This window comes from Rana temporaria, chromosome 3, assembly GCF_905171775.1.
Source record: "Rana temporaria chromosome 3, aRanTem1.1, whole genome shotgun sequence".
Classification (NCBI taxonomy): domain Eukaryota; kingdom Metazoa; phylum Chordata; class Amphibia; order Anura; family Ranidae; genus Rana; species Rana temporaria.
Genome location: NC_053491.1, coordinates 91,095,910 through 91,240,088, shown reverse-complemented (window position 1 = coordinate 91,240,088; position 144,179 = coordinate 91,095,910). Strand labels below are relative to the sequence as shown.

The following is a 144,179-nucleotide window of genomic DNA, read 5'->3' as shown; positions in this document are numbered from 1 at the left end:
ATTAATAGAAAGTTATGTGGAAGAAAAAGGTGCACAAGCAGCAGGGATGACGACGGCCGGAGAGGATTGTCAGGGAAAAGGCCATTCAGAAGTGTTGGGGACTTTCACAAGGAGTGGACTGAGGCTGGAGTCAGTGCATCAAGAGTCACCACACATATGGATCCTGGATATGGGCTTCAAATGTTGTAATCCCCTTGTCAAGTCACTCCTGAACAACAATGTCAGTGTCTTACCTGGGCTTAAGAAAAACAGACCTGGTACTTTATTTACTGTAGCACCTTTTCATATATATTAAACACTCCCATCAGTCCCTGCCCTCAAGGAGCTTACAATTGAAGGTCCCTAACTTGCATTCATACACATACTAGCCAATTTACCTACCAGCATGTCTTTGGCGTGCAGGAGGAAATGATACCCAGAGGAAACCCATGCAGGCACAGGGCAAACATGCAAACTCCAGGTATGTAGTTCCATGGTTGGTATTCAAATGGACGATTCTAGTGATTGGGTTTAGATCTACGGTAAGCACAAGCTTGCAATCAAGCTGCGGCATCACGTGCGTGTCTTTCTGTTCCTGAGGAGTGAAACACGGACGGTTTCTAGCTTCTGGTGACATCATATCCAGCCCGTGGAGCGCATGCCTCTGCGGTGCTTCCAGGTCTGTACAGTATGCCTGCATACATCTATGTATTGAGTGCAATGTTGTGTATATGTGTGCAAGATGATGCAATCTCCCTTTTCTTGTCTACATATGTGCTGAGTTTGGAGTCTCATATGAATGACAGGGTTTAAAGAAGTAAGGGATGCTAACCAAGAACCTGAGAGACAAAACATTTTTGGTAAACTCTCCCCCATTTATGGCATGTGTCTTTTTGTTTTTTTTCTGTTTCAAGTGCTTTTTATTGATCGTTTAAAAAAAAAATTAACATTTTAGAGTGCTTTCACATTAAAAGCGCCCGAGCGTCGGGAGTAAAACACCGCTATTTTTAGCGGTGCTTTACTGTAGTTTTTGCGGTGCTTTTCGGCCGCTAGCAGGGTGTTTAACCCCTGCTAGTGGCCAAAAAGGGGGAAAAAAAGCACCTCTGCAGCGGTGGTTCGGCAACGCTGCCCATTGATTTCAGTGGGAAGGTGTGCGTTAGGAGCAGTGTATACACCGATCCTAAAGCGCTGCAAAGAAGCTGCTTGTAGGACTTTTTTTTTTGACGCCCTGCCAGTGCAGCGCACCAGTGTGAAAGCACTCGGGCTTTCACACAGGGATTGCAGCTGAGGCTTTTTTCAGGTGTTTTACGGGCGCTATATTTAGTGCTAAAGTGCCTGAAAAACTTCTCCTTCTCTTGTGTTTCTTAAATTTTTCCTGCTTTTTTTAAAACTGTTGCTTCCCGGTATAAGCCGGCGCCATTTTAAGTATGTTTTCCGAGACTGTGTGGCAGTTTACTTCCGCCCAGTACTTAATCTCGCGCATGCACATTGGTTCCTTAGCCAAGCTTTGTTCTAGTACCAGACTCGCTATGACAACCGTGTCCCACTTATATGATGGGGCTCATCTCTGCTGCAGTGTGCTGTAGCAGAAATGATAGTCTCAAGTCACATGGCAAGTCGCACCTTATTGTCCGCAATGGAAGCAGTCAAATGCTGTCTAAGTTCAGGTGCGACTTGCAGAGACATTGGTGCATGAAGTCGCACAGATCTTTTTAAGTCGCACTTGAAGTCACCCTGACATGCAGCTTTGAAAAACATGCAATTTTTAAGTAAAGTATCACCATTTCAAAGCCGATTTCGGTATGACCAAACTGTTATGGTCACATGCGGTGTAACAGGAAATTCTCAATAAGACTGTAATATTGTGGGATCTCGGCAGTGCCGCAGAAAGCGTATACGACTTTCACGGCATACATCTTGATGTACTTGCCTGCACACAGCGTGCCCTGAATCGGGTTAAAGATGTATATGCGCAGACTATGGGGGTTATTTATGAAAGGCAAATCCACTTTGCACTACAAGTGCATTTGGAAGTGCAGTCACTGTAGATCTGAGGAGGACATACAAGGAAAATAAAAAACAACATTTTAGCTTGCACATGATTGGACGACTAAATCAGCAGAGCTTCCCCTCATTTCAGATCTTCCCCTCAGATCTAAAGCGACTGCACTTCCAAGTGCACTTGTAGTGCAAAGTGGTATTTCCTTTCGTAAATAACCCCCTATGTCAGTAAAGACTGTTTTGAATTAAATAAGTCCAATTTTTATTTATTTTTTATATTGTGAAAGATAATGTTATGCCGAGTAAATTGATACCCAACATGTCACGCTTCAAAATTGCACCCGCTCGTGGAATGGCATCAAATTTTTACCCTTAAAAAAATCTCAGAATATTTAAAAAAATTCTACAGGTTTTGAGTTAGAGGAGGTCTAGGGCTAGAATTATTGCTCTCACTCTAACAGTCGCAGCGATACCTCACATGTGTGTTTTGAACACCGTTTTCATATGTGGGCGTTACTTTCGTATGCTTCTGAGCGCGTCTACATGGGGTGCTTTAAAAAAAAATATTTTTATTTTACTTTATTTTATTTTTACACGGTTTTAAAAAAATAAATAAAAAATGGGTCGCTTTTATTCCTAATGCAAGGAATGTAAACATCCCTTGTAATATAAAAAAACATGACAGGTCCTCTTAAATATGAGATCTGGGGTCACAAAGACCTCAGATCTCATATTTAGACTAAAATGCAATCAATGACGTTCTGATAACGCTTCCGCCCTGCTATGGTATGGAGATTGGTGGGGGCCATCTTGCCCATACCCAGCCACGGATAGGACCTGATCACCTCCACCTCTACCGACGGCTCCAGAGAGGGCCCCCTCTGCCGATAAATGTGATCTCGCAGCAAATCCACCACAGAGACCACCATTATTTGCAGGAACGCCGCCTGAAGAGATGAATACCTTGGTTGTGGCAGCTGCTGCTATTACCGAGATATCCCTCTTCAAAGTAAGGACGTATATAGTCGCGTGGCGGTCCTTAAGTGGTTAATGTATAAACTGAAGATTGACGTCAGTAGAAGGCTGCCTATGGTCTCTGTTTCAATCTTCCCCAATGTGCGTGGGAACTGTGGTGGGGGACGCAGATGTAAGGAGAGCCTTGATGGTGACCCTGGTTCCTTTGATTAAGGAGAACTGTTTTGGGGATGCTAATGTGGATTTTTTTTTTTGCCCATAAATATACAATGTGCCCTCTTACTGTAAAGTTTGTAGCCCTGTGAACTACAGTTTCGAGAAGGTGGTGGTGAATTCATTAGAGTGAAAGATGACGTAAAACCTAAAATAGAAAAAGGAGTCTCTGGGAGGAATAAATATTGCATTTCTATTTTCAGCAGACAAGGTAAATGAACTCCATACATCTCATATTCTTTCTAGAAGCCGCATTTGCCATTCTGAATAAGGAACAAAAAAGTGAGATTATCTGTGGAAGAGGAAATGCGAGTCGAGGAGAAACCCAGGAAAGAACATTTTTTTTTGGTTGGTACTGAACTTGTTAGATACAATAGTGTGTGCAGACTTAATGCTGCTGAAGTTCAGACACAAAGTACTCTGACAATCCATAAATTAATTCCTGTTTCCAGGGCAGCCTAGCATTTTAGCACCATCCCACTATTTAAAAAGATCCATTCAAGATTACAGCGTCGCTGACATTGCTGATGTGTTTTTGAAGGTTGGGGGTCACAGCAGTGGCGTAGCGTGGGGGGGGGCGGGGGGTGCCGTGGCCCTGGGCGCGACATTTAGGGGGGCGCAAAATTTAGTGACAGTAGTCTCATTTTCGTTTCCGTGTCCCCCGATCTCCATCCGCCATGTTTACTGTCGGGCACCCTGTGATTGGGCATATGGGGGTCATGTGCGGCGTGGGGCTGGCCTATCACGGTTGCTCTTGAAGTCCCACCTCCACACATGACCCCTATACACCCAATCACAGTGCACCAGGAAACGCTGAACATGGCGGCGGGACTCGGGAGACTCAGACAAGCACTGGAAACTGTGAGCCGCCGGGGCTTTTCCTCTGCCTGTCCCTCTGGTGCAGCGCTGTGTGTACAGCGGGCGGAGGGGCGGGGCTCAGTGGAGATGGGAGCATGGAGGTGTACGGTCTGATAGCTGACCTCCGGCTCCCGCCCCGGCAGGGACATCATGGAGCGGGTGTATGGTGCTGGCCCCCAGGGAGGACCCCATGGAGCGGGTGGGTGGCGCTGGCGGGGAAGCAACGAAGAGCAGAGGTAAGGAGGATGGACCTGCACCAAGCTTTGGGGAGGGGGGTGTGTGAGTAGTGCAGGAAGTAGGAGTCAGGTGGGTCTGTGTATGTGTCAGTCCGTGTAATAGTCAGCGTAGGTGTCAATTAGGCCAGTCAGTGTAGGTGTCAGTCAGTGGGATAGTCAATGTAGGTGTCAGTTAGGTCAGTGTAGGTGTCAGTCATTGTGATAGTCAGCGTAGGTGTCAGGTCAGTCAGTGTACTGTAGGTGTTGGTTAGATCAGCGTAGATGTCAGTTAGGTCAGCATAGGTGTCATTCAGTGGAATAGTCAATGTAGGTGTCAGTGTAGGTGTCAGTCATTGTGATAGTCAGCGTAGGTGTCAGTCAGTGGGATAGTCAATGTAGGTGTCAGTTAGGTCAGTGTAGGTCATTGTGATAGTCATCGTAGGTGTCAGGTCACCGTAGGTGTCAGTGGAATAGTCAATGTAGGTGTCAGGTCAATGGAATAGTCAATGTAGGTGTCAGTTAGGTCAGTCAGTGTAGGTGGCAGTTAGGTCAGTGTAATAGTCAATGTAGGTATCAGGTCAGTGTAGGTGTCAGTCATTGTAAAAGTAAATGTAGGTGTCAGGTCAGCGTAGGTGTCAGTTAGGTCAGTGTAGGTGTCGGTCATTGTAAGGGCCCTTTCACACTGGGGCATTTTTCAAGCGCTTTAGCGTTAAAAAAAGCGCCTGTAAAACGCCTGAAAGAAGCTGCATCTGCAATCCCAATGTGAAAGCTCGAGTGCTTTCACACTAAAGCGCCTGAAAAACACCCCAGTGTGAAAATGGTCTTAGCGTTAAAAAAAAGCGCCTGAAAGAAGCTGCATCTGCAATCCCAATGTGAAAGCCTGAGTGCTTTCACACTGAGGCGCTGAGCTGGCAGGGCGTCAAAAAAAGTCCTGCATGCAGCTTCTTTGCAGCGCTTTAGGATCGGTTAATACACCGCTCCTAAAGCCCCCTTCCCATTGAGGAAGCTTTTTTTAACGCCAAAGCGCCTGAAAAGCGCCTCAGTGTGAAAGGGGTCTTAGCAGCGCTTTACCAGCGTTTTTCGGGCGCTGGCAGTGTGAAAGGCCTCTGAAAGCACTTGGGCTTTCACATTGGGATTGCAGATGAGGCTTCTTTCAGGCGCTTTACAGGCTTTTTTTAAACGCCAAAGCGCCTAAAAAACGCCCGAAAAACGCCCCAGTGTGAAAGGGGCCTAATGGTCAAGGTATGTGTCAGGTCAGCATAGGTCAGTCAGTGGAATAGTCAATGTAGGTGTCAGTTAGGTCAGTGAGTGTAGGTGTCAGGTCAGTGTAAGTGTGAGTCCGTGTAATAGTCAGTGTAGGTGTCAGTTAGGTCAATGTAGGTGTGATTCATTGTAATAGTCAATGTAGGTGTCAGGTCAGTCACTGTAGGTGTCAGTAAGGTCAGTCATTGTAATAGTCAATGTAGGTGTCAGTTAGGTCAGCGTATGTGTCAGTCAGTGGAATAGTCAGTGTAGGTGACAGGTCAGTCAGTGTAATAGTGAATTCAGGTGTCAGTTAGGTCAGTGTAGGTATCAGTCAGTGTAGGTGTCAGGTCAGTCAGTTAGGTCAGTGTAGGTGTCACTCAGTGTAGGGTTCAGGCGGGTCAGTGTAATGTGAGTAGTGCAGGAAGTAGGATTCAGGTGGATCAGTGCATGTGTCAGGGGGTCAGATAGGTCACATGTGTTGCAGGGTAAAGTGGAGTTGGGTCGCAGCAAAATTAGATATTGCCTAGGGTGTCAATCCATGCACCAGCCCTGGTGGACATTGTGGTGTGTAGTGTGATGTAGGAATCGGGTAGGTCAGTGCAGTGGACAGGTAGGTAAGTGTAATGGTCAGTCTAGGAATCATGTAAGTCTGTGTAGAGGTTAGTGTAGTGGTCAGTATAGGAATCAGGCTGGTCAGTACTATTGTGGGAAGGGAAGGGACTTGGAGAGTCCCAGGCAGTGGCGGCTGGTGCTCAAAATTTTTGGGGGGGCGCAAACCAAAAAAAAAAAAAGCCTCACTGTGCCCATCACATACAGCCACTGTGCCATCAAACGCAGCCACTGTGCCATGCCACCAAATGCAGCCACTGTGCCATCAATTGTCACCACTGTGCCATGCCATCAAATGCAGTCACTGTGCCATCAATTGTCACCACTGTGCCATGCAACACAGCAACTGTGCCATCAATTGTCACCACTGTGCCATGCCATCAAATGCAGTCACTGTGCCATCAATTGTCACCACTGTGCCATGCCATCAAACGCAGCCACTGTGCCATGCCACCAAATGCAGCCACTGTGCCATCAATTGTCACCACTGTGCCATGCCATCAAACACAGCAACTGTGCCATCAATTGTCACCACTGTGCCATGCAACACAGCAACTGTGCCATCAATTGTCACCACTGTGCCATGCAACACAGCAACTGTGCCATCAATTGTCACCACTGTGCCATGCCATCAAATGCAGTCACTGTGCCATCAATTGTCACCACTGTGCCATGCCATCAAACGCAGCCACTGTGCCATGCCACCAAACGCAGCCACTGTGCCATCAATTGTCACCACTGTGCCATGCCATCAAACACAGCAACTGTGCCATCAATTGTCACCACTGTGCCATGCAACACAGCAACTGTGCCATCAATTGTCACCACTGTGCCATGCCATCAAATGCAGTCACTGTGCCATCAATTGTCACCACTGTGCCATGCCATCAAATGCAGTCACTGTGCCATCAATTGTCACCACTGTGCCATGCCATCAAACGCAGCCACTGTGCCATCAATTGTCACCACTGTGCCATGCAACACAGCAACTGTGCCATCAATTGTCACCACTGTGCCATGCCATCAATTGTCACCACTGTGCCATGCAACACAGCAACTTTGCCATCAATTGTCACCACTGTGCCATGCCACCAAATGCAGCCACTGTGCCATCAATTGTCACCACTGTGCCATGCCATCAAACACAGCAACTGTGCCATCAATTGTCACCACTGTGTCATGCCATCAAATGCAGTCACTGTGCCATCAATTGTCACCACTGTGCCATGCAACACAGCAACTGTGCCATCAATTGTCACCACTGTGCCATGCCATCAAATGCAGTCACTGTGCCATCAATTGTCACCACTGTCCCATGCCATCAAACAGCAACTGTGCCATCAATTGTCACCACTGTGCCATGCAACACAGCAACTGTGCCATCAATTGTCACCACTGTGCCATGCCACCAAATGCAGCCACTGTGCCATCAATTGTCACCACTGTGCCATGCAACACAGCAACTGTGCCATCAATTGTCACCACTGTGCCATGCCACCAAATGCAGCAACTGTGCCATCAATTGTCACCACTGTGCCATGCCATCAAACACAGCAACTGTGCCATCAATTGTCACCACTGTGCCATGCCATCAAACGCAGCCACTGTGCCATCAATTGTCACCACTGTGCCATACCATCAAACGCAGTCACTGTGCCATGCCATCAAATGTAGCCACTGTTCCATCAATTGTCACCACTGTGCCATGCCATCAAACGCAGCCACTGTGCCCCTCAATTGTTGCCACTGTGCCAATTGTCACCACTGTGCCCCATGATGCCACTGTGCCCATTGTCACCACTGTGCCCCATGATGCCACTGTGCCCATTGTCAACACTGTGCCCCATGATGCCACTGTGCCCATTGTCACTCACCACTGTGCCCCATGATACCACTGTGCCAATTGTCACCTTTTGTCGCCACTGTGCCCCATGATGTCACTGTGCCCCTTTCCCTGTAAAAAGCACTTACCTGAGGATTCCATGTCCTCCCTCGATGTCTTCTGCGGTTGTGGTGAAGCTTCAGCCAATCAGGTTCCTGATAACCAGAATCCGGGAACCTGATTGGCTGAAACGGCCGTATGTCTTATGCAAGGAGCGCAGATTGCCTGCGCTCCGAGTATAGACATCTGAGAGCCGGAGAAAAGCCTATCAGAGCCGCTGGCTTTGATAGGCAGTTCCCCTCAGCCAACCAGCTGCCGCTATTCGGGTAACCGGCATCCCGCGTCCGGTTATATGAATAGACCAGGCAGCTGGCAACCAGCAATAACATACATTCGTGCATTTATGCACGAATGTGTGTTATTTGCGAGAGGGGGTGGCGCTGCAGCGCCCTCTATAGACGGCCGCCAGAACTGCGGCTAAAATGTCAAAATGACATTTTAGCCTAATAAAAGTTCTTAAAGGGCCCGTTTTTTTTTGTGACTGTGGGAGGGGGGGCGGCGCCCGTGCGTCCCGATGGACGGGCCGCCACTGGTCCCAGGCTAGGGGGCGCAAATTTCTTGCCTTGCCCCGGGCGCTGACAACCCACGCTACGCCACTGGATCACAGGTTTCTCATCCCTATCCTTCTGGCACTGATCTGTGACATGAACAATCCTGGTTGTCATAGTTGCATAGTAGGTAAGGCTGAAAAAAAAAAAGACAATAGTCCATCCAGTTCAACCTGTGTAGGTGTGCGTATGTCAATGTCTATAATTTCCCATATCCCTTTATGTTGTGGGAGAGTTCCATATCCTTATTGCCCAGACAATGAAGAACCCCTGTGCCATCTAAGGTTAAACCGCTTCTCCTCCAGTCTCAACGTGTGGCCCTGTGTCCTCATACACTCTCTGGGACTGAATAGGTTTTTCCTATGCTGGAATCCACGTTGAGGTATTGGTAGATTGCTATCATGTCCCCCTTAAGCGTCGCTTCTCCAGCAAGAATACATTTAGTGTTTACAGCCGATCCTTGTAATTGAGGTCCTCTTATTAATTTCATTGCCCTTTGAACTCTCTCCAGCACATCCCTTCAGAGGATCGGTGACCAGAACTGGACAGAATATTTGAATTGTGCCTATTAAAATGGAAATATATGCAAACAGTGGATTGCTGTTACCAGTAACGGGGTATCAGGTGATTGCTATGATTGGCCATAGCAAACACATGATAACAATGTAAACGACCTGTCAGCGATTACATGGTACCTGGTTTACCTGTACCATGTGATTAGCTTAGGCAATAACAGATCGTAACCATAAGCAAGCTGTTCATGAATGGTTAACCCAGTGTGTCCGCTGCAATGTTGCAGTACAGCTAAAAAATCAATGATCGCCGCCATTACTAGTAAAAAATATTTAAATATAAATGCCATAAATCTATCCCATAGTTTGTAGACGATTGTCAGGGACTGCAGACATGATACAGGAGATGGTCAGAGACTGCAGACATGGTACAAGAGATGGTCAGAGACTGCAGACATGGTACAAGAGATGGTCAGAGACTGCAGACATGGTACAAGAGATGGTCAGAGACTGCAGACATGGTACAAGAGATGGTTAGAGACTGCAGACATGGTACAAGAGATGGTCAGAGACTGCAGACATGGTACAAGAGATGGTCAGAGACTGCAGACATGGTACAAGAGATGGTCAGAGACTGCAGACATGGTACAAGGGATGGTCAGAGACTGCAGAAATGGTACAAGAGATGGTCAGAGACTGCAGACATGGTACAAGAGATGGTTAGAGACTGCAGACATGGTACAAGAGATGGTAAGAGACTGCAGAAATGGTACAAGAGATGGTCAGAGACTGCAGACATGGTACAAGGGATGGTCAGAGACTGCAGACGTGGTACAAGAGATGGTCAGAGACTGTAGACATGGTACAAGGGATGGTCAGAGACTGCAGACGTGTTACAAGGGATGGTCAGAGACTGGAGACATGGTACAAGAGATGGTCAGAGACTGAAGACATGGTACAAGAGATCAAAGCAGCCTCATCAGTGCCCATCATTGCAGCCTCACTGTACATATGAATGCAGCCCCACTGTATATATGAACGCAGTCCCACTTTTGTATATAAATGCAGTCCCACTTTTGTATATAAATGCAGTCCCACTTTTGTATATAAATGCAGCCCCACTTTTGTATATAAATGCAGTCCCACTTTTGTATATAAATTCAGTCCCACTTTTGTATATAAATTCAGTCCCACTTTTGTATATGAATGCAGTCCCACTTTGTATATAAATTCAGTCCCACTTTTGTATATAAATTCAGTCCCACTTTTGTATATAAATGCAGTCCCACTTTTGTATATAAATGCAGTCCCACTTTTGTATATAAATTCAGTCCCACTTTTGTATATAAATTCAGTCCCACTTTTGTATATGAATGCAGCCCCACTTTTGTATATAAATGCAGTCCCACTTTGTATATAAATTCAGTCCCACTTTTGTATATAAATTCAGTCCCACTTTTGTATATTAATGCAGTCCCACTTTTGCATATAAATTCAGTCCCACTTTTGCATATAAATTCAGTCCCACTTTTGTATATAAATTCAGTCCCACTTTTGTATATAAATGCAGTCCCACTTTTGTATATAAATGCAGTCCCACTTGTGTATATAAATGCAGCCCCACTGTATATATAAATACAGCCCCACTTTTGTATATGAATGCAGTCCCACTTTTGTATATAAATTCAGCCCCACTTTTGTATTTAAATTCAGTCCCACTTTTGTATATGAATGCATTACCACTTATGTATATGAAGTGGTACCCCCGCTGTATATATAAATGCAGCCCCACTTTTGTATATTAATGCAGCTCCACTTTTGTATATTAATGCAGCCCCACTTTGTATATGAATGCAGCCCCACTTGTATATTAATGCAGCCCCACTTTGTATATTAATGCAGCCCCACTTTTGTATATTAATGCAGCCCCACTTTTGTATATTAATGCAGCCCCACTTTGTATATTAATGCAGTCCCACTTTTGTCTATGAATGCAGTCCCACTTTTGTATATGAATGCAGTCCCACTTGTGTCTATGAATGCAGTCCCACTTTTGTATATTAATGCAGCCCCACTTTGTATATTAATGCAGCCCCACTTTGTATATATATGCAGCCCGACTTTGTATATGAATGCAGCCCCACTTTGTATATGAATGCAGCTTCACTTTTGTATATGAATGAAGCCCCACTGTGCATGGCACTCACCATGGCATTGCCTCGATCACACACAGCAGGTATCTCCTCTCCCGATGTGTGTCATGGAACAAACAGGAGCTGTAGGTCTGTGTTTAGCAGGGCAGTGTGCTCTAGCAAGGTCCACCCCTAGACGGGCTTGTGTGATAGACAAAACACTAATTCAATCAGTGTTCCATCTCCATCTACTATCACATGAGCAGGTCTAGCACAGGCAGCACAGCCGAACACAGACCCAGCTCTCACACACAGCGAGAGATGCCCAGTGTCATACACGCAGGAGAGAGGGGGAGCGCTGCAGTCAGCTACAGCTCAAAGCAGCTTCAGGACAGGCAGCCTACCGGGCTGGGCCAGTCCGGCCCTGGTGATGAGAGAGAGTGAGAGACTCGGCAGCGGCAGCCAATATGACATGATTGTCTCGGGGGGGGGGGGGGGGAATTGCACTGTTGCCCCCCCCCCTGGATCCGCCGGTGGTGTCACTATGGTGATACTGAGCTATTTTGATGACAGGGTGTAAACAGAAAATATGGAAAATAAAAGTTTAACCTGTTGCTGATTGTCCGGGTCTGGGGCACGCAAATGCAATGCCAGCGACCTGCCTATCATTCGAGGCACAGGGAGATTGACGTTCTGTGACCATGGAAGGCAATGATCTTGTGTTTCTGCTAAAAACAATGAAAATCTTTACTTCTTAGGTTTTTATTGCTATCTGTGCTCTTATTAAGGAGATTCACCCCTCTATTCATCCTGTTTATCCTTATCACCGACAGTAGAAGTAAAAAAAAAAAAAATCCCACATTTTGGGCTGTCACCAGAAAACAGGAATATATGAAATGCAAACACTAGTTTTGGTGACTCTGTTGACAACCAGGGATTTCCACTGACTTCCTATTTTGACTATGTGATAGGAAGTTAAAGGAAATCTCTCCACTGGAATGAGATCAAAAACTGACAGCCTAAAACCCTCCATTATTGTATCCAAAATGGAAAAAAAAGTTTTGCCTTTTAATTTCACTTTAAGTATGGAACCAGCAGAGGCCAAAATAAGTAAAAGATATCCTTTTGATGCGGATACTGTATTCTGAGACTATCCCATCCAGATCTGTCAGCATGTAAAGAGCAGGTGATTTTCTTTGAGCTGGCTCTTGTACAATCTCGCCAGCAGAGGTCCCCACTGGACAAAAGGAAACTGCTGTTTTAAAAGAAAACTAGCGTTCACTCATCAATTGTATTTAATACAATTATTTTATATATATATATATATATATATATATATATATATATATATATATATATTATTTTTTTAAATTAACATTTAAGACATGGTTCTTTTTGTGCTATAGTGTTTGCAGAGCATACTGGTATTTCAAATAAGAAAGGTTAGCTATTCCCAGACTGCAGGTGCAGAGGTCAAATCCATAAGGGCTGGTTCACACTGGTCCGACTTGTGCCCAAGTCGGCCCTGCACTACTTTGGTCCGACTTGGGCACGATATCAGCCCACTGATTTGAATGGAAGTCGGAATCATCATCTTAACTCATCCAACTTGTGGCATATGACTTGTGCTCTGAGGATCTTGAGGGGGAACCTCACTCCAAGATTTTAAAAAAACACTGCCCAGGGTTGTCGGGAAGAGGCCCTTGTTCCCATCAACATAGGGACAAGGTGCTTTGGGGTGGGGGGCGCAAAGCACTAAGGCTGGGTTCACACTATACTACACAACAGTAGTACGACTTTCATCCTACTTTGCTCTTGCTCTGGTCCTACATCGGTCCTAAATTGGTCCTAAATCGGTCCTACGTTGATCCTACATCCATCCGACTTTCATGAACAGGATACTACTTTGATCCGACTTTGTGATAATCTGACTTGTTCTTTGACCAATCAAAACAATCCCAGAGTGAGATAAATTCCTTTTACTGCTGCTGTAATCACAATGTCGGATGCCACAAGTCGGATGGTAAGGACAAGAGTCCTACTTTGATCCGACTTCAATTATATTCAATGGGCTTAAGAAGGATCAAAGTCGTACTAAAGTAGTACAGCATTTGCAAAGTCGGACCGACTTGTGTCTGACCAGTTAAGACGGCTCTCATAGAGAAATATTGATTTTCACGCGTCATGCGACATGCATGAGCTCCCAATGTCGGAGCGTTTGTCGGACCAGTGTGAACCCAGCCTAAATTGTGTTGTGTTTATTTGGCGGGTCAGTCCTCAGAATAGGCTTCCTGAGGCATTAATAAAACGTTCATGCACCATTTTTAGTAACCCAGCCCACCACAATGCATGGTAGTCTGTACAGTCTATTGTGATGTTCTGTAATGCAGGTGTATTAGGGTATAATTCAGAATGAATGGTGCCGAGTACCAACATGCAAAACCTGCATTGGCGCAAGTTGTGGCAGTAGCGTCTCCAGCTTTCATATTTAGGGGGGGGCACATGGGGGGACAGGGACAAAGGTAGGGGGGCCAACTATAAAATGCAATTTTATATATATATATATATATATATATATATATCTCCTGGGGCCCTTTACTACAATCCCACAACGGGCCCTTTCACATGTTCTGCAGTGAGCTCCCTTCCTACTATACTGGGGCCCCCCAGGGTGGCAGAAAACAAGAGATATTTGTCACCAGCACACCAAGAAAATATAAAGGGCCAAAGTAGTGGGAGAACTATCAGGGTAGCAAAGGTTGTCTTGCCACCGGGCCCTGGTGTTCTACCACTGTGGGGTTCCCCAGCTGTCCTGTCCCTGCTATTGACAGCGCTGGTCTGGCGTCTGTCTCATTGACAGCGCGGCAGTCTATTAGGACCTAGTGCTGGTGACATTATGGGTGCATGTAGGGGAAGGCTGGCACTATTGGTTTTTAGAGACCCGGGCCCCCAGCTGGTCACCTAGCAGCAGTAATGCTGTATAACCTTCTCTGTTGACATGCTGATCGGGATATGATCCAGGTGATGCTCCCAGTCAGATCTAATAAACACAGTATTTATTAGCATTAAGAGTACAACCACATATATATAATCAGCCATATGTTCAGCAGCCATGTGGGCTCTATGTCTGTAAAGTGTGGGCTTTGATCAATAAAATCACTGATATTTAACACTAGGATTTTATTAGGAGCATCACCTGGATTACATGCCGATCAGCATGTCAGAGAAGGCTCTACTGCTGCTAAGCAACCTGCAGGGAGCTCAACTGTCTACAACCAATAGAGATGGGCTCGGGTGTGTTTGAAATCCCACATGCCCGATCCCGCCAGGAAGCCGACACTCCACAGTGCCAATCACAGCCACTGAGACAGTCCTGATCCTGTCACCCACTCATCGAGTACACAGGTGAGTCGTGGAAGCACCGAAGGGCGGTGGGAGGGGGGGGGGGAGACTTCCCCTCTCGCTGCCCGTAAGAACGATCAAGCGGCGGAACAGCTGCTATGATCATTCTTATGGTGTAGGGTGCAGGCATCATTCAGATATATAACCACAAAGCCGAGGAAGTCATACAACGGCCAGCGGTTAAATATGTTGTCTTAAAGAGGTTGTAAACCCATGAAAAAAAACAACCCTGCAAGACAAAGGCATGATGAGCTAGTATGCGGCGATTGTCATATAGTTAAGCCAGACATAGATGATTTGAACCATGTGGGCAGGCTGAACGTACCCAAGTTGATCTATCAGCTTGGTTACAACCAGCCTGTCAGATTTTACATGCGATTAATGCAAGCGACTGTTGCATCCCTAGCAATAATCACTGTGTTTTCCTGGTGAGGACCGCTTCGGCACTCAGGGCTCCTGCAAACAGTATTCTGTGTTTCCTTTACCTTGGTGCTTACTCAGTGGTGAAAAAATATATTCTTCAGACTGGTTTCTAGTCTAAGTGGCTTGCCTGATTTATTGCACAATAACTTTTTCAGTGTTGTCCAGTCCATCCCTTTTCTCCTTGTGTGTGTGTTTTTTTGTTCTCTCTGATCTCATATAATGGATCTTACTAAGAGAAATATCAAACATGACACACATAATTTTATTGGGGCTGTAGGGAGCACAAATGTCAAGGCATTGATTTGTAAATGGGCAGTAATAGCAATGATCTATAGCCGCATCATGTAACGTTTTCTTCGATCTATGACTGTCTTCTGACACGTGCCGCCGGTCTATAAATGTCTTCTAAAGTATGTCCCCAGCCTCCAACAACTCCTATAGCACGATGACCATCTATTGTTGCCATAGGTGTGCGCAGCGTATTGCATTAGGGTGTGCACCCCAAAGCTCAAGCACACAACTACTGAACACTCACAATGTTTATTTAGAAAGGGAAGGGGACAGTGAATTACATATTTACAGACTCCTTCCTTCACTCATCCTAAAACATCCTTGCAGCAACAGCTGGCAGGAGAGGAGGGAAGCTGGTAGCACTGCAGGGGGAAGGGAGGAGCCACGGCAGTAGGGGGAATCTATGCTGTAAAGAGAGATTAGGGTGTGCCTGGGCACACCTGGCACACCCTGTGCACACGCCTATGATTGTTGCATGTCTGTAGTCTGACAGCCTTCTGTAGCATATCACTGACTATTATGTGTGGCGCTTTTGATGGCACTTGAGGCCCCTAAAGCAGGACAGTTGACCAACATTGCTCCAAAATGTTGAAACCAAACACCCAGGCAACTAGCATTTTCAAAGGGAGGTTAGCAGTGGTAAACCTCATATTACTGTCAGGTGCACCATTTGTTATGCACTCTGATACACTTCTAGATGAATTTGAATGTACTCAATACTCATTCACATGAGGAGGGTGGGATCTGGGGTCCCCTTGTTACCCGCTTGCGACCAGCTGCTGTCATACTGCGGCAGGTCGGCTCGTTCCCATGGACCATCGTCGCTGTATGTCGGTCCCTTTAAGCGGGATATCGGGCGCACAGCGGGGGGTGCTGATGCTTATGACCGGTGTTAGCGATCACCCCCGGCCACGAGCTATCGCAGTGTGCGTGTGTGTGAACACACATCCCTGTTCTGAGAGGAGAGGAGATGCAGATCGTGAGTTCCTACAAGCTGGGAACCACGATCTGTCATCTCCTATAGTGAGGCCCCGCCCCCTACAGTTAGAACACACATTAGGTAACACAGTTAACCCCTTGATTGCCCCCTAGTGGTAACCCCTTCCCTGCCAGTGACATTTCCACAGTAATCGGTGCATTTTTATAGCACTAATCGCTGTATAAATGCCAATGGTCCCAAAATGTGTCAAAAGTGTCCGATATGTCCGCCATAATGTCGCAGTCCCGATAAAGATCGCAGATCGCCGCCATTACTAGTAAAAGAAAAAATAATAAAAAAAATGCCATTAATCTATTCCCTATTTTGTAGACGCTATAACTTTTGTGCAAACCGATCAATATACGCTTTTTGCAATTTTTTTTACCAAAAATATGTAGAAGAATACGTATCGCCCTAAACTAAGGGAAAAATTTGCTTTTTTTTTTTTTTAAATGGGGCTATTTATTACAGCAAAAAGTACAAAATATTGTGTTTTTTCCCCAAATTGACGCTCTTTTTTTGTTTATAGCGCAAAAAATAAAACCCGTAGAGATGATCAAATACCACCAAAAGAAAGCTCTATTTGTGGGAAAAAAAGGACGTCAAGTTTGTTTGGATACACCGTTGCACGACTGCGCAATTGTCAGTTAAAGCGACGTAGTGCTGAAACGCAAAAAATGCTCTGATCATTGAGCAGCCAATTCTTCCGAGGCTGAAGTGGTTAAAGGGGGCTTCCAGATTCCAATAAGCCCCCTGCCCGCAGACCCCCCACAAGCATCGGCCACAGTTGTGGGGATGAGGGTCCTTTCTCACACATCTTGGGATGAAGTCGTAATGACGAAATTACGGCAACCAGGAGTGACGCAATACATAGTACCAGAAGTGAGGTTGCGGGCGGTTTTAACCCATTTTAGGCCGCTACCGGGGGTTCAAAGTGCCCCACTAGTGGCCGAAAAATGCTGCAAAGCGGTTCTAAAAATAGTGCCGTTTTTACCGCCGACGCTTGGGGCAGCTCTTAGTCAGAAAATTAAGTCCTGCTTGATCACCTCTGAGACGCGCTGCACGTTGTGAATGGCCAAAAGATTGCAGGGGGAGGTAAACTTCCTTCTGGCACTGTGGAGCTGGACGCCTGTCAAAACTGAGTACCTGCCCCCCCCCCCAAAAAAAAGACATGCCAAATGTGCCATGCCAGGGGGTCACCTGCACTCAAAGCCGATGTTCCATTTTAAGGTGGAGCTCCGCTTTAGCTTTACTCAGTCAGACTCAATGCAGAGTGAATAAAATGTTTCTGAAACAAACTTAAACTCAGCCAATCAGCTTTTACAATTTCATTTTCTAAGCAGTGTGGAAAAGATGGTAGAAGCTGATTGGCTGCCATGGGATGAGCTAGAACTTGTTGCAGACATTCTGTATTAATTCCCTCAATGTAGTCCCATAAGAAATACGATCATTATTCACTATAAGGCCGCCCAGCTCCTCTAAGTAGTACGCCTCCTCTAGTACTACACTCCTCCCTCCATTGCCACACACAATATGGCTGCTCTAACCGTCCAAATAAGGGGCTTACAGGTCACATGAGCAGACTGGCCTTTCTGATTCGATATCCGAAAGGACGGGGGCGGGGTTATCTCCCGGCCTGATAAAGGCAGATGGAGCCTGGGAATCGGAGTGACAGCGAACACCGTACCTTCCCAGCGGAGAACGGACAGGTAATGGGGAGCTCAGCGGTTTCCGGTCTGATGATCGGTGTGTGGGGCACGGAGCGGAGGGTGCGTTCTGCCCTCTGATTGGTGATTGCTGACAGCTTCAGAGTTCTTCTAAGAGGAGAGTGTGTCCGGTGATCAGTGTTCTGTATGGGCGATCCATAACATTCTATACCCCATCAGAGGATCCCCAATACCAACCCTCCTATACCCCATCAGAGGATCCCCCATACCAACCCTCCTACACCCCATCAGAGGATCCCCAATACCAACCCTCCTATACCCCATCAGAGGATCCCCCATACCAACCCTCCTACACCCCATCAGAGGATCCCCCATGCCAACCCTCCTACACCCCATCAGAGGATCCCCCATGCCAACCCTCCTACACCCCATCAGAGGATCCCCCATGCCAACCCTCCTACACCCCATCAGAGGATCCCCCATACCAACCCTCCTACACCCCATCAGAGGATCCCCCATGCCAACCCTCCTACACCCCATCAGAGGATCCCCCATGCCAACCCTCCTACACCCCATCAGAGGATCCCCCATGCCAACCCTCCTACACCCCATCAGAGGATCCCCCATGCCAACCCTCCTACACCCCATCAGAGGATCCCCCATGCCAACCCTCCTACACCCCATCAGAGGATCCCCCATGCCAACCCTCCTACACCCCATCAGAGGATCCCCCATGCCAACCCTCCTACACCCCATCAGAGGATCCCCCATGCCAACCCTCCTACACCCCATCAGAGGATCCCCCATACCAACCCTCCTACACCCCATCAGAGGATCCCCCATGCCAACCCTCCTACACCCCATCAGAGGATCCCCCATGCCAACCCTCCTACACCCCATCAGAGGATCCCCCATGCCAACCCTCCTACACCCCATCAGAGGATCCCCCATGCCAACCCTCCTACACCCCATCAGAGGATCCCCCATGCCAACCCTCCTACACCCCATCAGAGGATCCCCCATGCCAACCCTCCTACACCCCATCAGAGGATCCCCCATGCCAACCCTCCTACACCCCATCAGAGGATCCCCCATGCCAACCCTCCTACACCCCATCAGAGGATCCCCCATGCCAACCCTCCTACACCCCATCAGAGGATCCCCCATGCCAACCCTCCTACACCCCATCAGAGGATCCCCCATGCCAACCCTCCTACACCCCATCAGAGGATCCCCCATGCCAACCCTCCTACACCCCATCAGAGGATCCCCCATGCCAACCCTCCTACACCCCATCAGAGGATCCCCCATGCCAACCCTCCTACACCCCATCAGAGGATCCCCCATGCCAACCCTCCTACACCCCATCAGAGGATCCCCCATGCCAACCCTCCTACACCCCATCAGAGGATCCCCCATGCCAACCCTCCTACACCCCATCAGAGGATCCCCCATGCCAACCCTCCTACACCCCATCAGAGGATCCCCCATACCAACCCTCCTACACCCCATCAGAGGATCCCCCATACCAACCCTCCTACACCCCATCAGAGGATCCCCCATACCAACCCTCCTACACCCCATCAGAGGATCCCCCATACCAACCCTCCTACACCCCATCAGAGGATCCCCCATACCAACATTCTACACCCCATCAGAGGATCCCCAATACCAACCCTCCTACACCCCATCAGAGGATCCCCCATACCAACATTCTACACCCCATCAGAGGATCCCCCATACCGAGCCTCTTACACCCCACAGTTCCCCATCAGAGGACCCCCGTACCAACGCTCCTACACCCCACACTTCTCCATCAGAGTACCTCCCGTACCAACCCTTCTACACCCCCCAGTTCCCCATCAGAGTACCAACCCTTTTGCACCCCACAGTTCCCCATCAGAGGATCCCCCGTACCAAGCCTCCTACACCCCACACTTCCCCCATCAGAGGACCCCCCCCATACCAACATTCTACACCCCACACTTTTACTTTTTACCATTATCACCAAGAGTGAAAGTAAAAGAAGATCCCAAATTTTGTGTTATCAGCAGAACAGTAGAGTTTGCTCTGTGAAGACCTTGTGTATACCTATAAGTGCATACAACTCTTTATTATTTAAAATTTACACGCATGTACTGGTGTATACCACATTAATTACTGTGTGCAAAGGTGAAACGTTCTATTTTTATTTTGTATATAATATTATAATTTGTATTTATTTATTTTTTACAGCTCTAAACCTATTGCATTGTTGATTTGTATGCACCTGTGTGTATTGTCCCAAAAACAACAATGCACCTGTGTTCACTTCTGTTTAAAAAAAACAAAAAAAAAACACTGCCACCATTTCGGCGTGCCTTGTATTTTTTTTTGTAATAATTATAAGGCATTCTCTGATTGGATGAGGTGGAGATTGACGTTACTGCCCCTTCCCTACACCTCATTCAATTTATTTTATTGAAAAAAATCCAGGGTGTTCTGTGAATGACGGCAGTGCCAAACAAGGGATCCCGTGTCCTTCTTACAGGACCTGGAAGATTGCAGTGATCTCTGTCGTAGTGCCGACTTGTACAGTGATTGTCCTCTTCCCCAGGTGTGAGATATATATGCCTATATTGTGCCAAGCTGAGCCAATGTGACTATACACCAGGACCATAGCTTATTTCTAATGCAATCGGTCAAAACCCAAGACTGTGTATGGCCAACTTTATACAATTTTACATCTGATGCTAATCTACCTTCCTATTGGTGGACGTTGCTGCATCCTACGGTCATACAATAACCCCATTTGTCACCACTGAGTTGCCATCATACAATGTCCATTGTTTCCTGTACAGACTGTCTTCCGTTAAGTTTGCTTTGGCTCAGTTTGCATATCACTAGTTGTGTAAAGACACAGCATGAAGAGTTTATCTGATAACCGGGGACATCTTTTATCTTTGAGCTAGACAAGATTACATATGGCTTGAGGACTCCCTTGTGACTCTCTTATTGATATGTGAATCTTTGTAAAACAATGGCAGAACACGAAGCACACCCTTCAATTGATCTCAGTCAAGTTAGATTCATTTGAGTAATTACTAATCTAAACATTTATCTTATTTTATTTTACTTGTTCAATAGGGATGGACAATGGAGTCCAAGGGGCCCACTTTAGAGAAGAAAGGACCGTATCTGATGGGCAAAGCTCCAACCCTCCAGGCTAAGCTGCGTAAGTAATGCGGTTCCCACAAAGAATACTCAGTGGGTTACATGTGTTGCTCTTATTATAGATTTGTAGGCTATAGTAATAAATTCCCGGTGACGTGGGAAACTGGTCGGTGAACTAAAAAAAGCCCTTCTCAACTTTCCAGATAATTACTACCTCTACAGCTCCTAGATGGGGGGGCTTATTAGTGTCAGGGGTTGCTTATTGGTGAGGCAGACATTTCTCCTTGCTCAAGGTACCCCTAACAACCTTTGGAGGAGCCTGTACCAATAGTGTATCTGACCTAGTGTCGGTACTCGTGCACTGACCTAGTGTCGGTACTCGTGCACTGACCTAGTGTCGGTACTCGTGCACTGACCTAGTGTCGGTACTCGTGCACTGACCTAGTGTCGGTACTCGTGCACTGACCTAGTGTCGGTACTCGTGCACTGACCTAGTGTCGGTACTCGTGCACTGACCTAGTGTCGGTACTCGTGCACTGACCTAGTGTCGGTACTCGTGCACTGACCTAGTGTCGGTACTCGTGCACTGACCTAGTGTCAGTACTCCGATGCTTGATCCGATACCTGTTGTATCAGACCAAGCATCCTCAGTGTAGTGGGGGGGGGGGGGTTGTTCAGCCTGACAGGTCGGTGCAGTTGCAGGGGCCGTTACAAGCTCTGATCTCCCCACCACTGCACCGATTAACCCGCCTGTCCTCAATTCAGGTTCCCCTCTGTGCTTTGTGGGACCTCCTCCCAGATCTATCAGAATGGAGAGCAGAGGAAGGAGCCGGTATATGTAATTTTTACAGACTCCTTCCCTTTCCATAACTGAGCATCGTAAACTATGTTTAGGATGCTTCAGTTTATGAATGGAGAGGAGCCTCTGTCTCCGGTCCATTCATCTTCCGTGCAGCTGAGGCCCTTTCCCTGTCTCAAAGGGGAGATGTCATCAGTGCTGCATATTGGTGCCACGGTCGCATGGAAAAAAAAGTATCGGTAATCGGTGAGTACTGGGAAAAAAACAATCGGTACTCTGTCTTAAAGTAGTATCGGTGCAACCCTAATCTGAACTCAAGAACAATTTTTTTTAATGTTGCATTATTCTAGTCATTAGATGCGGTGGTTGCATTCGTTTTTTTTTTTTGGCTTATTTATTTTCTCCTGGTGATCCTGCTAGTAATCCTTCTAGGGTTGCATCGCTCAGTCACTGTCCCAGGGCTGTAGACTTTTTTTTTTTTTTTTTGTTTTTTTTTTTTTTGTATTTTTTTTTTGTTTTTTTTATCTCTTGGCACTGGTGGAGGTATAGAATGCAGGTCGGTTGGGGTGGAGTTTATAATCATGTGACCATAGCGGTCATGTGATCAAAGCAGTCACATGATCTGAAAGCTCCCGATTGCAGCTTTCCGTTGACTACCAGCAACTGTTTTGGGTGCGCACTCTCAGCACAGCTGTATTTACGCAAATTCACTAGAGGTGAGCATCTTTACTGGTCTTGCGATTCTATTGCGATTTTCCGGGTTAATGATTTGATTCTGCAATGCATGACAATTACTGACAAGCTATCACTTCCGCTTGGGTCGCCTAGGTGGCCCTTCGTCCTTGCAATCTTCTGGGACACATTACAGGTCCCAGAAGATTGGCCAGCTATGCAGGACAGCGCAGTCATGCACACCTGGCTGTGAAGCTGCAACCTGTTACAGCCGGATGCCCACAGTAGTATTGCCAGCGCTGTGGACAGGCGGGGGAGAGAATGGAGGGTTTGGGTAGCCACGTCGCTGGATTGTGGGACAGGCGAGTGTCTTTTTGCGCACACTTGTGGAATGGCGACAAACTACGTTACCTAAAAATCTTCATAGGCGACGCTTTTAAAAAAAAAAAAATGACGGTTACTAGGTAGTTACAGAGGAGGTCTAGTGCTAGAATTATTTCTCTCACTTTGACAATCGCGGTGATACCTCACATGTGTGATTTGAACACCATTTACATATGCGGGCACGACTTGCGTATGCTTTCTTTTTGCTGTGCAAGCTCACGGGGATGGGGGGCGCTTTATTTTATTAATTTGTGTGGGGTTTTTTTTTGATCACTTTTATTGCTGTCACAAAGAATGTAAACATCCCTTGTGACAGTAGTAGGTGGTGACAGGTACTCTTTATGGAGGGCTTGGGGATCTAAAAGACACCAAACCCCTTCTTTGCACTTCAAAGTATTCATATAGCCAAAAACAGCGATTCTGAATAGTGTATTTTTTATTTTATTTTTTAAACTGGCGCCATTGGCAGCCGAGTAAACTGGAAGTGATGTCGCTTCCGTGTTTACATACAGACTGGAACAAAGCCATCTCTGGCTTAATGCCAGTCTGTCTCTAGCCGCCGTAAGTGACGGATCGGGTCTCCTGGTGGGACGGGAGGCCTGGTAAGAGCGGCGATGCAGTGATTAATTTCAGCACCCCTAAAATTCACGCAAAAATGTGTCTGCTCGTTTCCAAGGCCCACCTGCCGGGAGTCCGCATGTTTACCAATGGACTAAATTGGGGTGCCAACCTTCTAAAAAACAATTTTAAATGAGGTGAATGGTTGATGTTTTTTATTAGTTAGAGGTCCTCTTAGGAATGTCTGGAGCTTTTTAAAAAAAAAAAGGGGCTTTTAATGTTTTTTAACATTGTGCTGTTTATCTCCTACTCTCCTCCCTGACTGTCTCCAGCTGGGATTGGCAGGGAGGGGAGGGACCTTGCAGTGTGATGAGAACTGATTGGGTGCTCATCAGGAAAGGGGAGTGTCGGGTTCTCCACACTCCTCAGAAGTGCATTTGCTGAGTGTGTAAAGAAGGTGTCTGCCCCAATGAGAGAAAAAAATAAAACGTTATTCCTTCAGGTTACCCTCTCACACAAAGCACTTGGGTGCCCAGTACAAGAGCAAACTCTTGTGTTCGTTCCATTAGGGGCAAAAAAAAGTAAACCCTGCTGGTTGTCCACAGAAGGGCTAAATGTTGAAAAAAAAAATTGCTGCCCGACATCTGGTAGTGCATGTCTTTGGCGCCAGGCGATATGATTTTGCGCATCCCTGTGTCTTTATCTATATCTGTGTCACCATACAACAGGGACCGGCCGAGATTCAATCCAAGTACAGATAGGCTGATTGTACCCAATTGACTTGGGTACAGGCAGGCTGTCTAATTTTTTTTTTAAAAAAGGAATAAAACAGTGTGTTCAGGAGAGGGGCTTTTGGACAGAAAGAATGCTTGATGCGTCTAAATGTGCCTAAACCTATATACGTTCAGCACTTGCACGTTCTTTCATTCCAATAGACAGAAAAAAAATTCTGCCCAATGGAATCCATTAACGCGTGTGCAAAATAGGCGAGTGTTATATAATAAAAATTTCCAGTATAGCTCATCACTGGTAGATGCTATAACTTTCATCAATCAATATATTTTTATTGGAATCCTTTTTTGGTTTAAAAAAAAAATACATCTTATTTTACCAGAGTACATTTTGGCCTAAAAGAAATAAAAAAAAAAAAATGTTGAGTTTTTTTTTGTTTTTTTTTTTTTAAAGCGGGAACAATTTTTTTTTATTATAATAAAATACCCTGTGGTAATCATATGCCACGAAAAAAAAGTTCCGTGTGGGGAAGAACAATTACCGTTTATACGCCGACCCGACTATAAGCCGAGGCACCTAATTTTGCCACAAAAAACTGGGGAAACGTATTGACTCGAGTATAAGTCTAGGCTGTCCATCTGCATGCCTCACTGTGCCCATGCCTAGACTGATGTTTAACATGGGAGTCTATGGAAGGGATGCCCGGTTTTGAAAAATCGGTGCTCCCCAGCCGTAGGTCCTCCAGACAACAAACTTTGCACACTTGAAGAGGAAGAGTGGGGCTTTGGAGTTTGGGGTCCAGGTGACCTATGGCTGGCCGGTACCGGGTCCCCAAATCTGGGAGATCAGGCGCAAAAAGGTGACTCGCGTATAAGCCGAGGAAGGGCATTTTCAGCACAAAAAAATTTGCTGAAAATCTCGGCTTATACTCGAGTATATACGGTATATAAATTTTATTTGGGCACAGTGATGCATGCTAGTTAAAGTAGCGCAGTGCCAAGTAGTAAAAAAACAGCCTGGTCATGTAGGGGGTAAAATCTTCTGGCGCTCAAATGGTTATTTAGCTTTTCTCTTGCCAGGGGAAGAGACATTCAGGGTTGCTGGGAAAATGCTCAGTGTTTGAGACCTAAATGGCACCACAACACCCCAACGTAACTGTCACGGTACTCCCAAAACTTTTCCTTTTTTTTTTTTTTTTTTTTTTTTTTCCCTTTTTCACCTTTTCTTACTTGGCCACCATGCTTCAGATTGCACAACAAATCCCCATAGATGAAATTGATTCTTTAATGGTACGTTCATGCAAGGCTTCCATTAGCAATCCCTTATTAAGCATTTCTGCTGGTACAATTCATTGTGTATTGTAGTCTCTGAAGGCATTAAAACAAGTTCTACAGGTAAAACATCTGCTGAAGTTTTGTACAGAGAAATTTGGGATTGTGTAGTGTGCATAGTAGTCCCCCCCCCCCCGGCCCCCCCCCATCCTCCTGTACGTCCCCCCCCCCCCCCCATCCTCCTGTAAGTTCTTCTCCCCCCCCCCCCATCCTCCTGTACGTTCTCCTCTTGGCTGTTACAAAGCCCACCGTCCGCTCTAAAGAACCGTACCGGGGTGATGCATGCAGCTGCAGGCATTGCACCGGTTCAACCACTTGAAGCAATATTGGTAAGTTTGTGACTAATACCGATGCTTCAAAAAATAAATTGGTTGACTAGATAGATATTATAATATAGTGTGGCAGAACGTTGCCCTGCCAGGGTCTAGACCAGTGATGGCGAACCTTGGCACCCCAGATGTTTTGGAACTACATTTTCCATGATGCTCAGCTACACTGCAGTGGGAAATGTAGTTCCAAAACATCTGGGGTACCAAGGTTCACCATCGCTAGTCTAGAAGGAGGTTGTGACCCAGAATTCTCAACCGGACAGGTTGAGGGGCTCCAGGAAGCTTGTAAAATGAAGAGGAACCTGTCTTTTCAGTTACCTCCTTTCTTAAAAACGTCCGCTTTGGGACCTGGAGCCTGGGGTTTTCAGAGAGCCGGGTGGGATGAAATCCGGGTCCTGATTTTGAAAACAGCCAGCATACTCATTGGTCAGGTGTGTGCTGGAGTTCCGTCAGATATGGCGACCCGTCAGAATTGGTAACGGAAGTGACGTTCCTTCGCCACCATCTTGCTACACCCTGCACTTCTCCACAGTTAGTATACAGTGAGAAGGGGCCAAGTGGACATCTTGTTGCACCTCCCAGAGTTTTGTATTTTACACTTATATTTAACAGCAAACTGAGCTTATAAGGGGAAATACATTATTTAGGAATATGACGGACTGTTTCGATGTTTTATTTTAACAGCAAACCTGCTGATCTCACAGGTTTGCTAATCTGACGGAACACCTCTGCTTTTATAATTAAACATGTAAACAGTCCGATGGATTTCCAAATAGTGTATTTCACCATATAAGCTCTGTTTCCTGTTAAAAATAACTGAAATTTAAAACTCTAGCGGGTGTAACAAGATGTCCGCTTGCCCCCTTCTTGATGTATCCTTGCTGTGGAGTATTGCAGGGTGTAGAATGATAGCGGCAATGGAACGTCCCTTCCATTACCAGTTCTGACACGTTACCTAATCTGATGGAACTTTTAGTAGTAACCTGACCATAGTTCTTGGCTCCACCCCAGCAGACACGAACTCTGAATACCAGGAGTCAGGAGGGCTCCACGGGGGACCCAGTGCAGCAAGAGGCTGCTAGCTACAGTACAGACCAAAAGTTTGGACACACCTTCTCATTCAAAGAGTTTTCTTTATTTTCATGACTATGAAAATTGTAGATTCACACTGAAGGCATCAAAACTATGAATTAACACGTGGAATTATACATAACAAAAAAGTGTGAAACAACTGAAAATATATTTCATATTCTAGGTTCTTCAAAGTAGCCACCTTTTGCAGCAGACACATCTCTAGAACTGATAAGAGGAGACTGTGTGAATCAGGCCTTCATGGTAGAATATCTGCTAGGAAACCACTGCTAAAGAAAGGCAACAAGCAGAAGAGACTTGTTTGGGCTAAAGAACACAAGGAATGGACATTAGACCAGTGGAAATCTGTGCTTTGGTCTGATGAGTCCAAACTTGAGATCTTTGGTTCCGACCCCTGTGTCTTTGTGCGACGCAGAAAAGGTGAACGGATGGACTCCACATGCCTGGTTCCCACCGTGAAGCATGGAGGAGGAGGTGTGATGGTGTGGGGGTGCTTTGCTGGTGACACTGTTGGGGATTTATTCAAAATTGAAGGCATACTGAACCAGCATGGCTACCACAGCATCTTGCAGCGGCATGCTATTCCATCCGGTTTGCGTTTAGTTGGACCATCATTTATTTTTCAACAGGACAATGACCCCAAACACACCTCCAGGCTGTGTAAGGGCTATTTGACCAAGGAGAGTGATGGGGTGCTGCGCCAGGTGACTATCTCTTGAAGCTCATCAAGAGAATGCCAAGAGTGTGCCAAGCAGTAATCAAAGCAAAAGGTGGCTACTTTGAAGAACCTAGAATATGAAATATATTTTCAGTTGTTTCACACTTTTTTGTTATGTATAATTCCACATGTGTTACTTCATAGTTTTGATGCCTTCAGTGTGAATCTACAATTTTCATAGTCATGAAAATAAAGAAAACTCTTTGAATGAGAAGGTGTGTCCAAACTTTTGGTCTGTACGAGACAGACAAGGGCCTGGAGTGTAAGGCCAGAGCAGCAGTGCTGCAAATGTCATTTTGTTGATGGACAAAGGAATGCTGAAAACGAGGGAAACCTATGTTTGCTGAAATTGCTTTTAATAAAAAATGGACAAAGAACCAGCGAGTGGCGGTGTCCTAAAGCCCTACATTTGATGCTAGTTCTTTACTTATAATTTACAATTACACACATACTCCAGTTATATGCTGGAACTGCCATTTATGGGCCCAGCCCTTCCACTCAGACTGGTTACTGAACTGGATTTTCTGGCACTGCATTCTTCAACCTTTGACAGTGCTGCTTGTTTGTAGATGAACGGGGAGGGGTGCTTTAGTGGCCAATCCTTACAATAAAATAAATATTGCAGTCTATTGCATGTTCCTGCAGGAAGGAAGTAAAGGAATTCTCTTTTTTTAAATCTGTAGAAAGGCAACGAGACCTGGCACGAGCAGCGCTTAAGAAAAAAGGCATGCTGGGAGGAGCCGGAAAAGTCAAGGCTACATCTAAAAGGTAGGGACTCGGTGAGCAACAAGGCATAAATAAAATGCACCATTTATCTAAAATGACATATTTTATTTCTCTTCTTAGCAGGTCGGTAAAGTTTAACAAGGGATATGCATCCCTGAGCCAAGCCTCTGATGAAACGTTGGTATCTCTGGATTCAGACAGGTTTGCTTTTTTTTTTTTTCTGTTTCCTTTATTTACAAAGCCGTGACAAATTATGCAGCTATCTACAAAGCACACAGAACCCTTTGCACCAGTCCCTGTTTCACAATCTAATGTCTCTACCACACTGGGGGCAACTCGGTCAGATACCTTTTACCTGGGAGTTATCCTAGCCTGGAGGAGAGGGGCACAAGGATGATCACACCAATGTACTGCTTGCTGTTCCTTCATTCTTAACCACTTAAGCCCCGGACCAATATGCAGCTAAATGCCCAGAGGTGTTTTTACAATTTGGCACTGCGCTGCTTTAACTGGCAATTGCGCGGTCATGCAATGTTGTACCGAAACAAAATTTGCGTCCTTTTCTTCCCACAAATAGAGCTTTATTTTGGTGGTATTTGATCACCTCTGCGGTTTTTATTTTTTGTGCTATAAACAAAAATAGAGTGACAATTTTGAAAAAAAATGCAATATTTTTTACTATAATAAATATCCCCCAAAAATATATATAAAAAAAAAAAAAAATTCCTCAGTTTAGGCCGATACGTATTCTTCTACATATTTTTGGTAAATAAAATCGCAATAAGCATTTATCGGTTGGTTTGCGCAAAATTTATAGCGTTTACAAAATAGGGGATAGTTTTATTAATTTTTTTTTTTTTACTACTAATGGCGGCGATCAGCGATTATTTTTATTTTCGTGACTGCGACATTATGGCGGACACTTCGCACAATTTTGACACATTTTTGGGACCATTGTCATTTTCACAGCAAAAAATGCATTCTTTATTGTGGAAATGACATTTGCAGTTTGGGAGTTAACCACAGGGGGCGCTGAAGGGGTTATTTCACCTAGTGTGTTTACAACTGTAGGGGGGTGTGGCTGTAGGAGTGACGTCATCGATTGTGTCTCCCTATAAAGGGGGGTGACACGATCGATGCAGCCGCCACAGTGAAGCACGGGGGAAGCTGTGTTTACACACAGCTCTCCCCGTTCTTCAGTTCCGGGGACCGATGGCGGGACCCCAGCGGCAATCCAGTAAGCGGGTCTCGCGCCCGCTACCCACGGCTGGGTAGATGTAAAGGACGTATTGGTATGTCGATCTGCCCAGCCGTGCCATTCTGCCGACGTATATCGTCGTGCGGCGGTCGTTAAGTGGTTAAAGTGCAGAAAGAGGGAGGAAAGGCAACCAAGGAAGCAGAATTCAGACACTTTTCTGTTCTTTTAGTCACCTAATGAGATATCAAATAGGGGAAAGTCCTTGTGATGTTGGTGGGATCCCATTGTTTCCTTGTACAGAAGCAAATGGAGGTTATTTATCATTTAGACCCCTTTCACACTGGAGTAATTTTTCAGGCGCTTTGGCGCTAAAAATGGCGCCCGAAAAAAGCCTCATCTGCAATCCCAGTGTGAAAGCCTGAGTGCTTTCACACTGGGGCTCTGCGCTGACAGGGCGTCAAAAGTCCTGTAAGCGGCTTCTTTGCATCGCTTTAAGAGCGGTGAATACACTGCTCCTAAAGCGCCCTTGCCCATCAAAATCCATGAGCAGCGCCGCCAGAGCGCCTCGGCAGTGCCGCTTTGTGGGTGCTTTTAACCCTTTATTCAGCCGCTAGCGGGGGTTAAAAGTGCCCCGCTAGCACCTGAAAAGCACCACAAAAATGACGGTAAAGCGCCGCCCAGGTGCTATCAGTATGAAAGGGCTCTGTGCTGAGGTTTAAACCTTGGCTTTGATGTGTCTCGTTTTTCCAGTTCTCAAATTTTCCTGTTCTCTCCCCTTTTTCTCTGTAGTGATGCTGAATTGGAGTCTAGATGTTCCTCTGGCTATTCCTCAGCAGAGGTTAGAATTGCTTTCCATTTTCTTTGTAAACCATATACTGTGTAATAATCTGTTCTCATTTTTGAACCGTGTTTTTGATTATTCTTCAGCAGGTCTCACAAGATCTTAACAGACAGCTTCTCCAGGATGGCTATCATTTGGATGAAATTCCAGATGATGAGGATCTGGATTTAATACCTCCAAAGCCTGATCGCTCATTGTCTTGCCCATGTTGCTTCGGGGAGTCTTGGTCCTGCTCCATTCAGTGAACTGGCATGGCTAGGGGGGGGGTGCACTAAACCTGATGACAACCTCTAGCCGCGTCTTCCACATGATCAGAGGCCAGACAAAGCTGGGCTTGGAGATGATGTATGTGGGATGTTTGCTGCGCCCCTCAACAATTCTAGAAGCTTTTCCAAAGAGGATAAAAGTGTTCCATGCACTCAAGAACACGGATTGTGATCTATGAAATGATCTTGCCTACAGACCTTAAACTATTAACATTCTTTTTCGACAATCTTGGCTTTGTTACTTCCTACAGAAGCACTTGGTCCACGTGGCAAAAGCTGTTTTTTCTTCAACTTGTATGGAAACTGTTTTCAAATGTTACAAGGAGGATGTCTTCACACACCTACATTTCCTGGAAGAGGCTTGGGGAATGGACATTGGTTGCCTATGGGTCATGTGCCTTTATCATTTAGTGTGTGTGTGTTTTTTTTTTTTTGTCTAACTGGCTGTTTTGGTTACCATATTGTTACATAGGGTGCATGGCTCTGACCTCAAGTCTTTTTTGTTACCTTGCTAATCCGGTTTCGGATGAGTGACATTTACTGGCCATAGTCTATGTAGAAATACTGACAGAAGTAGCAAAACTGTTTTGTCTGTAAACACCTTCCTTTTTTTTTTTTTTTTTTTTCCCCTCTTTTACTTCTTTTATTTGTTAGAAGTTAAGGAAATGTCAAAATACACTAAATGGAAGCTCTGAAAAGGGCTTAAAATTGCATTTTGTGAATGTTGGACGACTTAAGTTTGGTGAACAATGGTATTCAGTATTAATGTAGCCAATTGAGTATACCAAGAATAAGCTGAACTAGTCACTGACAAATGAATTTGTAATAAGACAAGCAGATGTACTTAGTGTATTGCATAACAAAATATACTATACACCATGGGAGCCAAGATGGGAAAGCAACCTTCCCCTGAGTAGCCTATACTGCTAAAGCCCCGTACACATACGGTCGGACCTTTTGTCTGACCAAAATCACATCGGAGTAAAAGAGAACATGTTACCTAGGAAAAAAAGAAAGGGTTGGGACTTTAAATGAGATGCCTGTTGATGCAAACAATATGTATAAATAAAGTTGTATAACGTAATAACCAGGCTCGAACTTACCAACCAAACTGCAGGCCGAATTCAACTGTCTAACTTTGTATGTTAAAAGCAGAGGATTGGTTGCACACATTTGCAAATATATGGATAAGCTACAGGCCGCGACAAGGCATACAAAGTTAGACAGTTGAATTTCGGCCTGCAGTTTGGTTGGTAAGTTCGAGCCTGGTTATTACGTTATACAACTTTATTTATTTATACATATTGTTTGCATCAACACGCATCTCATTTAAAGTCCCAACCCTTTCTTTTTTCCTATTATCAGGGATGGAGGCATCTGTCTTTCACATGCCTCATTTAAAGCGGAGGTTCACCCTCAGAGAGGACATTTTCCCCTTAGATTCCTGCTCGTTTTGTCTAGGGGAATCGGCTAATTGTTTTAAAATATGATCCGTACTTACCGTTTACGAGATGCATCTTCTTCTGTCGCTTCCGGGTATGGGTCTTCGGGAGCGGGCGTTCCTTCTTGATTGACAGTCTTCCGAGAGGCTTCCGACGGTCGCATCCATCGCGTCACGATTTTCCGAAAGAAGCCGAACGTCGGTGCGCAGGCACAGTATAGAGCCGCACCGACGTTCGGCTTCTTTCGGCTACGAGTGACGCGATGGATGCGACCGTCGGAAGCCTCTCGGAAGACTGTCAATCAAGAAGGAACGCCCGCTCCCGAAGACCCATACCCGGAAGCGACAGAAGAAGATGCATCTCGAAAACGGGTAAGTACGGATGATATTTTAATACAAATAGCCGATTCCCCTAGACCGAACGAGCAGGAATCTAAGGGGCCAAGGGCAAAAATTCAATAAATGGGTGAACTCCCGCTTTAAAGTCCCAAACCCAGTTCCATTTATATGAGAACATTTTCCTTATCTAAACTCCGACGAAATTTCCGATGGAAATAATCCATCGGAAATTCCGATCGTGTTTACGGGGCATAAGTGTTGGCAGACTAACTCCAGGTCAATAAAATACAGTTCACTTCAGTTATGTGCTCATTCAGAAAATACTTTAAATCAGAGTTTCACCCAAAAGTGGAACTTCTGCTTTAAGGACTTCTCACCCCCTTACATGTCAATTTTTTATTTTGCATGGGGTAGAATGGGTACCTAGTTTTTGACAGGTACCCAGCTCCCACTTATGCTCGCGCCATCTCCTCCTCCCTGCAATCTTCTGGGACACGCCACAGGTCCCAGAAGATCGTGCAGCCATTCAGGACGTGCAGTGCGCACCTGGCTGTGAAGGTGCAAGCTGTCACAGCTGGGTGCCCACACTTGCAATGCCGGCGCCACGGATAGGAGAGAAGCGAGGCTTCAGGCGGTCACATCGCTGGACTGTGGGACAGGTGAGTGTCTGTTTATTAAAAGTCAGCAGCTACACTTTTTGTAGCTGCTGACTTTAAATAAACGCTTTTAAATGTAATACTATGATGATCTTAAATCTTTTATAAACATACCATATTTGTCTGCGCACAAACATTCAGGTTGGAACTAGAATTGCTAATGCTGTTAGCCAATTACAGTTTAAAGACTATGCAGTCCATCTAACATATTTCAGGTATTGGGAGGTAGGCAAGTTCCAAGCAGAGGGAGACCCTCACCAGTGTGGTGCTAGTTATAGTCTAGTAGGCATAGTGGAGGCGACATGGGTAGCTGTAATACGGAATAGTGGTGTGGCCCTCGGACTATAGAATGGCAGCAATAATTGTAGAAGCGGAGACCACTACAGCAATTTTCCACTTCCACAGTGATCCCACAGGTTATGGTGTATGCATACTTCCCAAAATAAAATCATATATGGAATTCAAGATTAACATTTACTCTTCAGGAGGCTTTTAGAAGCCCATTTTTATTTCAAAGTAATAAAGTCTCGTTTGTTATTTTTAAGGAAAACAAAAAACATGTTCTACTTACCTGCTCTGCTCAGTGGTTTTGCACAAAGTAGCCCTGAACTTCCTCTTCCCAGGTCCCCCGATGGTGCTCCTGGCCCCTCCCTGCTGTTGAGTGCCCCCACAGCAAGCCTAAGCTTGCTGTGGGGGCACCCGAGCCGCAGTTACCTGTGTCCATTCTGACATGGAGCTGTGGACTGGCCCCACCCCCTTTCTCTCCTCATTGGCTCACTGACTTTGACAACAGCAGGAGCCAATGGTGCCACGCTGTTGTCTCAGCCAATGAGGAGGGGAGTCCTGGACAGCCGAGTCTCTCGTGCAACATCCTGGATCTAAATGGAGCTCAGGTAAGTATTAGGGGGGCTGCTGCACACAGAGGTTTTTTTTTTTTTATCTACAGTCCTGGCAGATCCATAGTGTGTCCCCTATGGGGAATTGCACAGCTGCTGCTGCTGGAAACTCTCCTGCCTGGTCCTAAGACTTCTGTGCGTACTTAAAGTGGAAGTCCACTAAAATCTACAGGCATCCACGCTCTAACACTAACCTATTTAGCCCTGTAAAGATGAAATTGCTATACATACGTTTTCTAAAGCTGATCCGGTCTCCAGAGGCGAAAGCTTTACAGAGGAGATGGCCGACAATGAATGGGGAGTGACATCACCTATAGACTTACTATGGGGCTTCCATCGTTGGATAACAGGGGCCTAACAACTGGGAGCTTTTTTGACTTGGAGGGGGTTGTTCGTTTAAAGGATAGTTTTTATTAGTTCTCCTTTATAGCAGGGGTCTCCAAACTATGGCCCTCCAGTTATTCAGGAACTACAATTCTCATCATGCCCAGTCATGTCAGTTTTTACCATGCCTCATAGGATGTATAGTTCCGCCATAGTTTGGAGATTCCTGCTTTAAAGCATAAGCTAATCCTAGATTTGTCTGCCTAAGTAAAAATATACCATGCCACCTTTAGTTACACTGGCCCAGCTTGGACCAATGTAACCATGTATGTACCTTGCCTAGCTGATGCACCTGGAGGTTGGAAGTTGACATCACTACTACAGTGATCCCCACTTGTTTCAGGGTCCTGTGCTGAGAGGCCGGCCAGCCTGATGCATTGTGAATACAGGAGGTCAGAGCTCAACTTAGGTGCCATTCAGAGAATGCTTTGCATTTTCTTAATTCATGCAAATTGTTCTCTGATTGGACAAGGTGGACACAGTGATGTCAACACCCCGCCTCACTGGCTCGTCCAGTCAGCGACTGCTTTGCATTTATTCAGAAAATGGAGAGTACTCCCTGAATGGGGCTCGTGCTGAGTGGCCGACCTCCTGAGTTAGAACAGGGATCCTCAAACTACGGCCCTCCAGCTGTTGTAGAACTACACATCCCATGAGGCATTGTAACACACTGATATTCACAGACATGACTAGGCATGATGGGAATTGTAGTTCCTGAACAACCGGAGGGCCGTAGTTTGAAGACCCATGGTTTAGAAGACTGCAGGGCTGCCGCTCAGCACAGGATTTATAAGCAAGTGGAGATTACTGGAGTAGTGGTGACTATTTCAGAGATTTCCAGCTTCCAGGGCCATTGGCCAGGTGTGGTATATTCATAGTTCCAAGCTGGATCAATGTAACTATGTAAAAATATATCATGCCTGGAATTTTATCTTTAAAACACTAAAATATTTTTATATTTATGTATGGATAATGTACCAAAGCGTGTGTTATATTTATATACTAATGTGTGTACACTCATTCTCTATTGTAATGTGTTGTGCTCACACCAGTGTCTACTCTTGCTGTCCTATCTCTTTGACATTTTGGTTTTGTTAATGAAGCCTCCGATATTTCCAGTTGTGATTAATTTTTTTAAAAAGAGTCACTAGGTTTCTGCTGTGTGTGTTGTAAAGTCAGAAGTTTTATTTTTTATTTATTTTTATCCTAATGCATTAAGATAAACCTTCTGTGTGCAGCAGCCGCCCCTGCACCCCCTAATACTTACCTGAGCCCCCTCTCTCTCCAGCGTTGTCCACAAGTGCCTCGGCCATCCGAGACTTTCTCTCCTGATTGGCTGAGACACAGCAGCGACACCATTGGCTCCTGCTGCTGTCTATCAGTTAGTTAGCCAATCAGGCGAAAGAGGAGGTGGGGTCGAACTGGGGCTCAATGCCTGAATGGACACAGGGAGCCGTGACTCAGCTCGGGTCCCCCCCATAGCAAGCTGCTTGCTGTGGGGGCACTCGACAGGAGGGAGGGGCCAGGAGAGTCGAAGAGGGACCCGAGAAGAGGAGGATCTGGGCTGCTCTCTGCAAAGCCACTGCATAGGGCAGGTAAGTATAACATGTTTGTTATTTTTAGAGGGATAAAAAAAACGAGACTTTAACAGACCCTAGAAGATGTTAACGGCTAAAAAGTAAAGGGTTTTATTTTATTATACACTGTTGCTCTATATACTTAAAGTGATTAATTGTAAAGTTTTATTTAATAAAAAAACATGTTGTACTTGCCTGCTCTGTGCTTGCTTGTGAACTAGTTTTTCACAGATCAGCCCCGATCCTCCAGTTATGGGGTACCCTGCTGAGTGCTCCATAGAAAGCCGCTTTCTATGGGGGCACTGATGTGGGCTCGCTCCTGAGCTGCCCTGTCTGCATCTATTGACAGACATATAGTTTTGTGAATTGCAGTTGTACCAGGAGTTTGCACCAGGTCTAGTTGTAAAAAAATCCCATCCTATAAATGCTGGGGCAACCACGTCATTGGTTATTAGTGCTCACCTCTGTGTGAGTACAGTAGGCCCACATTGAGGATACACCACTGACCCTAGTTATGGTCCAGATAAAATCTCGATGCTGATGGTTGTAGAAAACAATGACGGGGATGATAACGTAACGATGGGGCAGGGTAAGAATTGGAGGTTATAAAACGGCCTCTGCTGACCTCAATCTGTTCATATTGCTGATATGCCACTGACCCTAGCTGCAGGTTGAGTAAAATCCTGTAGAGGCAAGATGTGGCTCACAGGACATAATTTGGCTACTCCTGGTCTAAACCATTAAATAAAGTTTTTATTTTTTATTTTTTTATTTTGTCTTCCTTTAAGACTAATAGTTAGGATTAGTATACGTTTGAAATTCAGCAACAGTATGCTGCTAAAACACATTCTGTATGCCGCCTAAGGCCCTTTCACATGGGTGCCACTGGTATGCGGAATCCGCTTGCTCAGCAGGGGCATCCTCACTAAACAGGTGGATGACAGGGCCGTGTCCACTCTGCTATGCAGAGCGGACACAGTTCCACTCTCCTGTATGGGGCAATCAGATAAAAATGGACCACCTGTCCCTTTCCATCTGATCCGATCCACAGGACAAATGAGGAATAGGGGGCCATATTCTCAGAAGAGTTACGACGGAGTATCTCTGTTTTTTGACCCGCGTATCTATGCGAGTGATTCCCAGAATCATTTTCGCATAGATACGCTGAAGATCCGACAGGTGTAAGTCACTTACACTGTGGGATCTTAAATGTAATTCGCTGCCGGCCGATAGGTGGCGTTTACATTCAGGTCTCATTTGTTTATGCAAATGAGCCTGATACGCCGATTCCCGAATGAATTCCGTCGCTTACGTCGTTTGCGTAAGCGTAAACTTACCCCTGCTATATGAGGGGTAAGTTTACGCAAGTCCGCCGTATCCATGTTAAGTATGGCGTCGGGTCCGCGTCGTCTTTTACCGTCGGGTACGTCGTTTTCCTAAGTCATTCTTGAATACGACTTTACGTCAATGACGCACACGTCGGCGTCATTGACGTTTTCCGCCGAGAACTGGAGCATGCGCACTGGGCTATTTTTAGACTATTTTTACACTACGCCTCCGCAAACTACGGAGCAAGTGCTTGAGGAATACGGCACTTGCTCCAGTAAGTTGCGGCGGCGTAGTGTAAATGGCTTGCGCTACGGCCGCCGCAAATGTAGGAGAATATGGCCCAGGATGTCTTTGGCAAATCGGATGGCGGCGGGTGTCAGCAGATATGTGTCCATTGACATCCGCCACGCCATAAAGGACAATGCAGGGTCTGATCAGGTCCGCCTAAAAAACTGACAGGCAGACCTGATTGGACAGCCTGTGTGAAAAGGGCCCCATGCTTTGCTTATACAGGGTGTTTTAATCTGTGACCTGAGCAGGTGTTGTGTGCAGTCCCATGCTGGCAGTCGACATGCAGCAGGGGCATTTACACAACTGCTGCTCCAAGTGTGACATCTATGTGGGTGCACAGCCCTGCATGGATGTCACAGTGGGATTGATTTACTAAAACTGGAAGCCGATTGGATTCTTTGCACAGTTGCACCAGATTTTGCACTCTTTTAGTAAATCAACCCTGTTAGGAGCAGAAACTGTGACCGAATTGACAACCATGGGACTGCCAGCATGGGGGATACATGCAACACTTGTGCATTCCCATGCTGATAAACACTGCCCTGCATGGGGTGCACAATAAATTGCCCTTTGGGAATAAGGCCTGAATATCTGTAGCTAATCATAATAATGTTTTAAATGGTTGTGAAAATTAGCTAACATTTTCACATTACTAAGGAAACCCTCCTCTAATACTCAAAATTCATTTTTCTATCTCTTTAAGCTGCCTATTTCCAGGTGGTTTCACATACTGGATATATGTGCACAGCTGCTACGGTCCAGGTGTTCAATGATCTCCCCAGGTAGAGTCCAGGACCTGGAGCATTGGCGCCCACATTTCATTTTTATTGCTGCACAAAATGAAACAAATACTTCACTGAGCATTTTGTGCCGCATAGCAATTTGTACATTATGGCCCAGATTCTCGTAGGGCGGCGTAAATGTAGGCGGGCGTAGCGTATCGTAGTTACGCTACGCTGCCGCAACTTAGAGAGGCAAGTGCCGTATTCACAAAGCACTTGCGTCTAAAGTTACGGCGGCGTAGCGTAAATGTGCCGGCGTAAGCGCGCATAAATAAAATGAGGAACGGGGGCGTGTTTTATGTAAACGAATCATGACCCCACGTAAATTACGCTTTTTTCGAACAGCGCATGCTCAGTATCACGTCGAATTTTCAAATTAAATTACGCCCACTCAATGCCTAGTCGACGTGAACGTAACTTACGTCCAGCCCCATTCACAGAGGACTTACGCAAACAACGTAAAACACGACGCTGTTCGTACGTTTCCGACGTCCATACCTAACATGACTTACCCCTGCTTTATGAGGGGTAACTTTACGCCGGCGTATGTCTTACGTAAACGACGTATCTTGCTACGCTGGGCGCACGTACGTTCGTGAATCGGCGTATCTAGCTCATTAGCATTTTCAACGCGGAAATCTACGGAAGCGCCACCTAGCGGCCAGCGTAAATATGCAACTAACATACGACGGTGTAAGAGACTTACGCCGCTCGTATCTTAGCCGAATTTATGCGTAACTGATTCTAAGAATCAACCGCATAGATACGACGGCTCTCATTCGGACTTACGACGGCATGCATGGCGCTACGCCGTCGTACGTCCTTTGAGAATCTGGGCCTATGTGTCTGGAAGCTTTCTCTTGTTTTTGATATCTAGCATGTGTTTAGTGGCTGACATATTTTAATCTGTCTATCTAAAAGGTGCAGAACATTGAATTAAATAGAAATGCAGTGTCTGTAACATATATAGCTCTCTCTCACAAAAGTAAGTACACCCCTCACATTTTTGTAAATATTTTATTCTTTTCATGTGAGAACACTGAAAAAATGACACTTTGCTACAATGTAAATTAGTGGGTCTTGTATAACAGTGTAAATTTGCTGTCCCCTCAGAATAACTCACACACAGCCATTAATGTCTAAACCGCTGTCAACAAAAGGGAGTACAGCCTTTAACTACTTGCCGACCAGCCGCCGCAGTTATACGGCGGCAGGTCGGCTCCCCTGCGCGAGAGCCCGTAGCTATACGTCGGCACTAGAAGCGGCCACTAGGGGCTCGTCCCTGACTCCCGTGCCCGGTGGGCGCGATCGCCGCCGGGCACCCGCGATTGCTCGTTACAGAGCGAGGACTGGGAGCTGTGTGTGTAAACACACAGCTCCCGGTCCTGTCAGGGGAGAAATGCCTGACCGTCTGTAAATACAATGTATGAACAGCGATCAGTCATTTTCCCTAGTGAGGCCACCCCCCCTACAGTTAGAACACACCCAGGGAACATACTTAACCCCTTCCCCGCCCCCTAGTGTTAACCCCTTCCCTGCCAGTGGCATTTTTATAGTAATCCAATGAATTTGTATAGCACTGATCGCTATAAAAATGCCAATGGTCCCAAAAAAGTGTCCGAAATGTCCGCCATAATGTCACAGTACCGGAAAAAAAATCGCTGATCACCGCCATTACTAGTAAAAAAAAAATATTAATAAAAATGACATAAAACTACCCCCTATTTTGTAAAGGCTATAACTTTTGCGCAAACCAATCAATAAACGTTTATTGCGATTCTTTTTTTTTTACGAAAAATATGTAGACGAATACGTATCGGCCTAAACTGAGGGAAAAAAAAAATGTTATATATATTTTTGGGGGATATTTATTATAGCAAAAAGTAAAAAATATTAATTTTTTTCAAAATTGTCGCTCTATTTTTGTTAATAGCAAAAAAACTAAAAACCGCAGAGGTGATCAGATACCACCAAAAGAAAGCTCTATTTGGGGGGGAAAAAGGACGCCAATTTTGTTTGGGAGCTACATCGCACGACCGCGCAATTGTCAGTTAAAACAACGCAATGCCGAATCGCAGAAAGTGCTCTGGTCTTTGACCAGCAATATGGTCCGGGGGTTAAGTGGTTAATGTCTAAATTGGGCCCGAAGTGTCAATATTTTGTGTGGCCACCAGTATTTTCAAGCACTGCCTTAATCTTCTTGGGCATGGAGTTCACCAGAGTGTCACAGGTTGCCACTGGAGTCCTCTTCCACTCCTCCATGATGACATCACAGAGCTGGTGGATGTTCGAGACCTTGTCCTCCTCCACCTTACGTTTGAGGATGCCCCACAGATGCTCAATAGGGTTTAGGTCTGGAGACATGCTTGGCCAATCCATCACCTTAACCCTCAGCTTCTTTAGCAAGGAAGGGGTCATCTTGAAAGTGTGTTTGGGGGTCTTTATGTTGGAATACTGCCCTGCAGCTCAATCTTCAAAGGCAGGGGATCATGTTCTGCTTCAGTATGTCACAGTACATGTTGGCATTCATGGTTCCCTCAATAAACTGTAGCTCCCCAGTGCCGGAAGCACTCATGCAGCCCCAGACCACACTGATTGGTTGTTGCAGTGGTCACATGTTTGGGAGTTGGTCCCCTACTGATTGTCAGTGGGGATTGAGAACTCTTTCTGACAGCCGGCTGTCAGCAAAGAAACATAAGCCACCCAGTGACACAAAGCCCACCCTTTTGCTGTCGCGCACTTGTGACACTAACTCTCTTTTTTTCTACATCAACTGTTCCATCAACGTCCGCTGTGACGTAGATGTATAATGCATCTCGAGTGCGAGTAGGAAAGGGTAGCTTTGTTCACATACACAAGGCGGGCATGGAGAACGAACATAGCCACTCTAGAACAGGAGCTCTGAGAACAGCAGAAAACAAAAACCTGCATTGGAGAGATGCAACAAAGGAAGAGCTAGAAGGAAGTTACAGACGATGAGGGGGAATTTATTAAAACTGGAGCAGACAGGATCTGCCGCAGCTGTGCCTAGTACCTTACCAGCTTCCATCTTCAGCCTATTCAGTTAAAGTAGAACTATAGGCAAAACTTTTTTTTGAGTAAGGGAGGGTTAAAACCCATCAGATTTTTTTTTGCCTTCTGTATTCCATTGCAGGGATTTTCCTTCACTTCCTGTACCATAGTCAAACTGGAAGTGAGAAGAAATCCTTGCAAATTAAAGGAATTCCTTGGGGACCACTAGGTCCCCAGTGGAAGATTTCCTCTCTACTTTTCTGGGGACAACCCAAAAGTTGGGATTTTTTTTACTTTCAATGATAATGGTAAAAAGGATATAAAGAGAGGGAGAATTTTCTTAATGGTTGCACAATAAAAACTGACAAGCATTCTAATCCTAGTGCATCCGATCTAAAGCCAAAAAGAAAACGGAAAATTGTATCAACTATTTACCATAATTTTCATTTCCTGATGCCAATCCATGGCAGCATACCAGTCCTAGAGCTCTGCCTCTCTCCCACTCCCCCAGGACCAGTAAATAGCATAAATAAAGAGTAGTTAGACCCCACCCCATTATTTGTAATTGGCTACATACCGAAATGTACAAAGGCGGGTCCATATGCTGCCATGGATTGGCATCAGGAAAGGAAAATTACGGTAAGTATTTGATACAATTTTCCGTTTTCCTGAGGCCAATATGGCAGCAAACCAGTGATAAATTACTAGCTGACAGGGTGGGTTCTACTTGTCAAATATTTTTTTTAATTAGAATGGGACAGAAGACCGAATAGTCATTTCACCAAAGTCCACGGATGGCAAAGCACGCTGATCTACTCTGTTAAGCTTAAAAGGGTATGCTGGGATGACCATGATACTTGCCTGCAGATGGATTCCATAGATGCTTTCGAATGGGCTGCCCATGAGGCCGTAACCGCTCTGGAAGAGTATGTATCCACTGCTGAAGGAGGCTCATGTCCCCTCGCCCCCTATATGCACAACCAAGCTTGCTAGAGTCCAAGAGGTAGCCTCTTTTCCCTGATGAATTTCAGCTGGAACAATGAAAAGCTTATTACATGGTATGAAACAAGCAATTGTGGATAGAAACTTCTTTCAAGTTCTGGACACGTCCAATTTGTGTGACTTTCCTGTGTGATCCTCTGGAAAGTTAGGCAATGCCCAGACGACTGTTAGATGGAGACCTGTCGCTACCCTTGGTACAAGATGAGCTACAGGACGCAACTCTACTTCTGAAAAGAAAACAATATCTTTTTCTGAAGCTCTAATGCCGCGTACACACGACCATTTTTCATGACGAGAAAAATGCCATTTTTGTAATTGGTCGTGTAAAACGGTCGTGTGCAGGCTCCAGACCATTTTTCTCAATGAGAAAAATGGGCGTTAAAAATTTAGAACCTGCTCTATTTTTTCTCGTCATGTGTAGGCTTTAACGAGGGGAAAAAAACGTGCATGCTCAGAAGCAAGTTATGAGATGGGAGCGCTTGTTCTGGCAAAACTAGCGTTCGTAATGGACATAGCACATTTGTCACGCTGTAACAGACTGAAAAACACGAAGATTGAAAAGTGAGAATCGTCTCTCACCAAACTTTTACTAACACGTGGTAACACGAAATCAGCAAAAGCAGCCCAAAGGGTGGAGCCATTCGAATGGAACCTTGCCTTTATAGTTCCATTGTACGTGTTGTACGTCACCGCGCTTTGCTCGTGCATCTTTTTCACGATCGTGTGTATGCAAGGCAGGCTTGAGAGGAATCGCGTCGAGAAAATTTTTGTTTTTTTCCATGATATGAATAACGGTCATGTGCATTAGAGTTTGAATCTCAGACAGCCTTCTGCTTGAGGTTCTTGGAATAGATACTGCTTAGTAGGTAATGTCCCAAACTGAACACTGCTCTATTGGAGCAATCGGTCAAACCAGCAACAGCGATACTCATGACTGTCTTCAAAATTTGTGCAAACTAAAGGATTTTCGTGCCCACCTCAAGTGGTTGTACACCATGTACAACCACTTTCACCTACAGGTAAGCCTATATTAAGGCTTACCTGTAGGTGCTGGAAATATCTCCAAAATCTACATGGTTTAGGTTCCCTGAACGCTGTTGTCTTCTGCGCATGCGTCGATGTATTCGGCACATGCATACTTTAGAAAGGGCCGTTTCTAGAGGGGGTCATACCGTGACTGGTGGTTCACACGACTCTGTCAGTCACAGAGCCGGAGTCCGCGGCCCCGGAAAGGAAGAGGGCTGAAGATGGACGTTCCAGCCAGTGGGGACATCGGTTTCAGGTAAGTGACACATAATTGGCTACTATGCAATGCCAATTATGCTTTACCTTTGCAGGGAAAGCCCTGTGTTATAGTCTACACTCTTGCAATCTCAAAGAATATAGGCTAAGGCTCATGTCCAATCTGGCCTACAAGAAGTCCAGAACAGCTGTCACCAGAGGTGCAGTAGTATCAATATCTTGCCCTGCTGAGAAAAACGCAAACTTGTACCAGATTTTTGCATAGAGGTTGTTTGTAAAGTGCCTTCTCACACTTCACAAAGTAGAGATCACTCTCGACCAAGCTGGGTTCTTCCAGCCGCCATGCTTGGACCCGCTGTCTGCATATGAGCGAAGGAAATTGGCTTCTGTATCATGAAATAAATGGCCAGGAAAAACCAAGGCCCTCATGGTCAAAATGGAAGAATCTCATTATAAGAGATGTTGGGGGAAATATATAGGCTAAATTGCAGATCCATGGAGAAAATAAGAGCATTTGTCCCCTCTCGAGTTAGACATCTTGCTAAGTTTGTAATTGCTGTGAGAAGCAATGTAGGCTGTCTCTAGTTGGCCCCACCTGTGGACCAGCTCAGAGAAGACCTGCGGTGTAGGGCCCACTTATGCATGATGCTCAGTCTGTCTGTGTGTTCAAGTCCCTTAGGAGGTCAACTGCTTTTGGAAGTTGTAGGTGATTTTCTGCCCCAGACAGTATGGGATTCACCTCTCTCAATAGCATATTGCTATTCCTCCCTGGTGCTGAATATAGGCAACTGCTGCCATAATGTTCAACTGCAGAGAGACTGATCTTCCCTTGATTCATGTAGCAAGGCAAAAAGTGCTAAAGAGGCTCCTTGAATTTCTAGGGCATTTGAGACCACCCCACTTGGCTGATGGTTCCTTGCAGTGCGCCTTCCAGGCTATCTTGCCGAAATTAATAGTAATTGTGATCTGTTCTAACAGAGCGTGGGCCAGATTCATGAACAATGGTGCAGATTTGCACCGGCGTGGTGCATCATTTTTAGACTACACCGGTCCAGCGCGGAGAGGCAGTTAGGTGATTCAAGAAACTTTTTTTGTCTACGATGCCCCAGCGGGGCGGATTTTAGACGGCGTAAGGCGGGGTAAGGCCCACTGGGAGTCACCCTATGCTAATGAAGTGCCGACCGTGGCACAGGGGTCACGCCGGGGCGCATCTTAGACCGCACATGCTCAGTGACATCCAGGGGTAAATGCCCCAATCTGCACATGCTCAGAACTGCGCCCCGGCGTGATCCCTGAGCTACGCCGACCCACTACCAAAGCCCAGTCCATGAATCAGCCCAGACTTCCGCCCTGCAGGTGCAAATGTACTGAAGCTTTTTTTTTTCTAAGCTAGGTCGTTTGCATTGTGGTGGGGCAGTTATGGCTGATGAGGAATCCTCAGGTGGGCGGATGACCAATTTCAGCCCAGAGGAGAGGGCTGTAATTATTGAGGGCCTCTCCCAACATGGGGACCGCCTCTATGTGTTGTCCAGCAAGTGTTGTTGCTCAGTTCGTTTGTAACGCTGCTGCTTTAGCTGCTCTCCAGCTGACCTCTGCAAGTTTGGTGCAAAGTTACCCCTGCTTTTATGAGGTGTAACTTTGCACCGGAAATTTCAGCTCCGCTCACCGGGAGTAGCCTGCGCCGGTCAAGCTTAAGTTGATGAATCGGCCCAAAAACCTCATTTGCATATTTAAAACACAAAAACCATGGCCGCGCCAGATCCGACCAGCGTAAATCTGCGCCAACGCCGCGCCGGCGTGGAAAGGTTACACCGAGGCGATGAAGTCTATTTGGAGGCGTAATCTGGTTCTCTGGGTAAGGCGCAGCGATCCGCCGGCGCAAATCTGCACTTACGCCGTGCATCTACCAAAAAAACGGTGTAAGTGCTTCATGAATCTGGCCCCGTGACTTCAGATTCTCCTTCTTCAGCCACCACTGCAGACTCCGACTCATACTGAGTAACATAGTTATTAACTGTGCTAGTGTTTTCTTCATTGCACTAAGAATCCCAGCTTAAACTTTCCAAGACGCCAGAGCGCCCAAGGGATCATTGGCATGACGACATTGTGCTCCAAAGATTGAGGCACTGAGAAACAGTCAAACAAGTGGACATTACTGTCCTCAGCATTTCTTTCCTGACTGTCACCGTTTTCTCTGGTGGAAGTCAAACATAGGAATTGGCAGAGTACCTCCTGGCATAATAACTGTTAAATTGGAGACAGTTGCTAATCCAGCCATATCCCTGCAGGGTGTTTAAGAATCTCTTGGTGCGTCAGCAATTGTTTCAGACCTCTGGATAGAAGAATAATGTTGTCCAGGTAGTGGCGCACCCAGAGAACTTGTTCTCTGAGTGGAGCCAACACTGCACTGCACTGAGAACTTTTGTGAACAGTCTCGGAGACATAGGTCAAAAAGCAGGCTGTTAAACTGGAGATGCGTCTAGCTGATCGCAAAACTTACCAATTATGGAAAGAAATAAACATTTTGTGAAGTGAAAATGGCTGCGTTGGTTTAATGGACTATATCTTGAAGATCCCTAAAGAGGATAAAAGAGTTCAACCTCTTCAGATCTACAACTGGACGCTAGCCACCATCCCTTGCGGACGACACACAGGGTTGAATAGAAACCTTTATACTTTTTGTGAATGGAACTGGGACAGGAAGGCAAGGAAAGGACCAAGGGAAACAGAAAAGGGAAAAAAAGGGAAAGGCAGCCCTGCAAATTACAAGGGACCAAAAAAATTGAAGGAATTAAAAGGGATCCTCAAAAGGGATACGCAGGCCGAACTGCTGTTCAGCCTGCGTATCCCTGTGCCTATCTTTGGAACTGATCCTCAGAAGCAGTTTTCCAAAGATAGGCAGAAGATCTGACATCTGTAAGACACTTACACTGTCAGATCTTAGGATGCAGTACCGCATCCGCCGCTGGGGGCATTTCGCATTGAAATGCCGCTTTGCGTATGCAAATGAGGACTTACGGAGATCCACAAAGCTTTTCAGCTTTGTTTTTTCTGCGTAAGTTTACGTTTGCATATGTAAAATTAGGGCTGCTTTTACAAGGTGTAAACTGTTTACACCTTGTAAAAACAGACCTTTTTTTCGATCGCCGCGATTTTTTTAAAATTTTGAATTTTATTTTTCGGCGCGTAACTTTTTTTTTACCCGACGCAACTTTATTGTCCCGTCACAATCCACAAAGCCCGGCGTAACGTAATTTCGCGCGCTGCCCGTCGGGAAAATGACGTCATGAGCATGCGCAGTACGGCCGGCGTGGGAGCGCGCCTCATTTAAATTGTCATCGCCCCCTGCAGAAGAGGACCGCCTTGCACCGGAGACATTTAAGTTACACGGCCGAAAATTTCTAGGTAAGTGCTTTGTGGATCGGGCACTTAGGTAGAAATTTTCCGCCAGTGTAACTTAAATGGTAAAAGTTAAGTTAGGCCGCCTGGCTGAGGATTTGGCCCAATATCTTTAGTTTTATTAAAAATGTTATTTTAGTGTCTCTTTAAATATTCAAAAAGGCGAGAACCCCAAGCAAAGTGCAGATCTGGCAATTGAAACCGAGATCTTGCTATCAGTCTAAAGAGTGACAAACTGTCATGGTTTAAGTTTCCAGGAGTAACACCGGATAGGTCAGGACTGATCATTTCAATAATTGTTATGAAATGTATTCTCTATTTTAGAAACCCTTCTTTCCCATTAAAAACAAATGCAAGAGACTCATTCATCAATTTGTCCTAGGACACAAATGTTTAAAAGATAAGTTCACCTTTTTACAAAAAATAATAAATGCACATTTTTTGCAGGTAAAAAAAAAAAAATGTGCATTTACTAATTTTGTTGCAGGGCCTGTAAAGCATTGCACCAGTAGTCAGCTGATCGCTGTTGCCATGCAGGACTCCTGCAGACCTGTCAGTGTATCTGCTTGCTCACACCTTGTACTGGCAAGCTGATGCACTCTGACAGGAAGAATCAATGAACTACCACAGCACTAACAGCGCCGTGGTGGTTCAGTGAGAACTAAAAGCCGAGAGCCACAAATATGTTGGGACTTGTCGTTTTCCATTCACAGAACACTGTGAATGAGTGATGCAGCCGGGGGGGAGGTTCCTGCTAGCTGTCAGAACGGGGGCCGGTCCTTTCATAACATGTAACACCCTGAATTTGGATGTAACATGTTATGAAAGGTGAACTCATCCTTTAAAAATCAGCAAGTTTAAAAGCACTAAAACATGGATGTTTCATAAATGTGAAAACATTGCCATTGTATAGCCATTCTATCCTAAAATGTAATGTGGTGATTCTCTTGATCATGGAGCCAAGACTAAAGCCTGGTGTACACTAACAATGACAGCTCTGGCCGGACCCGCTGTACTAACAATCCAACATTAATACAGTGATCTCCCACACTGATCTCCCACACTGATCTGATGGGGTTGGCCCCTGCCGGGACACTTTGATCGGCGCTTTCAGCTATTGGCTGACAACGCTTATCGGGAGTCGGACGGCTACTGGCTTTTTTCAGCATGCTTATCCGACAAGCCTGCAAAATGGCCCGGCTTCTGTCGGAACGACTTGCATACACACAGGTCCGGATTCAGATAGAGATACGACGGCGTATCTCCTGATACGCCGTCGTATCTTTGAGTTCCACCGGTCGTATCTATGCGAATGATTCAGAGAATCAGTTACGCATAGATATCCCTAAGATCCGACAGGTGTAAGTGTCTTACACCGTCGGATCTTAGGCTGCAATTCCAGGCTGGCCGCTAGGTGGCGCTTCCGTATTTTTACGCAAGGAATATGCAAATGAGGATTTACGCCGATTCAGAAACGAATGACCGCCCAGCGCTTTTTTTTACGTTGTTTGCGTTCGGCTTTTTCCGGCGTATAGTTACCCCTGCTATATGAGGGGTAGCTAATGTTAAGTATGGCCGTCGTTCCCGCGCCGAGTTTTGAAATTTTACGTCGTTTGCGAATACGGCTGGACGTAATTTACGTTCACGTCGAAAGCAATGACGTCATTGCGACGTCATTTAGAGCAATGCACACTGGGATATTTCACGGACGGCGCATGCGCCGTTCAAATAAAACGTAAAAAACGCGGGGTCAACACAAATTTAACTAAAACACGTCCCCTACATCCCCATTAGAATTACGCGGCCTTACGCCGCAACACATACGTTACGCCGCCGTAACTAAGGGCGCAAGTTCTTTCTGAATAAAGAACTTGCGCCCAAAGTTAGAGCGGCGTAACGTATCGGAGATCGGTAACGTATCGGAGATACGTTACGCCGGCCGGACAGATACGCCATTGTATCTGAATCCGGCCCACAGACTAAATGTCGGATGGTTCTTATTGAACTAGCCAATCTTCCGACATTCAGCCCTGTACTAGGCATAAAGCTAGCCACACACTCTTCCATCCAGCAGACTCTTCCATCCATACAAACAAGGTGGATGGAGGAATCCCCCTGCTGGGACATTGTATTCTGACAGTGGACCTGGTAGAATTCAGTGATCAGTGTCTGCAGCTGCTGCTCAACAAAAGTTTTCCAACATGTTCCTTCAGCAGAAGTTGATCAAACAATTTACTTCTGTTAAGCAGGGACAGCCACACATACTGTTCAAAATTTGACTAGTCCCTGCTGAACTGGCTGAATTTTGATCAGTGTATTGCCAGCTTTAGCCTGTGATACTGTTTACCACAATTTACAGTAGCACTGCATCAAAGGGCCACTTCTTTCCAGACTCACTATTATGTACGTATCCCATATACCCATGAGGATGAAAATTTCACCCCATCTCTGCAACGCAAGTCTACGAGCCGGTTCACACTGGGGCAACTCGTCAGGCGACTCAGCCGCCTGACAAGTCGCGTCCCATTCTAGTCAATAGAACCGTTCTAATAGGAGCGACGCAAGTCACTCCGACTTAGAAAAATGTTCTTGTACGACTTTGGGGGCGACTTGCATTGACTTCTATACAGAAGTCATTTTGCAAGTCGCCTCTGAAGTCGTCTTCAGGACGCCTTGCCGAGTCGCCCCCGAAGTCGTGCCGCCCCAGTGTGAACCGGCTCTACCTGTCAAATTGTTATTAGTCAAAATAATACCTTAGTACACACACAACAACTTATAAATCATTATAGTTCTATTTTTATTTATCTATAAGACTTTACAGAATAAATGTTATAGTACCCTTTGCTGAAACATACTTAAGGAGTGTAGGAAATAACAAATTTGCCATTTTATCACAGCAGACAACAAGCCCTGAATAAGAGAAGAGAGTTGGATGGATCCACGTTGAGGGTTAAGCTTTCATTAGCAGAGATGAACAGAACAGATCCCGAAAAGAGATTTAAATTCTCATACGACCCTTGCCCAGATGCTTGGCCCCGGACAACCAGCAGAATGCTTGCAGAGTCTAAGGCTTGCACATGGTACTGGGACGCAGAAGACGGTACCTGCAAATAAAAAATACACATTAAATATTCTGGATGTTAAATATTCATCTTGCATGTCAAACATAAAGTTAGAGCGATGTGGTATCATTCATTTTAATTATTATGCTAGGCGAGACTAATGTAGCGTACACACGACCGTTTTTCATGACGTGAAAAATGCATTTTTTTAAATTGGTAATTAAAAACGATCGTGTGTAGGCTCCAGAGCATTTTTCTTGACGTGAAAAATGGGCATTAAAAATTTAGAACGTGCTCTAGAATATTTTGCGTAGTTTTTCACGTTGTGAAAAACGGTCGTGTGTAGGCTTTAATGGCGGGGAAAAAAACACGCATGCTCAGAAGCAAGTTATGAGACGGGAGCACTCATTCTGGTAAAACTAGCATTTGTAATGGAGAAAGCACATTCGTCACGCTGTAACAGACTGAAAAGCACGAAGACTGAAAAGCGTGAATCGTCTCTCACCAAACTTTTACTAACACAAAATCATTTGCAAAGCTTTAACCACTTCCCGCCCAGTCAATAGCAGATTGTCATATGTCATATGACATCCAGCAGGATAACAGCTGCCACGCGCCCGTGGGGGCGGGTATCGCAGCTATCGGTGGTGCGGCGTGTCTGACAGACACGAGTAGAGGAGAGCCGACCGGCGGCTCTCCTGACAGGGGGGGAGTATACGCTGATTGTTTATCAGCGCAGCCCCCCCCCCCCCACGGATGCCCACACTGGACCACTAGGAAAGCCGCCAGGACCACTAGGGAAGGGGGCAACATGTGGATGACCAGGTATGTACCCCATGGCCATCCACATATGAAAAAATATTCACAATAGATGCCAATCAGTGCCCACAAATGGTCACTGACTGGCAACATGATAAAACAAGTGATGCCCAGCATTTCCACCATCAGTATCATCAGTGCCACCCCTCAGTGTCACCTCTCAGTGCCCATCCATGCCCACCTATCAGTGCCACTATAAGTACGCATCAGTGCCACCCATAAATACCCATCAGTGCTGCCTATGAGTGCACATCAGTGCCGCATACCAACGCCACCTATCAGTGACCATCAGTGCAGTCTGTATCAGTGCAGCCATATCAGTGCCTTAATTTAAGAAGAAAACTTACTTATTTACAAAAAAAATAAATGACAGAAAAAAGAAAACGTTATTTGTTGTGCAAAAAATAAAAATCGCAGAGGTGATCAAATACCATCAAAAGAAAGCTCTATTTGTGGGAACAAAATGATAAAAAAAAATGTTTGGGTACAGTGTAGCATGACCATGCAATTGTCATTCAAATTGCGACACCGCTGAAAGCTGAAAATTGGCCTGGGCAGGAAGGTGCGCAAGTGCCTAGTATTGAAGTGGTTAAATGACTTTCTGAAGTCTTTAAAAGAAAAAAAAAAGTTCCGGCTTGGGTATATCAAAAGAAACCTTTACCAAGAGAGACATGGATTCTGCAATTGCTAGTTTCCTGGTTGTCATGTTTACCATCTTACTTCACTACTTTGTGTCCCATACCTGGAACAAGCATACGCATAAAGGTGTCCAAAGTTACAAATATGCACACTTGTTTCAGGTCAGGAAGATTTTCTAAATATCCTGCTATGCGATTCTACATCTAATGAATAGAACATACCAAAGCTCCTCCTGTTGAAAATGGTGAAGATCTTCCCATTCTAGATGCAGTTATTGTAGGTCTACTCCAGAAAAATTGGTGCCACTTATACTTCTCAAATACCAGGATGGGCTGAATTTCATATATTGCACCCCCTAGCAGCTGCTCTGGGCTTTTCAAACTGCATGCATGTGTGGTAATTCTTCTCTGGTTCAAGCGAACCCTAGTAGTGTCCTCCTTGGGCTGTGGAAACGCTCCACATGCACGGTCCACTTCTATAGCTGCACATGTGCAGAGTTTGATCAGCCCATGGAAGATGCTATTGAGGTTAACTGCAGCCAGGAGAGGATGCACTGCGAATGCTTATAGTTTATTAGCCAGATTCACAAAGAGTTACGCCGGCGTATCAGTAGATACGCCGACGTAACTCGGAATCTAAGCCGTCGTAAGTTTAAGAGCCGGTTCACACTGGGGCGACTTGTCAGGCGACACAGCCGCCTGACAAGTCGCGTCCCATTGTAGTCAATGGAACCGTTCTAATAGGAGCGACGCAAGTCGCTCCGACTTAGAAAAAGGTTCCTGTACGACTTCGGGGGCGACTCGGGGCGATTTGCATTGACTTCTATACAGAAGTCATTTTGCAAATCGCCTTAGAAGTCGTCTTCAGGTCGCCTAGCCGAGTCGCCCCCAAAGTCGTGCCGCCCTAGTGTGAACCGGCTCTAAGTGTATGCTCAAACTGAGATACACTTAAACCTAGCTAAGGTACGACGGCCTGCGCCATCGTATCTTAGGGTGCAATTTTTCCGCTGGCCGCTAGGTGGCGCTTCCGTTGAGTTCGGCGTAGAATATGTAAATGACTAGATACGCCGATTCACGAACGTACGTGCGCCCGTCGCAGTTAAGATACGCCGTTTACGTAAGGCGTTTTCCGGCGTAAAGTTATTCCAACAAATAGTTGGCCTAGCCAATGTTAAGTATGGCCGTCGTTCCTGTCGAAATTTAAAAATTTTACGTTGTTTGCGTAAGTCGTCCGTGAATGGGGCTGGACGTAATTTACGTTCACGTCGAAACCAATACGTCCTTGCGGCGTACTTTGGAGCAATGCACACTGGGATATGTACACGGACGGCGCATGCGCCGTTCGTAAAAAACATCAATCACGTCGGGTCACCAATCATTTCCATAAAACACGCCCCCTCATCCTCATTTCAATTAAGCGCGCTTACGCCGGCCCCATTTACGCTACGCCGCCGTAAGTTAGGAGGCAAGTGCTTTGTGAATACAGTACTTGCCTCTCTGACTTAAGGCGGCGTATCGTAAATACGATACGCTGCCTTAAAGATGCGGCGCCCTACCTGAATCTGGCTATATATGTCCCGAAGCAGCAGCTGCATCTGGAATGGGAGGATCTTCACCATTTCCAGCAGGAGGAGCTATGGTATGTTCTTTTCACTAGATGTAGCATTGCATAAGGGGATTTTCTAAAAATCTTCTTGAAAAGTAAACTTACTTACTTACTTACTGTAAGCCTGGGTTCACACTGGTGTGTCATGCGATGTTTGTGCGATGCAAATTCAACAATACATACTGTATGGCTGATCTTGCATCGCATTCGCACCAAAATGGTGCAGGATCCTCTTTTTGGTCCGCACTGGAATCGGGTTGCGTGGGATCCGATTCCTGCACCATGTGACAGTTTGCACTGCGATATGCAAACCGATCTGGTGGGGGGTGTCATTAACTTTCTATTGACACTCACAGCGGTTCACATAGGGTAGTTTGATGTGATGCGGGAACCGGCGCTGGAATTGTGCTGGTTCCCACTCTAAACCTTATTGAATCCAGATTACTAGCTTCTTCAGAAAGCAATTAGCAATGGCAGCTCCCATTTTGGGGAGGAACTCTGGGCCAGATTCACAGAACAAATACGCCGGAGTATCTACTGATACTCCGGCGTATTTTCAAATTTGCCGCGTCGTATCTTAATTTGTGATTCACAAACAAGATATGACGGCTTTTGGCTAAGATCCGACAGGCTTACGGCTTCGTACGCCTTCGGATCTTAGGCTGCAATACTTCGGCCGCCGCTGGGTGGAGTTTGCGTAGTTTTCCAGCGTCGGGTATGCAAATTAGCATTTACGGCGATCCACGAACCTACTCGCGTGCGTAACGTTGTTTTTTCCCGTCGCAAAGTTAAGCAATGCTTTTTTTTATCGTAAGTACGTTACGCACGTCACCATTCACAAACACGTCGGGGCGCCGTAATTTCGCGCAAAGCACGTCGGGAAAATTGCGAATGGAGCATGCGCAGAACGTTCGGCCTAATTTAAATGGTACACGCCCCATTTGAATTAGGCGGGCTTGCGCCGGACGTCTTTAGGTTACACCGCCGCAAGTTTACAGGTAAGTGTTTTGTGAATCAGGCACTTACGCTGAAAACTTTGCGGCGGTGTAACGTAAACACGATACGTTACGCCGCCGGAGTTCTACGAGAATCTGGCCCTCTTTTCTTACTGCAAACATTTTTCAAAAACATGTCTAAAATGCATCTGCATCAATTCCATTACAGGCTATGTAGCCAAAATCACACTATAGAAGGGCACGCAGCAAAAACAGCCGAGTAAAAATCACGCAGATTTGAACAGGCACTATAGAAAAGGGAAAAAGATGGGATTCTTCTTGTCGGACGACAGCGTAAAAAAATAAAAAAAATAATAAAACGGGGGCATAATGTTTACCTTGAACATCAAACGCTGCATACCTGGTCGCTGAGATTTATCTAATCAGTGTTCCCATAATACACACCCATAAAGAATTACTTTCATCTAACTGTTTTTAAACATGTTAATTATATCTGACCTCAATTTTGATGACGGTGAAATCAGGTACAGGTGGGTTGTAGAGGAGGGCGTGCGGGTCTCCACTGAAAGGCGTTGGAGTGAAGAGTTTGTTAGCGGCAGGAGCTGATATGTAGGTTAACATCTCACACAGCGTGTCCACATCTATAAACTTAGGGGTGAGTCCAGCGCGGACTGTGTTGTCAGAACAAGCCATACACTCCACACAGTCTATAAAGGAGAAGGTAGAAGACATACATGTTACCACATGGCAGACAAAATAGATCACCGGTTTCATCAAACAATTACTTTTAATCAAGAAATGACATTCTGAGGTGACTTGTAGTTCCTGGGGCAAATATCACACTATTTTTATAACAGATAGGGTTTTTAAATAAAAACCACTGAACCCTAATATTGTATTTAAATATTAGACAAAATAAACCAGCCAAGTAAATAGAACCCCTGACATCAGAAGGGTTCAAAGCTTGTTAAGTCTAGGTGGCACAGGAACATCAAATGATACTTCCCTCAAGCCAGCCATGCATGGATTGAAATTTCAATCCATGTATTGGCAGACTGATTGTGCCCAAGTTGATCCATTGATCGACTTGGGTACAACCAGCCTGTTGGATTTTTCTACATGCCATTACTGCCAGCAGCTATAGCTATAGCTCTCTCCGTAGCGTTTGTCAGTGAGCGGTATGTAACGTAAGTCAGTGAGCGGCGTCAGTCAGTAAGCGGTATGCCACGTCAGTCAGTAAGCGGTATGCAACGTCAGACAGTAAGCGGTATGCAACGTCAGACAGTAAGCGGTATGCAACGTCAGACAGTAAGCGGTATGCAACGTCAGTCAGTAAGCGGTATGCAACGTCAGTCAGTGAGAAGAAACCTTTCTCCCTCTGCCACGTATTGCTCCACTGGAGCTGCTGGATCAGCCATAGCAGCCACTTGTACAGCATTGAAGGTGTGGACACACCTCTGATCCCACCTCTAGTTGCCGGGGAGAGGCTGGGGAGGAAAATTCCATATGAACTCCGAGGAGAGGAGAAAGCAGTAGACAGCCCCGCCGACCTGTATCTTCCTTTCCTCTAAGGAGGCAAGTTAGGGCAATCAAGGAAGGATATTGGGCAGGCTCCCGACCCTCAGCGATATGTTGGGAAGCGCAACTTGTTAAGACAGTCATGGACTGTTCCATAGGAGCTGTTTCTGAAGCACATGTTGGGAAGCGCAACTTGTTAAGACAGTTATGGACTGTTCCATAGGAGCCGTGTCTGAAGAAGGGTGATATACACCCTTTAGGTGCAAAGCGGCATATGTTGGAAGGCAACATGGTTTAATATCATATTTCTGGAGTTTTAAAGTTAGAAGTTTACTTTCTGGTTGATGCAGCCAGGTGGCATAAGTTGACCCAGCAAGGTGATGAATCATGCCCAGGGCAGGGTGGTAGAGCGTGGCTCCCCACCTCCTGGCGTGATAAGATTAAAATGCTTAATTAACAAATCTGCAAACAAGCTTCAAAGAGAACAACTGCTGCCAAGTTGATTGATAAGTTAAGCTACAGAAGATCAAAGGGCCGGGTGTCATTGAAGAAGACCCAGGTTACGTAGCAGTGATCCATGGATGAATGCTGCCCCTAGAGGAAAATACAGCAGGACAGACATAAAAATAATATATTAAGAAGGACTGCCTCTTAAAGATCTGGATATGTCAGAATTCTAGATGGGCTGGCAATAGGGTTGTGTCTGGGCGGGGTCCAAGTGCACACAGAAGGGAAAAATCCCTCCCTTGCTTCTCTTTGCCTCATGGAGACAATATCTAGAGGACGACCTTATGTAACGCATTATTGATGTTTTTGTATTTCATATGCTCTGTAATATTTTCCTTTAGGCCCTGTACATACGATCAGTCCAAACTGATGAAAACGGACTGAAGTTCGGTTTCATCGGTTAACCGATGAAGCTGACTGATGGTCTGATGTGCCTACACACCATCAGTTTAAAAACCGATCGAGTCCAACGCGGTGACGTAAAACACAACGACGTGCTGAAAAAAATGAAGTTCAATGCTTCCAAGCATGCGTCGACTTTATTCTGAGCATGCCCGGGTTTGTAACCGATGCTTTTGCGTACTAACCATCGGTTTTGACCTATCGGTTATCAGTCCATCAGTTCAGTTTTAAAGCAAGTTCTAAATTTCTGGACTGAAGGATAACGGACTGATGGGGCCCACACACGGTCGGTTTGGACCGATGAAACTGAACTTCAGTCCAAACTAATGAAAACGGACTGATCGTGTGTACAGGGCCTTAGTGTTTTTATGTTAACATTTCCTATTTTCTTGGGAAATAAATAAGACATTGTTTTATTAAGCAGTATGTTTATTTTCATAGCTAACCTTATATCATTGTACTATCATCAGTAACATTCAAGTTTTAATAGACTAGCTAACTATAGGAATAGACAAGGTAATACATATATGGAATAAATAGAGGGCATCCATAACCCACCATAATTCTTATTTCAGTATCAGAGGAGGTTACATGCTAGAATATAACACACCAGAGTGACACTGCAGTTCAAAACAAGGCTTAAAGGCTAAGTTCACCTTTTTTTTCTATATTCCAGCTCATATATGTACCAATATAGCATTAATGTACTTCTTTTGCAAAAATAAAACAGCTTTGCATTAATTCTACACAGGCTTACCTCACTCTCCTCATAGCTGTTTAAAAACACTTATCCATTACTTCTGCCTTACTTCCTATACAGACTTTAAGTCATGACACAGGAAGGAGATGATCAGCTGAAGGTAGATGATGCTAATGAGATCAGCTGGTCAACGCCTTCCTGTGTCATGACCTAAAGTGAACAAAAGGTGAACTTAGCCTTTAAGCCAGCAGTGAAGAATCTCTCTTTTAACTGTCTGCCTTAGTTGGGGAAGTTTTTTTTTTTATACTTTTGCCGCAGCACCCTTTAGGACTCTTCACGGCACCCCAGTTGAGAAACGCTGTTATATATCATCAATTCACAGCCATCTTCACAAGGATTGAAAAATGCATTTTACTAAATGTATGTGTATCCTTGTGCAAGCTACTCACCCCCCTCCAGATATGCATGGGGTTCATTGGCTCCGAGATACATGGCTTCGCCTGGCTGCAGCGTTATCACGTTGAGGAAATAGATGGCAAAACAGCCAATATCTCCTGGGAACTGCGAGTTTAGGGTCAAGAGCAGATCTCCAATACAAGAAGACACATCACTTCCACTCTGAACTGGAAAACAACAGTTGCATAAGAAACAGTTTTTCTAATTACTATGACTCAAACATTTTAATTCCTGGGGGCTTCTTAATGTTTTTTATTTTTTATGCTTTTTAGATACAGTGAAACCTTGATTTACAAATAATGTGGTTAACGAGCGTTTTGAAAAACGAACAATTTTTTTTTTAAATCCTGACTCGCTTTGAAAGTGTTGTCTCGCAAAACAAGCAGAATTCAACCTGATGGGGTGTGCAGTACCGCATTTGGCCAGAGGTGCGGGGGCGCCGGTGACACTTGGAATGGTTTGGAGCCATTTGGAAATACTCAGTTCCCAAACCTTTCTGAGGGTTTCCGAGATCAGCAGAGCTGTCCCTGAGTATTTCCGAGGCTCGGTGCCCCCCCCCCATCTGGCCACATGCGGTATTGCATGCCATAGAAGTCAATGCAGAACAAATTATCTTCATTTCCATTGACTTCTATGGGGAAACTTGCTTTGATATGCGAGTGCTTTGGATTACAAGCATTTTCCTGGAACAGATTATGCTTGTAATCCAAGGTTCCACTGTATAGACATCAGCATGAGATTTATTATATGTATCTCATGTTTTGCTAATCACCTGGGCACATTTTCTCTCATGCATGTGTGCTGTGGCAACCACAGGAGTATATAATATATATATATATATATATATATATATATATATATACACACACACACACACACATATACATATATACATATACACATACACACACGCACAGTAACAGTGAGGAAAAAAGTATTTGATCCCCTGCTAATTTTGTATGTTTGCCCACTGACAAAGAAATGATCAGTCTATAATTTTAATGGTAGGTTTATTTTAACAGTGAAAGAATAACAACAAAAATATCCAGAAAAACACATTTAAAAAAAGTTATAAATTGATTTGCATTTTAATGAGTGTAATAACTATTTGATTCCCTATCAGTCAGCAAGATTTATGTCTCCCAGGTGTCTTCTATACAAGCAATGTGCAAGAAAGCACATGTACAGCCTGTCTATATTTTGCTAATGAACATCTGAATGATTCAGAGGAGAATTGGCTGAAAGTGTTGTGGTCAGATGAGACCAAAATTAAGCTCTTTGGGGCAGATCCACATACATCTGCGTGGGCGCAGCGTATGTGAGATACGCTACGCCGCTGTAACTTACTTTGCTATTCTTTGAACCCTGAAAGAATTTGCGCCGTAAGTTACAGCGGCGTAGGGTATCTCTTGCGGCATAAGGGTTTGGAATTCAAATGCGGCGAGTAGGGGGCGTGTTTCATTTAAATGAAGCGCGTCCCCGCGCCGAACGAACTGCGCATGCCCGGTCCGCCAAAACTCCCAGGGTGCATTGCTCCAAATGACGTTGCAAGGACGTCATTGTTTTCGACGTGAACGTAAATGGCCTCCAGCCCCATTCACGGACGACTTACGCAAACGACGTAAAATTTTCAAAATCATACGCGGGAACGACGGCCATACTTAACATTGAGTACGCCACCAGATAGCAGCTCTTCACTATACGCCGGAAAAAGCCGTACGGAAACGACGTAAAAGAATGCGACGGCCGCTCGTACGTTCGTGGATCGTCGGAAATAGCTAATTTGCATACTCGACGCGGATTACAACGGGAACGCCACCTAGCGGACGTCGAAAAATTGCATCTAAGATCCGAAGGCGTACGAAGACGTACGCCTATCGGATCTAACCCAGATGCCGCCGTATCTTGTTTTGAGGATTCAAAACAAATATACGACGAGGGAATTTTGAAATTACGCCGGCGTATCAATAGATACGCCGGCGTACTTTCTTTGTGGATCTACCCCTTTGGCAGCAACTCAACTTGCCATGTTTGGAGGAGAAGGAATGCTGCCTATGAACCCAAGAACACCATCACCACCATCAAACATGGAGGTGGAAACATTATGCTTTGGGGTATTTTTCTGCTAAAGGGACTGGACAACTTTACTGCATCAAAGGGACGATGGGCGGGGTCATGTACCGTCAAATCTTAGGCGAGAACCTCCTTCCCTCAGCCAGGGCATTGAAAATGGGTTGTGGATGGGTATTCCAGCAGGACAATGACCCAAAACACACAACCATGGCAAAGGAGTGGCTCAAGAAAAAGCACAATAAGGTCCTGGAGGGGCTTAGCCAGTCTCCAGACCTTTATTCCATAGAAAATATGTGGAGGGAGCTAAAGGTTCAAGTTATCAAATGTCATTCCTGAAAACTTAATGACTTGGAGAGGATCTGCAAAGAGGAGTGGGACAAAATTCCTCCTGAGACGTGTGCAAACCTCGGGGCCAACTACAAGAACCGTCTGACCTCTGAGTACTAAGTCATGTTTTGCGAAGGGATCAAATACCTAATTCACTCATTAAAATGCAAATCATTTTATAACTTTTTAGAAATGCGTTTTTCTGGATATTTTTGCTGTTATTCTGTCTCTCGCTGTTAAAATAAACCTACCATTAAAATGATAGACTGACCATTTCTTTGTCAGTGGGAAAAAGTACAAAATCAGCAGGGGATCAAATACCCTTTTCCCTCACTGTATACACACAGTGCTCAGCATAAATAAGTACGCCCCAACATATTTGTCAGAAAACCTTTACTTTCCTTTCAGAATCAATATTTTCTATGGGACGTTATACTACAGAATACTCCCATAAATGCGGGCATTGGGGTAGATTCAGGTAGGGGCGCGCACTGATACGGCGGCGCAGCGTATCGTCTTTACGCTACGCCGTCGTAAATTGCAGGAGCAAGTGCTGTATTCACGAAGCACTTGCTCCGTAATTTGCGGCGGCGTAGCGTAAAAGGGGCCGGCGTAAGCGCGCGTAATTCAAATGATCCAGTAGGGGGCGTGGATCATTTAAATTAGGCGCGTTCCCGCGCCGAACGTACTGCGCATGTGCGTCCCTAAAATTTCCCGACGTGCATTGGGCTAAATGACGTTGCAAGGACGTCATTGGTTTCGACGTGAACGTAAATGGCGTCCAGTGCCATTCACGGACGACTTACGCAAACAACGTAAAATTTTAAAAACGCAACGCGGGAACGACGTCCATACTTAACATTGGCTGCGCCTCCTAATAGCAGGAGCAGCCTTACGCCGAAAACGAGTTACGCAAACGACGTAAAAAACTACCGCCGGGCGCACGTACGTTTGTGAACCGGCGTAAGTATGTAATTTGCATACTCTACGCTGACAACTACAGAAGCGCCACCTAGCGGCCAGCGTTTCTGAATACAGAAAATAGATACGCCGGCGTAGCTTTGAATTTACGCGGCGTATCTATGGATACGCTGGCGTAAATCGTTCCTGAATCTACCCTATTGATTGCAACCAAGATTTGGCACACACAAAAAAAGTTTTTTCCTAACAAATTCATTCTAGACTATGTTGCAAAAATGATACACCCCAATAAAAGTCTAAGGCCCCTTTCACACAAGGCGGATCAGTAATGATCCGCCCCGTGAACCTCTGCTTGCTCAGCGGGGATCGCTCCGTTGATCCCCGCTGAGCCGGCGGATGACAGGGCGGTCCCCGCACCCTGAGCAGGGACCGCCCTGTCTTTTCTCCGCTCTCCCCTATGGGGGGAATTGGATGAACACGGACCGTCTGTCCGTGTTCACACGATCCGATCCGCCAGACGGATGGAAAAGTAGGTTTTTCCTCCGTCACACTTTGGCGGATCAGAGCGGGTCGGACGTCAGCGGGCATGTCACCGCTGACATCCGCGGCTCCATAGAGGAGCACGGAGCACCCGTTCAGGTCCACCTAATAAACTGGCAGGTGGACCTGAACGGGCCTCCTGTGTGAAAGAGCCCTAATGCCCCTTTTACACGGGGGGAAATCCATTTTTACCGACTCTGCTTGCTCAGCGGGGATCGACCCACTGACCCCAGCTGAGCAGGCGGATGCACTACATTTAAAAAAACACACTGCAACTGGATGGCATAATACTTCTGTACCATGCAATCTGGTACAGGCAAAGGCACTGGGCTAGATTCAGATAGGTTAGCGGATCTTTAGATCCGCGTAACCTATCTGATTTAAGATCCGCCGGCGCAAGTTTGCCTCTAAAGTTGCACTTGCACTTGCCTCTAAAGTTGCGGCGGCGTATCATAAATCCCCCGGCGGGGGGCGTGTAGAATTTAAATCTGGCGCGTCCCCGCGCCGAACAAAATGCGCATGCGCCGTCCGCTTAATTTCCCAGCATGCATTGCTCCAAATGACGTCGCTAGGACGTCATTGGTTTCGACGTGAACGTAAATTACGTCCATCCGTATTCGCGACCGACTTACGCAAACGACGTTAAAAATTCAAAATTCAACCCGGGAACGACGGCCATACTTAACATAGGATACGCCGCATATAGCAGGGGTAACTATACGCCGGAAAAAGCTGAACGCAAACGACGGGCGGTCGTTCGTTTCTGAATCGGCGTAACTCCTCATGTGCATATTCGTCGCCTATACAAACGGAAGCGCCACCTAGCGGCCAGCGTGAGATTTCAGCCTAAAATCCGACGGTGTAAGTCACTTACACCTGGCGGATCTTAGGGAGATCTATGCGTAACTGATTCTATGAATCAGTCGCATAGATACGACGGACGGAACTCAGAGATACGACGGCGTATCAGGAGATACGCCGTCGTATCTCTATCTGAATATGGCCCACTGTGTTTGTGACGGAAGTTTACGGAAGGGTTGCACCAATACCGGTGTTTTATCAGCAAGTACTGGCCGATACTTGGGCTCAAGTAAATCGCAGCACAAAGGTATCGATTTGAGGTATCGGAGCATTTGTACTCGCTCACAGTGCTTAGTATCGGCACTGATACCAATACCAGTATCGATGCGACCCCATTTTGGGGTGTTGTTAGCATCGCATTAACACTCACTGCAGATCACAAAGGCAGTGTGGTTTGAACATAGTGTAGGAAATATGCATAGAATGTGGGTTTCCCGCACCATGCTCTGGTGTGAACAGGCCCTAAAAATAGGCGGGAAAAAGTAACAACATTATAAACAGTCCTTTTCGTTTTTCTACAAGCGGGAAAAAAAGAACAAAATTAGAATGTGTTTATGTAATAGTAAAGAAAACTGGGTACCTTGTTGCGTTACTCTCTGTACCAACAATTGAAGCTGTTTGGCGTACTCCTCCTTACTTCTCTGCATCATACAGGTGAAACATCGCTGCAGAGCCTTCCGCACCTCCACATCATTGGACAGATCCGCGGCACGCGCCTCCAACTGCTCTGCTGCATCCTGGCCAATGAGTGCACAGAACTCAGGAACATCTGAAACAGAGCCCAGTGTTATAAATCTTTTGGAATGATCCCGGGGTATTTCCATTGTGTTATGAAGAACAATGTATTCATACCCCGCAAAAAGGCTACAATCTCAGATATAGGTCTGAATCCACAGAGACCCCGGAAAGGTGTGAGGGCAATGGCCATTTCTGGTTTGTGGTTGTCATCAGGGTAATGCTGTGGAAACTGAGCATGCAGCTTCTTAGCCAATGCCTATATGTGACGATATTAAGAGGAAAGAGATAAAAGTGATGTGTTACTACTGAGAAAAGGTAGAAAAGCTATTTAACTGGAATTGGAAGAAAAAAACACGAGAATACAAGATTAATTAATAAGAATGATATTCTGAGAAATAGATAAGTGTTTAAAGGGTAACTCGACTTTCGTGGGGGAAAAAAATAGCAAATAAAGAAAAAATAACATAACATTATAATTGAATGTTATTACAAATTACCTTTCCTTTTCAATCTGCAGCCACTGTCATTTTTTGAGAATGCATTGCAATATGCTACCTGGGGTTTTTCTGTACATAGAGGGCCAGATTCAGGTAGGGAGCACGTAACTCTGTGCGGGCGTAGCGTATCCTATTTACGCTACGCCTCCGCAACTTTGACAGGCAAGTGCATTATTCACAAAGCACTTGCTCCGTAAATGGCGGCGGCGTAGCGTAAAATGGCCGGCGTAAGCCCGCCTAATTCAAATCCATAAGATGTGGGCGTGTTTTATGCAAAATCATCGTGACCCCACATAAATGATGCTTTTTACGAACGGCGCATGCGCCGTCCGTGAAAGTATCCCAGTGCGCATGCTCCAAATTAACCCGCAAAAAGCCAATGCTTTCGACGTGAACGTAAATTACGCCCAGCCCTATTCGCGAACGACTTACGCAAACGACGAAAAATTTGACGCTGGCCCGACGTCCATACTTAACATTGGCTGCGCCTCATATAGCAGGGGTAACTTTACGCCGGAAAAAGCCTTATGTAAACGGCGTATCTGTACTGCGACGGCCGGGCGTACGTTCGTGAATAGGCGTATCTAGCTGATTTACATATTCTAGGCGTAAATGAGCGTACACGCCCCTAGCGGCCAGCGTAAATATGCAGTTAAGATACGACGGCGTAGGAGATTTACGCTGGTCGTATCTTAGACAAATTCTGGCGTATCTGATTCTTTGAATCAGGCGCCAATATACGATGCCTCACACTCAGAGATACAACGGCGTATCTGGAGATAAGCCGTCGTATCTCCTACCTGAATCTGGCCCAGAGTGTGTACTGACCACTCCCCAAAAACATAATTTCCTGCTTGTGTGATTGGCTCACAAATATTGCCAGAAGTCTGCCTAAAATACAAGTCAGATTTCAGGCATCCCTTGCAACAAAAATTTCATTTTTGGAGAGATAAATTCAATAGGAACCCATCTAAAGGGATGCAAGCCCAGCAGATTTAATCATTAGTGTCCTGCAGCGGCACACCTGACAGTTAATTATGAAACCACTCCCATTAGACCCACTCAGTAAAGAGGCACAAACAAACACACAGGGATTTCTTCAGAATAACAAAAGGTAGAAATCTGAAACAAAGGTTGTTATAATCCCTGCATTGTACATAGATCACCCAGAGGGGAATGTTTTTTTTCTCAACAAAAGTGGCGTTACACTTTAACTAGCACAACTACAGCTGCCCATAGATTCATTGTTTTTTTTATTAACAAGAGGGCTGAAAGTAGAAAACTGAATGGATTCCTCCATCTACAAAAGAGGAGGATAGAAGAGCGACAGCAACCACACGGGGAAAGAAAGGAAATTGGTCGGCCGGACATCTTAACCACTAGCCGACCGCGCACCGTCATTATACGGCGGCAGGTCGGCTCTCCTGGGCGAGAGCCCGTAGCTATACGTCCGCTCTCCGAGCGGCCACTAGGGGCGCTTGCGCGCCGCCGGAGGCGCTCGCCCCCGACTCCCGTGCGTGTGCCCGGCGGGCGCGATTGCCGCCGGGCACCCGCGATTGCTCGTTACAGAGCGGGGACCGGGAGCTGTGTGGTCCTGTCAGCAGGGGAAATGCTGATCTGCGGTTCATACAATGTATGAACAGAGGATCAGTGTTTCCCCTAGTGAGGCCACCCCCCCCCCACAGTAAGATAACACACAGGGACATACTTAACCCCTTCCCTGCCCCCTAGTGTTAACCCCTTCACTGCCAGTGGCATTTTTATAGTAATCCAATGCATTTGTATAGCACTGATCGCTATAAAAATGCCAATGGTCCCAAAAATGTGTCAAAAGTGTCCGAAGTGTCCGCCATAATGTCGCAGTACCGAAAAAAAATCGCTGATCGCCGCCATTACTAGTAAAAAAAATATATTAATAAAAATGCCATAAAAATACCCCCTATTTTGTAAACGCTATAACTTTTGCGCAAACCAATCAATAAACGCTTATTGCGATTTTTTTTACGAAAAATATGTAGAAGAATACGTATCGGCCTAAACTAAGGAAAAAATATGTTTTTTTATATATTTTGGGGGGATATTTATTACAGCAAAAAGTAAAAAATATTTTTTTTTTTCAAAATTGTCGCTCTATTTTTGTTTATAGCACAAAAAATAAAAACCGCAGAGGTGATCAAATACCACCAAAAGAAAGCTCTATTTGTGGGAAAAAAAGGACGCCAATTTTGTTTGGGAGCCACGTCGCACGACCGCGCAATTGTCAGTTAAAGCGTCGCAGTCCCGAATCGCAAAAAGTGCTCTGGTCTTTGACCAGCAATATGGTCCGGGGGTTAAGTGGTTAAAGCCACATTTATTGTTGACTTAATAAAATTACATACCACAGATACCACAGAGGGAAACCGCAGACAACATCTAATGTGTGTGTGTGTATATATATATATATATATATATATATGAACAATAACTTAAATAGTTACGTTTTTATTGTATATATATATATATATATATATATATATATATATATATATACCGTATTTATCGGCGTATACCGCGCACCTTTTTGCCCTGAAAATCAGGGCAAAATCGTGGGTGCGCGATATACGCCGATACCCGCTTTCCCGCGCCGAGTTTGAATACTGCACCGGCATATACCGAGCGCAGTACACTCGTGTATAGTCGGGCAGGCTCGGCTCCTCTCGCGCTCACGTCCTGGACGTACAGGACGTGAGCGCGAGAGTAGCCGAGCATTGCCGACTATACGCGAGTGTACTGCGCTCGGTATATGCCGGCGCAGTATTCAAATTCGGCGCGGGAAAGCGAGGATCGATCGGGGAGGACGACACCGGACCCGACAAAGAGGACACACGAAGCCGCAGACGGACCCGACGAGGCCGCAGATGGACGCCGCGCAAGACACCAAAACTGTAAGTACAAAAATATTTTTTTACAGGAATGTCGGGTCCACTTTAGGGGTGCGCGCGATAGGCCGGAGCGCAATACCCTGATAAATACGGTATATATATAGTTATCAATCTGCACACAGCGCTGGATCGATACAGGACTCAGGTAAGTATGGGGGACAACTAGTAAAAGTTTTTTTGCCTTCATGCAGGTAATGTATTAAGGTAAAAAAAAACGTATGACTTTAGAACCACTTAAAAGCCATTATCTCCCCCTGCTGTCAATCAGAGCCAGTGAGGAGGGAGCAGGGGGTTGGGCCGAGCCATGCTCTTTGCGACTATGGACACGCAGAGCCGGCTCGGGACTGAGCTCACACTAGTGCCCCCAAAGCAGCTTGCTATGCAGAGTGAGGAGTCAGAAATGCCAGCAGGGGACCTGAGAAAAGGAGGATCAGGGCTGCTCTGTGCAAATAGTATTGCATATATGATCACTGGATGGAGAGTGCAATGCCAGGCTCCTGAAAACTCTTTCTCCAGCTCTCTGCCCATATGGAGATACAGGGTTTTATTTGTAGAGCTAGAGGAAGTGTCAACAGACTATGAGTGTAATGATCAGAACCCTCATGTTCCAGGTCTGTGAGCACGGTGGCAGATGGGACTTTTAGCGGACCGGATTGGGTCAAAGGTATGCGGGTGTAAACGGACACAAGTCTGTTTACACCCACAGGTCCATAGGGATGAATGGATCGTCAGGCAGACCTGATCGGATCAGTTGTGTGAAGAGAACCCAAGAAAAGCAACCAATTAATGTCTCCCTTTTTATGTTTTTAGGGCAGATAAGAAATTGAGAGGAATAAATCAACATCACAAACAGTTCAGTCTTTTCTTCAATCATAATCCCCCCACCACTCCATGCAGCACCCAACCTACCTTGTCTGGGTGGGCCTGGACAGACAGTGCTAGCCTCACTGACAGCACTTTAAACAGAAAAGGAAGCTGATTGTTAAAAGCTTCTCTGACCTTCGTCCCGAGACAATCCGGGTGAGCAGCAATCCATTGCCCCAGAGTCTTGTGGGCTACACCGCTATGTAGGATTGCAGCGTCACCTTTTGGGTGAGTTCCCATCCATAACTGTTGGAGGAAAATTAGGAAACAAGGCCATTAGTAAAAACATATCAGTTTAGGGTGATATGAGCAGTAAATGTGAAAAAACATTTGTTAAAAAAAAAAAGAAAAAGTGATTAAATTGGACCCAGAACATCCCGCTCAAGCATACAGCACAAGCCTGATATTGTATTTCGACATCTGTCACTTGAATGGGCTGCCCTAGGTGTGACAAATGCCCCAAAGGAGCTCCAAAAACCTTTCTTTGGAGCAGAGCTTGGCTCAGTTTATCACTGCGTGTTTTGACATGTTTGTAGCACATTTGCCATGTAACAAAACATGTGCCTGCTACCTGCGCTTGTGCCAATTATGATTAACCACTTAAGACCCGGACCAAAATGCAGCTAAAGGACCCGGCCAGGTTTTGCGATTCGGCACTGCGTCGCTTTGACAATTGCGCGGTCGTTAATGACAAGGGGGGGTGTAATGGCGCTTGCAACAGGATCTAATTAAAACTAAATACCAATAACGATTTCCATAATGTGAATAAGTTGTCAGGAAAATGTGCTCCACTGGTTCCTGTGTAAAATGTGTTCCACTCTGAATAAAATCATATACCCACCCAACATTAACTGAGTAATGTGGAGAGTAATAAGAGTGGATAAATGATGATAAAAAAGACAAATGTGCCCCGGACCATTTGGCTGTGTAAAGACCAGGCCACTTTTTGAGATTCGGCACCACGTCGCTTTAACTGACAATTGCGCGGTCGTGCGACGTGGCTCCCAAACAAAATTGGTGTCCTTCTTTTCTCACAATTAGAGCTTTCTTTTGGTGGTATTTGATCACCTCTGCGGTTTTTATTTTTTGCGCTATAAACAAAAATAGAGCGTCAATTTTGAAAAAAATGCAATATTTTTTACTTTTTGCTATAATAAATATCCCCAAAAAATATATATAAAAAAAAAACACTTTTTCCTCAGTTTAGGCCGATACGTATTCTTCTACCTATTTTTGGTAAAAAAATCACAATAAGCGTTTATCGGTTGGTTTGCGCAAAATGTATAGCGTTTACAAAATAGGGCAGGGATATGCAATTAGCGGACCTCCAGCTGTTGCAGAACTACGATTCCCATGAGGCATAGCAAGACTCTGGCAGCCACAAGCATAACACCCAGAGTCTGATGCATGATGGGACTTGTAGTTTTGCAACAGCTGGAGGTCCGCTAATTGCATATCCCTGAAATAGGGGATAGTTTTATTGCATTTTTATAAAAAAAATGTTTTACTACTAATGGCGCCTATCAGCGAATTTTTTCGTGACTGCGACATTGTAGCGGATACTTCGGACAATTTTGACACATTTTTGGGACCATTGTAATTTTCACAGCAAAAAATGCACTTAAAATGCATTGTTTATTGTGAAAATGACAGTTGCAGTTTTGGAGTTAACCACAGGGGGCGCTGATGGGGTTATGTGTGACCTCATGTGTGTTTACAACTGTAGGGGGGTGTGGCTGTAGGTGTGACGTCATCGATTGTGGATCCCTATAAAAGAGATCACACGATCGATGACGCAGCCACAGTGAAGAACGGGGAAGCCGTGTTTACATACAGCTCTCCCCATTCTTCAGCTCCGGGGACCGATCGCGGGACTCCAGCGGCGATCGGGTCCGCGGGTCCCGGAGCTTCGGACCGGGTCGTGGGCGCGCGCCAGCGACCCACGGCTGGACAATAGCACAGCACGTACCTGTACGTGCATGTGCCCAGCCGTGCCATTCTGCCGACGTATATGTGCAGGAGGCGGTCCCTAAGTGGTTAAAGTGATTGTAAAGGCTGTTTATTTATTTTTAATAATAAACATGTTATACTAAGAGCCGCTTCACACAGGGGCGACCTGGGATCCGACTTGAAGTTGCCCCAAGTCGTCCCAAGTTGTGTGGTTGAGAAAATCAATGGAAGTGAATGGAGCCGTCTTAATGTACACTACTGGGTTAGATCCGACAGGCGTACGCCTTCGGATCTAAGATGCAATTCTTCGGGGTCCACTGGGTGGCGTTCCCGTCGTAATCCGCGTCGAGTATGCAAATTCGCTTTTTCCGACGATCCACGAACGTACGAGCGGCCGTCGCATTCTTTTATGTCGTCTCTAGTCGGCTTTTTCCGGCGTATAGTTAAAGCTGCTGTTTCGTGGCGTATAGTTAAACCTGCTATGTTAAGTATGGCCATCGTTCCCGCGTTTAATTTGAATATTTTTTTTCCGTTTGCGTAAGTCGTCCGTGAATCGGGATGGACGTAATTTACGTCCACATCAAAACCAATGACGTCCTTGCGACGTCATTTATCGCAAGGCACGGCGGGAAATTTAGGGACGGCGCATGTGCAGTTCGTTCGGCGCGGGGACGCGCTTCATTTAAATGAAACACGCCCCCCTACTCGCCGATTTGAATTAGGCGCCGTTACGCCACGAGAGATACACTACGCCGCCGTAACTTACGGCGCGAATTCTTCCAGGATTCAAAACAAAAAAAGTAAGTTACGACGGCGTAGCGTATCTCAGATACGCTGCGCCGGGGCAGATCTTTTTGGATCTGCCCCTAAGTGTCAGGAACAATGCAAAACAATATAAACTGGGACTGATGCATTTTTATTTCTATAAAATCAAATGAAAAATAAAAAATAAATAAAACAGTGCCTCCTATGAATCGATATTAATTAATACAACATTTTTTAGCCCAATATGTCCATTTATGAAGAATACCTCTGCATATGGCTTGGTAGGCTCTATCTGACGTTTGGGGTCACCACTAGCCCACAACCGAGCCACCTCGCTGCTGCTGCCCAGCTTTCCCCATGCATAGTCTTGTATTGCACAAGAAAGAAGAAACACTGAAAAAAAAAAGGAAGGAGAAAAGATTACAAACACAAGCAATAGGAAGTAAATAACCGTTACCCAGCTAGGCTACAAAGTAATCCTCACCATCTATTCCACTTTGCACATTGTACAAGGCGGAAATCATTAATATTTGCAGTAAAAAGTGAGGCTTTGGCTGGATATTTTATAAAATATGATCCATGCAGTACGTTGGGCTATTGTGTTAACTATTTGAAGTACATTAGCACAATTATCGTTACCAACAGGGCTTTTTTTCTCAGACAATAGGTGCAGGAACTCCCCCTTTCCGAGTCACCCCTTTTCTCCGCCCCCTACCCACCTCCCAGCACTGCCCCTTTTAGACAATATAGAACCAAGTATCATTTTGTGGTGCTAAGTGATTTATATGGAATTTGGTAATGATATCAAGAAAAGCAGTAAAATAGATCCCCTGCAGCCAGCAACAAAAGATCCCCCTAACAACAATGGGCCACCCACAACATAATTTCCCCGCCAGCAACAATTGACTCACGGCAGCATCAACAGATCTCCGTACAGCCAGCATTAATAGACTCTCTGGCTGCCATCAACAATAGACCCCTCCCCCAACAGTAGATCTCTTTCAGCAACAACTGACCCCCCCAGCAACATAAGACCCCCTAGAAACAATAGGTCCCCCACCAGCAACAATAGACCCCCCTGCAAAAATAGTTCCACAGCAGTGAGCATCAATACCCTGCAGCACACCCCAGCATCCCTTGCTATTACATACAGTCAGTTCAAAAGGTGCCGGAACTGCGTTCCCCTGCGTTCACGCTGAAAAAAAGCCCTGGTTACCAACCAGTGGCACCTGTACTCCCAAGAAGTACTTTTGCCAGGCTCAAGGGTCACGTATTCCTATCTAGATATATCCAATATAAACTGTATGTAAATCCCAGCATTGAAATTCTCTTCTTTTAATGATAGTACTGAAAATGTTCTGTATTTGTTTAATAATTGCAAAAAAATAAAAAATTAAATTGCTTGATACTGTCAGAAATGTAAAGTAGTCCTGTTGGTCCTGCCAAAAACCCAGTAAACCTCGAACTTCCTATGCTCTCTGCCTTTGCTGACTGTTATCATTAAAAGTGGAACTTTAGTCAGAAAATTGGTGTCCCTACTCTCTTCTCTCTGCAGCAAGCAACTAATGCCGCGATCATTTTTCGGTATGAAAAAAAACGATGTTTTCGGCATGTAGAAAAAACGACGTTTCCAACTTCATCATTAAAACGACGTTGCACACATCGTTTTTAAAAAATGCTCTAGCAAAGCGCGGTGATGTAAAACACGTACGACGGCACTATAAAGGGGAAGTTCCATGAAGATGACGCCACCCTTGGGGCTGCTTTAGCTGATTCCTTGTTAGTAAAAGACGATTTGCGCTTTTCTGTCTGTTACAGCGTGATGAATTTGCTTATTCCATTATGAACGGTAGTTTTACCAGAACGAGTGCTCCCGTCTCATAACTTGCTTCTGAGCATGCGCGGGTTTTTAACGTCGTTTTAGCCCACACACGATCATTTTTTACAACCCGAAAAACGACATTGTTTAAAACGTCGTTAAAAAATGCAGCATGTTTGAAAAAAATAATTGTCGTTTTTCAGAACCCGAAAAATTATGTGAAGCCCACACACGATCATTTTAAGTGACATTTTTTTAAAACAACATTTTTTTCATGCCGAAAAATGATTGTGTGTACGCGGCATAAGTCTCAGCATCAGTAGGCAGCTGCCGCTCCCTTCACACATAGTGTCAGAGGCACAGCGGCGACGGGGGACTGTGTCTCTGTCCCGACTCAGAATGAATGGAAGCAAGCAAACATTCAATGAGGGGCGCTGGTAGGCTGCATTTGATGGCTACTAGTAGGCTGCATTTGATAGGCGCTGGTGGGCTGCATTTGATGGGCGCTGGTGGGCTGAATTTGATGGGCACTGGTAGGCTGAATTTGATGGGCGCTGGTAGGCTGCATTTGATGGGCGCTGGTGGGCTGCATTTGATGGGCGCTGGTGGGCTGCATTTGATGGGCGCTGGTGGGCTGCATTTGATGGGCGCTGGTGGGCTGCATTTGATGGGCGCTGGTAGGCTGCATTTGATGGGCGCTGGTAGGCTGAATTTGATGGGCGCTGGTGGGCTGCATTTGATGGGCGCTGGTGGGCTGCATTTGATGGGCGCTGGTAGGCTGAATTTGATGGGCGCTGGTGGGCTGCATTTGATGGGCGCTGGTAGGCTGAATTTGATGGGTGCTTCATTAAAAAGGTGGGGTAAACATGGCAAGGGCAAAGAGGGTGGAGCCAAAATGAGGTTTCGCCAAGGGGAAGCCGATGGACGGATCAGCTTTGACTGCCGACATCGCGGGATACCTGGACAGGTAAGTGTTATATTAAAAGTCAGCAGTTACAGTATTTGTAGCTTCTGACTTTTAATCCCCCCCAAACACCAAATCTTAGAAATAGGCTTGGTCCTTAAGTGGTTAAAAGTAAATAAAGATTATATTATTAGGGATGCTACCTCTACCTCTGAAGGTTTTTCAATGTGTCTTTCTCTGAAATGTCGTGTGTGTATATATAGACAGAAATAGCCATTTGTTTCAGGTTAAACTGAGTTGCAGTCAGTTGGGTGTGAAATACATCACTGCCATGGCATAGTGTGGAAGTGATGAGTCTCCAGAACTTTCCACTGAATATACAGAGAAATCAGAGGATGCAGCAGATTGAGAATTGATTTATTTGTATGTAATATTTCTTGACTTTGTCATTCAAAGATGTGCCATTTATTTCAAAACGCACATCATTAAGGGCCCATTCACTCTGTTACACTGCGATAAGTTGTGATGCATTAAGAAAAACTATTCATTTAAAAAAAAAAAAACTCACACGCCATGTTTGGCAACGCACCCCAGTGCACTTTAGTACATTGCTCTTCTGATGGCAAGTGCGTTAGGGTGCCCTCCAGAATAAATGGCACCGCATCGCACCAACATGCGTGACGTTACTGTTCTGTCTTAGTGGAAATGGGCCCTAGGGCCTCATTCACATGGGTGCTGAGGCCTGTATGTAGTCCATGAATGAGTCATGTGTTAACCACCAGAAGATTTACCCCCCCCCCCTTCATGACCAGGTAATTTTTTGTGATACGGCACTGCGTTACTTGAACTGAAAAATGCGTGGTCGTGCGATGCTGTACCCAAATAAAATTGATGCCACCCCCCCACAAATAGAGCTTTCTTTTGGTGGTATTTGATCACCTGTGCGGTTTTCATTTTTTGCGCTATAAACAAAAAAAGACCGATAATTTTGAAAAAATAAAACAATATTTTTTACTTTCTGCTATAAAACATACCCAATAATAAAAAAATGTAAAGTCAAATTTTTTCATAAGTTTAGGCCAATATGCATTCTGCTACATATATTTGGTAAAAAAAAATCCCAATAAGCATATATTGATTGATTTGCGCAACAGTTATAGCGTCTACAGACTATGGGATATTTTTATTTATTTTTACTAGTAATGGCGATGATCAGAGACTTAGCGGGACTGCGATATTGCGGCAAACTAAGCGGACACCTAACTGACACTTTTTAGGGACCAGTGACACTAATACAGTGACCAGTACTAAAAAATATACACTGTACTAATGACACTGGCTAGGAAGGGGTTAGCATCGGGGGCAATCAAAGGGTTAATTGTGTGCCTAGCCAGCGCTTTCTGAAGCTGGGATCACATTTAAGAAGGATCCGTCGCACAGCAGGGGTCCGGTGCATGCTGGTTTACTGGTTCAGGTCCGATTTCAGCCCAAATTTTAAACTCAAAAGGACCAAAAAAGGCACACGTTTTTCCTGTAAAACGCACCAGACCTGCTGCGGAGATATGGGAACTGGCTCCATAGAGAGCCAGTCACATTCTCCTGCTATGCAATTTGGATGCGGAGGAAACCCACATCCAATTTGCATAGGTGTGAACCCAGCCACTGTGTGAGCCCCTTCCTCCTGCTGGTGATCGCTCTATATAAAGATCTATACAGAAGAATAAAGAGCCCCTTCGTCCTACTGGTGATCCCTTTATATAAAGCTCTACATTGGGGATTCAGGACCTCCTTCCTCCTGCTGGTGATCGCTCTATATAAATACCTACATAGGGGAATCAGGACCTCCTTCTTATGCTGGTGATCCCTCCATATAAAGATCTAAATAGGGCAATCAGGACCTCTTTTCTACTGTTGGTGATCCCTCTATATTAAAATTGATAAAGAGGAATCAGGACCTCCTTCCTCCTGCTGGTGCTCCCTCCATATAAAGATCTACATAGGGCAATCAGGACCTCCTTCCTCCTGCTGGTGATCCCGCTATATAAAGATCTACATAGGCAATCAGGACCTCCTTCCTCCTGCTGGTGATCCCGCTATATAAAGATCTACATATGGCAATCAGGACCTTCTTCCTCCTACAGGTGATCCCGCTATATAAAGATCTACATAGGGCAATCAGGACCTCCTTCCTCCTGCTGGTGATCGCTCTATATAAAGATCTATGTAGGGCAATTAGGACCTCCTTCCTCCTGCTGGTGATCGCTCTATATAAAGATCTACATGGGGCAATCAGGACCTCCTTCCTCCTGCTGGTGATCCCTCTATATAAAAAACAATAAAGAGGAATCAGAACCTCCTTTCTACTGCTGGTGATCCCGCTATATAAAAATCGATATAGGGGGAATCAGGATGTCCTTCCTCCTGCTGGTGCTCCCTCCATATAAAGATCTACATAGGGCAATCAGGACCTCCTTCCTCCTGCTGGTAATCGCTCTATATAAAGATCTACATAGGGCAATCAGGACCTCCTTCCTCCTGCTGGTGATCGCTCTATATAAAGATCTACATAGGGCAATAAGGACCTCCTTCCTCCTGCTGGTGATCCCTCTATATAAAGATCTACATAGGGGAATCAGGACCTCCTTCATACTGCTGGTGATCCCTCTATATAAAGATCTATATAGGAGAATCAGAAACCTCCTTTTTCTGCTGGTGATCCCTCTATAAAGATCAGAATATTAGGGAATTGAAAGCTCCTTCCTCCTGCTTGTGATCCCTCTAATGATAACTAAGGATCTACAGTATAAAGGGGCTTCCTGCTGCTGGTAATCCCTGTAGTGATGCACCCCAGAATTATGTTTGCTTTCCCTGCTGTCTGGCCACACCGTTTGCTCATTTTGCAATCATCTGAATTAAGCACCCCCAAATCGTTTTCCTCTGTAGTTTTGGCCAACACTGTACCCCCAAAACTGTACTCTATTTTCAAAGGTACGTCACATAGGTAATGTTTCTGACTGGTGGTCTGCAATGGGTGGCTTTGTCAGCAGCGCCTGACCTGTGGTTAGCAGGCATTTAGGAGGCAAAATGCCACCTCCTACAAACCTGTTTGAATAGGGATTTCGCACTGAAAATGATTGGGTGTTGTGGCGCAGTCCTATTCAATTCTATTGAATGCATTGGCAGGTGGTATTGACTGCTGAACACAATGTGCCCTACTTCTTTTTACTGTTCTGCAACACTGCTGAGGAACATTAAAAACGCTTTGTTACATTAACAATTACATGTCCATGTAAAGGGGACCTATCAGAAGATTATTTTCCCTTAGATGCATTATTTTGAATTTAGAAACGTTTTCCAATGAAAAGCATCCTATGAATGGAGGATGGACAGATGTATGAAAGATCAACCTCCTCCATTCATAAAACACTTTTCATTGCAAAAACAGACCGTTCTATGAATGGAGGAGGGGGCAGAAAGGGCGGGCATAGTTGGCACTTTCGATGAGTGCCTGGGACTAGTGGAATCGCAGCAGTAGAAGATCACTGCTGCACGGGTATATGGGAAGGGGAACACGATTTCAAGAAAGCTCATCCACTAGCTCCTGGGACACTGGTCATTCATGTAATAAACAGCAAAAGAACTCTGCGCTTGGTGTGAATTATACAGTAACAAAAAAGAGACAGTGGCACTCTAAAAAGTGTTGAAATACTAATACCCAAAATAAATAAACATAAAGCACAGCTGTGCAATGGCAAAAACATGAAACATCAAGGTGGGCGCTGCTGATGTTGCTCCCTCAAGGCCGTCCCCTGTAGACAAAACACGTCAGTGTGCGGCCTGGTAAAGACATCATCATGCACGCTTTCGAGCAGCAAGCTTTGGTTGTGTTTTGCTGTTTGTTGCCTACATCCTAGTGAGTATGTTTTTATTTATAACTACTTGACCTCAGGAAGCTTTACCTCCCATTATGACCCGGCAATTTTTTGCAATATGGCACTGCGTTACTTTAAATGACAATTGCGCGGTCATGCAACACTGTACCCAAATACAATTTATGTCATTTCCTCACAAATAGAGCTTTCTTTTGGTGGGATTTGATCAACACTGTGATTTCAATTTTATTTGCGCTATAAACAAAAAAAGACTAACAATTTTGAAATATATATATATATATATATAAAACATATTCTATATAAAAAAAATTTAAATGAAATTTCTTCATACATTTAGGCCAATATGTATTGTGTTACATATTTTTGGTAAAATAAAATCCCAATAAGTGTATATTGATTGGCTTGCGCAAAAGTTAGAGTCTATAAACTATGATATATATATATATATATATATATATATATCGTAGTTTATAGACTCTAACTTTTATATATATATATATATATATATATATATATACTAGAATTTTTTTTACTAGTAATGGAGGCAATCAGCAACTCATATTGGGACTGAGATATTGTGGCTAATGCCGCGTACACACGATCATTTTTCGGCATGAAAAAAAACCCGAAGTTTTTCGGCATGTAGAAAAAACAACGTTTTTCCAACTTCATCATTAAAACGACATTGCCCACACACCATCGTTTAAAAAAAAATGCTCTAGCAAAGCGCGGTGATGTACAACACGTATGACGACACTGTAAAGGGGAAGTTCCATGCAGATGATGCCACCCTTGGGGCTGCTTTAGCTGATTCAGTGTTAGTAAAAGACAATTCGCGCTTTTCTGTCTGTTACAGCGTGATAATTGTGCTTACTCCATTATGAATGGTAGTTTTACCTGAACGAGCGCTCCCGTCTCATAACTCGCTTCTGAGCATGCGCGGGTCTAAAACGTCGTTTTAGTGCACACGTGATCATTTTTTACAACCCGAAAAACGACATTTTAAAAAACAACGTTAAAAAATGCAGCATGTTCGAATTTTTTTTTGTCGTTTTTCAGAAGCCGAAAACCGATGTGAAGCCCACACTTGATCATTTTATGCCAAAAAACGACCGTGTGTACGCGGCATAAGAGTTTCAATTCGTATGCAATCAGGCAGGCCCTTGCACTACATCGTTTTGGTAAATCTGAAGAGAAAATCCTGCAGGAAAACTGATAGTGTGTATGGGGCTTTACTGACACTAATACAGTGATCAATGCTAAATCATGCAGTTCCTGTACTAATGACAAAGGGTTAACTGTGTGCGTAGCCAGTGTTTTTGTGTACTGTGTTTGGATGATTTTACTAAGGGAAGTAAGTGATGGATTTTCTTCCTATGCCTTGCAGGGGAAGAAAATCCATCACTTTCCCCATCAGAACGAAAATCTGCCTTGTTTACATAGGCATAGCTCCACCCTGTGTCTCTTCCACACATTCGGTGGGTGCTGGCAGACATCCATTGACCAGCACCCACTGATCGGCTTCTGATATAACAAATCACAGCAGGAGTGGCACACATGCGCCCCCTACATGGCAGTACAGAATCACGTGTGTATTTATAAATATATATATACACGTGATTCTGCACAGAGCAGCCGCCCTGTTATTTAGAAAATAATGCACTTTAGTCCTTTGTATTTCCTCCTTGGATTTTGCGGCTACATTTGTGTGTAAGCGGAGGCCCACTGGCAAACATATTTTTAAAGGGACCATACACTCTATTTACCTGCAACTGATATCCCAGTTTGGAGCCCTGGAAGGTTGATCTGATCGGTTTCCTGGAGGATCTAATGTTCTGGAGACATGATTTGTGTTCACAAGTGCATATGACCTCAGTATTCCTGATACGGAGCTGGAGTGTCAGTGTTGGTGCTGGGTCATGCATCACATGGTGTATAATTATCCCATGTAGATGATATAATAGCACTTTTGGTCACATCACATAAGGACGTGTTGGACAAATATGTTTTGTCTCTAATTCATTCACCTTGGTGTTTAATTTTTATTTAGATAGCACAGCTGTTCTTTACATTTTTTATCAATGTAAGTACCATCCTTGAAAGATCTGTGACAGCAGCTTCCATGCTGCTCTGATTGGGAAGATCATCTCTGTAATATACATTACTACCCCCCCTGCACTTTTTTATTCTTATACATGGAGCAATAATCATTCTGAGAGGAGGTCTTTTGCCACTTACAAAGTCCCACTTCTAGATCTTGTTGTTTTCTAATGATTAGAATTAAAGAATACAGTAAAACCTTGGATTGCGAGCATAATTTGTTCCGGAAGCATGCTTGTAATCCAAAGCACTTGTATATCAAAGCAAATTTTCCCATAAGAAATAATGGAAACTCAAATGATTCGTTCCACAACCATTTATTCATAAGTGCTTCCCTTTATAGTCCATATAAAAAGATTATAGCAATGTGATAGGTTGTGCAACCATAAAATGTCCATCTAAAAAGGGGATTAGAAGCAAAATCCAGCTGGAGCTACAGAGTATAAAAGAAAAGAGAGGCGCCTCTAAGTGTAACAATAAGTTGCCAAATGTTGTACCTTCATTAAATGCAACCATATTGCTACACTTAAGGCCCGTACACACGGTCGGACTTTCGTCCAACAAACTGCAAAATCTGCAAGTTTTCACATTTGTCCGACCGTGTGTACGCTCCATCGGACCAACTTTTTCGGGTTTCGTCGGATAAAAAGTTCGGTCTGCAAACGGACAAACTTTACGACAACAAAAGTCCGATGGTGCAAAGTCCGACCGTGTGTACAGAAAAGCCATCGGACTTTTGTCCGAAGTACAAACACGCATGCCCAGAACCAAAATCAACCAACAATAGCAGAAGTCAACCAAAGGGTGGCGATAAAGAGCAGAAAAGACATGTGATGTTGGGAAAGTTTTAGAAAAGTTTGCAAAAAAGTCCGAGCGTGTGTATGCTATGGGTGTGACCGGACAACTCACTTCGGACAAAAATCCAAGGGAAAGTTTGTCGGCTTTCCGACCGTGTGTACGAGGCTGTAGAGGCTGCTCTCTTCTCTTTTATACTCTGTTGTGACATGACACTACAAGTCAAAATGTATTAAAAAATTTAGCTTGTTTTGCAAAACGCTCTCAAACCAAGGTTTTACTGTAATTCTAATTAAAATAATAGATTAAAATCGAATCTATATAAAATATATGAGTTTCACTTTTTGAATTGAATTACTGAATTAAATTAACTTTTTGAAGATATTTTCGTTTTTTTGAGATGCACCTGTTCTAATAAACAGAAATATTTATTTATTTATAATTCTGTCAACTATTTATACTCTAATTCTTGAGAGGCGGTGTATAAACGGGGGCGGCTGGTAGGGGCCCCAGAGCATTACTTATCTCAGGGGCCCATGATTTATGCGGATGTCGCTGTGCATGGGGACTGATATAACGAATACTCCAAGAGATGGAACATTACATCAGGACATGAAAAGTGTCCATCATCTGACCTAATGTATGATAAGAAGGGATGAGATGTATACAATGTAATGATTGTGTGAAGCTGTCATATATTGATGACATTTAGCAGTGATAAGCCCCGCCCCCGCCTGTCATTTATCCTCCAATCATTATGGGGAATAGTTGCCCCCCATCACCCATGTATGTGGTGTGTGCTCCCCGTGTCCTCTGCTCACCTCTGTCTTCAGCCATGTCCAGGACCCCTCTGTACACCCCACGCCCCCCTCCATGTGTCAGGACACACCCCCGAGCACAGCATGCCGGGAGATGTAGTTTTCTCCAGGAAGAATGACGCGGCTACAGTAGCGCACTCTATAGAGTAGACGCGTGTATGGGCGGAAGTGTACAGTACATGGCAGTCTAATGTCAGGACATAATCTATATGGAGATCATTGTACAGCTTCCGATTCTAGCTGTATGTACAGGAAATTGGGTCACGTGTCCAGCACAGGTCGGGTGACACGGGGACTCTGACGTCAGCGAGCCTCGCCTGTACAGCGCCTTACCTGGCCGCACAACTAGGCAATAACCCCGCCCAATGGCAACGGGCACGCCCCCGTCTTTTAGCAGCTTAGAGACGCTTGTCAGTCATAGCCCCGCCCCCTCGCCCAGGGGCGAGTCAACTGATTGGACGGCCTATTGCGTCTTTCGCTGTCTGTCCCAGCCTACTGCGTGGCCATTGGCGACTGTCCCACACCCAGTAGTCGCTGGCCCCGCCCTCCAGAGGCTGCCCCGTCACATCCAGGAAGGATCCTGTGCGAGGAGGAGTTCTCGGCTGGAGGTTCCAGCTAGACACTTTGACCCAAGCTGCGGCAACCATGGCCGGCTACGATACCAATCCCTTCGCCGACCCGGTGGACGTGAATCCTTTCCAGGTAATGGGGAGAGATGTGACTGGGCTGGAAGGCCCTGGAGGAGGGAAGCTGCCTGACAACTGTGACTGAGCACCGGCCAGAGCTAACCTGACGGCCAGTGCGAACTTCCCAACCAATCAGAGAGCGAGGAGAGGGGCCCTACAGAACAGGTGGAAGGGGGCGGGGCCAGCGATCACATGACTCTGGACAGTGTGTGAACATTGGCTGGCAGCCTCACCTGTGATTGGTGTGTGGGAGCTGCTATAGGACCATTGTCACCTGGACATCCCACCTGTGACACCCTCCCCTCCCCCACACTCGCTCATCTGTATTATGGAGTAGTGACCCCCCCCCCCCCCACCCAACTGGTCTATAGTATAATGCAGTGACAACCCCCCCCCCCCCCCACTGATATGTATTACAAAGAAGCCCCCCTAGTGATCTGTATTATAATGCAGTGACCCCCACCCCAGTGATCTGTTATAAAGCAGTGCGACCCCCCCCACCGCTGATTGTATTATTATGCAATGCCCCCCCCCCCCTTCTGATCTGTTTTATAATGAACCCCCCCCCCCTTCTAGTGATCTGTTATAAAGCAGTGCGACCCCCCATGGCTGATCTGTATTATTATGCAGTGCCCCCCCAGTGATCTGTATTATAATGGCCCCCCCCCCCAGTGTTCTGTATTATGATGCAGTCACCCCCCCAAGTCATCTGTTATAAAGTAGTGCGACACCCCCCCCCCTGCTGATCTGTATTACAATGCTTCCCCCCCCCCCCCCCTCAGTGATCTCTATTATAATGCCGACCCCCCCCCCCCCCAAGTGATCTGTATTATAAAGCCCCCCCCCCCCCCCCGTGATCTGTCATAAAGCAGTGCGACCCCCCCTGCTGTTCTTTATTATTATGCAGTGACACCCTCCCCGCTAATCTGTATTATAATGCTCCCCACCCCCCCCATGTTCTGTATTATAATGCATCTGTTATAAAGCACTGCAACCCCCCCGCTAATCTGTATAATAATGCTTCCCCCCCAGTGATCTTTATTATAATGATCTGTATTATAAAGCAGTGACTGCCCCCCCCAGTGATCTGTAGCATGGAACATTGGTATAGTACTGGGGTATGAAAATGTCTCTACCGGTGACTTTTTAGGTCCAATCAGCTGCAGGCCGGTCATTCATTACCCCACATCACATGTAAACAAAGGGGCGGGATGCTGGTGATGTCAGAGCCTTTATATGGATACATGCCTTTATTTAGCCAATAAACTTTCATCTCGGTCCTGTTGATCTCCTCCAACCTCGCCTACTTCCTGTCTCCATGAACTGGCTCCAGCATTGGCAGCCCATCATTGTTCTGGAGAGGTGAAGGTTGGCCATCCCTGCGCAGTGTGTGTGTCAGTGTCAGCACAGCCACTTGTAGAGTCACCCGGGGGGGCTGTGACATGGTGACATGGTGACAACGTAGGAAATATCACACAAGGATCAGCAGGCTTTATTATAGTGAAATCTGAATGTTTAAAAAGACTGAAAACACTTTTAATATGTGGGTCTGTATGAGATTTTTGTGATTGGGGTTGGATCTATTTTAAAGGAAATGGCTGATCTCTTCCTGTGAGGAGCATGTCGCTGGATATTGTGTGGGAAGAATATACATTGTACAATACTGGGGGGGGCCGGGGGGTATATTCAGTATAACGCAGTGAATGTGACATTCACCAGACTTTCACTACAGATGTGACTAATATTTCTAAATGAATTACAGATCTTTTTGTTTTACTCGTACTGATCACTGCCAAGGGATCTTTATCAGGATCTAAATGGTGGGTGGCGGGGTCAGGTCAGCGAACGCATGATTGGAAGCTCCCAATTGGAAGTATGCATTGTGAGCTGCCTGTGACAGCTTAGTTCCTGGAAGGAAAGAATATTGCATAATCTATGACCTGCCTTCGTCATCTAAATGGTTAACTGTTCAGGGGTCTCAAACTGGCGGCCCTCCAGCTGTTTCAAAACTACAAGTCCCATGAGGCATTGCAAGGCTGACAGTTACAAACATGACTCCCACAGGCAGAGGTATGATGGGAATTGTAGTTTCGCAACAGCAGGAGGGCCGCCAGTTTGAGACCCCTGGAACGGTCCAAGGTGCACGATTTAAATTTCTAGACGTCGAATCGGTTTGGATACACCGCTATCTAATTCACTTAGGCTGGCCATAGACGGTTTGAATCTCAGCTGGTTCAGCAGGATAAACCAAGTTTATCGATCGATCGACTTTTGTACAACCAGCCTTCCGGATTTTCCATGTACACAATATTATAGCTGGTAGCAATAATTACTGTGTTCTCCTGGTGGGGACGCCCCTCCCCCCCCCCACCATCTTGCCGGAAGAAGACCATGGCTTGGCGGGAGGGATTCACCTGTCAACACTGTCTGTGGTTGCAGGAAAGAAATTTGCTCTGTCTATAACTGACTTCCCTTTCGCACTGGGGCGGTGCTCATTTTAGCGGTGCTTTAGCGCTGTTTAAATGGCACTTTTCGGTTGCTAGCGGGTAGAGCTGCACGATTCTGTCCAAAATGAGAATCGCAATATTTTTTTTGCTTAGCATGAAGATCACGATTCTCGTAGCGTAAAATTGGGCTAACTTTACTGGTCAGTTAGTGTTTTTTTTTTTCTCTCTTCATTAAAGTAATTTTGTCCCCAAAAAATGCATTTGAAAGACCGCTGCACAAATACAGTGTGACATAAAATATTCCAACAACCACCATTTTATTCTCTAGGCTCTCTACAGTGCTCCCCAGCCGTGGGTCCTCCAGACAACAAATTTTGCACACTTGTAGAGGAGAACACATGTGTGCCAAGTTCCGACAACTGTCAGAAAAAGGCTTAGCCCGGATTCAGAGACGAGTTACGACGGCGCATCTCCGGATACGCCGTCGTAACTCTGAGTGTGCAGGGTCGTATATATGCGCCTGATTCGTAGGATCAGTTGCGCATAGATTTCCCTAAGATCCGACCGGTATAAGTCTCTTCCACCGTCGTATCTTGGGCTGCATATTTACGCTGGCCGCTAGGTGGCGCTTCCGTAGATTTACACGAGGAATATGCAAATTGGGTAGATATGATTCAGAAACGTACATCCGCCCAGCGCATTTTTTTACGTCGTTTGCGTAAGGCTTTTTTCGGCGTAAAGTTACCCCTCATAAAGCAGGGGTAAGTCATGTTGGGTATGGACGTCGGAAACACACGAACAGCGTCGTATTTTACGTCGTTTACGTAAGTCGTTCGCGAATAGGGCTGTACGTAAGTTACGTTCACGTCGAAAGCATTGACAGTTTGCGGCGTAATTTGGAGCATGCGCACTTGGAAATGTTCACGGACGGCGCGTGCGCCGTTCGTAAAAACGTCAAATACGCGGGGTCACAAGTAATTTAATTAAAAATAAAACACGCCCACATCATCCACATTTGAATTAGATGGGCTTACGCCGACACATTTACACTACGCCGCCATAACTTAGGGCGCAAGTTCTTTCTGAATACGGAACTTGCGCCCTACGTTACGGCGGCGTAATGTATCTGAGATACGTTACGCCCGCCAATAGATACGCAATTGTATCTGAATCCGGGCCCTAGTATTTAAGTGGTTAAACTTTCCTAGTTTACATACAGAAGTCTATTGCTTTGATGTAAGACAGATACTTGGCAGACTGCCCAGATTTTTTTCTTCCTTTCTTTTGATGGCTGAGAGCAGAAAAAAATTCTCTGCATACAAAAGATCAGGAAATATTTTGTCAAGATCGCAACGGGGAAAAAATTGTGATAACGATTCTTGACAATTAATCGTGCAGCTCTACTAGAGGGGCGCATTTAAAGCGGATGTGCGCTGAAAAAAACTATTAAAAGCCAGCAGCTACAAATACTGCAGCTGCCGACTTAATATTAGGACACTTACCTGTCCTGGAGTCCAGCGCCGTCCACAGCAGAGGACGAGCGATCGCTTGTCACTCTGGTGCTTCCCCCGCCATCCACGGTGAGGGAACCAGGAAGTGAAGCGCTCCGACTTCACTGCCCGGTTGCCTACGGCGCATCCGCGAGTCACGCTGCGCCTGCCGATTGGCTCCCGCTGTGTACTGGGAGCCGAGTGTTCCCAGCACACAACGATGACGTCATGCCTGCAGTCTGCCCGAGACTGTTGTGGCCAGATATGGGTGCAAATACCTATCTTTAGACGGGTATCTGCACCCCCCTCCCCCCTGAAAGGTGTCAAATGTGACACCAGAGGGGGGGAGGGTTCCGATTAGCGTGAGTTCCACTTTAGGGTGGAGCTCCGCTTTAACATCCGCTAGCGGCCGAAGAAGGGGTTAAAAGCGCCCACGCTGCGGCGCTTCTGAACCGCTTTTTAGGCCTATGGGAACATTAAAATTGGTGCGACTCTGACTTGCACCGATTTAAGCCCCTGTTTACATTGGAGTGACATGTCAAATCGCATGACAAGTTGCACCCTATTGCCAGCAATCGCAATTTTTAAATCGGTGCAACGCTGACTTTGCAGTGCTGCACTGATTTGAAAAAGTCGTTCCTGCACTCCTTTTGGCGATTTCAGGTACGACATCTGTGCATGAAGCCGCACAAACGTCTTCAAAGTTGTACTGACACGCGGCTTTAAAATCGTGCGATTTCAGGTGAAGTTGTACAATTTCAAAGACGCAGTGAACGAGGGCTGAAAAAGGTTCTCGCGCTATTTTTGCTGATTTCATGTACAACTTGCATAGACATCTGTGCATGAAGTCGCACAAATATCAGCAAGCCGCACATAAAAAATGTCACTGACTGGCAACTTTGAAATCGCGCTTAAGTAGCGAGTCTTCAAAGCCACATTCAGTGTCTGAAGCCCTGGTTTTTAATCGATATGGCTTTGAAATCTCACGACTTCAGCGAGATTTCAAAGACATGGATCAGTGCGATTTGCACCGCCAATTTCATTGCGGCTCGCAGCGTAGTTTAACAGAAGTCTATGCAAGTCGCAATGAAATTGGGGGGGACAAAAAGTACCGCAGGAACCTTTTTCAAAGGTCCATTGCTGATGTTTTGTCTGATTTTGTAACGGAAGTGACGTTCCGTCGCCGCCTTCTTGCTACACCCCGCGCTCATCCACAGTAAGGAGAGAGAAGACGGAAGACGGAAGGCGGAAAACGGGCATCTTGTTACACCCACTGGAGTTTGGCATTTCACACTTATTTTTAACAGTAAACTGAGCTTCTATAGCGAAATACAATATTTAAAAATCCCTCTGACTGTTTAGATCAGGGGTCTCCAAACTTTCTAAACAAAGGGCCAGATTACTGTTCTTCAGACTTAACGGGGGCCGGACTGTGGCCATCGGGAGTAGAAAAGGTCCTGATTATCAGTGGGAATAAACAATGCCCCATCTTTGGTGTCAGTGGGAGGAATCATGCCCCATCATTGGTGTCATTAAGCCCCATTGCTGGTGTCATTGGGAGAAATTGTGTCCCATTGGGAGGAATTGCCCCATCATTGGTGTCAGTGGGTCTTATTATGTCCCATTGTTGGTATTGGTGTTTGGAAATAGTGCCCCAAGGGCCGGATCAAAGCAGTTTGGAGACCACTGGTTTAGATGCTGAATTTTAAAAGCAGCGGCAAACCTGCTGATCTCACAGGTTTGTTAACCACTTGCCGACCGCCGCATGTATATGTACGTCCACATGTACGTCCCTGCCTTTCCGCGGGTCGGGTGTCCGATCGGGACCCCCCCCCCTGCTACATGCGGCGGTCGGATACTCGCGGGGAGCGATCCGATTCGTTTATAGCCGCTCCGTCGCGATCGCTCCCCGGAGCTGAAGAAAGGGGAGAGCCGTATGTAAACACGGCTTCCCCGTGCTTCACTATGGCGCTGCATCGATCGAGTCATCCCTTTTATAGGGAGACTCGATCGATGACGTCAGTCCTACAGCCACACCCCCCTACAGTTGTAAACACACACTAGGTGAACCCTAACTCCTACAGCGCCCTACAATTCAAATGCATTTTTTGCTGTGAAAATGACGATGGTCCCAAAAATGTGTCAAAATTGTCCGAAGTGTCCGCCATAATGTCGCAGTCACGAAAAAAATCGCTGATCGCCGCCATTAGTAGTAAAAAAAAACACTCTATAAATTTTGCGCAAACCAATCGATAAACGCTTATTGCGATTTTTTTTTAAAAGAATACGTATCGGCCTAAACTGAGGGAATTTTTTTTTTTATATATATGTTTTTGGGGGATATTTATTATAGCAAAAAGTAAAAAATATTGAATTTTTTTCAAAATTGTTGCTCTATTTTTGTTTAAAGCGCAAAAAATAAAAACCGCAGAGGTGATCAAATACCACCAAAAGAAAGCTCTATTTGTGGGGGAAAAAGGACGCCAATTTTGTTTGGGAGCCACGTCTCACGACCATGCAATTGTCTGTTAAAGCGACGCAGTGCCGAATCGCAAAACCTGGCCTGGGCATTTAACAACAAAATGGTCCGGGGCTTAAGTGGTTAATATGACAGAACACCTCTGCTTTTATACTTCAACATCAAAACAGTCTTGACAGACTGCAAAATACAAAATTTCACTATATAAGCTGAGTTTACTGTTGGGCTTCATGTACACGGGACTTTTTTACAACCTCTCCTGAACGATTTCATTTGACAGATAGTAACCCACGTTTAAAACGTCTGTTTTGCCGCGTTTCCATGCCGCATTTGGCAGGGTTTTGTCACTTTTGCGTTTTTTAGAAGCATTTAAAAAAAAAAAAAAAAAAAAAAAATATATATATATATATATATATATATATATATATATATATATATATATATATATATATATATATATATTTATTATTATTATTATTATTATTATTATTATTATTATTATTATTTTTTTTTTTTAATGGTCAAAAAATAAAAACGCCTATAAACGAAATGCGGCTAAACTCGGGTTACAATCCGGTGGCATTTTATGCGGCACAGTGGCAACAATTGATGGGCACAGTAAGGCTGCAATTTTTTTTGTTTGTTTGTTGGCGCCCCCCCAAATTAGGCCGCCACTGGTCTGAACGGTGCACAGTGCCCAATTATTCAACTATGATCTACTATCCAAGAAGGTAGGATTTAGGGCCGTTTCACACGGGCGGATCAGTAATGATCCACCTCCGTGTGTCCGTAAAAGCTCCGTGGAGATCCTCCGTAAAATCTCAGCTGAGCCGGCGGCTGACAGGGCGGTCCCCGCACACTGTGCAGGGACCGCCCTGTCTTTCCTCCACTCTCCCCCATGGGGGATCGGATGAACACGGTTCATCCGATCCGCCAGACGGAAGAAAAATAGGATTTTCTTCTGTCCGAAAAATCGCATCTTTGCGGAGGCGGACGATTACGGGTGTCAGCGGATGGTCATCCGCTGACACCCGCAATCACATAGGGACCAATGCATGTCCTGTTTTCATTCGCAACAGATGGATGAAAATGCGGACATACGGTCCGCACGTCTGAAAGGGCGCTTAGGCTGGCCATACATTATACAATTTTCCTTTAGTTAAAGATAAATCTAAAGAAAATTTAATAAGAAAAATTGTATGGTGTATGGCCAGCCTTACACACTTGGACGCATAAAATACCGATCAGTAACACAGAATTTTTTTATTTAAACTGATCTAAACGCACCATGATTTTACTGATATTTGCAGCCTGTGTTTACAGACCCATTAAATGCAATGAGCTGCATTCTGACCAATAAAAACAATTCTTGAACTGCTACAAACGTGGTGTATTTGGCACCTGTGTGCAAAGGCCCTGGAAGGTCGTATGATTAGTTTGCACAGATGGTGTGAATGAAAAGCCTGAGATCATGGACTGATTAAGTGACCTGATCTTTGTGTATTGCCAGATTTACACCAGAGATGGCCAAAAACTAGAATATAATTCCAGCATTTCCTGATTAACTGGATTTTAAAATGAAAAATGTTTTGGCAACAATAATTGCGTCATTCCCCCCCCCCCCCCCCCATTCATAGGCCTGCCTTGGATGAGAGGGGTGAATGACGTCCGAGCCTATGGGATGTGTAATGGGACACGATGGGTGCAGGGCTGCCACATTTCTCCTGGGCTTCATAGGAATTAGGAGTTCTGTTTGATCCCACCAGCTCAGAAAGGCAGAGGAAGCAAGCTTAAAGTGGATGTAAACCAACTCTCATCCTTTCTAAACTACTGCCATAGTGCTCATCTATAGGGATATAGATGCCTCCTGCATGTATCCTTACCTGTCAAATGTCTCCCCTCTGTCTGTTATCAGACCCGAAAAACTGCAGATTCTGTGGGTGGATCTGTTGTCTGGAGCTCGGTGGGTGGAGTCGTGATGTCAGACTGCCCGCCCACCTTTACACTCTCCTTGTCAACATGCATTTTTTCCTGTGTATTCCTTACACTAAATTCTGCTATGATCACTAATCCAGTCAAAATCCAGAAAAGTAACCACATGACTTCAGAAAAGGAGTGGGGGTGGGAATTAAGAAATAATGCCCGTCTCCAAACAAGCGCATTTGATATGTAAATAACCTGTCACTCACAGCAAGGGGGCAGAACGGACTAAGGTTTTTCTCTGTAAGTCCGTTTTATCTCACTGAACAATAAGAGGATTGCTCAGAGCTGGATTAACGCTGTGTGGCAAGACTGGGCACAGATGATAGTAAATATTATACTGTACATTGTGACATCAAAAAAAAGAACATTTTGGAGAAGAATGATACCTTTTTATATATAACTGCTTTTTTTTTTTTTCTTCCCAGTTCAGTAAACCCTAAACAATTTAACATTGACTGAAACTACAGTCTATGGGCTGTCAGTCATCATCATGTGACAGTGTCACAGTCCATGTTTCTGTATTTGTTTGGATGACGTAGGCAGTGACATCCGCCATTCATAAAGCAGGAATGCGGGATATAATCGCACACAATACTCGTGACAAGCGATGTGATACTTCAATGTTTGAAACCATGGAGGGGAAATTTTGAAAAGAATGTGCAGAGTAATTGGAATGGATTGCACCACCAAAGTTCTTCATGTCATGTGATATAATCTAATTGTAAGAACTGTAGTCATGCACTGATGATGATGATTATTATTCTATCTACACACACAGTGGAGAAAATAATAATTAAATCCCCTGCAGATTTTGTCCACTTACAAAGAAATGAAGGGTCTATAATTGTTATCGTAGGTGTATTTTAAATTGTAGAGAAGGAATATCAACCAAAAATCCAGAAAAAAATACAATATAAATGTAGTTGCAGTTCAGTGAGTAAAATAAGTATTTGATCCCCCCCCCCCCTTACCAACCAACAATAATTCTGGCTCCCACAGACTGGCAACAGTATATGCTCATGTGGTACACAGATTAGTCCTGTCAATGTAACCACTTCAGCCACGGAAAAATTGGCTGCCCACTGACCGGGCCATTTTTTTTTTTTTTGCGATTTGGCACTGCATCGCTTTAACTGCGCGGTCGTGTGAGGTTGTACTTAAGCAAAATTTACGTCCTTTTTCCCCCCCACAAATAGAGCTTTCTTCTGGTGGTATTTGATTTCTGCATTTTTTTTTTTTTCACAATAAACAAAATAAGAGCGACAATTTTGAAAAAAAAAACACCTTTGTACTTTTTGCAATAATAAATATCCCCAATCTTATTTTTTTTATTATTTTTAAAAAAGCTATTTTTTCCTCAGTTTAGGCAGATTATGTATTCTTCTACATATTTTTGGTAAAAAAATTGCAATAAGCGTATATTGATATGCGCAAAAGTTATAGCGTCTACAAAATAGGGGATAGATTTATAGCATTATTATTATTATTTTTATTGCTATTATTCATTAGTAATGGTGGCGATCTGCATTGTTTTTTTTTTTTTTCCAGGACTGCAACATTATGGTGGACACTTTTAACACATCTTTGGGACCAATGTCATTTTATACAGCGATCAGTGCTATACAAATGCACTGATTACTGTATAAATGACACTGGCAGGGAAGGGGTTAACACTAGGGGCGATCAAGGGGTTAAATGTGTTCCCTAATGTGTGTTCTAACTGAAGGGGGGGGGGCTGGGACTGACTAGGGGAAGAGAGAGATCGGTGTCCATACATTGTATGAACACACGATTATTCTCTTTGCCTCTGAGAGAACCAGGATGTGTTCCGCCGGGCACTGGCATTGGCTTCGGGGACACGCTTCGGGCACTCCCGCTGCCGGAGGTGTCTTAAGGAGCCAACGTACAGCTACGATGGCTTGCGCTTGTGTATAAAAGACACCTATTATAATTAGGGTTGTCCCGATACCACTTTTTTAGGACTGAGTACCGATACTTTTTTTCAAGTACTCGCCGATGCCGAATACCGATACTTTTTTTTGCCATGTCCCCCCACAGATGCAGCCATGTCCCCCCCCCCCCCCATATGCAGCAATGTCCCCCTTACCTGCATCGCGCCGCATCCCCGCTGCCACCGACTGGTTAATACGGGCGGGGAACATTACAGCTTTGAATAGTTGTAATGATTCGCGCTGCGTATAGACACTCCCTCTTGCTCAGGATTGGACAGTTCACCCGAGCATCTATACGCGGCGGGGCGGGAAAGACTACAGCTATTTAAATGAATGCTGTAATGTTCCCCGCCCGTATTATCCAAGTGGGGATGCGGCGTAGCGGCGGGATGCATCGGGGGGGTATTCTATTTAGGTATCGGGGTATTTGCGGGAGTACGAGTACTCCCGCAAATACTCGGAATCGGTACCGATACTAGTATCGGTATCGGGACAACCCTAATTATAATAAACAAAGGCGCCCATCCACTAATGAACAACAACCACGTTCAAAGAAAATTGATAGTAAATAATAAAATGAATGCCCTGAAGGCGCATATGAATAATCACACAATAGATGAGTGCAATATAGAATCTAAAATGGTGATAATCGAAGGCATAGTATAAAAATGTGGATACATATAAGATCTTATAGATGCAAAGTTTGCATGAATTCCAAAAGAAACCGTGTGTTCTTCCAGTGCTCTTGTGTCAGAAAGTGATAAAATTGGCGCCGCTTACCAGATCCTTAGGATTTTATGTTATTGAGATCAAACGTGCCTGTGCAAAAGCCTGCCAGCAGGAATATTCTCCTCCTTGGATTCCTCTCAGGAGAAAGAACCTGTTCTGGTGCAGCGGGCTATCCAATTAGATGGGAAACTCGGAGAAACAAATCATCCTTTCCCAGATAATCCTAGGTAATTTAGACGGTAGAAAATAAAACTTTCAAAACAGCTGCGGCTCTAACAAGCTGGCTGATACGTGGTGACGTCAAGGATTACTGCTCTACCCAACGCATTTCCCCATACAAGGCATCGACTGGGAATGGAGGCTATAAAAGACACCTGTCCTCAGAATCTTTCTTCCATTCAAACCTTGCCATCATGGACAAGATCCAAAGAGCTGTCAAAGGACGTTTGGTACAAGATTGTAGATCTGCACAAGACTGGAGTGGGCTACAAGACCACCAGCAAGACGCTTGGTGAGAAGGAGACAACCGTTGGAGGGATTATTCGCAAATTGGGGGAAAAAATACAAAATGACCATCAATTGCCCTCGGTCTGGAGCTCCATACAAGATTTCACCTTGTGGGGTAAGGATGATCATGAGAAAAGTGAAGAATCTGCTCAGAACTACTAGGGAGGAGCCATTGATTGAAATCCTGCAGCGTCCGACAGGTCCCCCTCCTCAAGAAGGCACATGTGCAGGCTTGTCTGAAGTTTGCCAATGAACATCTAAATGATTCGGCGAAGCATTGGGAGAAAGTGCTGTGGTCAGATGAGACCATAATTGAGCTCCTTGGCATTAACTTGGCTCGCCATATTTTGGAGGAAGAAAAATGTTGACTATGACCCTAAGAACACCATCCTTACAGTCAAGCACAGAGGTGGAAACATTATGCTTTGGGGCTGTCTGAGGCCGAGATGACGACCGTGATAGGTGGAACACTGAACACAGGCTCTGCTGGGAAACTGAGTGTTCCACCTATCGCGGAACCGTTTGAGGGGGCGGGGGGGGGGGAGGAGAGAGAAAGTATTTAATACCCTGCAGATTTTGTATGTTTGTACACTGACAAAGAAAAATTAGTCTATTTTTAATAGTAGGTTTATTTTAACAGTGAGAGACAGAACAAAAATATAAAAGTTATAAATTGATTTGCATTTTAATGAGTGAAACATTTATTTTTTGACTCCTTCCCAAAACATGACTTGGTACTTGGTGGCAAAACTCTCTTTTACAAAATATCACCTTCTACAATTTATTGCTCATCTCCACCTCTTATTGGTTAGTAGGATGGAGGCTGGGCGTAGGGCAGCAGGGGGGGATGGAGGCTGGGCGTAGGGCAGCAGGGGGGGATGGAGGCTGGGCGTAGGGCAGCAGGGGGGGATGGAGGCTGGGCGTAGGGCAGCAGGGGGGGATGGAGGCTGGGCGTAGGGCAGCAGGGGGGGATGGAGGCTGGGCGTAGGGGAGCAGGGGGGGATGGAGGCTGGGCGTAGGGCAGCAGGGTGGGATGGAGGCTGGGCGTAGGGCAGCAGGGGGGATGGAGGCTGGGCGTAGGGCAGCAGGGGGGGATGGAGGCTGGGCGTAGGGCAGCAGGGGGGGATGGAGGCTGGGCGTAGGGCAGCAGGGGGGATGGAGGCTGGGCGTAGGGCAGCAGGGGGGGGATGGAGGCTGGGCGTAGGGCAGCAGGGGGGGGATGGAGGCTGGGCGTAGGGCAGCAGGGGGGGGATGGAGGCTGGGCGTAGGGCAGCAGGGGGGGGATGGAGGCTGGGCGTAGGGCAGCAGGGGGGGGATGGAGGCTGGGCGTAGGGCAGCAGGGGGGGGATGGAGGCTGGGCGTAGGGCAGCACGGGGGATGGAGGCTGGACGTAGGGCGGCAGGGGGGATGGGGGGATTTGCAGCACTGTGCAGCAAAATTTACCAGACTTTTTAGTCCTCTCACTGTTTAATGGAGATTAAAACTAAACCAAATTCAGAATGTTTGTTTGAATTGCTGCTTGAAACTGAGGCGGAGGAGTAGTATGCGGCAGACCATACCTGCCTGATCACTATCACATGCTGGAGTTCCATTGTAGCTCTTTGTACCTGTAATGATGATGGACAATTGACGGACTAACTATGGTCGGGTGATTGTGTACAGGAGTGTTATATCCTGGAAGTGCTCCACCTTGTTGCATCAGCTATTTGATTTGTATAGAGCTGTGAAGATTTGAATTAATAAATTAAGTATCTAAAAAAATAACGACTAGTATTTACTTTATTAATGCAACCACCAAAATAAAGGCATTTAAAAAAAAATATATATATATTTTTTTCCCTTAAAGGGGTAGTAAAGGTGTGTGTTGTGTGTTGTGTGTGTGTGTGTGTGTGTGTGTTTGTGTGTGTGTGTGTGTGTGTGTGTTTTTTTTTTTTTTTTTTTTCTAAATAGGTTCCTTTAAGCTAGTGCATTGCTGGTTCACTTACCTTTTTCCTTCCATTTCCCTTCTAATTGTTTTTGGTGCACTAAGTATGTGAACCAACAATGCTCTACCTTAAAGGAACCTATTTAGAAAATAAAAAACGAACCTTTACAACCCCTTTAATGCATTCTCTGCATTAAGGTAAAAAACCTTCCATGATTGGCTCCCCCCAGCTACAGGGATGGACTGGCCATTGGGACTACAGGGAGTTTCCCGGTGGGCCGATGGCTTAGTGGGCCGGCTTCAGTGACAGCAGACCGCTGCCCCCCTCCGTTCCTCTGTCTCTCCCTCCCTGCAGCGCTCACCTTCTCTCCCTCCCCGCAGTGCTCACCTGGGGGGGGGGGGGACAGAGAAGCAGGGGGAGGAGCAGGGGGATGACAGAGGAGCATGGGGGGGATCCGAAGGAGCACGGGGGAGGGGACAGACAGCTGACTCAACAGCTATGGCCTGGGAGTTTCTCACTTCTGTCTAATCTTGTCCCATGGGGGGGGGGGCACCGAACTGATTCTTTGCCCGGGTGAAATGATGTCTAGCTTCCCCACTGGTACTGCCTATAAGAGTACCAGTACCAGCCGTTCTACTCTAATAAAGTAGAACGGCTAGTGAAGGGGGAGAGGGGGCTTGGGTGGCTGAGGGGGGGCTGGAGTTGTCCGGCCGCCATAGGAGAGACCTGTCAAAGTGGGCCAGTCTGGATGAAGTCCAGGGCCAAATTTCTGTCCCAGTCCAGCCCTGCCCCAGCACCTGCCCTTTAAACACCTTCCTTTTGATCCAGTGCTTTGCCCCTCTGCATTAGTGCTTGTCTTCTCTCCCTCGCAGGCACAGACACAGCAGTGGAGGCTTCTGTCCAATCCTCCTATAAAGAGACAAGTGGGACTGAGCTGCCAGGGGCTGGCTGATGGCTTTTGGCCCGGGTGGTGAGTCTGGCAACTATGTCTCCCTCTTCCCTTTTTTTTGGGGGGGGGGGGGGGGCGGCAAACAGTATGCCAATCCCCCCCGTTGGTTGTTTGGTAGCACTTACCATTACCGGCAGCCTCTCCTGCTCAGCGATCTCCCGTTCTCCTGCTTGGCGACATAAGCCCACCCTATTTTGAAGCCTATTCGAGCCTATGGCTCTAACCGGGTGCTTCAAAAAAATCCCCTGCCGAAAGGGGCCGGATGCTTAAATAGGGGGTGGCCACTGCGGCAATGGATAGATTCATGCTATCCATGAATCTATCCTTTATGCATATAGAGGGGGCATGAGAGAGAGAGGGGGCACCCCTAATGGACGAGCTGCCACTGAATGTAAATGATAACAGAGCACAGGACATTCCTGGCAAGATCAACAGGTATTGTCTCAACTTCTCAACAAAACACTTTTATATTTAACAGAACAATAGGGACCAAATAGAATAAGTTTTTTTTTGGGGGTTTATTGCATGAACATGTATACTTTTGTTGCCTAGGGCAGGGGTCTCTAAACTCCAAATAAAGGGCCAAGTTTACTGTCCTTTGGACTCTAGGGGGCTGGAGTGTGGTCAGAATAATTAGAAAATGTCCTGACATCAGTGGGAGTAAACAATGCCTCATCTTTGGGATTAGGGGGAGGAATAGTGCCCAATTGTTGGTGTCGGTGTGTTTTTTTTATTTATTTTTTTTGAGAGTGTGCATGTGATCAGCACAGGGCCAATCAACACTTTCCAGACAGAGGGGTCCAGCTTCTTCATAGGACAGTCAGAGGAGAATGAAAACTCCTCCTACAAGCTTTACCCAGACACTGATAGAAGTCACAAGACTGCTATATACTGCTGATGAGAAAAGGTATTTCGCAGTTTATATTTACTAAAATAATTGCATTTCCGGGTTCTACTGTGGGGGACCAGATATAGTGAATGCAGGTTCTGGGTTTAGTAACACTTTAATCCTTGCAGTGCATGGGTAGCCCCACTGCAATGGAGTAGAGGACGTTATCGGCTCACAAGATTCCTTGCAAGATCAACTGGTATTTCCTCAACTCAAGGGAGCGTATTTACTTTCCCCGGAATTCAGCTTTATGTAGCTGAGCCACTATGGAGCCTCCTTCTGTTCATGGCATGCAATCTTTGGAAGTGTACTTCTAGGTCTATTACATATGGTAATGTTGCTTGTATGCCTTTTACTTATTAATTAGAATAATGAGCTGATTGAGTGTGATGCCGCCATTCAGGGAGTCTGAAGTCACCACATCTCCAATGCAGGGAGGGAGATCATTGTCTGCCCTGAATGTAGCTGGCAGTACAACCTCACTGCGTTTCAGAAAAGCCGCACACGCTTTAAAATAGACGTGTCCAGCACTTTGGATGGGCTTCAAGGCTGGCCTACCTGGTATAGCTTAGTCTGGTTATGAGAGCAAAGTACATTAGTCCTTCTTTTTTCATTCAACCAGCAGTTTGAATGAAAAAATTGATCCAACTCCCTCATCCACACATTCGAGAAGGATGGGGGAATCCCACTGAGCTATTGTGTTCTGGGGGTGGGAGACCCCCCCCCCACCCACTGCCAGAATACACTGATATCAGCGATGTCGGCTGTATCGATGTTCTATCGAATAGTGCCCACGCATGTGCAGTACAGAAGGGCACTCCAGCTGATTTCCTGATCAGCTGGCGTGACATCACCATAGCGCATTTGCACATCGGAGGAGGTATGTTTCGAAGGGAGATAACATTTGACAGTCAGAATTGAAAGCTATGCAAAGAGCGGAGGGAGACGGTAGCTGTCAGATTGTGCCTCTGTTGCGGGGCGGGTTTACAGTGTGCTCAAGCTCAGGTTTTGTCTGTGTTACAGGGCGGGTTTGCTGCGTTGAACGGCTGGTTTTGCCAGTGACAAAACCCGCCTTGCAACAGTGAGGCACAATCTGACAACTACGGTCTCCCTCCGCTGTTTTCATAGCTTTAAAGGGGTGGTTCCCCCTAAAACAAATTTCTAACAATACATTCGGAAGACTGGTTACACTGCGGGTAGGCTGTCTTTTTTTTTTTTTTTTTTTTTTTTCGTACATACCTCGATATCGCCGTTTCATCCCTCGGCTTCTGGGTATGAGTCTTGCTGGACCTAGTTGATTGACGTTCCTCCGACCGGCGCATACTGCGCGTCACGACTTTCCGACAGAAGCTGAACGTCATTGCTCAGGCGCCGTATAGAGTCGGCTCTATACGGCGCCTGCGCAGCGACGTTCGGCTTCTTTCGGAAAGTCGTGACGTCAAGTATGCGTCGGTCGGAGGAACATCAATCAGCTAGGAACGCCCACCGCCACAAGACTCATACCCGGAAGTCGAGGGATGAAACGGCGATATCGAGGTATGTACGAAAAAAAAAGCAGTCTTCCAAATGTATTGTTAAAAATTTGTTTTAAGGGGGAACCACCCCTTTAAATTCTGCTGTCAAATGGCATCTGCCGTCCAAAAAAAAATGCCTCCTATGATGTGTGCATGCACTATGGTGACGTCACGCCAGCTGATCAAGAAATCGGCTGGAGTGACCTGCCGTACTGTACATGCGTGGGCACTTTTCGACAGAGGGCTCTATTCGATAGAACACCGGTAGCGCTGATCATGTGGAAGTTTTCCATCAGGCTGGTTGTACAGAAGTCGATCAGTAGATCTGCCCACACATGGATCGAAATGTGACCAGTCCCTGCTGAATTGGCCAAATTTCAATCGATCCATGTATGGCCGGTTTTGGTTGTATCTCTTCTAAAACCACTGCAATCTTTTATTTGCGTTGAGACTTATAAAAACTGGTAAAAGGGGAATAAAAAGCCGTTTGATGGTAATTTTTAAAATTTATACCTGTGATTTATACCCAAGTTTTCACCCTTTTTTTGTAAATTGAACAAAAAAACAATAAAAGTCAATTAAGTAATTGGATCTCTGCCTGAGAAGATGGGAATAGATCAGATAACCACAAATGTTTCAACAGCCGAAATTTGTGTGTATGTAAACATCCGTCCTAGTTCAATCATTTACCTGTTCTGGTAATCCCATATTGTCACAGAATACTCAACACCCTCATGTGACTGTGACAGTCAATGGGAGTTTTTTTTTTTTTTTTTTTTGGTACAAGACTTTAACTGTTTTCTTTTCTGCATAGAACTTTTCCATCCGTCTATCGGATCAGATGACAACGGACTCGGTCCGTAGTCATCCGTTCCCCATAGGGGAGAGCGGCGCTCTGACAGGTCGGTCTCTGCACAGCGTGCAGAGTCCGATCTGTCATCTGCCTGCTCAGTGGGGATCGCTCCGTTGATCCCCGCTGGGCAAAGCGGAGCCCACACACGGACAGCCCTGTGTGAAAGGGCCCTTACTAAACCCAGGACCCTGCATTCACTATATCTGGTCCCCCACAGTACACAGAACATGGAGATGCATTTTTTTTTAGTAAACACAAACTGCTAAATGCCTTTTTCTCATCAGCAGTATGTAGCAGTCTTGTGATTTCTTTCAGTTCCTGGTGGAGCTTGTAGGAGGAGTTTTCATACTGCACTGAGCTGCCCTATTAGGTTCGTAACTCCTGACACTCTGTCTGGACAGTGCTGATTGGCTCTGCGCTGATCACACGCACTCTCCCAAGAAAAGGGGGGGGGGACTCTAGTAGGGCCGAAACAACGAATCGATTAATCGACAACTAATCGATTATGAAATTAATCGATTACAATTTTCATAATCGATTAATCGGCCAGTAACATAATGGGGTTAAAAAAAACTAAAATTAGCCCTTTATGGTACAAAAAAGCAAATCGCTACTGTTAATATTACTTTCACTGTCCCACAGTGAAAAAAATGAACCCCTTACTGTAGCGATTTTTTGCACTTATTTTTGTTTTTTTAACCCCCATTATGTTATTAAACATCTCAGGCCTGGGTTCACACCTCAGTTTTTTGCAGAAACACACTACAGTTACATGTTTTCCTATGGGACACGTTCACATCCATGATTTTTTTCAGCTGCTGCGTATTTGGAAAGGGCAAGGACTTTTTAACGCAAAACGGTGCCATTTTTTTTTTTTTTTGGTTCAATATACTTCAATGGAGAAGCTGCAGAAAGGCATGTAATGTGTTTTTGCGGCAATTTGTGTTTTGTAATCTGCCCAACACATTGGCCCAAAAAAATTTAAAAATGCTATTTTTTTTTTTTTAGGCTATTATCCGATTAACCGATTTAATCGAAACAATAATCGGCCAACTAATCGATTATGAAAATAATCGTTAGTTGCAGCCCTAGACTCTAGCAATACACAACAAACTGAGCATGTGCAGCCTGACTCCATAGGCTCGGTCTTATCCCGACTTGTCCAGGGGTACAGTGCAGGGAGGGGAGCATCTGTGCATACAAGATCAAACAGCCTTTTTACACAATGCAGAGGGTTAACCCCTTAGGTTCTACAGTGAGTATAACAAGAATGCTTTACTGCATATACAGACTGATTTTACTGTTGTGGGTTCAGTAACACTTTGGGGGTTATTTACGAATGGCAAATCTACTTTGTACTACAATGCCCACTCATAAATATATATTTTTTGTTTTTCAAAGTTTTCCATCTTTTTTTGTTTATTGCAAAGAAAAATGAAAATGCTCTACTTTGTGTTTATAAAAAAATAAAATAAAAATTGTGTACAGTGTTGTATGAACGCATAGTTCCGGATGGCAAAAAATGCTCTGGTCATGAAGGGGGTAAAAGCTCCCAGAGGACAAGTAGTTAATAAACACAACGCTGTATACTGAACGTAGCTGACACTGCATACAGCGGGCACATTTCTTAGTAATAGAAATTGTTTTGAGCCAGCTTGGCTTTTGCACCTTGCATTTCAGCCTGCGGGAATCCACACCACGTTTTTCAGTGCATGGGGGTGCTATTAAGAGTTAATATCACCCCTGCGCATTTTCTTTAAAGCGCCGCATTTTGTGTGCAGCTGCGGGGGTGCATGTGATTTACACACATACCCGCGCAGATGTGAACCAAGCTTTTCATGACTCGTCTAGTAAAGAAAAATTTTTTTTTCTTTGTCATTTTTTTTTTTATATGTTAGTTAGTTAGTTAGATTTATTTATATTAAGTATATAGTATAGAACTCTTAATTGTTGAATATGAATAAAAAAATGGGATTTTACTATGATTGTGCTTCTGGTGACATGCCACTAGCACTTGATCATGTTTTTTTTTCTACAACCTGTACAGGTATGTGTCTTGTGTGTTCCATGTGGCTTTGTCTCAGTATTACCAGTGTGTCTCCTTCTTGCAAGTCACTGGATCACTTCTGAGTCATCACTGGAGGAACCTGTTAAAGATGGGTGTGCCCACTTCATAGGTCACATTCTTCTACCGGAGAAAGTCCCAACCTACTGACCATTAATGCCACACAGTAACCAAGAGAATCCATGACTTCAGGCGTGTTCATGCCACAATCCCTGGTGTTCAGTGTGCCGCTCTGCATGCTTTTTTACATGCAGTTGAGATGCGTTTTCCAGCGTGTGTTGTGGTGCATTTTTTTTTTTTTTTATTATATTTATCCCTTTTTTTTTTTTTTCTTTTAATAGCATGCTGCACTTTTTTAAATGCACATGTAAACTAGGCTAAATATATGCATTCTCTTTCATATTTTTTGTACTGTGTAAATGAGTGTAGACAATGGCTTGTCAGACTTGTGAGCGATCTTTTGTATAACATACTGTATATATTTTTCATTAAACGATAGCAGTTACTCTGCCAGAGTCACATGTAACAATGTTGAAATAATGCTTCCAAGTACAGGAAATGCACATGCGTATTGTGAGTTAGGCTGCATTCACACCTGAGCATTTTGTAGCCTGAAGCTATAAAACGCTAGAGGGGGAAAAAATACATTATTCTCTATGGAGATGGTTCACATCTCCACTCCAAAAAGCCTAAAGCCGAATGCCTGAAGCTCAAACAAGTTCTGGACCCTTTTTTGTCGCGAATCGGGCGGATTTGGGCATTTTTGAACGTTTGTATTCCCATAGAAACTAATGGAAACGCTTGATTCAAGCGTCTAGCGTGACGACAAGCGTTTCTACGGGCATTTTGCCGCTTTAATCTGTTCTGTGAAATAGAACATTCACACAGGAAGAAGATAAAAATCTACAAACATAGTGATGAAAGAGATGATCATTTTTCCTATTGGCTAAAATAAAAAACGACGAAGTTCAAAAACGTCGGACAACGCTGTATGCAAACGCGCGACAAAACGCCAGAAAAAATTACCGAAAACGCTACGCTCAGGTGTGAATGCGGCCTTAGATGATCAAGCTGAGCTCCAGGCAAATATAAAGCTACTTTCATTTGTGTTTGGATATTTCTTAAAGTGGTTCTAAAGATGTGGGGCCCACATGTAGACTGTTTGTCTATTTTTTAGTCATCTGGTGACGGATGAAAAACGGACATCAATGCATCTCTATGGGAAAATGGATGATCATCCGCTTCCGTCAACATCCCATTTTTTTTTTTTTTTTTTTACTGGAACAGATCAAAGCCCTATTTTTCTTCCGTTTTAAATGTATCGGACGGAAAATGGATGTAAATGTACAAACAATTTTTGCATTAGGAAAGAATGGCTCTGGGACTTTAGTGGTTAAGGACTTGAGGATGTAAAAAAACAGATGTTGACTTCATTCGCTCCTTTTTATTTTTTATTTTTTTTTATTAAAAAAAAAAAAACATCCGAGCTGATGACACGAACAGTCCCCATAGTATGAAAGGAGCCTAATTGTGTGTGTTTTTTTTTTTTTCATCATAATGCACTCCCTCCTATAAGGTAAAAAGCACCCCACTAATTAAAAAAGGGGGGAACTAATGCGCATACCAAAGGGAAATAATCTAAAACCTAAAATAAATAGCAGAAGCCACCTAAAAATGTTCGCACATAGATAACAATATTAAAAAGAAGGTAGGGGGCGCTCACTGACCTGAAAACAGTAAGATAATTAATAAAATAAAAACTGATCAATTAATAAAATGTCCAAACCATGCAATTCCAGTGCAAAAGCAAACCAAGTTGACAAGTGAAAAAAAGAGGTGAAATAGGCAATCAGTAACCCATATAAGACAGGCGGATAAAGATCCAGTAAATAAAAAAAATAAACAAATAAAATATATATGTGCAACTGACAACAATCGATGTGCATATAAGTGGAAAAGTCTAGTACAAAATAAAGTCTTCAAAAAAGTTCATATTTCATACTGATGTGCAATAAACTCCAAAGGTGCAAGCAGGCAATCTTGACAGGATCACGGTGATTACAAAAGTGCAGGTGCTCTTTCTTCCAGTGCAGGTGCTAAAAACAGTTTCCCCCAGCCTCTCACCTTTAATAGGCTAAAAAAAAAGCCTTGCTGCAATATCTCTTTAGGACTGATTACTGCTTTCTTCTCATTGCCGTCCCAGCTCCTGATTTCACATGCACAGCAGGCTTACACATCCAAGTTCCTGATGTGATCCAATAACCCATAGATCCACAGCTCCAAACAAGGCCAGCCTCCTCACATCAGCTCACAATAACATAGAGGAGAGAAAAGAGCGCTCCATAGTGCAGTAGGTTAAAAAAGGGGGGATTTATTAAACCTAAAAATCACACTTCCAATAAAGCAGACAATTGTCGGCGTTGTAAACATATGAACTTCCAGTCTCGGCCACAACCAGGAGTGCGCCACCACGGCTTCCAAGTCCTTCACGCGTATCGTGACAGACTACGTCACTTTCTCAAAAGGACCCCACTAATTGTACCCCCCTTCCCGTAACACTTGCCTATATCCTCCAACGATCCAGCACTGTCTCAACTGCAGCACCTTGCTTTCTCTTCCTGGGATCACAGGAGACAGTGAGAGCAGTGGGAGCCATAGGCTGTCAGTAAAATCCTGTAAGGAGGGAGTGAGGGCGTAGTTGACCTGCACTGTGTGTGTCTGGACGCACAGAGCCCAGCTCAGTAGTGCACCCCCACAGGTGCCCCCTTGGTGCACCCGCACAGTTGCCCCCTTGGTACCCCCGTACAGTTGCCCCCTTGGTACACCCGCACAGTTGCCCCCTTGGTACACAGCCAACAGAGAGAAAAGGAGCAGCAGGGGACTCCAGAGGAGGAGGAAAGGGACTGCTCTATGCAATACCATAGCATAGAGCAGGTAAGTATAACCTCTTTTATGTTGCATAAAAAACATTGCCTTTAGCATCACTTTTAATATACATAATTCATTGTTTTAAAGGTCCTCTCCACCTTTTGCACCTAGGAAGGAAAAAAAAATCAATTCTTCCTAACAGCCTCCCCTGCTGTTGCTCTCCCATGTGCACCTATTTGCTTTTGTGTAACATCGTCCGGCGCCCACTGTTGCCAGTGTGCATTTTCCTACACTTTGAAACATCCGTACATGGCTCTGGAAGCTGTGTAGAAGTGTAATCTGTGCAATTGCTCCCGGCCATTAGTTAGCACAGTCATGTGACCGCACTGACCAATGAGAGTGTCTTTTCTGAGACAAAAGAAGACACTTATTGGTGCTGTCGCATTAATTCCTAAAAGCAGGCAATGCAAAGTGTCAACACAAACTTTTCCCCCCTCCGAAATCTTCTCCATAGCGCCCAGGGGCCTCAGAATCTGGGTATATGCTGTATGCAGGTGCCTACTTAGATGTACATTTGTGGGTACAATTCATGTTTTGTTTGAAGGCAGCTAAAGCATATGGATTGCAATTTTGGGAATCGGATGGGGTCTTTGCCATTGCCTCACCTTGCTCCTTGACTTTGTATACGGTGCTTGCCTAGATTCACACTGGACATGTATATCTCTGCCAGAAAACATAATAAATCTGTGTTTCTTTTTCAGGATCCCTCGGTGACACAGATTACTACCAACAGCCATGGAGGTATTGAAGACTTTAACCCTTTCACGGAAAGTTCACGGTTGGTGAGTATGAGTAATACTGAACAACTCATGATATCAACAGGAATGACATCACGTTTTTAGTTTTGATGCACTAAAATGGTAAAATTCCCCCTTCCCCAGGATTTTCCTTCCAATTTCCAGGAAGACAGGCTCAATAGCTATACTGTTGCATAGAAGGGTTGTAAGAGGGAATCCTGTTGGACATCTTCTTGTTAACTTCCTGTTGGATGTAGGTGAATGAGTGATGGTCTTTGTGGGATGAAATCTGTGGATAACTGAGATGAGGGTGACAAGTGGCATGGCTGGAAGCTCTCTGGAGTCTGGCTTGCAGTTTCTGTTCAGAGCCTACCGGCATTTGGTCTCCTCTTTGCAGCTGCTGGATACCTTCCAGATTGTGACAGGCCTGGGTTGGGACCTAGAATTAGAAGTATACAATAACTAAGTGATGCTCAAATGGAAGCTACACTGGGGGGGGGGGAACCTCTGGGGGAATCTAGGATGGAAAATTACTTGGGGGTCCTAGTAGATGATGGACTCAGCAATGGCATGTAATGCCAAGCTGCTGCTAACAAAGCAAACAGAATATTGGCATGCAATAAAAATGGGATTCACTCCAGAGATAAAATAATTCTCCCACTCTAAAAGACTCTGGTCCGGCCACACCTGGAGTATGCTGATCAGTTCTGGGCATCAGTCCTCTGGAAGGATGTAATGGAAATGGAGCGAGTACAAAGAAGGGCAACAAAGCTAATAAAGGGTCTGGAAGACATTGGTTATGAAAGGTTGCGATCACTGAACTGCTCTCTGGAGAAGAGACACTTGAGAGGGGATATGATTTCAATTTACAAATGCAGTACTGGCGACCACACAATAGGGATAAAACTTTTTTGCGGAAGGGAGTTTAACAAGACACGTGGCCACTCATTAAAACTAGAAGAAAAGTGGTTTAACCTTAAACTACGTAGAGCGTTCTTTACTTTAAGAGCGGCAAGGATGTGGAATTCCCTTCCACAGGCAGTGTCAGCGGGGAGCATTGATGGTTTCAAAAAATGATTAGTTAAGCCCCTGAACGACCGCAACATACAGGGGTATACAATATAATACTGACATATAATCACACACATAGGTTGGACTTGTGTCTTTTTTCATCCTCACCTACTATGTAACTATGTGTGGTTTAAAAAAAATAAAAAAATAAAAATTATCTAAAAGGATTTGTAATAAAAATGATTTGTTTTATTTTATACTTTGGGGCTTTGGGTACTTTCATGAAGAGTCTTCTATGATGCCACGATTAATGTTTGTAAGGTGGAGATGATTTAAAGCACGGTGGAGCCTAATCCTACAGCAGTGATGGCGAACCTTGGCACCCCAGCTGTTTTGAAACTACATTTCCCATGATGCTCCAGTACACTGCAGCATGCATGATCATTATGGGAAATGTAGTTCTAAAACATCTAGGGTGCCAAGGTTCGCCATCACTGTCCTACAGTATGTTGGTCCCTAATCCCCCTGTCCTATTTTTATTCCTTTGCCCTTAAAGAAAGTGAAAAATGGCTAGATGTAAAGAGTTGAAAGCACCAATGACCTTCAGATACTGTTTGTGTGTTTTGTTTTTTTCTCCGACTTGAGAAGGGATTTCAACAAATACACTTACGAGTTCAGGTGCCTGCATTTATTTAAGAAAACTCACGTCTTCATGGAGACTTCCAAGTCTTCCAACAATATGCATATAGTCCGCAAAACCACTAGTTCCTTTATTTTTAATGAACTTCACTTTTCAGCAGGCACAGTATATCCAATCAGACCCCGCTCCTCCTATTGTAGTTTACCTCGGCTATTTTTAAAGAGGGATTCCAGGCATTGTATATTTTTACATAGTGTCATTGATGCAAGATGGATCAATCATGTATATACCATACCTGGCTGATGCCATTGGAAGCTGGAAATCACTGAAGTAGGCACTGCTACTTCCTTGTCCTGTGGTGAGCAGCTGATTAATGCATTGTGAACACAGGATGCTGGCCACTCAGAACGAGCGTCATTTATGGAATACTTTTCTGAATGAATGCCAAATATTCTCTGATTGGACAAGATGGGGAGGTCAGGAAGTGATTTCACTCTCTCTTTATCTGGAGTATGGTATAAGCATTGGTCCAAGGTGGATCAATGTAACTATGTATAAAATATCCATACCTGGAAATATTTTTTAAGATAATCTCTAAGGCTTCATTCACACTTGGCGGACTCCGTCGCTACGGAGTCCGCCTGCTCCCGTCGGCTCAGCGGGAGATCAGTCAGCAGATCTCCGTTGAGCCGACGATGACAAGCTCCTCTCTGCTCACTGAGCGGGGAGGGGCTTGTCGGGCACCGCTGTGTCCCTATGGAGCGATCTGATGAAAACGGACAGCATGTCCGTTTTCATCAGATCTTACCCGATCTGATCCGCATGGACGGATGGGGACGTGGCCCCCATACGTCTGTTTTTAGCGGATCGGGTCGGATGTCAGCGGACATGTCTCCGCTGACATCCGACGCTCCATAGCGATCCATGGAGCGGTCGGTCGTTCAGGTCCGCCGACAGACGGACCCGAACGGCCAAGTGTGAATGAGGCCTAAGACTGGTCACACACATTAATCCTTTTTCTTTTCTTTTTTTTCTTCAGAGGGTTGAATGAAGAAAAAAAACAAAAAAATAAAAAAAGATCATATTCCCCCCCCATCCACACACTCGACATGGCTAGGGGAATCGCTCCTACTGTGTTCTGACAGGCTGGTTGTACAGGTGTTGATTGGTAGAGACTAGAGAGTAATGCTGGCCATAGATGGATTGAAATTCCATCTGTTCAGCAGGGACTGGCTAAATTTAGATCCATGTGTGGGTGTTCCTGTTTGACAAAAGTTGGTTGTTAGATCAACTTTTGTTGCTCTAAAGCTGATCAGTGTATTGTAACAGTCTTCTAACCGAACTAAATCCTTTTTTTGTTTGTGCTTCACATGCTTCCCCTCCCAGACACTGCAGCTCAGAGTGGAAGAGTTTCAGCAATAGAGGCAGTGCTGTCAATGCAGAAAGTAGTGGGCAGGACCGGGTGTGGATTGACGAGCTACAGTCTAGTGCAGGGGTGGTCAAACTTAAAGAGGTAGAGATCTACCTGAACAACATGGTAGAAGTCGAAGATCACCGGGACAATGTCGCCTCCTCACACCTGATTTAAGCCTCTAATTGCCATACTACTGTGTCACAATGGCATGCATTGCACGGCAACCGTGAATTAAATCGGGTGCAGAGGCAGCAACATATTGCACCCTAACCACCTGTCAAACACACTCTGATCACTTTTCAGAGGAGCAGCAGTTCCTGCTACACTTGTGAGTGAGCCCTTAGTTGCATTCGGCAGCGGCACCCTTAGTGCTCATTCACGCGTAAGGTTGAGTCGTGGCAAAACCCTACGGCTGAGTCGTGGCTCTGCCTCATTCACTTGAATGAGTCATGCCAGGCAGGTACTACACCCACCATTCATGATAGGGCTTATAACTTCTGCTGCAGCTGCGACCTGTGTACACCCCTCCCCTGGCCCCTTTCTCGGAGGTTGGTGTGGATGGGGCGGGGGTGGTAAAAACTCATCTCAACTATGGGGTTTTACCACCCCCAAACTACAAATGTAAATTTAACCCTTACTGTTCTGAATCCACTATAAGGCTGCTTTCACAGCGATGCAGGTGTGGCGCTCTTTCTGAAAGGGCACGAAAACTCCTGCCTTCAGAAAGTGCACCAAACCCGCAAGATATAATAGAAGTCTATGGCTAAACCTGCAGGAAAGCTGCAGGTACACCAAAGCACATCAGTGTGAAAGCAGCCCTATACCATTATTGCTTCACACTGACCTGAAGATCTGTTCTTTACTGCTGCTGGCACCACTCTGGAGACCGCTAGCCGGGACAAGAAGTGGAGTGCAGTTGGTATCACTGTGCATGGGACAGGAGCCGGCACTACAGAGGAGGCATAGGCTTATGTAGCTATTGCTCCCTACTATAGCTCAAACTTTACAATCATTACACTCTGTTTGATGCTCTGGCATAGTCATGCGCACAGGGTCTGCTGGGTGTGCCTAGGCACACCCTAATCGCCGTTTGCACAATAGCCTTATCGCTCAGTGTACTGGTAGAGAGATGGGAAAGACATCCCTCTGACTGGCTCTGTCATAGGAGAAGTGCTTCCACACCTCTCTCTTACTGTGCTGGTGGGGAGATTTGAAGAATCTCGGAATTGTGTGTGTGTGTGTGTGTAATATAACTCGTAAATATAATTCGTAAAACCTTGGTATGCGAGCATAATTCATTCCAGAAACATGCTTGTAATCCAAAGCATGTATATAAAAGCCTTTTTTTTATTTTATTAAAGGGTATAAAACAGAAGAGAGGCACCTCTAAGTATAGCAATATGTTGCTAAATGTTGTACATTCAATAAATGTAACTATATTACTACACTTAAAAGGCTCCTTTCTTCTTTTTTTTACTCAGTTGTGACAAAACACTACTCTTATATCAAGACATCGCTTGTATATCAAGGCAAAATGTATTAAAACATTTTGCTTCTCTTTCAAACCAAGGTTTTCCTCTCTATCGCTCTATCTCTCATGTTTGAGCTTTGGGGTGTACACCCTAATGCAATAGGCTGAGCACACCCAATTTAAGCAGGCACAGTCTACATTAGAGTGGCAATGGTGCTGTGAATTCAAGAGCAGTGCAGCATTGTTACCACGCCATCACATGAAGCTGCATGATATGGACTTCACTGGCAGGATAGTTCAGATGAATTTATAATTATGTGCTGCATCACTCTTTAGGCTACATACCTTTTTGTATAGCTAAGCCTGTACATTTATGACGAAGGTGAACCTGTGCTTTGTCCATGCAGAGTGTTTGTTTTTATTTTATTTGCTCTCAACAGAGCAAATGGGAGACGAGGCGAGCTATGCTTGGCAAGAGAGGACTATAGGGGCACAGCCTAGGCCCGGGGTCATTGAGTAAGGCCAGATATTCAGATTCTTGCCCAGTTGTTTCTTCTGTTCAAGGAACATTCATCTCCTTATCATTGGTTATGTTCCTAAAAATTAACTAAAGGAGGTGAGAAATGTCACTATATTTTATTTCTATCCCTTCTATCGCCTCCACTGGTGTTGCTGTTCTGTTTTCATGCAGCGAGTTCATCTAAGTATAAAGGGTTTCCTGTTTCCTGTGGTGTGTTTGTTTTTTTTTTGTTTTTAATCTAATGGGTGTAAAAGCATTGCAGGCCGTTTCATCAGAGTAGTGCTGAATATTTATGGTTATATTGATGAGCAGCACTGATCTTGATCTTTACAATGTATTGTGATGACAGAAAAGAGCATGTCTGCAGTAAAGCGGCATCGGTCCATATATACGATGTCATGGAAGGAAAGTGTTTGTCTTCAGCAGAGAAAGTGGTAGTAAAAACTAACTATTCCTAAAAATGTTCCCTCCTGCATACCCGATGTTAGGCAGTCCATCAATTTTTTTTTTTTTTTTTCCTTTTTACCATGGGTTGAAGGAAAGCAAAAATTGTTTGATATCCTCTTTTAAAAAAGGTTCAGGGCATAGGCGTGCGCACAGGGTGTGCCGGGCACACCCTAATCGCCCTGTGCAGAACAGTTTCCCCCTACTGACCTGGCTCCCCCCTCGCAGCACTGCCGGCTTCCCCCCTCTCCCACCGGTTGTTGCTGTGGATGTTTTAGGATGAGTGGGGATGGGGCCAGTAAATAATCCATTTAGGGGCCCCTTCCCTTCCTGAATGAACATCGTGAGTGATCGGTAGAGTGTGTTTGAGCTTTGGGGTGCACACCCTAATGCCAAAGGCTGTGCACACCTATGGTTCAGGCTTTAGTTTGCCATGGTGCAGTATTGGATGAAGCTTTGTCACGATGTAGAACCCCCCCCCCCCCCCCATAGTGAACATGGACACACATTTGCATTCTATAAACTTGACTGTATAGCAGCAAGAACTTTTTTTACAGACTGCATGCGTTTTAGGCACAGTGTGAGTCACTAAACTTTTTTTTTTTTTTTTTTCTGACTTGTATTATCCACATCTGAAACGTGCTTTAGATGTCCAGATAGTAGAGGTAAGAGATAACATGCAGAGCTTGCTTATGATTTTTTTTTCTTTTTTTTGTCTACAGACGACCAATCAGAAGACGGTTCCAGTGCAGCCTGTGATGCCTTCCCAGCCAGCTGTTATTCAGCCATCCATAGAACCATCACCACAGGTAAATGTGTGTTACTGTAATAAAAAGAGCAGGCACCATGACAAGCTGCCAGTGAGCCCTGTCTGATTCTACAGAATTCTTCTGAATTGGCAGTTTGCTTGTACATCACTACTGACCACCAACACTTATATGTGCAATGTAAACAGTCCAGGTATGTGAAGCATTTAGATAACAAGATTATTTACATTGTACATTCCAGTGTCGGCTGTCATTGGTTCTGTACAGGAAAGCTGCATTTTCAGATTGTGCAGGAATTCTGCAGGACATGAGATCAGGGTTAGGAGGGGGAGCAGCTTTTGTCCAGACAAGAAACCCTCTGACACTCCCAGAAGTGTCGGACTATAAAAAATAGAGCTTCATCCGTGAATACAGAAGAGCAAAGTCCTGATGATTGGAACACTGTGAAAAGAGACACGTCTGAGTGCCAGAGGCACAAATCTCCAGTGTGCCACCACCGTAGGGCATTTTGACCCTTGCTTCATTGCAGTAGTACAATAACCAAATAAGACACCCACATTTATTATGGTTTATGCAGTCTGACTGCATTACAGTTAAATGTATGTGAAGATTTGGTTCACCTTGAAAGCCTATCTCCTCCCTTGTAGTGGGGCTGCCCCTGTACTGTGAAGGTCAAATACTTGTTTAAAGGGGCTGTAAAGGTTCATGTTTTTTCACCTTAATGCAGGGGTAGGCAACCTCCGCTCTCCAGCTGTGGTGAAACCACAAATCCCATCATGCCTCTGCCTCTAGGAGTCATGTCTGTGATTGTCAGGGTCTTGCAAAGTCTCATGGGACTTGTAGTTTTACCACAGCTGGAGGGCCAAGGTTGCCTATTCCTGCTTTAATGCATTCTATGCATTAAGGTGAAAAAACATCAGAGGATTAGCGGATAAGTAAACCCCCCCCGTTTACTTGCCTGACCCCTTGAAAGTCCTGCGCCGTGAACACGCTGTCTTCACGTCCGGGCTTCTCGGCTCATTCATTGGTTAATTGATGGCAGCACAGCCATTGGCTCCCGCTGCTGTCAAATCAATAATGCGGGGGGCGCGAGTGATACAGACGGTGGCTATGGCCGCAGGCTGTATCACGGGAGCGCCCCCCGCAACAACTAACCCCCATGGGAGAGAGTTCTTGCGGGGAGGAGCTGAGACAGCCGCCGAGGGACCCCAGAAGACCAGGATCGAGCCACTCTATGCAAAACTAGCTGCACAGTGGAGGTAAGTATAACATGTTTGTTATTTAAAAAAAAAATTAAAGGGAACCTTTAGTGTCCCTTTAAGTCTAGAGTGTCAGAAAAAGCACATTTATTTATTTAATCCACTGCTCCCTCCCCAGGAGCAGGTCTTCTCCTCTTATCTACATTCCGACTTGTTGACTGTCCCTCAGCATCCTCAAGTCTAATGCAGGGCTATGGCCCCACCCCCCACATTTGACTTGAAGATGTCAGAGGACATGCAGCTGCCAGACTGCCACAGGGCAGAAGAGGCTGAGGGCACCGGTCTTATAGTCTGGAGGGAGTCTGTGGGAGTGGAGTGTCAGGTAAGTAAAAGTACGTATCTTAATCTTGCAGTACAGGACACAGCCTGGATACTCTAAAACACTTGTCCATTTTGGCAAAACTACCTCTACCCAGTGCTGACAGTTCTGTGATCCCATTGCTGTTCTGTCCCCTTCTAATGCCATAATTTCCTCTGCTACTACCGGTACCTTTTTCTTTTGTTTCGGTGGGCAGTGGTGATGCAACTCCTACCCATGCATGCTGGCTTGGTATCGTCCCAGCCCCCAGCTACATTGTCAGCATTTTACAGATGTCAGGAGCGAACACTGCATGTCGCTTCTCTAATTCTATCCTATTGCTTTGGTGCATGTCTCTTCTACCAAAAAACTCTACCTCCCTACCATTTCTTTATTTTTTGGGGGGGGGCTTTTCTTGTTTTAAAAGAGCAACTCCACTTTGTTTGTTGGTTTTATTTATTTATTTCCCAGTAAATATCATCTGGGGGAATCAAAATACTTGTCAAGGATTTTAACAAATTGTGTAGTGGGTTCCTACCTGTTTCTGTTCTTAATAAAGCTGTATGTTTCCTTGTCTCTATTCAATATAATCAGCTGATGCAGTTTAGCATTCTAATGAGGAAAGCTGCAGCGTCTGCATCCCTTTAGAAGTAATTTAACCCTTATAGTATCTTGCAAAAAAAAATATATTTCCTATTGCAGAGAAGGCTTAAAAATATACTTGTACCTTAACGCAGACCAACATGCAATCACACAAGCGGGAAATTACATTTCTGGGGAAGTTCTGTACACCAACTGCGTATAGAAAGACTCCAGGTTGCCATATTGAATTTCACAGAAGAGAAGATTAAACAGGAAATTTAATGTTTAACCTCTTCATGTCAAAAGTAAGCAAATATGCTGCTTCTCGGTGGGTGGATCTTAATCCCGGGCGTATTTGCGTACCAAAATGTAAACAAACCTATGTCGAGAATGCATGCTCCCGGGGCGATTTCCAATCATGTGACCGCCAATCAAGGTGGTCACATGATCATAAACCTCGTCCCAGCATCAGAAAACCCTGTAAAGGGTCGTGAGGTGCCTGCGTTAAGGGTTAATAGCATTCAGTTTGAATATGGCTTGTGTAGCAATTGTGTGTGTGTGTGTGTGTGTGTGTATGTATATGTGTGTGTGTGTGTGTGTGTGTATGTATGTGTGTGTGTGTGTGTGTATGTATGTGTGTATATATATATATATATATATATATATATATATATATATATATATATATATATATATATATATATATATATATATATAATAAATAAATATTACCGGTGGAGTAACTCTTTAAGTATTTAGTTCTACTTTTAATAGGCTTACTTAAGGTAAAGCGCAGTGTGCCATCATTCAATCAGCATTCATCTATCCCTGATCTAACTTCAGAAAAAAGAAACCATATTTGTTTCTACAGGTTACTGTACTTTGGAGAGCATCATTGATCTTGAAGTGTTTCCAAACTTTGAAAATGGAATAAGGGGAAATTGCTTACTTTTCCCTCTAATATTTGCTTATGTGTTTATCTCTATAGGCAGTAGCAATGGCTGCACAAGCTGGCCTCCTTCAGCAACAGGAAGAATTGGACAGGAAAGCAGCTGAAATTGAGAGGAAGGAGAAGGAAATGAGGAATGTAAATATTAACTGTAAGTACACTTTGTATTATTTTAGTCTTTTAGGCATGGTTGTATTTTGTAGGCAGCGTTTCTGTGAATATCTGTGTTTGACTATTCAAGAGGAATACAAAGATCAGTTGGTATTCCCATCAAAACATCATCAGCAGGGGCATACCAAGTGGGAGCGGGGGCAGGCGGTCTGCTCCGGGTGCCAAAACGTGGGGGGGGGGGGGCGTCGGTGGCATTGTTATGGGGGTGTGCTCGCATGCTGTTAAGTGCTTGCGAGCGCGCTCCCATGATACAGCCGGCGGCCATAGCCGCTCACTGTATCACCCGGCACGCCGCGTCATTGGATGTGATTGACAGCAGCGCGAGCCAATGGCGCCGCCGCCATTGCTGGTAAGGGAAGCCGGCAGTGTAGCCTTATTGCGCAAGGTCCCGCTCCTCTCTCCTATTACCCCGGTGGCCAGGGGAGGAAGCCCTGCGGTGACGTCACGGCCCCGGAATTGGGAAAAGATGCCTGTCAAAGTCGGGTATCCTGTTGTGACCACCCCCCCCCCCCCCCCCCCAATTGTGGCACCGGAGGGAGGGAGGAATCCGATGAGAGGAAGTTCCACATTAGGGTGGAGCTCCACTTTAAGCACTTCCTGAAGTTTTCATTATTTGATCAGAGCTTTGTAAATTTCTAATTTCTGTAAACTTTCCCTTTCTTCCACAATGGACTTTATAGTGATAGGCTGTTTTGCCCTGCTCAGATAGGTTCACGTTTTGCTATCCTAGTAATCTGAATAACACGTGATGTAATATCTTGCATGAAGCTTTGGACTCAAATGTCTGTTTTCTGGGAATATTTAACATGCCTGACCTTGACACTTAATAACCGTACTTTTCTACAAGTATCACTTATTTATTTTTTATTACATTTTTTTTTTCTTCCACAAAGCTTTTAGCTAAACTCTGGATACAAGCTCTTCTGCCGGTTATCTCCCAATGAAGGATAGATAATAATTCTACTTTACCATACACACAGATTGTGCTTTTTATATAAGATATATATATATATATTTGAACTTCTAATTATAATAAAATATGTAACAAATTGGTTATTTTTGCAATCCACTTGAAGTAATCGCTCAATCCTCCTATGTCCCTTAGCAGTTCCCTATCATGTTTCTGACAACTTAATCGTAGACATTCCCTGTATATTGTTTAAGTTGTCTGATTTTAGAAGCCAATCTAAAAAGCAAAGCAAAATTGTAAAAAAAAAAAACTCCACAGCTCCGATTGCGGTAACCGTGCCACACAAGTTTAGTTTAGGATTTGATACTTTATTAAATGATTTTGTTTTACCATTATACCCAGGGAAACCTAAATCGTAAAGCAGAGCTCCACCCAAAGGTAAAGCTCCACTTGTTTGCACCCCCCCTGTCACTTTTGGGGGGGAGAGCGGGTGCATGGTTCTGATAGGTACCCGCTCCCTCTTCCTGGTGAGAATACCACACAGTGATCTGTGTCATGTCAGGCCCCTCCCCCATCCTGATGGCTTCACTGCTGGTTTCCCTTGCAATGCCGGCGCCTGCACCCAAAGCCAATGGGCGAATCGGCCTGGGGTGCCAACATCACGGGATCCCTGGACAGGTAATTGTCCTTTATAATAAAAGTTAGAAGCTATGGTATTTGTAGCTGCTGACTTTTATTATATTTATTTATTTATTTTTGTTTTACAGGCTGGAACCCCTCTTTAATAACATTTTACTACACTGTCAGTAATTTGCTTATGTTGGCATACCAAGAACAAAGTACAAATTAAATTCTGTAATGTTGATACTGCTACAATCACATTTTGTAATGTACCAGAATGTATGCTGTGTATTTTAATAAAAGGTATTTTTGAATAATAAAACAATATCTTGCATTGAATATTCTATGTGAACAAAGGAATGAATTACTCGGCCTTATCTGAAATGTCTAGTCTGTGACCAATAATGTATATTGCTTCCCTTAATATTTGATATTCCGTTATGGACTAGAGAGCTGTGCTAATCTCTTTACAAGGTTTGTGCTGCTATCTTGCACTGTGAGCCTGAAGTATTGAATTTGTTATCTGCTGAGCTTTATGATTTGCGGTCTTTGTTATGTTTTTTCAATAATATGGCATTGGAGCCATAGCTGAAAGTGCCAAAAGAGATTGGAATATGCTCTACGTTTCCTCGTCTCTGCTCAGACATGATTACTTGAATCCCTTGCCATCTATGTAATGCATATGTGCGTCAGCAAAGGGGGTGAGCTTTAATGCCCACACACTGCACATATGCATCTCTGGGTAACGGGGCTTTCTGTTCTCACTGTGTGTCCCCTGACAGCTCTCTGTCTCTCACTTCCCACTGGGACTGGCTCCCGATCATGTGACAGCCAATCGGTGGTTACATAGTTAGTCAGGTTGAAAAAAGACACAAGTCCAACCATAAGAAATAAAACAATAACAATATCGTACAATCACATATACCCAATTCTATACCCACAGTTGATCCAGAGGAAGGCAAAAAACCCCAGCAAAGCATGATCCAATTTGCTACAGTAGGGGAAAAAATTCCTTCCTGATCCCCCCCCCATGAGGCAATCGGATATTCCCCGGATCAACTTTACCTATAAATGTCAGTACCCAGTTATATTCTGTACATTTAGGAAAGAATCCAGGCCTTTCTTAAAGCACTTTACTGAGCTGGCCAGAACCACCTCTGGAGGGAGTCTGTTCCACATCTTCACAGCTCTTACTGTGAAGAAACCTTTCCGTACTTGGAGGTGAAATCTCTTTTCCTCTAGACGTAAAGAGTGCCCCCTTGTCCTCCGTGTTGACCGTAAAGTGAATAACTCAACACCAAGTTCACTATATGGACCGCTTATATATTTGTACATGTTGATCATTTCCCCCCTTAATCTCCTCTTCTCAAGAGTGAATAAATTCAGTTCTTCTAATCTTTCCTCATAGCTGAGCTCCTCCATTCCTCTTATCAGTTTGGTTGCCCTTCTCTGCACTTTCCCCAGTTCCCCAAAATCATTTTTGAGAACTGGAGCCCAAAACTGAACTGCATATTCCAGATGAGGTCTTACTAATGATTTGTACAGGGGCAAAATTATATCTCTGTCTCTGGAGTCCATACCTCTCTTAATACAAGAAAGGACTTTGCTCGCTTTGGAAACCGCAGCTTGGCATTGCATACTATTATTTAGCTTATGATCTACCAAAACCCCCAGATCCTTCTCCACTACAGATCCCCCCAGTTGTACTCCCCCTAGTATGTATGATGCATGCATATTCTTAGCCCCCAAGTGCATAACTTTACATTTATCTACATTAAACCTCATCTGCCACTTAGTCGCCCAATTAGACAGAGCATTGAGGTCGGCTTGTAAATTGGCGACATCCTGCAAGGACGTTATTCCACTGCATAGCTTGGTGTCATCTGCAAAGACAGAAATGTTACTTTTGATCTCAAACCCAATATCATTTATAAATATATTGAAAAGTGAGGGTCCCAGCACTGAACCTTGGGGTACACCACTGATAACCTTAGACCATTCAGAGTATGAATAATTAACCACGACTCTCTGAATTCTGTCTTTTAGCCAGTTTTCTATCCATTTACAAACTGATATATCCAATCCTGTAGACTTTACCTTACACATGAGCCGTGTGTGCGGAACTGTATCGAACGCTTTTGCAAAATCCAGGTATACCACATCCACAGCCACGCCTCTGTCCAAGGTTATACATGATCGTCCGGTTCTTACCACCCCCGCTTGTAAAGATCCTTTGTTACAAATGTAAATTTCTCTAATTTCTTTCTGATCCCTGAAAGTAAAAACTTGTGCCAATAAAGACAATACTTTTTTTTTTCTTTTCTGCAGTAAGACAGAATAACTGGCCCCCTCTACCTACAAAGTGCCCGATCAAGCCTTGCTTCTACCAGGACTTCTCTGCAGACATCCCAGCAGATTACCAACGTGTCTGTAAAATGCTTTACTACCTATGGATGTGTAAGTATTTTGAATTTAAGTAGTTAAAGTGGTTCTAATGGTTAAAGTTTTTCTTACCTTCATGCATTCTATGCTAATACTTATGCGCTAATACTTATCTGAGCCCGATCTGGATGCAGTAATGTGCACAGTCGACTGCTCATCCAGGTCTCTCTCTCTCTCTCTCTCTCTCTCTCTCTCTCTCTCTCATTAGCTAAAATCCCAAGCAAAGTTGTCAATACGGTGTCTGGTGGACTGCAAAAGTCTACTCTCTCTCTGAATGTGAATACATTGATTTTTTTTTCCCAGCAAAACCGTGATCCTGCCCTAAGAGTCTTTAGAGAAAGAGCTCTTGGGAGATGTAGTTCTTGTGGGTGTGCATGTGTCATTGTCTCCTAGTAGCTGCCTCTGCAAGAATTTTAAAAAACATATTGATGTCACTAGGAGTATTAAAAACTGTTTATCATTTATCATCAAAAATAATGCTGGGACATTCTTTTGAGGGGGTGAGGGAAGTATGTGGTTACATTTTGGGTAATGTTTGAACACACAGTTGAAGTGGACATTTAGGGCCAGATCCACAAAGAAGTTACGTCGGTGTATCTATTGATACGGCGCGTAACTTCTAGGATGCCCCGTCGTATCTTTGTTTTGTATCCACAAAACAAGATACGACTGAATGGGGGCTAGATCCGACTGACGTACGTCTTAGTACGCCGTCAGATCTTAGGTGCATATTTACGCTGGCCGCTAGGTAGCGCTTCCGTTGATTTCCGCGTAGAGTATGCAAATTGGCTAGATGCGCCGATTCTCGAAACGTACGTCCGGCCGGCGCATTTTTTTACGTCGTTTACATAAGGCTTTTTTCGGCGTAATGTTACCCATGGGTCTATGAGGCGTACGCAATGTTAAGTATGGACGTCAGGGCCAGCGTCGAATTTTCCGTTGTGTACGTCGTTTGCGTAAAACGTTCGTGAATAGGGCTTTGCGTAAATTACGTTCACGTCGAAAGCATTGACTATTTGCGATGTGATTTCGAGCATGCGCACTGGGATACCCCCATGGACGGCGCATGCGACGTTAAAAAAAACGTCAATTACGTGGGGTCAAGTTGAATTAACATAAAACACGCCCACATCTTTGTCATTTGAATTCCGCGCCCTTACGCCGACACATTTACGATACGCCGCCGTAACTTTAGACGCAAGTGCTTTGTGAATACAGCACTTGCCTCTCAAAGTAGCGGCGGCGTAACTACGATACGCTACGCCTGCTTAAAATTACGCCGATCTACGTGGATCTGGCCCATTACGATCAATTTCCTGATATTTATGTGCTCAAGGGGGCTTTGTAGTACAGCTATGGAAGATTTGCTCTAATATTAATGAAGATAGGTGCTAATGTAGATTGTCAACTGTTGAATTCTCTGAACACAACAGGTAATGAATGGTTTTATATAACCTTTTATTTTTCTTCTTTCCCTAAAGTTCATGGATTCACTCTTTTCCTCAATCTTCTGGCCTGCTTGGCGTATTTCACCAGTAACTCAGCCACAGGTGGTGTCGATTTTGGCCTGTCTATCCTATGGTTTGTTATGTTCACACCTTGTGCCTTTGTGTGCTGGTACCGGCCAATCTACAAGGCTTTCAGGTAATTGAATGATTGCTGAATGTTGTGCTATCTGTAAGCAATATATGTAAATTATATCATAGACTTCTGTGTGCTGGTTTTATTGTATATACAGTACCTTGAAAAAGTATTCACACCCCTTGAAATTTTCCACATTTTGTCATGTTACAACCAAAACAAAAATGTATTTTATTGTGATAGACCAACACAAAGTGGTACATAACTGTGAAGTGGAAGGAAAATGATAAATGGTTTAAAACATCTTTTACAAATAATTATGTGAAAAGTGTGGCGTGCATTTGTATTCAGCCCCCCTCAGTCAATACTTTGTAGAACCACCTTTTGCTGCAATTACAGCTGCAAGTCTTTTTGTATATGTCCCTACCAGCTAGAGTGACATTTTTGCCCATTCTTCTTTTGCAAAATAGCTCAAGCTCTGTCAGATTGGATGGAGAGCGTCTGTGAACAGCAATTTTCAATTCTTCCGACAGATTCTCAATTGGATTTAGGTCTAGACTTTGACTGGGCCATGCTTACGCATGAATATGCTTTGCTCTAAACCAGGGCTCGACAAATCCCGGGCGCCAGGTCGCCATGGCGGCTAGAAATAGGGTCCTGGCGACTTGGCTTGGAAGGGGGGGCAAAAAAAATTTTTTTTTTTTTTTTTTTTTTTTTTTTTTGAGCTGGCCCCATCTGGTGGTGAGCCGTTGGTATTACAAGTTATTACCACCAGATGTGTAATCTGGCGCCATCTGGTGGTGGCCGTTGGTATTACAAGTTATTACCACCAGATGTGTAATCTGGCGCCATCTGGTGGTGGCCGTTGGTATTACAAGTTAAACAGCAATTCTAATGTAATTTTTCAACATTTTCACTGCCATCTTCTTCCCTCTAATTAGAACCCCCAAACATTATATATATTTTTTATCCTAACACCCTAGAGAATAAAATGGCGATCGTTGCAATACTTTCTGTCACGCCGTATTTGCGCAGCGGTCTTGCAAGCGCACTTTTTTTGGGAAACAATTACACTTTTTTAAATTAAAAAATAAGACAACAGTAAAGTTATGCCCATTTTTTTTAATATTATGAAAGATAATGTTACGCCGAGTAAATTGATACCCAACATGTCACGCTTCAAAATTACGTCCGCTCGTGGAATGGCGTCAAACTTTTACCCTTTAAAATCTCCATAGGCGACGTTTAAAAAAAACTCTACAGGTTGCATGTTTTGAGTTAGAGGAGGTCTAGAGCTAGAATTATTGCTCTCGCTCTACCAATCGCGGCGATACCTCACATGTGTGGTTTGAACACCGTTTACATATGCGGGCGCTGCTCACGTATGTGTTCGCTTCTGCGCGCAAGCTCGTAGGGACGGGGCGCGTTTTCTGGCTCCTAACTTTTTTAGCTGGCTCCTAGATTCCAAGCAAATTTGTCAACCCATGCTCTAAACCATTCCATTGTAGCTCTGGCTGTATGTTTAGGGTCGTTGTCCTGCTGGAAGGTGAACCTCCACCCCAGTCTCAAGTCTTTTGTAGACTCTAAAATGTTTTCTTGCCCTGTATTTGGCTCCATCCATCTTCACATCAACTCTGACCAGGTTCCCTGTCCCTGCTGTGGGGATGGTGTGATTAGGGTGATGTGCAGTGTTATTATTCCGCCACACATAGCTTTTTGCTTTTTAAGCCCAAAAGTTAAATTTTGGTCTCATCTGATCGGAGCATCTTCTTCCACATGTTTGCTGTGTCCCCCACATGGCTTTTTGCAAACTGCAAACGGGACTTCTTATGACTTTCTTTCAACAATGGCTTTCTTCTTGCCACTCTTCCATAAAGGCCAGATTTGTCCACGACTAATAGTTGTCCTGTGGACAGATTCTCCCACCTGAGCTGTGGATCTCTGCAGCTCCTCCAGAGTTACCTCTTGGCTGCTTCTCTGATTATTGCTCTTCTTGACCGGCCTTTCAGATTAGGAGAACGGCCATGTCTTGGTAGATTTGCAGTTGTGTCATGCTCTTAATTTTTTTTTTTCATCAATAAATTTTTATTGGGTTTTAATTAAACATTTACAAAAATCACATGTATCAATGGAAGTAAGTAGAGATAATAAGCATGCATAGAATTATACAGTATTTGGTTTGGACAACATAAATGAGCTTATGAAAGGTTTTGCAAACGATCAGTGAAGATAAATCTTTTAAGATAAAGAAATGTACAATATTACTTCAATTACAATAGGCCCTAGGTGTATGTAATATTAATTTGGAAACATATACAATAAAAGAACATTAAACTATCACGGGTCTTACTCTATCTGAAAGAGAGATTTAGGGCCTCAAGATCCGTAAATGATAACACAAACAACAGCAGTATCAAGAAGAGGACAAGCACCGAAGTCTATATGTTGTTTTCGTACCATTTTTTCCAAGGTGCCCATGATAAAGTATGTGTAGGAAGAGTAAGCAAAGGTACTGCCATCATTTTCTCATATGTGTAATGTAAATTAGTCAAATCAATAACATCCAGTATACAAGGTGGAAACGGATCTTTCCACTTTCTCGTAATGGAAAGCCTGGCAGCCATAAGAATATGGACAATGGAATGTCTGAGGTTCAATACAAAGTTTTCAATGCCCAAAGAAAGCAAAGCTAAGGCGGGGTTAGGGGTAATCTGAGTGCCCGATAAAACAGAAATAATTGCAAATACTGCCTTCCAATACTTTGTAAGCAAAGGGCAGCCCCATAAAATATGTAGTAAGTCGCCCTTAAGTCCGCATAACCTCCAGCATTTGTTTGAGTGTTCGTTACCAAATTTAGATACAATATCCGGGGTATAATACCACCGTAAAGTGATTTTGATTGCTAGTTCCCATAGGGAAGTACACTTAGTGGATGATTGGTTGAATCTGCAAGCTATACGCCATTGGTCATCTGTAAATGACTGGTCTAAATCTGATTCCCACTGTAAGTGAGAGGAGGTTTTTGAAAATTTCTGCTTTTCTTGTAACAAATTATAAAAAATGGTGATACCTCTCTTCCTAGGTTCAGGTGAAGAGAGATAAGACCACATTGAAGATTGTATGTGTATATCTTTTATGGTCAATTTTTGCAAGCATTTTGATATGAGAGAGAAGTGATCCATATAGGATAATGGCAGATTAAATTCAGATTGTATGGATTGGAATGATTTAATCACACCCTTATCATTATACAGGTCGCGAACGAACTCAATACCGTGATTTCCCCAAAGATCTAGTGGAACATATTTCAAAATCAGTCGTAGTACATTCAAGGGTATATTAGCTATGTGGTTGGATACTGAAGAGTCTACCGATTTTAAGACTGTGAGCCATGTATTAATGGAAACTTTCATTGTGGGAGGAAGTTGTGTAGGGATTTTAATCCCTATGTATGCGCCAAACAGCCATAAATAGGTAGGACCATGACAGCAATAGGAGGACTCAATCTGACCCCAAGACGTAGTTGGAGAGTGACAAAACCATTCTTTCATTTGGGATAATATAGAGGAATGAAAATAATCTCGAAAATCAACATATCCCGCTCCTCCCCACATCTTGTGTTTGATTAATTTATAATGGGCACATCTTGACCTTTTTCCCTTCCAAATAAACTTAGAAAGGATTGATTGTAAAGATTTGAAGAAGTGGATGGGTATGGGTATGGGTAAACATCTAAATAGATACAGTACCTGAGGTAAGTGCATCATTTTGAAGGCAGATATCCTACCCCACCAGGAAAACTCATGTTTGCTCAGATTTGATAAGTCGATTTGCAATTTTTTTTTAAGGGGTATGTAATTGTGTGTAAATAGAGATTTAGTGTTCCTGGATAGGTGAATGCCAAGATATGGAATACTGTGTTCTGCCCAAGAGTAAGGGAATTGGTGCTGAAGCAGATTATTCGTCACAGCATCAATACCTATATCCATGGCGTGAGATTTCTTGTCATTGATTTTGTAGAATGAAACTATGCTAAACCAGTTTAAGATTTTTCGAACTTCCATAAGAGAAGAAAAAGGGGATGATAGTATTAGTATTATATCGTCCGCAAAAAGGCTGATCTTGTGAATACGATCGCCAATAGAAATACCTGATACTGCTAGACTAGATCTAATATGTTCCGCTAGGGGTTCGATCATTAGGTTAAATATTAGGGGGGATAACGGGCAGCCCTGTCTAGTTCCATTGGTGATACGGAAAGGTTTGGATAGCATATTAGAGTTGAAGACACGTGCTGTAGGGTTTGAGTAAAGGGCTAGAATTGCTTTAAGTATAAAGCCATTAAAGCCGAATTTCTGTAGAGTCAGCGATAGGTATGACCAATTGACCCTATCAAACGCCTTCTCCGCGTCCAATGATAGGAGCAGAGAAGGCGTTCTGGATGTATTTGCATGGTGGATGACGTCTATCAATCTTCTAGTCGCGTCAGATGTTTGGCGACCTTTGGTGAAGCCTGTCTGGTCAATATTGATAAGGTTAGGGAGCAGGTCAACTATTCTATTAGCTAGTATTTTAGCATAGATTTTTAAATCGGTATTTAGGAGAGATATGGGGCGAAAGTTTTGAGGGCTAGTTGGTTCTTTACCTGGTTTGGGCAAGGTTACTACTATTGCAGATAGCATTTCCTCGGGGAACAAAGATTGGGAGGCCGATAGGTTAAACATTTCCTGCATGTGGGGCACAAGCAATCGTTTAAAAATCTTAAAATATTCATTGGAGTATCCATCTGGGCCTGGTGTCTTGGCTTTGGGTAAAGAGTCGATAGCTAAAAGGATTTCAGAGTTATTGAATGGACTATTTAATTTCATAAGTTGGTCATCTGTTAAACAAGGCAAATTAACGTGCGATAAAAAAGTTTGAATTTCATTGGTGGTTGGTTGGTGAGTGGTATCGTCGTCTGAGAGGTTGTATAGTCCTCCATAGTAAGAGCTGAATGAGTCTGCAATAAGTTGGGGATTGATAATTTTGTCTTGTGTAATAGGGTCAAATAAATGAGGTATTCTAGATTTCTGTCTATAGCCTTTAATACGGTTAGCTAATAATTTACCAGCTTTATTGTTTGCGATATATGAGCGTGCTTTCAGTTTTTTAATTTTGATGTCGTAAGATTCCATTAGAACAGATCTCAGACTGTGTCTTAGTTTATACAGTTGGGATTTAAGATTGGAGGAGGGATTAATTTTGTTTTCTGAATCAACATCATTTAATTTTTTAGTTAATTCCTCTATCTTAGAGGTTTTTAATTTCTTTGCTTTAGAACCAAGCTGTATAAATAGTCCACGTATAAAAGCCTTATGGGCATTCCATAACACATTTGGATCAGTCACTGATCCTTTGTTATCTGAAAAGAAGTCGATCAATTTTTGAGAGATGTGTTTTATATTTTCAGGTAGCTGTAATAAAAAATTGTTAATACGCCACAGGTAAGATTTGTTGTTGGAATTCACATTTTTTAATCTGATACTGATAGGGGCATGGTCTGACCATGTAGCAGTATAAATGTGAGAATCTAATACATTCTGTAATAGCCACTTGTCTGAAACAAATAGATCAATACGGGTGTATGTGTTGTGGCGGGAGGAATGGAATGTGTAGTCTCTTTCAGACGCATGGTGACACCTCCAAATGTCATACAGTCCATTGTCTGACAAAAAGGAAGAGAGAGGAGATGCAAATCTTTTGGTACTGGACGATGAATCAATGTTAATATCAGGTATTAGGTTAAAATCTCCGCAAATTAAAAGATGACCCTTTTGTATGTTTTTGATTCTGTTCATTGTAGCTTTATGAAATTTCATTTGTCTAAAATTGGGCGCATATATATTCACCAGTGTGTATAAAACATTGTCTAGTGAGCACACTAAAATAATGTATCTACCTTCTGGGTCAATACACTTGTCTATAAGTACAAAATCTATAGTGTCGCGAATAGCTATCAACACACCTCTCTGTTTGCGGGAATAATCTGCTCTGAAAATATGAGGGTAAGATTTGTGGTGACATTGTGGAGCGTTATCGTAGGTGAAATGTGTTTCTTGTAAGCAAAGAACATCGCATTTATAGGATAGAGCAGTTTTCCACATTGAGCATCTTTTGGCTGGGTGGTTTAAACCATTAACATTAATAGAGAGAATGTTGATAGACATTTTTATACAGTGTATGTGTGTGCCTTTGTTTAATACTCACAAATCTGTAGCACCTTCGGGCAATGTAGTGTGGTACAAAAGAGTTGGACGTCCAGAGTATGCACTGTCAGGGAACACAGGGTCACCAAGCACACTGTGATGTCTGCAATTTAGAAACTAAAACAAAGAAACAAAACCAAAACAATAAACAAAACAAAGAAAAGAAAATCAAACAAAAACAGGTGAAACCAAAATAAAAGAAACTAAGTAACTTAAGTAGTTAGGATGATATCAAAGCTGTAAATAGTATCTTATAAGTATCAATACGCAAAAAAGAAAAAGAACTAAATACTATGTAGTTCGGTGAAAGATGAGTGTAGCACCAACATTAAAATGTCATATTAGCCGGGAAAAATATTTATCCGACTGAATAGGGGCAGTGTTCAACAGAGAAGTAAATAAAATTAATCAGAGTAAAATATCAGATACTAGGGGGATGTATAGATAATTAAATATTTCTATAGCAATATATAAAAGGGAGAGAGGGATGGAGGAAAAACAGATGAGAGAACAGCGTAAGAGAAAATCATTTTCCCCTCTTTATGAGGTAATCTTCACGTTGTCGACCGTCGAAATGAGGTCCTGTTGTGTTTCTTCTGTCTTCAGGAGGGGCAGTAGGGACAATTCCCCATGAATGAAGTAAGCGAAGACCATCTCCAGGATTGAAAATAGTAGTGGTTGTACCGTTGTTTGTAATTACCAACGTAGCTGGGTGTTTCCATTTATATGGGATCTTGTGGTCATTCAGGGCTTTAGTTGTAGTCTTTAGCTGTCTCCTCAAGTTTAAAGTGTATTGAGACAGATCCGCATATAGATGAATGTCTGAAAAAGGACCAGGGAGGATTGATAGAATTCTAGCTTTGGCCAATATTTTTTCTTTTGTGGGATAAAAATGGAATTTCATGAGGACATCTCTGGGAATAGAAGCAGCCAAGTTTTTAGGTTTGGGAATACGATGGATCCTATCAATCATTCTTTCAATCTGTGATGTATTTGGCAACAATGCGACAATTAAGTCATCCGCGTATTTGAGTAAGCTGTCCGGGGGTATTGATTCAGGGACCCCTCTTAATTTAATGTTGTTCCTCCTTGAACGGTCTTCAAGGTCTGCGAGCTTGGCTTTTATTCTCAAATTATCATCAGACAGGTCTTTATATGCATCAACAAGATCAGTGACAGTCTCTGAATGATCGTCCATTTTATTTTCAATTGTAACCACTCTGTCGCCCAGACCTTTCAAGTCATTGGAAAAGGAATTCATCATCATTGAAAAATTTGACATGAGCGATGTATGAAGTGAAACCAGCATATTTTTCATAGTGGTGTCAAGTACTGGCTGACCCATTGTAGGGTAATTGTTAATAAGAGATGCGTCACAGGAGTTACTGAGGCCTTGCAGCACAGGCGACATACCTGAGGTAAAAACGCTTACTGCGTCATCAACCCTCCTCTTGGATTTAGCTGGGCTCTGTGATGAAGGGCTGCGTGAGGGGGAATTTTCGGCGGTGATGGGAGGCTGAACGTCGCTCCATATGACACAGTTATCGTCCGGTAAATCTGAATAAGATACCTGTTTTAACGTGTCGGTACTTGCGTCTTCTTTTGTTTGTGTCCCCACCGCAGCCGGCGTTTCCATAAGATCGTTTAGTTTTTTGTTAGACATTTTATCTTTTTTCTTCCTCGGTAGCATCACTGAACATCCGCGGGTATATAACGCTAATTTCCTCCTCTCTGTATTCGTTTAAAATGATCGGTAGTCGCTTTATCCCCGGTTTTCTGACGGAGCTCTGTGCTCAGGCGGCCATCCCGATCGCGTGCAAGCCACGCCCCCCATGCTCTTAATTTTTGATGATGGATTGAACAGTGCCCCGTGAGATGTTCAAAGCTTGGGATATTTTTTTTATCCCTGACCTGTCTGGTGTGTACCTTGGTCTTCATGATGCTGTTTGTTCAATCAGGTTCTCTAACAAACCTCTTAGGGCTTTATAGTACAGCTGTATTTATACCAAGATTATATTACACACAGGTGGACTATTTACTAATTAGGTGACTTCTGCAAGCAATTGGTTCCACTAGATTTTAGTTATGGGTATCCGAGTAAAGGGGGCTGAATATAAATGCACGACACACTTTTCAGATATTTATATGTAAAAAAAATTGAAAACCATTTATCATTTTCCTTCCACTTCACAATTCTGTGCCACTTTGTGTTGGTCTATGACATAAAAAGCCTAAAACAATTATTTACGTTATTGGTTGTAACATGGAAAAATGGCCTATGAATACTTTATCAAAGCACTGTATATTGCAGAGGATTTCCCTACTTGCTACATGCTGTTCAGTAGCAGCCCCTTTTCTTAGTAAACCCAACCCTGAGATTGGGGAAACGGTACAGAGATTTAGCATGGACTGCCTAACAGCAGGAGTCCGGGGCGTCCCTGTTCTCAGTTTCAGGGCCGATTTCAGTCCAAATTTTTGGCTGAATTCGGACCTTAAACAGACCGGGAGACGCTCCAGAGATGTGTGAACAGGCTCCATTGAGAGACGGTCAGAATCTTCTGACATGTGAATTGGATGCGGGGAAACCCACATCCAGTTCGCAATAGTGTGAACCCAGCCTCAGAGTCTGAAATTCATTCATTTTCTTGGGTGTCTATAAGTTGTTGGTTAACCATGGGACAGAGGTAGGACTTTGATCTGTAATGTCCCAAGAAGGTCCATCATACTTGTGTATTTTTGTTTCCTTGTCTGTAAAACTTGTCTGAACAGTTCCATTGAAAGTGACGCTGATATATAAATTGATAAATATATGGTGCATTTGGCTGGCCATAGAATTTATAAGACAATAAATGCTTATTCAGCAAAACTCTAAGTGACTCAACTCTGCAATCAAACTGGACATACCATGGAAAGATATATTCAAATTGATTTCTCTGGGTTGCTGCAGTTGTGTTATTAACTAAATTGGCCATAGAAGTTTAATTTTTGCCTTATTACCATGCCAGGTACACTAGTGATTTTCATTTTATTTTCTGTACTAAAACGAATTATGTGGATCTGGTTCCCACCACAACCAAACCGGTTCTTCTTTCTTCTAGTCATTTTTGTAATCCAATTGGTTGTTGTTAAGCAAAATGGACTGTTTTGCCAATTGGTAAGATCCCATATATGTCACTATTAAGCATCATGCACACAATCGGATTTTCTGACGGGAATTGTGTGATGGCAGGCTGTTGGAAAATCTGACCATTTGTATGCTCCATCGGACAATTACAAATGTTGCATAGCATGTGTAACGACACCCCGTGTATGAAAGGGGTTAAAGTAGCTTGGGATATTCCATTCCCGAACACAAGGCAGCTACCAGACACTCCAACCAGCCGAATAAGACCCCATACAAATAATTTTCCCCCACATACGAGACAACGCTCTGTATGAGGTTCAAGCAGGAATCGCAATCTTTATTGAGAGACCCACAGGCTTGTATACAGTAAGGGGAGGTGCATACATATTCTGCTCATATTACTCTGAAAATACACCTGTGACCAGACCTAATTAACATGAGCTAATTAACTAATCCCTTTAAGCAGCCTGGCTGTCTCCTAACCTACAATACACATCATCACAGGTCTCCTTCATACAATACAGGGTCAATTAGCATAAGCCACAATGAAAGATCCTTAGAAGTTGGCCTGGACTCATTTACATTACAACAGATAGACAGGTGGCTGGAGTTGAACACATCGGCCTTTTTTAATTAACCTGTTGAGTTCAGAATCAAACAAATCAAGAATAATCTTTTACATATATCTCGGGAGATATTGTGGATAAATATTACTGTCCTATTTTAAGTTTTCCAAGATATATTTTCTCAGTCAGCCTATGCCCCTAATGGACATAGGGTTATTTAGACATAAGAGGTGCATAGGGAGCTGAAGCAAGGGTATCTCATCCTTTCCAAGAGATTCTGGGTTCCACAGGCCCTCCCGTTACATCATGCTTTAAAATTTTCAGACAAATGTGTGTACAGAAGTCTTTTGGATTAAAGTCCAAAGTACAAACACGCATGCTCAGAAGCAATTCTACCCATAACACAACATTAGTAGAAGTTGCCCAAAGGGTGGCACTAAAGAGCTGAAAAACCACCTAGTTTCCTGTTTGTTTGGCTGACAATTCTTTGCCGTTTTATTATGCAAGACAAGTTCATGGCCAACGCCCTTCGGACAAAAGGCCTATGCTTTTGTCCACGGAAAATCCAATCGTGTGTATGAGGCCTTGTACTCACGAGCAGACATGTCCGATGAAACCGGTCCGCGGACCATTTTCATCGGACATGTCTGCCCGGGGACTTCTGTTCGATGGCTGTACACACCATCGAACAGAGGTCCGCGCGTAAACAATACGCGGGGCATGTCCGCGGTGTCGCCGCGACAATGACGCGGCGACGTGGGCGGCCTGCCTTTAAAATGCTTCCACGCATGCGTCGAAGTCATTCGACGCATGCGAGGGATGGCGGGCGGCCGGACATGTACGGTAGGTCTGTACAGACGACCATACATGTCCGGGCGGACATGTCCGATCCGCCCGAAAATGGTCCGCTCGGGACTACACACGGCCAAACATGTCTGCTGAAACTGGCCCGCGGACCAGTTTCAGCAGACATGTTTGGTCGTGAGTACGGGGCCTAAGGCTAACCGTGTATGCAAATCCCACCATTTTGCTCAATCTGTTGTAGTGCGTTTAGTAAGAAAGCCCTTTATATTAATAAACAAAATAATCCAGTTTAATGAATTGTACAGTCTTTCCAAGAAGTGTTAAACCGGTAAAAGAGAAAATATTACAGCACATAAGCTTGTGTTTTAATACTTGTGTCTAAAGAATCATAGATGTTTGTTTGTGTTTGTCGGGCTCTGCTTTCTACCATTCAGTCCTACACAATGGCTGTGCTTTTCTGCTCCTTCTTACAATACAAGTCTGAGTTGGCTAACTCCCGGAAAGCCATGCACGTCCTATAGGGCTGATATCTTATCGGAACAGTTATTCAGCAAATAGACAGAGTAATGCTGGCCATACACACATGGGTTTCTCTCATTCAGACCATGGGCTGAACAAGAGAAATCAAATCTTTCTCATATCATTCATGGACCGACACAGCCTTCTCAAGTCTTGACAAGTGGGTTATGTTTGTGAACAGGAACATAACCCACTTGTCAAGACTTGAGAAGGCTTTGTCCGTCCATGGACGACAAAGAAAAGGATTTTACGGTGAGTACAACAAATCCTATTTTTCCTCCATCCCTGCTAAACTGCATGGATGGAGGAATTTTCTTTGCCATCTATTCTGTTATGACAGCCATTGCTAATACATTACCTGAACCTGATAAGTGCATCTGATAAGATACAATCACTACTTGGCTGACAGTTTTTCACCTGGCTGCTTTATACTTCTTTTTTTTTTTTTTTTTTGTACTTTTGTCGAGCCAGATGGTGCCAACCATAGCTCAAATTTCAGCAGGAATTGGCCTAAATTCAAACCGCATATGACCAGCATATAACTGTACTGGGTAAACTAGCCTGCCTTTTAATGACTTGTCTACAAATCTTTATATATCATAAAATTAACAAATGAGGAATAGGAAACATAGGTACATTAAAGACTTTAAGGTAAATACTCTTAATATACTAAAATGGTTTTATACCATTTTCCTTAAATAATAATAGAAACAAGTATTTGAACCATTTTGAACAAAATTTAAAATTGACCTATTCTCTTATTTTTATTTACAGGACGGACAGTTCCTTCAATTTCTTTCTATTTTTCCTTATTTTCTTCTGCCAGATTATCATTTACATCATACAAGCTGTTGGCATCCCTCACTGGGGTGACAGGTGAGATTGTAGTTCTTTGGTTGCAGCCTTTTATATGGGAAGCACTCCTTTTTTATGATCTGTTTTTATTTCTCTTTTCCCAGTGGCTGGATATTGGCGCTCACCATGATAAGCACCAATGTTGCTGTTGCTGTGATTATGATGGTCGTGGCTTCCTTCTTCACTGTCTGTGCTGTCTTCTCTCTCTTCATGCTGAAAAGGGTGAGTGTTTGGTGATACACCTGGCCAAAATAGTTACATATTGAGGACTTTTGACTATGGGAAAACAATTAAATTATTTGCAAGAATCCAATCAGTAAAGGGGGACCAGCAGATTTTTTGCACCAGCTTTTTGAGATCCGAGACTGGGGTTGGAAGCTTATATTTTGTATCTACCAGAAGTTTTACAAAGTGTTAAGTCAGTATAGCCCATTTCAAGTGATCTAATGAAAGTATAACATTTGGCTCTTTTATGGACTAAACATTTTGGGGCAGATCCACAAAGCGAGTACGCCGGCGTATCTACGGATACGCCGCCATACTTTCAAATTTCCCCCGTCGTATCTTTGTTTTGAATCATCAAAACAAGATACGACGGCATCTGGGTTAGATCCGACAGGCGTACGCATTCGGATCCAAGATGCAATTCTTCGGCGTCCGCTGAGTGGCGTTCCCGTTGTAATCCGCGTCGAGTATGCAAATTAGCTATTTCCGACGATCCACGAACGTACGCGCGGCCGTCGCATTCTTTTACGTCGTCTCTAGTCGGCTTTTTCCGGCGTATAGTTAAAGCTGCTGTTTGGTGGCGTATAGTTAAACCTGCTATGTTAAGTATGGCCGTCGTTCCCGCGGTTTAATTTGATTTTTTTTTTTCGTTTGCGTAAGTCGTCCGTGAATCGTGATGGACGTAATTTACGTTCACGTCAAAAAAATGACGTCATTTAGCGCAATGCACGGCGGTAAATTTAGGGATGGCGCATGCGCAGTTCGTTCTGCGCGGGGACGTGCTTCATTTAAATGAAACACGCCCCCCTACTCGCCGATTTGAATTAGGCGCCGTTACGCCGCAAGAGATGCACTACGCCGCCGTAACTTACGGCGCGAATTCTTTGTGGATTCAAAGATAAAAAAAGTAAGTTACAGCGGCGTAGCGTATCTCACATACGCTGCGCCCATGCAATTGTATGTGGATCTGCCCCTTTGTGTTTGCATACTTTAAACTGACATTGGGAATAAAGGAGTTGTCACCCTTTATATTGCATTATTATTATTGTACACGATTTATATAGCACCAAGAGTTTACGCAGCGCTTTACAATGTAGAGGGGGGACACAATTACAATACAGAAGGTACAGGAGGGCCCTGCTTGTAGAGCTTACATTCTGAAGGGAGGGGGTGGTGGTACAAAAGGTAATGGCTGCAGAGAATGATTTGATGGGGGTGGCTCGGGGACATTTGTTAGGTGGGTGTTGGATAGGCTTCCCTGAATAAATGAGTTTTCAGGGATCTCTCAAAGGTGGACAGGGTAGGGGCTGATCGGACATACCGGGGCAGGGAGTTCCAGAGGATGGGGGAGGCTTTGAAGAAGTCCTGAAGGCGAGCATGGGAGGAGGTAACAAGTGAGCTAGGGAGCAGGAGGTCCTGGGAGGAGCGGAGGGGATGATTTGGGCGATATCTGCAGATGAGGTTGGTGATGTAGATGGGGGCGATGCTGTGAATGGCCTTGTATGTTGTAGTTAGCATTTTGAACTTTACATGGTGGGGTAGGGGAAGCCAGTGAAGGGATTGGCAGAGAGGAGCAGCAGTTGCAGATCGGTTAGTGAGGTGTATTAGTCTAAGGCCCCGTACACACGACCGAGTTTCTCGGCAGAATTCAGCCAGAAACTCGATAGGAGCCGTATTCTGCCGAGGAAACCGATCGTGTGTACACTTTTGGCCGAGGAAACCGACGAGGAACTCTTCGAGCCAAATAGAGAACATGTTCTCTATTTCCTTGTTAGTCAGCGGGGAAACTTGGCTCGCCGAGATCCTCGCGGCTTCACAAGGAACTCGGCGAGCAAAACGATGTGTTTTTGCTTGTCGAGTTTCTCGGACGTGTGTACGGGGCCTCACTCTACTCTAGCAGAGTTCATAATAGACTGAAAGGGGGATAGTCTGCTTAAGGGTAGGCCATTAAGGAGAGAGTTGCAGTAGTCAAGGCGTGAATAAGTTGCTTTATGGTGTCATTAGTCAGGAAGGGTAACATTACACTAAGTGAAAGAGCTACTAATAACTGGTGTCCACTTTTGTTGAGGAAACTTTTTTTTTTTTTACTGGATATGTTTTAGAGCAGAAAGTAAAAAATATTGTGTTTTCTCTTTGTGGAAGAAAAAAATATGTTTTATTGAAGGTTTTCAAAGGTAATACAAATGGTACCAACATACATATAACCAAGTTCCAAGCAAAAGATTCCAACTAGCGATAGACACAGAGTTTTACATTCATAAGAATAAGATCCAGTGACTGCCGTCTCCATGTATAGCTAATCAAGCGGCCACAAAGAAATGTATCAACGTCTGGGGTAATATTGTGAAAGGTATATGTTGCAGTGTATAACAGGCCTGGCTGAGTTACGTTGGAAGGGAAACCATAAAAAAAACAATATTTAAAGTCGCTTCTAGAGGTACTATGAGCTTAACAGGAATTAGAAGATGTGACTGACCTCAATGTCGGTCCTCACCTCCAGGGCTCATTTGAAAACTAGAACTAAAAATAAGAATAAAAATAAAAGAAGAACAGAATAGACGACGGTCAGAAAGAGGAGAATAAAAAAAAGGGGGGGAAAAAAGAGAATGGAGTGTAGTTGAGGGAGGGGGATGGAGCGAATGAGGGGGGCACTGTAAGCGGGGAATGTGGGGAGGGGGTGGGAACGCCACCAACTGCCCTCCCCAGTAGAGTCCAGGCCTCGTGAAAGGTATAGCAGGTATAGCAACCCATCACGCATCTATCAAGGGTTATCCCGGGTCAAGTCCTGATAATATTGTGTTTTTTGTTTCAACATTTTCTGTGTTTTTTTTTTCTTTTTTTTTTTTTTTATCGAAAAAATAAATAAACCTAGTGGTGATTGACTACCACCAAACGAAAGCTATTTGTGTGAAAAATGATATATACATTTTATTTGCATACAGTGTTGGCTTTGTTTAAAGTAGTTAAACAGTTAAAGTAGCGTAGTGCTGAATAGCAAAAAATTACCTGGTCAGGAAGCCGTGTTAAAATGCCACTTTAGTTTTTGTAATATTTTAATCGTCTGCATTTTTAGTCGATTTTAAAATCTTCAGTACATTTTAGTCTACTAAAATCGAATGGGTTTAGTTAAATTTTAATGCATTATTTCTTTAGAACTGCCAAACATTATATACTCCTGGAGTAAAGATGTGATAACATGTTTATTATTTATGGTATTAAGGTTTGAACATGCACTACAGACACAGATTTAGCCGTTGTGATTAGGGATGAGCTCCGTCGTGTTTGCACAGTCCACGTGCAGAGCCCACAGTCAGGGAGACATTTCCCGATCTCTGTGGCCGAGCAACAGAAATATGTCTCCCTGCCTGTGATTAGTGCAGCGCCGTGCAGATTTCCTGGCGGGCTCTGCATGTGGACTATGCGAACACGCCATCCCTAGTTGTGATTATATATTCAATTTAGTTTTAGTCCTAGTCTTTGGACTAAAATGCCATTTTAGTTTTTATTTGTGTTTTAGTCAACTAAAATAGTATTAATTTAGTAGATGAAAATATTTAGGCCCATATTCACTTAGATGGGCAAGTGCAGTATTCTCAAAGCACTTGCTCCGTAAGTTGCGGCGGCGTAGCGTAAATAGGCCGGCGTAAGCCCGCCTAATTCAAATGTGGAACAGGGGGGGCGTGTTTTATGTAAATGTTATGTGACCCGACGCGATTGGCGTTTTTCACGAACGGCGCATGTGCCGTCTGTGGAATATCCCAGTGTGCATTGCTCCAAAGTACGCCGCAAGGACGTATTGGTTTCGACATGAACGTAAATGACGTCCAGCCCCATTCACGGACGACTTACGCAAACAATTCGACGTGGGAACGACGTCCATACTTAACATTGGTACGCCGCATGTACGCCACGATATAGCAGGGGTAACTTTACGCCGGGAAAAGCCTAAGGTAGGCGGCGTATCTGTACTGCGTCTGCCGGGCGTACGTTTGTGAATTTGCGTATCTAGCTTATTTACATATTTCTAGGCGTAAATCAGCGTACATGCCCCTAGCAGCCAGCGTAAATATGCTGTTAAGATCCGACGGCGTAAAAGACTTACGCCGGTCGGATCTAATAGAAATCTATGTGTAACTGATTCTATGAATCAGGCGCCAAGATACGACGGCTTATCTCCTTTGAGAATCTGGGCCTTAGTTGATGAAATTAACACTGTCATAAGGAGGTAAAGTCTTCCTGAGCTGAAGTGGTTAAATATTGTACCTATGCCTCCCACTGACCAATACCAATGGGAGGTAGGGTAATTGCAGCCTGCCACCCAATGAAAGGGGGATTTTTATGGCCAGTTACAAAAATAGTGGGGTTAGCAACTTAGCATGAAAGGGAATAAGTGCCGATCGAAGTGCAGTATAAGGTAAAACAATTTATTGTGTTGCAAAAAAATTTGCATGTATGAGAAAGTAAAAGGCATTTAGTGCACCAAGTACACATGGGTCTTCTCTGTCCATGCCCCAGCCCCAACATTTTATTTCATGATTGTCACTTAAAATCATTTTGGTCGTAGGGGAGTATTAAAATCAGATTTGGTTGGTGTATCATTGAAGATGAATGGTATCTCACAGACGCGACTGCAGTAAACTAAAGGACATACAAGGTGATGCCTGTAATTCTACCGCAAGCTCTGTGCGTATTTTTGGGAAAAAAGAGCCAGTCATGCAAGCAGGAAGTTTCATTTGTAGGGCATGGTTCTGTGTACAGAATTCCTTAGAAATTTGAATTTTAATGGCAGATTAGAGTGTCCTAATTTGCTGTCCATAGAAATGCTGTATTTATCAGCATATAACAGGCACAGGCGTATAACACGCAGTTTCAGGGGGAAAAAAAAGTACATTTTTAAATAAAGAACTTTGAAGCAAAATAAGGGTCAGTGCCCATCAATGCAGCCTGATTAATGCCCATCAATGCAGCTTAACCACTTAAGGACCGCCTCCTGAACATATACGTCGGCAGAATGGCACGGCTGGGCACAAGCACGTACAGGTACGTCCTCTTTAAGTGCCGAGCGGCGGGGCGTGCGCCCGCGACCCGGTCCGAAGCTCCGTGACCGCGAGACCTGCGGACCCGATCGCCACTGGAGTCCCGCGATCGGTCCCGGAGCTGAAGAAACTGGGAGAGCTGTGTGTAAACACAGCTTCCCCGTTCTTCATTGTGGTGCCGTCATCGATCATGTGTTCCCTTATATAGGGAATCGCAATCAATGACTTCACACCTACAGCCACACCCCCCTACAGTTAGAAACACAGATGAGGTCATACATAACCCCTTCAGCGCCCCCTTGTGGTTAACTCCCAAAATGCAATTGTCATTTTCACAGTAAAAAATGTAAATGCATTTTTTGCTGTGAAAATGACAATGGTCCCAAAGATGTGTCAAAATTGTCAGAAGTGTCCGCCATAATGTCGCAGTCACGAAAAAAAACGCTGATCGCCGCCATTAGTAGTAAAAAAAAAAAAATGATAAATGCAATAAAACTATCCCCTATTTTTGTAAACGCTATAAATTTTGCACAAACCAACCGATAAACGCTTATTGCGTTTTTTTTTTTTGGTTTTTTTTACCAAAAATAGGTAGAAGAATACGTATCGGCCTAAACTGAGGAAAAACATTTTTTAAAAAAATATTTTTGAGGGATATTTATTATAGCAAAAAGTAAAAAATATTGCATTTTTTTTTTCTAAATTGTCACTCTATTTTTGTTTATAGCGCAAAAAATAAAAACCGCAGAGGTGATCAAATAACACCAAAAGAACGCTATTTGTGGGAAAAAAAGGACGCCAATTTTTTTTGGGAGCCACGTCGCACGACCGCGCTATTGTCAGTTTAAACGACGTAGTGCCGAATCACAAAAACTGGCCGGGTCCTTTAGCTGCCTAAAGGTCCGGGTCTTAAGTGGTTAATCAATGCCCACCTGTAGCCTCACCATTGCCATGAATGCAGCCTGATCAATGCCCATCTCAGGAGGGGTGTGGGCTGGGCGCCATCAGATTATGTACAGCGAGAATCTCCTGTTTATTTGGGGACCTGTTTATAACAAAGTCCCGCCTCCTGGACCGGCTTCTATGATAGACAGAACACTGGTCCAATGCCGCCCAGGAGACAAGACTTCCTATTACAGGGGCCGCTGAGTAAACAGGAGATTCTCGTTATGTAATCTGACGGCGCTCATCCCACCCCCTTCCCGTTCTCTCCAAGGCAGCCCAAATTGCAGTATCGCCATATAACACGCGCACACACTATTTGCAACCGATTTGCAGGAAGAAAAAGTGAGTGTTATACGCCAATAAATACAGTAGATCCTTTTTAATGACATTAAAATGCCAGAATGCTATGTTTTATTGATTGTGTGTTTTTAATATTTCCACTTACTCTTGCTTGTACCTGACAGGTTCATTCAATGTACCGCCGGACAGGTGCCAGCTTCCAGAGGGCACAGGAGGAGTTCTCCCAGGGTATCCTCTCCAACCGCAATGTGCAGAATGCTGCTGCTGGAGCCGCCAGCTCTGCTGCAAGGGGGGCCTTCCAGAGCAATTGAGCAACTTCATTCCAATTCTCTTATCCTTCTGTCTCCTCCTTCCTCCCCTCCTTTAATGCTTTTCCAGGGAGTAAAAATTATTCTCTAAAGCCAATTGCCTCTTTCATGGCCCTTGGGGCAGATTACAGCACTCCACTCATTCCCCCCTTCCACTAAGAGACTATATGGAATTCTACATATATATATGTAAATATATATATTCCGACAAGATGAACTAATTAACTTGTTGCTCTTCTTGATCCTTTTTTTTATGTGGGGCTAAAATATTTTTCTGATTTTTACTTGTATTCATTGGGGTTGCTTGTGGAGAAAGGGGATTAACTGATATTTTTGAAAACTGCATTTCAAAATTTACAGAATTGTAACTTTGTGAACTATCCGATTGTAATGTAATGAACTGCTTTATCTGTCACTTGCTGCATTTTTTGACGCTGTACTAAGATGTAAAATATGTAGATTCTTTATCTTGTATATTTTCTCCAACAATATTTTTCCGTTTTCTTTGTATTTACAAAATGAGTTTAGCAGCCAGTTGCGTACTAGTGTTTCTTCTGCAGTAGTGACTTGAAAGCGTGGCTTTACATTTTCAGATGTCATTAATCGATGCAGCCTGGCTTTCCAAGTCTAATACAGATTGGATTTGTACAAATGTTGAAACACACATATCATTGTAATTTGTAATATATAACTAAAGAGCGGTCTTAATCCTTCTTTTCAGACAGCGCGGTCATTAAAGAATAATAAAATTGAATTAAGTGACATAGTTCAGGCCTGACGGAGGTCTGCTTTATTATGTATGAAGTGAAAAATGAGAACCTAAAATCACTGCTCTGTGGGTTCAGTTTTGACAGCACCAGCTTTCTATGGTAATGGCCATTGCCTTGCAGAGCCTAGCGAGTAAAAAAAAAAAGATATTCAATAAACTTCTTTTCTACAATGTGTGTGTGTGTGTGTGTGTGTGTGTGTGTGTGTGTGTTTTTTTTTTTAATATATATATTTGTGTTTTTTGTTGCTTTCCAATTAATAGTAGGGCTGCACGATTCTGGTCAAAATGAGAACCACGATTCTTTTGCTTAGACAAAAGATCACGATTCTCAAAAATGTAATGCCAGAACCCCCCCCCCCCCCCCCAAAATAATTAATTAATTAATAAACCTGTGATTTATCTGAAAATATGAATATATAAAAAAAGAGACCAGTGATATGTCTATAATGTTAAAGATCATATAACTCCTATGAAAAAAGCAGAATCAAACTTTGATTCAGATTTTTTCATAGGAGTTATATGGTCTTTAACATTATAGACATATCACTGGTCTCTTTTTTTTTTTTTTTTTTTTTTTTTTTTTTTGTAGATCAGAAGCAGTACTGCCAGCAACCATTGGGTGGCACATGGATACACACAATTGTACAGAACTGTGAGAAGGTTTAATACATCAGGAGCAGTACCGCCGGCAACCACTGGGTGGCGCATGGATACAAACTACTGTTGTGAGAGCTCAGACATCTATCCAGCGGCGCAGGCTGCTGACGTCGGTTTCAAAATCGGCGGCATTTGCGTTCCACGCTGGTTACGTGGAACCAGCGGTGAACACAGAAGAATCGCGGGTCATCCCACGGGGAGATCGCGGGCGGGGAGAATCGAGATCGCGATTCTCTCCGCAATTAATTGTGCAGCTCTAGCCAATAGTGGTCCTTTTATGTCACTGGTAATCAACCCTGTCCTCGGGACCCACTAACAGGCCAGGTTTTATGTATTACCTTGGGGAGATGCAGACTAGAATACTGCAATCACTGAGCAGCAAATGATATCACCTGTGATGTATTTCAGTTATGTTGCAAACTGCCCTGTTAGACCCTGAGGACAGAGTTGATGACCACTACTTTGTGGTAGCACCTAGTTTTATTTTTGATGGGAAACTGATCCTATTGTGGTGCGAAACCTAAAGCCCAACTAAAGCAGGACAGGAAGATACAGAGCGCAAGAGTAGCCTGACAGGTTCTAACCCTTCTCAAAGTTCCTGGAAAAAGTGCTTTCCTGGTGCCAACATGGCAGCAAACATAGTAGTATGCTGCTATGGAAGGAATGTGATGGTAAGTATTTGATATAATTTTCCTTGTGGCAGCATACTACCAAATCTATGCTGCCATAGATTGGTGCCAATAAATTAGGTATTTGATACACTTGTCTGTTTTCCTGGTGCCAACATGGCAGCATTTTACCACACGTATGCTGCTATGGATTGGCACCAGGAAAGGAAGTGTTACAATTTTATATTTTGCATTCTATCTCAACTGGAGAGATTTGCATTTGCTTTCTCTCCCAGTGGGAACCTAGTCATGTTCCTTCCCCACTCTTAACAGAAAAAATTATTTTACATGAAACTTTTTTTTTACCGCTTCCAGACCGCCGCCTGTGCATATATACGGCGGCAGAATTGCTCTAATGCGCGAATCGCCGTATATATACACTGCGGCTGCTTTTAAGAGCCATAGCAGGTGCCCGCTGCAGGGGAACCGATGCGCGTGGCCTGTGGGCGCGATCCCCACCAGCGATTGAGAGCAGGAACAGGTGTGTGTGTGTAAACACACACATCCCTGTCCTGTCAGGGGAGGAGAAACAGATTTTGTGTTCCTACTAAGTAGGAACAACGATATGTCTTCTTCTCCCAGTCAGTCCAATCCCCTCAGTTAAAACACACATAGGGAACACACACTTAACCCCTTGATTGCCTCCTAGTGTTAACCCCTTCCCTGCCAGTGACATTTGTACAGTAATCGGCGGCTATTTTTTTTTTTAGCTCTGATCGCTGTGTTAATGTCAGTGGTCCCAAAAAAGCGTCAAGCGTCTGCTTTCTCCTGCCGGAATATCGCCCCCCCCCCCCCCCATACCTGGTCATCCATGTGTGCTGGCCATCCCAGTGTGGGCATCTGGGGGGGCCTGCGTTGATAAACAGGAGAGCAGCCGATTGGCTCTCCTCTATGTGCGTCTGTCAGATGCGAGTGAGGAAAAGCCATTCAATGGCTCTTTCCATTTACACTGTAATCAGCTGTGATTAGACATGGCTGATTGCATGGTAAAGAGCCTCCGTCAGAGGCTCTTTACCAAGATCAGTGTTTCGGTGTCAGACTGACACGCCGCACCACCGATCGCTGTGTGCCCCCAGTTAACCTGAAAGATGTCATATGATGTTCAGTCAAAATAAACTGAACCACTGCCGGCCGTCATTTTGCTATAGGCTCGGCGGGAAGTGGTTCTATAAAATTACGTAGACAATAAGAATGTTTTCATATATTAAGTCAAGTAATACAAAAGTGTCGTACAAAAAAGGCAACATAGGAGTATCTAAGAGCAACAAAAAAACAGGAAAACTCTGTACACTCTGTGACCGTAAGGATACAAATGTAGACATACCCATAAAGGGTCTAGCATAACATATCATATGAATGCCATACATCAAGGGTTTTCATCAATAAGAGGGTTGCACTGTAGCTCATACCAGTGCACCCATGGTTGCCACAAGGGGGTAATGCGGGAATAAGTACCCTTAGTGGAAGTGAACATGGTTTCATATTGAAGGTGAGTTGTCTTAAGCACTTCAGAGATTGTGGGAGGGAGGAAAGATTTCCAGTATTTTAGTAATACCAATCTGATAGCCATTAAAACGTGTGTCACCACCATTTGGGAAGGATTTTAGTCCCATATTTAAGACCGCTAGGCTTGGGGGGGGAATAGCTAGTAAAGAGTGACACGATGAGGGCCATAAAACAGTGTTTGTTACCATGAATTCTCACATATTGCTTGAAATGTCTACTTCAGGTCTAAATTAATATTTCCTGTCTGAGAACTGTCATAGGAATCTGCTGGGGTATTCGAAATTAGCTGTAGGTAGTTGGTCTACTCTATGAAACCATTGCCATGGTTCTGGCAGATGCTTTTTCCTGGCCACCATTCCCCTGCGAAGATGGAGAAAGTTTTCCGGGGGTGCCTTCTGCATAGAGCAGTTCCTTTTCTTCCCGTCCCTCTGGATTTTTTTTTCTATTAAACAGTAAAACTATTATCAGACCATGCTTTGCCCTTCTAAGGAAGATTTATACCATGGAAATTGTTTTACAGCTGCAATCTGGACAAAGTTCACAATGAGACCTTTACGTGAAGTCAACATTTTAATGTAGGCTCCTGGTATATGCTTATGTGGCAATGAATCAGCATGTAGGGATAAAATTAAATTACCGGTACAGTAAAACCTTGGATTGCGAGCATAATTCGTTCCAGAAACATACTTGTAATCCAAAGCACTTTTATATCTAAGCAAATTTTCCCATAAGAAATAATGGAAACTCAAATGATTCGTTCCGCAACCATTTATTCATAAGTCCTTCAGTTTATAGTCTATATAAAAAAAAATTCTAGCAATGTGAGAAAGTTGTGTAACCATAAAATGTCCTTCCACAAATGGAAGCCTCCACAGGGGGGATTAGAAGCAAAATCCAGCAGGAGCTAGAGAGTCAAGGGATCCACATAGACCGTCCTCACTGCTATCAGTCTGCAATTATGACCGGGAAGACTACCCTGCAGTAGAGCGATCTGAAAGCGAGGCTTGAACCACTCGAGGAGGATGGTCTATGTCAGGGATATGCAATTAGCGGACCTCCAGCTGTTGCAGAACTACAAGTTCCATGAGGCATAGCAAGACTCTGACAGCCACAAGCATGACACCCAGAGGCAGAGGCATGATGGGACTTGTAGTTTTGCAACAGCTGGAGGTCCGCTAATTGCTTATCCCTGGTCTATGTGGACAGCTTTACCCTGGATGCCTGCATACTTAGATGTGCCTGTTATAATCATCAACCATGTGAGTTGCTAAATGTTGTACCTTCATTAAATGTAACCATATTGCTACACTTAGAGGCTCCTCTCTTCTCTTTTATACTCAGTGGTGACATGATGCTACTCTTATATCAAGACAACGCTTGTATATCAAGTCAAAATGTATTAATAAATGTTGCTTGTCTTGCAAAACGCTCTCAAACCAAGGTTTTACTGTATATCTTCAATGCCTTGTTGCCACAGTTTACAAAATTGAAATATCTAATCTATAGAGTATATACCAACTATTGGAATTGGTGTATTTTCGCGCCAAAGGTAGTGTGTTTTTTAAGTGCTACCAATTAGATAACATAAAAAACAATGGTTTATGTGAATTATCCAAAAATTCTATCATAAATTGGAAGCAGCCTCCCTAATAACAGTGTCTGAACCGTGAATATTGGAAAAGTGGGGTAGAGGGCGCTGCTAGTAAATACATTTAAATTAAACCAAAAATAAATAAATATATATATACAGCAAAAATTAAATGTCCATAAGTGACCTACATTGAAAAAAGTGCAAAATATTGATAATAAAGTCCAAACAGAATGTATAGTAAAACACCCGATGTGAACA

The 144,179-nt window shown here is 44.3% G+C and overlaps 3 protein-coding genes across 4 annotated transcripts; 2 read left to right on the top strand and 1 right to left on the bottom strand.

Moving 5' to 3' along the window:
* Positions 1–17,920: 17,920 nt before the first annotated feature.
* Positions 17,921–31,633, top strand: FAM219B (family with sequence similarity 219 member B). Of its 2 annotated transcripts, none has more exons than XM_040342967.1 (6): positions 17,921–18,033; positions 21,118–21,205; positions 28,443–28,527; positions 28,609–28,686; positions 30,473–30,521; positions 30,611–31,633. In XM_040342967.1, exons 1-6 carry the CDS (start codon positions 17,974–17,976, stop codon positions 30,767–30,769), a joined length of 519 nt encoding a protein of 172 aa, XP_040198901.1. In that variant the 5' UTR covers positions 17,921–17,973; the 3' UTR covers positions 30,770–31,633. The 2 variants fall into 2 exon arrangements, with proteins under 2 accessions (XP_040198901.1, XP_040198900.1); XM_040342966.1 differs by having other exon boundaries at positions 17,922–18,033; positions 28,606–28,686.
* An 18,280-nt stretch (positions 31,634–49,913) lies between these two features.
* MPI (mannose phosphate isomerase) lies at positions 49,914–80,674 on the bottom strand. Its single transcript, XM_040342964.1, has 8 exons — positions 80,594–80,674; positions 70,527–70,654; positions 67,592–67,792; positions 63,379–63,520; positions 63,107–63,295; positions 57,798–57,971; positions 54,720–54,928; positions 49,914–50,244 (listed from the first exon to the last, which is right to left on the bottom strand). Exons 1-8 carry the CDS (start codon positions 80,607–80,609, stop codon positions 50,032–50,034), a joined length of 1,272 nt encoding a protein of 423 aa, XP_040198898.1. The 5' UTR covers positions 80,610–80,674; the 3' UTR covers positions 49,914–50,031.
* Positions 80,675–81,126: 452 nt separating this feature from the next.
* On the top strand, positions 81,127–139,670 carry SCAMP2 (secretory carrier membrane protein 2). The gene is made up of 9 exons (XM_040342965.1): positions 81,127–81,292; positions 104,688–104,768; positions 110,946–111,032; positions 114,118–114,229; positions 118,109–118,237; positions 119,704–119,866; positions 131,836–131,937; positions 132,021–132,138; positions 138,587–139,670. Exons 1-9 carry the CDS (start codon positions 81,236–81,238, stop codon positions 138,731–138,733), a joined length of 996 nt encoding a protein of 331 aa, XP_040198899.1. The 5' UTR covers positions 81,127–81,235; the 3' UTR covers positions 138,734–139,670.
* Positions 139,671–144,179: the final 4,509 nt, after the last annotated feature.

Coding starts and splice junctions, on each gene's coding strand:
- FAM219B (XM_040342966.1), top strand. CDS start 17,974: ATGGAGCCTGGGAATCGGAGTGACAGCGAACACCGTACCTTCCCAGCG. Junction 28,528..28,605: donor GTCAAGGCTACATCTAAAAG/GTAGGGACTCGG, acceptor TTCTCTTCTTAG/CAGGTCGGTAAAGTTTAACA. Junction 28,687..30,472: donor GTATCTCTGGATTCAGACAG/GTTTGCTTTTTT, acceptor TTTTCTCTGTAG/TGATGCTGAATTGGAGTCTA.
- MPI (XM_040342964.1), bottom strand. Junction 63,521..67,591: donor TCCAGGCCCACCCAGACAAG/GTAGGTTGGGTG, acceptor CGTCACATATAG/GCATTGGCTAAGAAGCTGCA. Junction 50,245..54,719: donor TCACCGTCATCAAAATTGAG/GTCAGATATAAT, acceptor TTTTATTTGCAG/GTACCGTCTTCTGCGTCCCA.
- SCAMP2 (XM_040342965.1), top strand. CDS start 81,236: ATGGCCGGCTACGATACCAATCCCTTCGCCGACCCGGTGGACGTGAAT. Junction 81,293..104,687: donor TGGACGTGAATCCTTTCCAG/GTAATGGGGAGA, acceptor TTTCTTTTTCAG/GATCCCTCGGTGACACAGAT. Junction 131,938..132,020: donor ATCCCTCACTGGGGTGACAG/GTGAGATTGTAG, acceptor CTCTTTTCCCAG/TGGCTGGATATTGGCGCTCA.